The sequence below is a fragment of the Electrona antarctica genome (assembly GCF_951216825.1).
Source record: "Electrona antarctica genome assembly, chromosome: 3".
Lineage (NCBI taxonomy): Eukaryota > Metazoa > Chordata > Actinopteri > Myctophiformes > Myctophidae > Electrona > Electrona antarctica.
The window spans coordinates 26,415,573-26,559,751 of record NC_136808.1 but is presented as its reverse complement, the minus strand read 5'-3'; the positions used below and the strand labels follow the sequence as shown (position 1 = coordinate 26,559,751).

The 144,179-nt window shown below is 42.9% G+C and overlaps 5 protein-coding genes and 1 long non-coding RNA gene across 10 annotated transcripts in view; 1 reads left to right on the top strand and 5 right to left on the bottom strand.

Annotated features, from left to right (window-relative positions):
* The window catches only part of adamtsl3 (ADAMTS-like 3), a 207,147-nt gene extending 193,384 nt beyond the window's left edge, over window positions 1-13,763 (bottom strand). Inside the window, exons 1-2 of the mRNA XM_079496541.1 lie at window positions 13,661-13,763; window positions 12,982-13,092 (exon numbers count right to left, since the gene is read on the bottom strand). Coding sequence (XP_079352667.1) covers window positions 12,982-13,053 — 72 coding nt within the window. The 5' untranslated portion in view covers window positions 13,054-13,092; window positions 13,661-13,763. The remainder of the gene's footprint in view (window positions 1-12,981; window positions 13,093-13,660) is intronic.
* A 17,189-nt stretch (window positions 13,764-30,952) lies between these two features.
* Window positions 30,953-54,997, top strand: LOC306920814 (globoside alpha-1,3-N-acetylgalactosaminyltransferase 1-like). The gene is made up of 12 exons (XM_079497727.1): window positions 30,953-31,022; window positions 32,446-32,553; window positions 32,956-33,003; window positions 33,199-33,348; window positions 33,466-33,498; window positions 37,307-37,441; window positions 39,304-39,412; window positions 39,754-39,867; window positions 40,931-41,047; window positions 41,566-41,699; window positions 51,905-51,982; window positions 53,614-54,997. The coding sequence occupies exons 2-12, from the start codon at window positions 32,483-32,485 to the stop codon at window positions 53,753-53,755; spliced, it is 1,131 nt and encodes a 376-aa protein (XP_079353853.1). The 5' UTR covers window positions 30,953-31,022; window positions 32,446-32,482; the 3' UTR covers window positions 53,756-54,997.
* LOC306920818 lies at window positions 48,957-50,224 on the bottom strand. The gene is made up of 5 exons (XR_013789685.1): window positions 50,143-50,224; window positions 49,973-50,048; window positions 49,781-49,876; window positions 49,639-49,693; window positions 48,957-49,471 (listed from the first exon to the last, which is right to left on the bottom strand). It is a non-coding gene; the product is annotated as an uncharacterized lncRNA (long non-coding RNA).
* Window positions 54,998-63,835: 8,838 nt separating the features above from the next.
* Window positions 63,836-68,800, bottom strand: LOC306919720 (tripartite motif-containing protein 16-like; the record flags this gene model as incomplete). The annotated part of the gene is made up of 2 exons (XM_079496274.1): window positions 63,836-64,816; window positions 68,794-68,800. The coding sequence occupies 2 exons, from the start codon at window positions 68,798-68,800 to the stop codon at window positions 63,975-63,977; spliced, it is 849 nt and encodes a 282-aa protein (XP_079352400.1). The 3' UTR covers window positions 63,836-63,974.
* A 3,574-nt stretch (window positions 68,801-72,374) lies between these two features.
* On the bottom strand, window positions 72,375-96,071 carry sptlc1 (serine palmitoyltransferase, long chain base subunit 1). 5 transcript variants are annotated; one of them, XM_079497180.1, is made up of 15 exons: window positions 95,985-96,071; window positions 93,076-93,183; window positions 87,057-87,151; window positions 83,652-83,745; window positions 82,185-82,257; window positions 81,599-81,731; window positions 80,743-80,872; window positions 79,714-79,803; window positions 78,570-78,677; window positions 77,990-78,085; window positions 77,369-77,465; window positions 75,904-75,958; window positions 73,907-74,024; window positions 73,712-73,785; window positions 72,375-72,602 (listed from the first exon to the last, which is right to left on the bottom strand). In XM_079497180.1, the coding sequence occupies exons 1-15, from the start codon at window positions 96,036-96,038 to the stop codon at window positions 72,476-72,478; spliced, it is 1,452 nt and encodes a 483-aa protein (XP_079353306.1). In that variant the 5' UTR covers window positions 96,039-96,071; the 3' UTR covers window positions 72,375-72,475. The 5 variants fall into 5 exon arrangements, 3 of the variants coding, with proteins under 3 accessions (XP_079353306.1, XP_079353307.1, XP_079353308.1); XM_079497181.1 differs by lacking the exons at window positions 82,185-82,257; window positions 83,652-83,745 and having other exon boundaries at window positions 80,743-80,844; XM_079497182.1 differs by lacking the exons at window positions 87,057-87,151; window positions 93,076-93,183; window positions 95,985-96,071 and adding an exon at window positions 85,277-85,306 and having other exon boundaries at window positions 83,652-83,746.
* A 14,047-nt stretch (window positions 96,072-110,118) lies between these two features.
* On the bottom strand, window positions 110,119-119,718 carry LOC306920258 (globoside alpha-1,3-N-acetylgalactosaminyltransferase 1-like). The gene is made up of 7 exons (XM_079496957.1): window positions 119,643-119,718; window positions 116,324-116,432; window positions 115,867-115,980; window positions 113,842-113,958; window positions 113,349-113,482; window positions 111,371-111,448; window positions 110,119-110,451 (listed from the first exon to the last, which is right to left on the bottom strand). The coding sequence occupies exons 1-7, from the start codon at window positions 119,681-119,683 to the stop codon at window positions 110,310-110,312; spliced, it is 735 nt and encodes a 244-aa protein (XP_079353083.1). The 5' UTR covers window positions 119,684-119,718; the 3' UTR covers window positions 110,119-110,309.
* Window positions 119,719-144,179: the final 24,461 nt, after the last annotated feature.

Here is a 144,179-nt window from a genome sequence, read left to right as displayed (position 1 = left end):
GTTTTATTTCATATTTCTGTAATGTCGACAAATTGTCAAAATATATTTCTATATCGACAAGATTGTCGAAATGGGGGAATGTTGTGGGAAATATGAACTCAAATCTATATAGTATATTGTTCCATGCTAGTCTGTCTGGTCGTGTCTGTGAGCAACACCTTGGCCTGAAAGCCTGTCTTAATCCAATCAACCCTTTGATCAAGCTGTATGTAAAAGACCATGTCACACCTCCTGTCTCAGGAGGGGGGCGACAGCCAAGACAGTCAGGGCGTCTGTATTGTACCTTTGTGAAGGTGTGGACCTGCTTCTGGGGTATAAGAGAGGACCTACGGAGAAGCTGGGGAGGCTAGTGGGATGGAGACGACGAGAGAGAGATGTACTGAGAGAGAAAGTTGGAGTGATGCAGGCTAAGCCTGCTAGACTAGTAGATGTTGTTTGCTTGTTGCTGTTCTTCTGAATAAACTTCTAAGATATACATTCACCCGGATGGACATATATTATTTCCATAACAGCGTCGTCACACATTGTGAGCTTGTAGATTAAAACAAAATAAGCCTCTCAAGCCATTATAAAATACACGGTATAGGCTGGGACCTCACGTGGCTCATTGCTTTTCTAAAACGGTTACAACGTAGGAGAAAGAAGGGACACCCGCACACCGCCACTTGCTAGGTTCAAAAGCATATATGTTTTAAGAGAGCGACCTTCCTCAGGTTACAAACATTTAGCAATATTAACCTAAAATGTCTTCCTTGTTTTCACTCGGCCAGTCTCTGTGACGGGGGAATAGGAGGCGCTTGATGTCTTTACGAGGCCGCCCGGAGCCACATATTCACGGTCATATGAGCGCGGGAGGTGCTTAGACGCCCGCACGGCAATGGTGTGTAAGGCAATCAAGTGCTCCCCTTCCCCAGTTCAGCTACAGAGCTGCGGCCTGGATCAGCTGGGAATGATATAAAGTGATTGAAGGTGTGGATTATCGTGAGATTTACAACAAACTGCTATTTTCAAATGGCGGGTACAGGCTTTAGTTTAGACATACTATTGGTCCGACTGTCATTAGAATGACAACCTACCTCAAACCCTGACCTAACAGAGAGTACACAGTGCATGTACTGAGGCAGAGAGATGTTAGCGGAGGAGAGCCACAGACAGATCCCAGCGAGCTGATTGGCTGAGCTCCAGAGCCACAGACAGATTCCAGCCAGCTGATTGGCTGAGCTCCAGAGCCACAGACAGATTCCAGACAGCTGATTGGCTGAGCTACAGAGCAACAGACAGATTCCAGCCAGCTGATTGGCTGAGCTCCAGAGCCACAGACAGATTCCAGCCAGCTGATTGGCTGAGCTCCAGAGCCACAGACAGATTCCAGCCAGCTGATTGGCTGAGCTCCAGAGAGAGACAGGAACAGAGTGAATGGACACACTGTCCATGTGTATGAAAGAGCTTTTCACACGCACGCACACACACACGCACTCTGCCACTCGCGCACATCCATCCACATATGAACATGAACGTGCGTACAGTGTGTGTGTGTGTGTGTGTGGATATGAAGTGATCTTTTCACTTCTCACCTTTGGCTGAAATAACAGGACTTACACTGAACCTGAACTGAGTGTGTGTGTGTGTGTGTGTGTGTGTGTGTGTGTGTGTGTGTGTGTGTGTGTGTGTGTGTGTGTGTGTGTGTGTGTGTGTGTGTGTGTGTGTGTGTGTGTGTGTGTGTGTGTGTTTTGGGGCACCATGCAGGTATCATGAGTAATAATAATAATAATAATAATAGGCAGAGGGCGGTATTGCAGTCGCAGCACCTCACTGTTGTCACGGAAAGAGAGCTGAGCCAGAAGGCAAAGCTCTTCGTCTACCGAGCAACCTTCGTTCATGACCACAACAATAATGTCACGGATACAAGAGACCGAAATGAGGTTTCTCAGACGGGTGGCTGACATCTCCCTTAGAGATAGGGTGAGAAGTTCAGTCATACGAGAGAGACTCGGAGCCAGCTTAGGTGGTTCGGGCATCTGGTTAGGATGCCTCCCGAGGAGTCTCCGTAGGGGAGGTCCTCATTGCACGTCCCACTGAAAGGGAGAGGGAAGTCTGGAGCTCTCTGGTGGAGCCGTTTCCCCTGCGACCCGACTACGGATAAGCGGTTGAAGATGGATGGAGGGAAGATGCGTACTTTGTCAGTGACAAAAGGTAGTCGATGAACATTTTTGTGTCAGTTTTAATCGACGAAAATTAACAACTGGGAAGGAGAGAAGGAGCGAGGTAGAGAGAGAGAGAGAGAGAGAGAGAGAGAGAGAGAGAGAGAGAGAGAGAGAGGGGGAGAGAGGGGAACGCCACTGAATAATGAAAAATAAACCCTGCAAACCGCTGCCCAGCGGTCCAGCGGAACGCCGTGAAGAGATAACCGCATTCCAGACGTAATGAATCCACTACTGAATAATAAACACTGGGCGGGGACTGTGAATAAATAATGAGCAGGCTGAGAACATGCTCAGGCCAGACAGTCACATGGTCAACATTACATTAATTACTCCAGATGGATATCTCCATCGGTCCTGGGCTGGCCCGACCGGGTTTGGGTTTCCTTTGAACGGAGCACGGGGGGGGGGAGTGGCCGAGTGACTGACGCAGAGAGAGTTAGAGAGAGAGAGAGAGAGAGAGAGAGAGAGAGAGAGAGGGGAAAAAAGAGAAAAGAATCAACTCTCATCTCTTGGCACAGGTGCCACTTCAGTGGCGGGCAGTTTATTTTTGGGAAAACAAATGGTCCATAACAACAACAACAACAACGACGGCAACAACAATAGAAGTAACAAAGCTTGCAGAGCGACAAGGTCCCTTCCAAGTCCAGTTCCACCAGGCGACCCGCATTACCACATGCATGTTACGCCTGGGCCCGGAGCTGTGCTATAGAGCATCACAGTCCCGTCCCCTACCAGGGCCCAGGAAATTATTCCCCGTTTATTTTCCTCATAGACTTTTCAAGAAGTATTTAGGGGGCAGGACTGCGACGCTCTATAGCTGCTACACTGCTAAATACACATAGCCCTGGTTGCCGGCCGCGTCGGCTGTTTTTTTCCTCAAGCGTGTGGTTTGTCCTCTCACCACTAGCCTCCACTACGCTAGCGTGGCGCAACGAGGCGCCATTATGCTGCTTCCTCCTGTGTGGTCGTCACCTACCACCTGGACGACAACCGACGCAGCATCTCCGGGGAGGGATGCCCCTGCGGCCTGCTCAGCAGTGTGGTTTTTGGCAGCAAATTTAGATTTTAGTTGGCCAACCTACTGGTTGTGCGCCGTTATCTGTACCTCGCAAAGAACTGGACCCATTTCCACAGCATCACCACCTTCTTCCTACCCGTGTCTGCGACACCTGAGGCTATTTGCACCAACTCTTGCAGCATGATTCTCAGACTGGGATAATAATACACAGTGCATGGCCAAACATGTCATTCATTTTCAATGACACACATACGGGAGCTACACAGAAAAAAATCCGGGGCCCAATTTTCGTACATGCCTTACCCCGTATCCCTAAACGTCTTTGCCTTTTTGGCCAGGTGAAGCCTGGCCTATTTTCTCTCGGGTTGGCTTTGAGGACCTATAGTCATGATTGGCTGCCCCGAGTCTGAACCCATACTCTGAAATACGGCCAAAGAGAATGGGAGTGCCTCCTAAGCCCTGAAAGGCCGCAACGCGGAAGTGTTAACCCAGACTCTGCAACGCCGCAGTATAACTCTACAGCGGCTAATGTTATGAGCTAACTGGAGTGACACAACAACACACAGTGAATGAACCAACAAAAGCATGTCGAACGCACACAACGGCCGCGAGGTTGTCACAGAGAAACATACACGTAAAAAAACTAAACGGGGGGACAGATGCACAACAGGGAGCGATTGTTTCACCTGGCAGTTAATGATATACGTGTCATTCTTGTTTTGTTCACAGCGACATCCAATCTGAGCCCAACTGTTGCAAAGTAAGGAAACGTTGCCTTTTTATCGTGTTGAGATTTCCCATTACATTTCACAATAGCAAAGTCCATTTTACATCAATTAATCAGATTTAACTCAAACTGTGCCACCCAACCGAGAAAATTGCTTTTTTTCCCCCAATATAATGTCTCTCCCTCTCTCTCTCCCTCCTTCTCCCTCTCTCTCTCTCCCTCCTTCTCCCTCTCCCTCCCTCCCCCCTCCCTCCCTCTCCCCAGCAGAGCGTGGCTGCCCTTCCATTCTCAGCTCCATGGTCTTATAAGTACACAATGGGCTGATGTGTGACTGCATTCCTCCTGGGAGAGGGAGAGAGAGGCCATAGCTCATAGCCACTGTGTGGCATTACAGAGGAGGCTGAAAGGGAAAAGCTGAAATGACTTCTTCCGCCCGTTGTTTGTGTTCAGGCCAGGGGACACACAGAGAGAGAGAGAGAGAGAGAGAGAGAGAGAGAGAGAGAGAGAGAGAGAGAGAGAGAGAGAGAGAGAGAGTGGAAGGGCAGGGTGCTGGTCTGTTTTGGGTGCTGGGTGGGTGGGGGTTAAGTGGGTGAGATGGCGATAAAGAGGAGATTCAGGGACTGTGTTTGAACAGCTGTCAGGCTGAAGGGCCAGGCTGAAGGATGACAGGAAGTAGGCTGGCACCAGCCAGGCCCCGCGGGCTTTATGTGCTGCTAACAGGAAGTCACAGAGGTATAGATGAGTGCAACTCTCACTTTCTCCGTTTCTATAACTAGTTCATACCCGTTCGGGGATATGACATATACCAAAGTATGTTCAGGAGTCTCTCTCTCTCTCTCTCTCTCTCTCTCTCTCTCTCTCTCTCTCTCTCTCTCTCTCTCATGATTTCGGCTGTTCAAGCTCACAACGTGTCGCACTGCGACGCGTTAGCTTGTAGATCTGCTATTTTCAGCACGCAACCAAGTGCAAAATCTGCCATTACGCCACCAAGGCACCGCCAACTTACATTTCAGCCGACCGACATCTTATGGTATTAAGTCCACTAAACTAACAAGTAGAGTCACTGCTACTTCGCCTGGAAAGGAGTCAGCTTAGGTGGTTCGTGCATCTGGTTAGGATGCCTCTCGAGCGTCTCCTATAGTGTTCTGCGTGACACAAGGCTGCTGGGTTTTTCTTTTCAGCCAATACTTTCACTGTTGCTGCATTGAACTGTAAGTCTGTGTTCTCCTATTTTGGTACCTCAATAATAATCACTCGTCCATTGAAACTGAACAGATTGCATGAACAACGTTCCACTGGGAGGAGACCCCCGGGGCAGACCAAGGATAAGCGGTTGTAGATGGATGATGGGTGGACTAAAAGATGATGGGTGGACTAAAACAAAAATTTGCTGTCGAAATCAACACTGCTATGCACCCACCCACCCACACACACACACACACACACACACACACACACACACACACACACACACACACACACACACACACACACACACACACACACACACACACACACACACACACACACACACACACACACACACAGGCATCTGCGCACACACACAGGCATGTGCGCGCGCGCGCGCACACGCACGCAAACACACACACACACACACACACACGATGCCCCCTCACTTCTGCTTCGGGAGATAAAGCTAGTAAACAAACTCACCCTCTTTGCACTATTAGTATTATGCAAGAATCCAATTTAAATTATTATGGGAAAGAGTTTCAGCAAGAAAGTTGAAAGTCTTCGGAAACCTTTGGCTCCAGAAATAAAAACGACCCTTATTATAATTCAATGCAGGGTGCATTTCTCTTAAACTCTTTTAAAGTGTGGAGGCCGTGTGAGGACAACTTTGGAGATGTTTGTGAAACTTGTTCGCTGCTCTACCAAAAAGGCCAAAAGGAAACGACATATCGGCCTGGGCTGTGGCTCAGCGGTCCAGGCACCTTGGCCGGTAGTCCGAGTCTGGCAGTGTGCCGCGGGCTCGACTCCCGATCCCGACGGCCTTTACTGCATGTCACTCCCCCATCTCTCTCCCCTATTTCCTGTCAGCCTACTGTCTGTCCCTCTATAAAAAATATAAAATAAAGGCGAAAGCCACAAAAAAAAAAAAAAGGAAGAGACATCTTTACTACAGAGAAATACCAAATAGTGAAGTGAACAGAGACAATGAAAGAGACAATAAAAAGAAAAAAGGTGAGCTTCAAGTCTTGCAGCATACCTTTTGAACAGAAAACGGCAATCAAGCGTATATATTTTGATCCCAGGTCTGCTTGTCATAATCCACACTAACTGCCAGCCAAATTACAACCTGTTCCCCCCAAAATAAATCCCATCTACCTTGAACCCCTTCTGTCTGGAGGCCATCGATATTGTCCTTTTCTTTTTGCTGAGGTTTGCGTGATCTGTGCAAAAGGACAGTTAACCCATTTTGGGCGGGAACCCCTTTTGGTGTTTTAAACATTGTTATAATTTAGCTATTGAAAAATAGCAGATCTACAAGCTCATAGCGCGCCACCGAGTGGCACGCTATGAGCTTGTAATCGTGAAAATATTTATTTCAGAAAACTGGAGGATTTAGAAGGATTTTTTTAAATTTTGAGGTCAGGCCTAAATGGGTCAAATGATAAGGGACAATATCGGTGGCACCCAACTGTATACAGACAGACTGCACCCAGAGTCTTTGAACCTGTCCATTCAGTTGACCTCATTGAAGTCAGCATGCTGTAATGCAGGGGTAGGCAACATTGGCACAAAGGAGGGTGATCACTGGCACACTGGCAAGTGTGTGAGAGAGTATTTTTGGTTTTAAATAAACTATTTAAAAGAAATGCAGTCAAATAAATGAAGTCCCTCACATTTGTGTGTAAATTACATCCTGCATTTTACATTCATTAAAACTGAACTCTGTTATTGCTCTGAGTCTATAATGATCATCATAACAACGTGAAAGAAAATATTTAAAAAGCTTTATATTTGTGGACAATCAAAATATGTCATTAAAATTAATTCATGTTGATATGGCACACTGACGATCTAGAAAATAAAAACCTTTTATCATCATTTAAAAAAGGTTGCAGACCCCTGCTGTAATGCATACAGATGTGCCGTTTGAGAACTTCACATGTCCTGCCATTGGCAATTCAATAAATTGTCACATTTTCAGTGAGAAAGGGGGGCATTTGTTGACAGTTTTCTGAAAACCTCATGTTTCTATGTCAGTGGTTCTCAAACATTTTCATGTCAAGGTTCCCCAAGATTATATGTAATTGGCTGCCAACCCCCATCTGAAATATGTTGTCCCAGAAACAAAGATTTGAGTTAAAAACTTTGGCTCTTTGAGTTAAAAAGATTTGTGCCACATTTTCACGATTTTTCAAAAATAGCAGACCTACAAGCTTGCTACGAGCTTGTAGATCTGCTATTTTTCAATAGCTTAAGTATAACATAATGCTTAAAACATCAAAAGGGGTTCCCGCCCCAAAATGGGTTAAAGTGGATTTTCATGACAAGCAACTTAGCGGTCGGTGCACTGGCTGTCCAAAGGTAACTTTAAATCTAACGAGTCTAAGGAATACACACCGGAGCAGCAAACTCACAAAGGATGAGTGACTTTGACTTACACACTCAGCAAACTTTACAAATTCATTTCAACGTGACTTCTGCTGATGCATTCATAATTAATCAGGCAATATTGTTTCTCTCTCTCTCTCTCTCTCTCTCTCTCTCTCTCACTCTCTCTCCATATGGCTCACTGCCCATATCTATGAAAGATCCTCTCAGAAAGAACCAAGATCTCTCTCTCACTCCCTCTCTTTCACATGCACACATGAACGTTACATGCGTAAACTGCGTATGCACACACGCATGCACACATACACATAATTATGAATTATATAATACAGATATAATATAGCAGAGGGGGACTGATCCACAGGTGTGAGTTTGATAACCATGGCAGTGGACTGGGGCGTGCGTGCGTGCGTGCGTGCGTGCGTGCGTGCGTGCGTGTGGCAGGTTGGATTTCAGAAAGAGGCTAGCTAATTGGACGTGCAGATGAGTGAAAGGGGAGGAAGGGGCTTACTAAAACACCTGTCTATCTCTCCTTCATTGTTCTTCTTGATTGATTCAAATCAAGATACAGGTTTGGAGGATTTAGCAGGTGTTGGGAATCAGGCCTAGGCTGGGGTTGCTATGGTGATCAATTGGCTCAACACTGGTCCAGGGACCACCAGTGGTCCTTGAGGGGGTTCCAGTTGGTCCTCATCCAAAAGATGGAGTTAGTAACCAAATGGACCCTTATTAACTCTCAAGAGTTAAAATTATTGTTAATCATCTACATCAGGGGTTCCCAAACTTTTTTGGCTTAGGTACCCCTTGGGGGGAAGATTTTTTTATTTGTAGGTTTCATTAAATCCTCATAACTCAATTTTTTAGGTTTTTGATTTTATTCCATAAATCAGTGCTATTGAACACCCTTTGTGTCTGTGTGTTGTTTCAAAAATATTGAACCAATGGAAAGTAGTAAAAAACTAATTGGACAAAACCTCTTAACTCCATTGGACCCTCAAACTGTCACAACACCAACTTTGATGAGGAAGTATTGCATCGTTTAAAAAAATATAAGGTTTTAACAGATAGCCTTTCGTGCACATCCAAGTGGGGGGAGGCAAGGTATGAAATGCAGACCAAAGAAAACTTCCCTCAGAAGAGGAAGGGACCGCACGCTCCAGAGACGCTCGGACAAGATTAGATTTTCTTCATTGCTGTTTTATTGCACGACGCGTTTCAACCGGCTTTGGGGGAGAGAAGCGGGAAGTGTTGGGCGGGAGGAGTAGGACGAAGGCTCTACGAGTCTACATCCTCCCGGTGGGGGCTCCTCACAGCCAAATGACGGAGAGTTCGTAAACCAAATGGACCCGTATAGATCTTCAACTCTTGAGAGGGTCAAGTTACCATATATGATTTCATTTTATACACTCTCAAAGAGTTACATTTTGCATTACTTAATTTACAAGAAGCCTACACAATTGTAGAATGTAGAAAGAATTGTTATTTTGATCGACGTTTGCCTGTTATATCTCCTAATGGTATACCCAACATCAATACAGCATGGAATGGTTGGACAAAATCTTATCAAACGTCAACAAAATATTCTACGAGAGGCTAAAATGTCATCACAATGGTGATCCGTGGCTCAAATGCCAAAGAAATACTGGAGCTTGATGTGAAAAGGGTTGAAAACCACTGGTGTATGTCTATCAACAACAGGGCCTGCATGGTCAAAGCACTAAAGGTCACTTCACTCAGCTGGTTTCAGCAGCGCTAGCACCTGGCCGTGGCAGCCAATTGTCAGGGATTAATACACCGTGTCCTTTCTCTGCCAGTTCCTCCATTAAAAGCCTCTCTCTCTATATTTATCACCCGCCTGGCTTCACACAATGCTTCATAGAAGGAAGTTACAGTTACATTCAGTTCAGCTCACATACAGTACAGTACACAGGCACAACAACAATAATCTGGCAACCTTTTTTTTCCCCCAGCACTGACAACAACAACAACAGCTATTCTGAGCTCTGCAAATCTGCAATAATTCACCACCACGTACGCTTCAGATCAGATTAGCCATTATGACTGACAGAAGTAGTAAGTATGCACTAAGTAAGTACTTAAAGTATTAATAGTACTCACATTACAGAATGTCCCATTTCGAAAGTTCAAAATGTGTATTGCATTGTGAGCTTGTAGATCTGCTATTTTCAAATGGACGAAATGTACTGTATATAGGGTTGAAGTGGTTAAATAGTCAAAATTGAAATCTCTAAAGTAACTAAACTAAAGTTTTCAAATAATTGTAAAAGTTGGAGTAAAAGTACAAATGTTGGCTCTGAGATGTAGTGGAGTAGAAGTAAAAGTATTGGAAATTGGAAATACTCAAGTAAAGTACAATTACCTCAACATTGTACTTAAGTACAGTACTTGAGTAAATTAGTTACTTTACACCACTGCCCAAATGCACCCTCCATTTGGCTAATACTTACAAATACCAGGCCAGTCGCCCCTTTTACCAACTCGCCCCTGGTGTACATCCGGTGGAACTGCTCGGCCTGGTATTCCTAAAGTAACCCAAGTAAATGATGCTTAAACGGTCAAACCTAACCTTATTCCTAAACTTTAACCTCAGTAAAATTATGCCTAAACCTAACTTAACCCCAGTAAAACTATGCCTAACCCTTAACTTATTTCTAACCTTATTCTCAGTAAAGCAAAATAAAGAATACAAGAACCGCGACACCGAGCGGTCGGCGTGAGGTCGGTGGGAAAAAAAGGGGGCGAGATGGTTTAGGGGCGACCGTACCTGTTACCATTATACTGTTATCATAGGACTGATTATTGTACTGCTCAACGGCTGTGCATATATCACTAATGCAGGCTGTCTGAATAATAACGGAGCTGGTGGTCGTTCAACGTTAATACAGTTAGGATTAAAGAATAACATAATATCTGCAATGACAAGCCTACAGTAGCCAGCTATGTCAAAAAGAGTCCAATCGAAAATAAACACAAATACATAGCCATACATATTAGCTCAGGGGTTTTCAACTGATTATGAACAAGGGACCACCACCCTGACTTAGAATCAACCTGGGGACCAATGTTGTGTTGGGTGAGGATATCGGCTAAGATTAGTGCTTTTGTAACACTTACTACGCATCCCATGTGTATACATCCCAGCTGTTTCTTAACCCATTTAGACCTGAGGACGATTCTACAAATGTCTTCTGAATCCAGACCCCCAGGGACGCGCCCAGGGGGCCGGGCCGGTTCCGGCGTGCCGCCCCGTGTCCGAAACGGTTCAGAAATGACAGAGTTACCGTGTGCCGGTCCCTCTACTGTACCCTCTACTGTACTGTACTGTACTGTCACTGTACTGTACTGGCACACTCAAAATCATCATATATACAGTTAATATGTGCGTGTGTGTTTGTGTGTGTATTAGGTTGCGCACAGGTGGTGAAAAACAACCATGCTGTTTTCGTGCTCATACCCAGCCAGCCAGCCAGGCAGGCACCCACCCAGCCACCCACACACATAACTCCGTAAGGGAGTGGTTGCACCAAAACTCAAAAAAATAGCAGACCTACAAGTTCGTAGCGCGGCACTCGGTGCCGTGCTATGAGCTTGTAGATCTGCTATTTGTCAATAGCTTAAGTATAACATAATGGTTAAAACACCAAAAAGGGTTCCCGCCCAAAATGGGTTTGTCCATTAACTACTGTACTAAGAATTATTTTATTTTCCTAAATAATGACTCAACCAGACAATCCGGTGCACTAACTTCCCCCTCTTGAGATTCTAACTACCTTTTTCCCGTTTCTCAACTAGTGGAAAGATTTTTTTGTTTTAGAAATCAACAAATCCTACATTACTAAATTAATTATACTATACTATACGCAATATACTTCCACGGACCACCTGTTGAAAAACCCTGTATTGGCTCATTGAAAGTGAAACCTTTGCCTCTATGTGTGCATCGCATCCACGACCACTAGCTCTCCTGTTCATCATCATGATCATGATCATCATCATCATCATCATCATCATCATCATCATCATCATCATCATCATCATCATCATCATCATCATCATGGAACGAGACATACAGCCTACATCAAAACACACAAGCTGAGCAATAATCAGAGGCCAACATGTGGCAGTTTAAATCAGTGGTTCTCAAAGTGAGGTCCGGGGACCCCCAGGGGTAATTGAGGGAGTTCCAGGGGGTCCCCAGCTAAATGATAGATTACATTTATAGTGTACATGTGTACACAGAGTTACATTCAATTTGATTTTACAATATAAATTGGGGTCCCACAGATAGAAATGCCATTAAATGGGGGTCCGACTCCTAATGTATGTCAATCTGGTGGTCCTTGAAATTAAAATGGGAATCCCTGGCATATATCTATAAATGAACCATGTAATGTCTCTGTACGTGTATGTACTGTATGTGTGTACGGCTGTAATCCACGTAACTCGAGAACCGTTCGCTCCACCGACTCGCGTTCCACACCCCCACAGGGAGTGCAGTGCAGTGAGTCGGTCGGACCCACGGTTGTCCAGAACCGCCACAAAAGGCCTCTGCCCGGGCTCTGGACAGGGCCCCGGCACCTGGACAGGGCCCCGGACCCTGCCCGGGCTCTGGACAGGGCCCCGGATCCTGTACAGGGCCCCGGGCTCTGGACAGGGCCCCGGACCCTGTACAGGGCCCCGGGCTCTGGACAGGGCCCCGGGCCCTGTCCGGGCTCTGGACAGGGCCCCGGATCCTGTACAGGGCCCCGGCCCCTGGACAGGGCCCCGGACCCTGCCCGGGCTCTGGACAGGGCCCCGGGCTCTGGACAGGGCCCCGGATCCTGTACAGGGCCCCGGGCTCTGGACAGGGCCCCGGATCCTGTACAGGGCCCCGGGCTCTGGACAGGGCCCCGGATCCTGTACAGGGCCCCGGGCTCTGGACAGGGCCCCGGGCCCTGGACAGGGCCCCGGACCCTGCCCGGGCTCTGGACAGGGCCCCGGACCCTGCCCGGGCTCTGGACAGGGCCCCGGACCCTGCCCGGGCTCTGGACAGGGCCCCGGATCCTGGACAGGGCCCCGGCCCCTGGACAGGGCCCCGGACCCTGCCCTCCATAAAATGGAGCTGGCCTGTTTGTCACAAATCTGTTCTGACATCTGCATAGATCCATATTTGGCCATGCCTAACAAAGAACTCCATATATGGGCATACATACATACACAATAACTGGGTGGGGCATGCATTTCCAACTTGCATCGTTCCAAGTAGGGCAGTGCCACAGCGGGCACCGCTCTATAGTCTTTTCAAATGGGGGGTCTGCAGGCTAATTAATTACGTGACAATCTGGGGGTCCTTGACGTGGAAAAAGTTTGAGAACCACACGGTTTTAAATGATCCATTCATTAATTCATTAATTAATTAATTAATTCATTAATTAATTCATTCTCCATACCTGGACAGTGGACATCATCAGGCAGATCAGGGCTGCTAGGACATGGAGAACTGAAGGGATTAACAGCCTCATGGTTCCAACCCTTTTCTCACCGATCGGGTTCCTTCCAACCTGTGGATGTGGAATTAAAACAAGTCTTGGGGTTCAACACATAGATTAGATAGGCTGTAATCACGCTAATGGACAACTCTCCTGGTGTACGTGTTGCCTTCCATGATCCATGTTGGTTGTGTGCAAAGGGAGAGGGAGAGGGGAAATCGCGAAAATTCACCTGCATCAAATCCACACACAACAGTGACTGACTGGCTGAATGAGGCTGTCAGGATGGAATGGAATGCTGACATTTAAAGGTTATTTGTCTGCCTTAAGTTTCAACGTTACGCTAACAGACCTTATTAAAAAAAACTCTCTCTCTCTCTCAGACGATCTATTTCTGCACTCTGATAACATTTTGCACAGACATCACCATCCATCACCACCGCCAGACCTGATACAGACAGACACGTGAATAAACCGATCGTGTGATTAAAATATTCTTATCCAGGTTACACTGTCTGTCGACAATATAAATACAGCACACAACAACAACAAAACCCCATCGCCCAGTCAACGTTATGTTAACAAACATGTGAATTAGGCTACATGACGGAGATGGTTGAGGTGAAGAATCAACACCTACCTTCTCGGGGATCCGTTATGCGCTCATGTGGGAGAATGAGATCCACATAGAAAGTGATATTTCTCCAATAAAGCCCCCGGTTTGGTTTGGGTTCAGGTTTGCCAGTATCCTATGCACCGCCAGCCACACCACAACTAATCCCCGATATTCCAGACCATCATGCAGCCGAAATATATAATGCTGTCAAAATGGTCAATCAATCAACCAGTTCGATCTACTGTACAGATCAGATGCGGCTTTTATCAGCCGTTATAGTTTAATCGCGGTGCATACTGTATGTCTGTCTGTCTGTGAGCTCCGATAAAAGTGTGTGTGTGTGTGTGTGTGTGTGTGTGTGTGTGTGTGTGTGTGTGTCTCTCTCTCTCTCTCTCTCTCTCTCTCTCTCGCACATGCAGAGACCAGTAGGATAGCGGTTTGTTTGAGGCGACACAAGTTGGGCGCAGAAGACCCCCCCCCCCCCCCCTCCCCATTCGGAAAAACCCGAATAGGATCAAATCAACATTCATTTGAGTTATTGATTATTATGTTGAAGATATTATGCGCTTTATAGCCTATTGTGCACATCAAATTGATTGTGATCAATCAATGACAAATTAATGCACAATATGTTCATCATTTTGACAACCAAAAGCAATTTTTGATGAATTGAACAAGGTAGTGTAATGCTTAATTGGGTCGTCCACTCACAGTTAACAGTCTTTGCTTAAGTTTGTGCTTGAAATGTACTGTAATTCTGCAAACTGTTAATACATATTTCAATCAATCAATCAATCAATGAATAGGCTAATAAACAGCTAGGGCTTAAAAAAAAGAATAATCTGCAAACAGTATGAAGAATTAAGAATATATTATAAGATCATTAAACATATTGATGTTAGGCTTAGCCCAAAATGTAGTTTCTCTATAGGCCTACACTGCCGTGTGTGTGTGTGTGTGTGTGTGTGTGTGTGTGTGTGTGTGTGTGTGTGTGTGTGCGTGCGTGCGTGTGTGTGTGTGTGCGTGTGCGTGCGTGTGTGTGCACGCGCGTGTGCGTGCGTGTGTGAAACACTGAATTCATTTCATTATTAGGTTTGCCTTTCATTCTATCGTGCAGTTTTGTCTCCCCCCTGTGGCGAAAAGCCGATAACGACAGTCAGTCGAACTTGCCTTAAGGCCCAGCCGAGCACTATAACAGAGCTAAAAGACCATAGAGTCAAACTCAAGCGTTATACTTATATGATGCTATTGTATGAATGAGGAGGCCCCATTTAGATACATCGGAGTGTGTAATATAATAACATTACCACAATTTATCTAAATGGATCCCCTCATCCTACTATAAATGCACCACATCTCTGTATGTGTGTACATACGTACGTACATATGTCTGTAATCCACATAACTCGAGAACCGTTTTCCCCACGACTACAAATTTGACACGCGCGTTCCACGCCACCACAGGGAGTGCAGTGCCCAGCCTTGAGTTGGTGGGATACACTGTTGTCCATGAAAGTGTACTCTGATACGGATCGCTGCAATGTGAAAGCATTGAATACAGTTGAATGAAGTGTACTCGGATACGGATCGCTACAATGTGAAAGCATTGAATACAGTTGAATTAAGTGTACTCTGATACGGATCGCTGCAATGTGAAAGCATTGAATACAGTTGAATGAAGTGTACTCGGATACGGATCGCTACAATGTGAAAGCATTGAATACAGTTGAATTAAGTGTACTCTGATACGGATCGCTGCAATGTGAAAGCATTGAATACAGTTGAATGAAGTGTACTCGGATACGGATCGCTGCAATTTGAAAGCACTAAAAACAGTTGGATGAAGTGTACTCGGATACGGATCACTACAATGTGAAAGCATTGAATACAGTTGAATGAAGTGAACTCGGATACGGGTCGCTAAAATGTGAAAGCATTGAATACAGTTGAATGAAGTGTACTCGGATACGGATCGCTGCAATGTGAAAGCACTAAAAACAGTTGGATGAAGTGTACTCGGGTGAAAAAGAATCAAGGCCAATGTGAATCATGGCCAGCGGAGACCATTCAATCGTATTCGGGAACAGTTTGAATCAAACGGACTCAGTGTGAATCTGCCCTAAGTCCCCTCACCTGCTACAATTCCCAGCCTCTGCCTCAGCCAATTGATTGCCATGGAAACCCCACACCTGCCATTTGACCAGTGGACCAGTCAGTCCACATGGAGTTTGCACTCTTCAGACACAGACACAGAGATCTCCATTATATGGGCACAAAAGGGACACAGACAGACGGTTGAAACGGGTACGATTGCAACGGGTATTGCATGCTATAGGTTCCCAACTTGCATCGTTCCCAAGTAACCTACTTGGGAACGGTGGCCAACGGGCACATATCTACTAAATTAAAAATACTTAACGGCAACGCCGATTAGCGCCGATTCACACATATTTCCGCAGTAGCCTACTGCACCTTGTTTGCATATTTGAAACATCTCAAGCGATGTTATGTTTGTCCGCGTGAACAGACAGTGGTAACAGTCCCATGGAGAGTGGATTGGCATTCAAGGGACCCTAGGGTACTGCCGTCAAAAATACAGAAAAGTTAACAAGGGTTCCGAAAGGTAACCAAACCGCAGACCGAAAATAAAATAACTGTTGCTTTTGAAGTTAATTTGCAATATTTGTATTGGGTTGGCCACAGGGACTGTAGAAGGTTGCCAGCTAGGTGCAGCAAACCAGCGCTGACCACACCCCAGCGACTGCCGCGCCCAGGGCACCCCCCCGCGGACCCGGCCACTGTCCTTTCTCTCCTGCCAGAACTAACAGGAAGCTCTCGCTGCCTTGTGTGTTCTTGGGGGATAGCAGGCCCTGAGAGGTCTCTAGGCCTATATGGTTTGCCTCCTGCCTAGTGTCCTCCTACGTCTCACCAGACTGTTCGTCTGTGCGGTGTGCATGTGTCCGTCCTTGTCCACACTTGGCCTTACTCTGGTGTATTTGAGACAGTCAAGGAAGCCATCTCTGCATCTGTGTCACTGTCGTTGAATCTGTCCTATCGAGTCTCTCTTCCTCCCCTCCTCTCTGGAGACTCTGGGCCTGGGGTATGTGTACGTTATGTTAGCTTGCGACACACACACACACACACACACACACACACACACACACACACACACACACACACACACACACACACACACACACACACACACACACACACACACACACACACACACACACGTACTGTACACACGCACACACGTACATGCACATGCACACACGCACGCACGCACACACATTGTTAATATTTACACACTGATACGAAGATTAGTTCAGCTAAAAACTGACATCAACTTTTCTACTGCTGCTCTTGAGTGCGTGCGTGCGTGCGTGCGTGCGTGTGTCACTGAGTGAGTCAATCATTGACCTGCAGATGGTTTGACTTAAATAGCAGATCTACAAGCTTGCATGGTGTTGTGACATGACACGCGTTGAACTAATAGATCTGCTATTCTTGCAGAATGTTCTCTCCAAACTAGTGAAGCTAGGGTTCAAATAGTTAAAAGCCACCTCCCTCCTTTTCTGTATTTTATGAATACATCTTTGATCAGGATTGACTCTACATTTCCATTGATCACATAAATATAATAATTAGCTAAAACAATAAAACATCATCATATAAGTGACATTACACTAATTGTATAATCTGTTCTTGAGGTAATTCCCCCAAATCACGAGTCTAACTTAACCTTTTGGATGAACAGATAAGTCAGTGTGTCCAAAAACAAAGTTAGTGCACTTTGGCTGCAGGTCTGGAATGTCATCCTTTTAATTAGAGACAAGGACAACAAGATCATTATAGTTTTGAGTGACGTCTTGACATATTTAAGTTAATAATATGTAATGTATTTGTATTCAACTATAATACGCCTGAAGGTCACTTGGCAATCATTGTTAATTTTTGAGGCACAAAGGTCACATAGCAGCACTCCTCATTTTATCCTTACGCTGTCCGGTGTAAACCACAAGTGTTACTTACAAAAAATATAGCTGATCTTTACATCAAAATGATTTTGCAGGCAGGCAGGCAGGCAGGCATGCAGGCAGGCAGGCAGGCAGGCAGGCAGGCAGGCAGGCAGGCAGGCAGGCAGGCAGGCAGGCAGGCAAACAAAAAATCTGATGGAAAAAAACTGCAAAAAACGAATCAACTAATTTTTAAGAGCAAATAAATGCTGCACAAGCAGTGAAGCACACACACAGTAGACATCAGCAGAAATCATTTATACAGTTTATACTACATCTCTATTTCCAAAATCAGTCTATTTTAAAGTCATCATTTGAATAAATCTAAATGTACTTTAAAGTCATTTGTATTTGTATTTTTAAAGTCATCATTTGCTTCATGTGAATGTCTCAGTGCACACTCTTAACATCAGTGTAACCTCACATGACAGCAGAAAAATAAGGCCATGATGTTTATTGCAATAACAGCATGTTGATTACATGGAATATCTTCATAGCCGCTCTCTTTGCAGACCCAGAACATACAGTACTGTACAGCCATGCTCTTATCGTAGACCACATGTTGGAGTTCTCAGGTTTCCCATTGATTGTATTTAGGCCAGGGTTCAGCCTATAGATTCACTTTCCACTGGGTACCTTCAGGTATGGTATGGAAAGGAGGGGCATGTGCATTTCTCTAATATAGTAAATGCTGTATTCGTGGTCTGGAGAGGGCAGTTGTTTTACAGACGGGTAAAAGGGCAGGGGCCGAAGCCCCCCTTTGATGTCTATGTGTGCAGGTCCCTGGCTGGTCCATGAGGAGGGAGAGTATAAAAGACGCGCTGGACCGTCACCGTACGCTATCTTCAGTCACTCTGTTCCAGAATGGAGACTGCAGCTGGGGCATTGCTTGTTCTACTGCTGTGCCTCTGTGGGCCTGGAGCTCAGGGGGAGAGAGGAGCGCTCAACCAGAGAGATGACCTCTGGGACGAAGTCGACCGTCTGACAGACATGGTGTACAACCTGAGAAGCACGGTGGTAGTGCAGGGAGCGAAGCTGGGCATGGTGGAGGAAGACGCCAAGGAGCAGAGAGACGTGGTGGCAGTACAGGGAAACACTGTGACAGCACAGGGTCACATGCTGAAGAGCATGGAGGCCAAGCTGACAGCCAGCGAAGGACAAGTCCAGCATCTGAGCGGCACCATGGCAGAACTGCAACAGCTGCTTCTGCTTCTTCGGTTGGAGTTGACCACCACCAAATATGAGATGGAAGGTAATATGGCAAAAGAACATGCCGGTTAGAATGATCAAGAGGCAACATGCTTGCTGTGCCAAAAATGAAGCTTGACGAATTGTGTAAAGGTACAGGCCGAACATGTGTTTAGAATCTGTCTCTGTGATATTTTTCCCAGAAATGGCTGCCGAATTGACTGCCAGCCAGACGCAGGTTGGACTCCTCCAGAGCAGACTCAGTACCAGTGAAGGCCAGATCCAGACTGTCCAGACCAGACTCGGTACCAGTGAAGGTCAAGTGGAGAACTTGAAGACAGAAAGTGGAGGTACAGTAACCCATTTTGGGCGGGAACCCTTTTTGGTGTTTCAAGCAGTACTTTAGCTATTGAAAAATAGCAGATCTACAAGCTCGGTGCCGCGCTACATGAGCTTGTAGGTCTGCTATTTTTGAAAAATCGTGAAAATGCGGCACAAATCTTTGAATATATTCTTTCAGAGCGAATGTTTTTAACTCAAATCTTTGCTTCCGGGGGGTGCTACCTATAACTATACTCCTACACAATCTTCACTTAGAAACTTTGACATGTTCATCTTACTGTGTGCGGATGTACATGAATATTTGAAATGTTTTGTTGTTTTTTTAGATATTTAACTTTTAAAACTTAAGTGATGAAACTTTGGATGCTACCCATTCCGGGAGGCATGCACACTTATTATTATTGAAATAATTTGTTTTCTAAATATATAACTTCAAGCACCCAATGCATTGTCAATGGCCATGGCCATTTAAAGGGCAGCAACAGCAAAGAACTAGGGATGTCCCGATACAACTTTTTTCGTTTCCGATCCGATCCCGATACCGAATACCGATAACAGAGAATAATATTTATAATAAAAAAAAAAGAAAATGACTTATTTTATCTCATGTTGTTAATAGCAGACTCCTCACTCAAATGTGCACTTGCAGTTTGGGCAACTCGAAAGCAAACTCCACATTCCCCAACACTTTATTTACCTGCCAAAGTGTCGGATCGGGACCTTATCGGGACATCTCTACAAAGAACACAAGTCTATATCTTTTACAATGCTCTTGTAAACCAGATTGGGCAGCCCAGGGAGCCAGATTGCTCATAATGCTGAGTTGCTTATGCCAGGACTTGATCCCACAACCTTGTGGTTCAGAGACAATTAAGTGCTTTTCCTATTGAGCTATATCCAGACACAAGAAACACTGTAAATTAACATTACATGAACGTGCATTTCTTTACACTACAGATATATATTTACATCATATATATACATCACCAAGTACGCACGGGTCTGCTCTCCGATTTAATCCAAAGATCTAAGATGTACGTGTGATTTTGAGTTAAGACCATTAATATCAACCCATGTCCCTGCACTGTAGCAAGTATAGTACAGCTGGTGATACATAGCCTGTCAATCAATGCATAGTAACTAAGTACATTTACTCAAGTACTATACAAGTGCTTACAATGTACAGTTGTGAGCTTGTAGATCTGCTATTTTGGAAAAAGCTTGATAATCTTTGGAAAATGTGAGTAGCCTACTTTTACTTAGGTACTTAAAGTATATTAACTATTAATCCATTGAGACCTGGAACGCATCCATGTCACGTTAGCGTTTAACCACATTAACCATTAACCCATTTTGGGGCGGGAACCCGTTTTGGTGTTTTAAACATTATGTTATAATTTAGCTATTGAAAAATAGCAGATCTACAAGCTCATAGCGCGCCACCGAGTGGCGCGCTATGAACTTGTAGGTCTGCTATTTTTGAAAAATCGTTAAAATGTGCCTCAAATCTTTCCGAAAATTGTCATGATTTAGGAAAAAAAAAATAATAATTTCGACGTCAGGCCTGAATGGGTTAACACACACACACGCACACGAACACACACACACACACACGCACACGAACACACACACACATAGTCACATACAACAGTCAGAGATATCTACAAAGTCTAAGAATGCACTGCTGGGACCTTCGCTGCAGTTGTAGTATTGATTTAATAATCATGTTGTAATGATTTCATATCCATGTTGTATTGGTTTAATAATCATGTTGTATTGATTTCATATCCATGTTGTATTGGTTTAATACTCGTGTATTTCAGCTCATGATGCTCAGCTGTCTGCTGTAGAAACGAGGCTGACCGTCAGTGAGGGCAAAGTGCAGGAACTGTCCAGTAAGTGTGTTTATCAAATATAAAAGTTGTAAATGTATGTCCAGTAAGTGTGTTTATCAAATATAAAAGTTGTAAATGTATGTCCAGTAAGTGTGTTTATCAAATATAAAAGTTGTAAATGTAGGCTATAATGTCCCACCTGGTTGTACCTGTCTGTTAGTCTTTGCCCATTGTATGCCCATGTATGGAGATCCTTGATGTCATGATATTGGTCGGATTGGTGGCTCTGCATGGACAACCGGTTCTTCATAATATGCCTATGAATTAATAAATTAATCAATCAATCAAACAAACAATTAATCAATTAATCAATCGATTAATTAATTAATTGATTAATTAATGTTTATGTCAAACTAAAAGTATTAACAAAAACAACAACAAAAGTCCACAAACAACAGTGGACCTACAGTACGGTATATATACTATGGGTCTTTAATATAACCACTTTTGTCCATTTAATGCAGGGGTTTTCAACAGGTGGTCCGTGGACCACTGGTGGTCCGTGGAGGTATTGCATGTGGTCCCTGACCATGCATTTAGCAATGTAGCAAAGTGAAGATTTTGTATTTTATTTTGTATAGTCTGTGCACTGTTCCGTGGAAGTGCGTCAATGATATCAGAATTACTGGGAAGTCTGAGGTTAATAAATTCCACAGAAAAGGCAGTTAGAGAATTGTACCAGCTTGCCTGATTGAGTCATCATTATTAGGAAATGTGCCCATATAATCATGTGCTATATCTTGCACGTATTTGCCATTTTTACTATATATATATATTACTATTATTACTATTATTAAAATAGTTCAAATAGCCGATAATATCCATAATGTATGGATGTTGATCTGCTAGTTGAACTATTTTAAAATATTTTTCAAGATAGTAAAATATGGAAAAAAAAGTTTAGGGATAAAGTTTAAGGCACGCCCAAGATATAGGGCCACATGTGTCAGTACATCAGTTAAGTCCGTGGACCATCATTTGAGAATCAGTATAAATGGTAAATGGTGCATTTATATAACGCCTTTATCCAAGGCGCTTTACATAGATTGTGCATTACATTCACCCATTCATACACCGATTGCGGCGGAAGCCATGCAAGGTACCAAACTACCAACCAGCACATTGGGAGCAATTTGGGGTTCAGTGTCTTGCCCAAGGACGCTTCAACATGTAGACAGGAAGAGCCGGGATCATTGGACGACCTGCTCTACCTCCTGAGCCACAGTCGTATAGACATGGGATGCATTCCATAGCAAGTGTTACGAAAGTCCCTGTGGCAACCAATACAAATATATTCGCAAGTGTTACGAAAGCACTAATCATATCCCATTGCAACACAACAGTGGTCCCCAGGTTGATTCTTAGTCAAGGTGGTGGTCCCTGGTTCACAATCAGTTTAATGCATGGGCCTTTCAACAATAGAAGATCTACAAGCTTGCGGTGCTTCACTTTGTGCCACGCTGCAAGCTTTTACATCTGCTATTTTTGAACATCTTTTAAAAATGATGTTTGTAACATAAATCTTCTCTTCTCGGGGTCCAGTGCTATATCTGGCCATATGACTGTCCATATGGACCGTTATAGCATTTATATATATATCGTTGCTGTCAGATGGAAACCTTGCTTGTATGTCCAAAACCATTCCTTTTTTGAGGTGTGCTATGCCCAGCTTTACGGGTTTGTGTAAACACAAACATTGGCTTGTGATTGGCTGATCACCCCGTATAGCGATGATTTGATTGGCTGAGCAAAGTACATACTGAAGATAAAAGTAAGGGCAGAAAAGTGAAGACGGAAAAGTGAGTACGCAAATTGTGATTGGCCAGAATGAGATGATGTATGTTGCGGTAATGATAAGCGCCCCTCACTTTACATGGGTGTGATTTATTTATTATTTAAAAAACGTAATAGGGAAAATAGCAGACAAAGAGCTTGTAGATCTGCTATTGTCACTATTGTTGTGCGACACTTTCATGATGAAGATATTAATTTACAAAATACAAGAAAAAGTCTAAATATGGAGAAGTGAGGTTTCTGCTCGACAACAATGATAGATAGATAGATACCATTCCTTTATGATAAACATTCTAAAATATTGAAAATAGCACAAGCTCACAACGCTTCGCAATGTGACACGCTGTGACCTTGTAGATCTGCTATTTTCACTAACAAGTTGAAATATGGGGATATGAGTTTCTGCCCGTCAACAACTTCATAATCATATAAATAATATAATGAGTAATCTAACCAGTAAGACGCCCTGAGGGCGAGAAGCGTAAAGGGCGAGGTCGTGTGGACGCCTCCGCCTGGGTGACGGCAGACTGCTGGGCGAGCGTTAGGCATGGGGTGGTCAGATCAACATATGGAACTAGAAAAAGTGCCCTTCTGGGCACAGGTCTCCACCAGGAGGATAGGACTGTGTGTGATTTTTGGCAAAATGTTTAGGATTAATATAAACATGTTTTTGAGGCATTTTGTTCCAAAAATGTGTTTTGCAAAAATCAACCTGTTGGTGGCGCTATAACAGGCCAATGTGAAAAGGGTGGGATATATTCCTCAGCCTAGTAAGAAAATGTGTGAAAGATTTCACGTAAATTGCATGCTGCGTTCATGATTTGAGGCTTTTGTTCAAAACGGGGCAATCGTGCAAACTGTGAAAGCCAATTATAGCCAATTAGGATGGAATATGAAATATCGGACAGATCCGACTTGAGCACATGACCATAGAGATACTGTGTAACGATTTGTGAGATTTTTGGACAGAATCTGGAGGAGTAATATCCAAAAATGTGTTTTACAAAAGTCGGCCTCCTGGTGGCGCTATAAAAGGCAGATGCGGAAAATGCAGGTCAAAGGTTTGTCCTTGGCCTCTAGGGAGTGTGCATGCAACGTATCACGCAGATCGGTGCAGTTTTAGGTAAACAATGTGAAAAGCTGCCTCATGGTGGCGCTATAACAGGCCGTTCTGGAAAATGTGGGGCAGAGGTTCATCGTTCCAGGCATCCAGGGAGTGTGTGTGCAAAGTTTGGCATTCGGCCTGGTGGAGACAATTAATTATGTACTGGCCATATATATGGAGCGTGTCTTCAGTGTACAGGGTTTGATGAGGTCAGATCAACATAATAGGCCTATCTCACAGCCCCCTTTCCACACCCCCTTCCGGAGTTAGTGGTGTCATTTAACCATTAGCATTTACACTTTTTTTCTCTGGAGAATCTAAGTACATTTCCTAATGTTAAAATGTCAAAGACCGATAATAATATGAAGAAAACACAATGATATAACAACTCAAATAAGTAGAATAAACCTTACCTTTACAAAACAGTAGTTTGTGGCTTGTGAAATACCTCTTTTAACATGGAAGCCTATGGAACGCAGAAAAAATAACACCATTAGCTCCAAAAGGGCGTGGAAAGGGCCTGTTGGAATGTCAGAACAGGACGGGTGGGGGGGATCAACATATGAAATGTCAGAACAGGTCAGCTCCATATATGGAGATCTAAGGGTTTGAGGTCAGATGTAGAGTTGCTGTCCGGCTCCATGCAGATCGGCTCCATGCAGATCTAGGTGATGATCCAGGTCAGTGTCGTGATCTTGGATCCTGTATATGGAGATGGCCATATACGGTGGCGTGACGTGTCACGATTCACGAGGCGTGACCATATATGGTAACCTGACTCCGCCAGATGGGGCAGCAGAGAGTACACTGGGTTCCCCCCTCCTGCTCCCATCTGGGAACTCTCAGGCAGACTTGATGCCCGGCCACAAAACGGCCTGGCCAATCAGCAGCAGCTAGAAGCTAGAAGCTGCTTAGAAGCTGCTAGAAGCTGCTGCTTCGAGGCGTGCATGTGACCATACTGTAGGCCTATATGGAGACGTGATGTCACGAGGCGTGACCACTGACCGTATATGGAGACATGATGTCATGAGGCGTGACCATATATGGCGTGGGTGACTAACGATAACGATAGATGCATAACAATATAAATACTATTAATAAATTATGTAATAAATGCTTTTATATCAATATAAATGTGATAATGCTCTTGTGTTGACAGACCAACCAAAGGTAGCCTTCTCTGCTGGGTTGGGTGGTAGTGGACATTTTGGACCATTTAGTTCCTGGACCACTGTGCTTTATGGGAAGGTTCACACTAACATCGGCAACGCCTACAATCCATCTACAGGTAGGTGGATGGATGGATGGATGGATGGATGGATGGGTGGATGGATGGATGGATGGGTGGATGGATGGATGGATGGATGGATGGATGGATGGATGGATGGATGGATGGATGGATGGATGGATGGATGGATGGATGGGTGGATGGATGGGTGGGTGAGAGGATGGGTGGATGGGAGGATGGATGGGTGGGTGGGTGGATGGAAGGATGGATGGATGGGTGACTTGACTTACTTGACCTGTGAGTTGTAGTCCAGGGCCTGTTTCCTCTTCCCCTGTGAGTTGTAGTCCAGGGCCTGTTTCCTCTTCCCCTGTGGGTTGTAGTCCAGGGCCTGTTTCCTCTTCCCCTGTGGGTTGTAGTCCAGGGCCTGTTTCCTCTTCCCCTGTGGGTTGTAGTCCAGGGCCTGTTTCCTCTTCCCCTGTGGGTTGTAGTCCATGGCCTGTTTCCTCTTCCCCTGTGGGTTGTAGTCCAGGGCCTGTTTCCTCTTCCCCTGTGAGTTGTAGTCCAGGGCCCGTTCCCTCTTCCCCTGTGAGTTGTAGTCCAGGGCCTGTTTCCTCTTCCCCTGTGGGTTGTAGTCCAGGGCCTGTTTCCTCTTCCCCTGTGAGTTGTAGTCCAGGGCCTGTTTCCTCTTCCCCTGTGAGTTGTAGTCCAGGGCCTGTTTCCTCTTCTCTGTGGGTTGTAGTCCAGGGCCTGTTTCCTCTTCCCCTGTGAGTTGTACTCCAGGGCCTGTTTCCACTTCCCCTGTGGGTTGTAGTCCAGGGCCTGTTTCCTCTTACAATTTACAATTTAGGCATTTAGCAGACGCTCTTAATCCAGAGCGATTTACATTAGGCAAGAACAAAAGTATGGGAATACATCACATATATAAAATGCATTTATCAAGAAACATGCGTAAGCCTGTGGGTTGTAGTCCAGGGCCTGTTTCCTGTTCCCCTGTGGGTTAGTCCAGGGCCTGTTTCCTCTTCCCCTGTGAGTTAGTCCAGGGCCTGTCTTGTGGTGTTATCTGTGTCCTTTCTAAGGGTGTGGCCTATCCAGTTCCACTTTCTCTTTTTGATGGTACTAGCTATACTCTTGTTTTGTGATCCTCCACAACTCCTCATATATGGATGGATGGGTGGGTGGGTGGATGGATGGTAAGGATGGATGGATGGTAATGATGGATGGATGGATGGTAATGATGGATGGGTGGGTGGATGGATGCGACAGGCCAACAGCACACACACCAAGGCCCGCCCCTGCTTGATCATGATTGGCAGAAGACCCCTCTCTATCCTGATTGGATGAAGGCTGGGCCACCTAGCCAAAAACGAAACCCAAGGTTTTTTGACCCCCAGGGGTTAACTGGGGACAGGGAGGAACTCCTTATATGGTCAGCACACTCTATTGTAGGGAGGATTATCACAACAAAATAAAAAAATAAGTGATATTTGAATTAAGTGAACTCACTGAATATACCTTTAAGTGATTATGTTAATGAGTTTTACATTAAATTATTTAGTTAATTATGATAATGAGCTTTACAGTATCGGCTTTTTTCCTTGAAATAATAGAGCTTAACAGTGTTTATAAGTGTCAACGTGACTGACCCTTGTGTGTGTCTGTGTGTCCGTGTTTTTGATTGATTGATTGAAATATTTATTAACAGTTTGCAGAATTACAGTACATTTCAAACTCAATACAAAGGCTGTTAACTGTGAGTGGACGACCCAATTAAGCATTACACTTGTTTACAATAGGGTCCACCATGTTCAATTCATCAAAAACGTGTGTGTGTGTGTGTGTGTGTGTGTGTGTGTGTGTGTGTGTGTGTGTGTGTGTGTGTGTGTGTGTGTGTGTGTGTGTGTGTGTGTGTGTGCGCGTGCGTGCGTATGTCTGTGCGTGTGTCCGTACATGTGTCCGTGTGTACATACGTTGTCTATAGGTATTTTCCACGCGCCTGTGAGAGGTGTTTATTCCTTCAGATTCACTGCATCTAACCGGGGAACATCAGAGTACGTGTGGATCTACATGTATAAAAACAACCAGCGACTCATGTACGAACGTGGATACATCAACCATGCATGGTACGAGTACGTCTCTAACGGAATGCTGGTAGAGATGGAGCAGGGAGACACCGTAGACATGAGGATACCTGGCGCTGGCGTCGGTCCCGCCAGGCTCTATGATGACGGCAACAATCACAACACATTCAGTGGTTTTCTGCTCTATTCTATGTAACTACTGTCTGCTACTGATGGAAACTCAGTACATTTAAATGTCAGTGGTGGAAAAAGTACTCAATTGTTTTACTTAAGTAAAAGTACCAATACTGCAATTTAGAACTACTTCGTTACAAGTAAAAGTACGGAATTGGAAATGTACTTGAGTAAAAGTACAAAAGTATCGGCATCAAAATGTACTTAAAGGTGTAGTGAAATGAAAAATACGTTTTTCACACTTTTAGACCATATCCGTGGTCATCATATGGGCATACCTAACAATAGATGCCAAAAAAACGGGAAAATTCTCATTTTTGTGTGTTTTTATATCAAACGTCCATAAAAATATATTTTGTATTACTTCCTGAAAACAAAAACGTGCTGCGTGATGACGTGTCGAGGCCAACATCGATAAAAGCCAATAAAAATGAAGCTCACCCGTTTAATTCCCCATATCTCCGCATCCGTCCAGCACAGGCTGCACAGCTGCTACTGATTACAGACATCTTCCGTTTTTATTCCCATTCAAGATAACATCCAGGGAGTGTATTACTCGGTTTCAACTTAATCATCACGCTAAAAAATGTATCTAAAAACATTATAGGGTAGAAATAAGACACATACGAGTAAACTGGTAAAGCTGGACGACTATCTGATTTGTAAACAAACATCCACACGCTGTCCTGCGTAGCATAGCTCATGCATAGCTACGGCCCCTAGCTACCGTCCCATCCCCTGAAGGGATGCGACGCTCTGATTGGTTCAGAAACTTCATAGCGGTGTTTCAACTTGAAACTTCACAATAAATGTCCACCATTTCCGTTTCACTACACCTTTAAAGTACTAAAAGTAAAAGTACTCATTGTGCAGAATGTGCCATTTCACAAGTTCAAAATGTGTACAAAATCTATTGAAAATAGCAGATCTACTTCTTCCTCCACTAGTCCTGGTAGCAGCTGCATTACATTAAAGAGCTTCCATAATGCTCATATCCATGTTGTCAATAAAGACACATTCGGAAGCACTGTTGTTGTGTCAATTGTATGTTTTAATGATCATTAAATGAGTGTACGATTGTATGATAGTTATACGATGTATGAGCTATATAACGATAAGTCTAATATCTAAACACTATGTACATAATTTTATCCATGTTTACTTTTATATGATTTTACACTAATATCTGGTATAGTGCTCAACGATCATATACTAGATGAGGAGATGCTGCCATCTGGTGGCTTTTTGGATGAACCACTGCTCAACAGCCTCAATAGGAGTGGATGAGATCAATAAAGCATGGAATGGGAAAAGTTAACATTATTATATATGGTTCATATTTAGATTATTAGACTATTGTCAAATGGCCAAAATATATAGGGCTGAAGAAATTCCTTAAAGGGATAGTTCAGAATTTTTTTAACTTAAGCTGTATGAAATACTTGCCATAAATATAGTGGTTGCAACTGTATTAATTGATTGCCCGAGTCCCGTGGTGGGAGTTCTGCTCTGGTTTTGGCATCTGTCATTTTAGCATTTTGTTTTTGAATCTGTCATTGTAGCTTTTTTTTATACCGCTAATCAACTTACAAATTACATATATACATAGAGGCATTTCCTTTAATCCACCCGACACTGAAACAAATCCTTATTACGTCACCATTGAGAGCCAGTTATAACAGTTACACCATGGCATTGGTACATATCTTCATCACGTCATATGCTGCTACGGGACATACGCATCAAACGACCCAAGTAACCACAGTATACCGCTAATCTGTATTACGTCACCATTGGGAGCCAGTTATACCAGTTATACCCTGGTACAGCGTATAATTATACCCAAGATTATACCCAAGATTGTTGACCTTAAGAATGGAAATTACCGCTGTGAGAAATGTAGAAGAGAATTTCCTGAGTTCGAATATAGACTCAATAGGCCTATAGACGACTTTCGTGGCGAGAAATTGGTGTCATGCTCCCAGTAAATAGTTGAAGTTCGGAGGACCACTGGATACTATTGAAATACTATTGTTTTACCTCAAAAACTAGGTACGTAGCACATAGCTAAACCTAATAATTAAATATTGAAACCGTTACTTCAGAGAGGCTGAGATTTTAAAGTTTGTAACGGTCGACAGTACTTGCGCGCTCTGCTTGTGCACTAGTAGGCCATTTATGGCCTACTTGTGTGTGAAACACGCACGTAGGCACTCGACAGAGTGCAGTTCTAGTTATTATTATTATTATTACCAAATGTGTTCCCAGAGTGGGAGAGGTGGTCAGTAAATCGTTATTACACAGTACATGGAATCTGATTAGATAGATAGATAGATAGATAGATAGATAGATAGATAGATAGATAGATAGATAGATAGATAGATAGATAGATAGATAGATAGATAGATAGATAGATAGATAGATAGATAGATAGATAGATAGATCGACATGACTGTACAAACAAAACAACCATGAAACAAATAACAAATAATCCTTATATATTATACGTAAGGCTGGTAGCTATACACATAGGACAAGAGGTACCCTAAGAGAAGAGTTCAGAGCATGGGAGATGGGCTATCGGAAGCTAACTATGACCATTTAGTGTGCAGATGGAGCATGATTTAAGGTCTTTCCTAAATCTTGCAAGATAATTTAATGATTTCAGGGCTGGAGGGAGTGCATTCCACAGAGTAGTGGCTGCGTAGAAAAAAGCATTTTTTTCCCTTGAGTGTCCTGAAACTGGGGAAACTAGATCATAAAACTTCCTCTGGTTGAGTACCTATTATTTATACCTACTATTCTACGGTCTGCGGACCAGCTGCTGCTGGTCGAGCCTACGACCAGCAAGAGAAGCACCACCGATGCTGAGTGCCAAGCAGGGAGGCATTGTGTCCCATTTTTACAGTCTTTGGTCTGACCTGGCTGGGGATCGAACCCCGACCTCCCAGTTTCAGGGTGGACACTCTTAGCCTGGCTAATAAGCCAGACTAATATCACACTGTTGTGGCCATCAGGCAATTTATTTTGCCAACGGCTGATTTGCGCCTGGCTTTTTAGCCAGGCTAGAACACTCTAACCATGCACAAGGCCTCAATTAACACAGGCAGCAGCAGATGGCAAGTGTTCACAACCTAGGCTGGACCTGACTGTGTGTCGCGGGTTCGAGTCTCGATCCCGATGACCTTTGCTGTATATGTCGCGGACTAGGTCAGTCCCTAGGCTATATGGGAAGTACTGTAATAATATAATCATTTTTTCATTATTTGAATGGAGCTCTAGTACAGGTAGGCCTACCTCTGGTCCATAGCTCTAATGTGTTGCATTTAGAGCTATGTTACCGATGACTTCCGGGGCTCGCATAAATGCAGACCAGCCTCTTGTCTTTAGCGTCTTTTACTCATACAAAGGCGGGTTGTGTCATTAGAAAGCCTACTTTCCTTAGTCGAAGCACTCTGAGCCCCCCAAAAAATGAGGAGAAACTGTTACTTTCAATACACAGTGAGAAGTCTGCAGGCCTGGATAACCTTGATGGCAAGTTAATGAAGCTCGCTGTACACCTGGTAACTAATCCAATTACTCACATTTTTAACCAAAGCCTGATGTGGGGGGTGCGTCCATAAATATGGAAGGAAGCTAAAGTTATTCCAATACCAAAAAGTTCTAAAACAAACATCACAGGGGTTAACAGCCACCCTATTAGCATTCTGCCAGTTCTTGCTAAACTAATGGAAAAATATGTCTTTAACCAAATTCAATCATATTTCTCTGAAAATGTATTGAATACTGACTTTCAACACGCCTATAGAGATGGGCTTTCAACATGTACAGCACTGACACAGTTAATAGATGACTGTCTAATGAATGTGGATTCTAAGAGACTAGTGGGTCTGTATTGTTAGATGTTAGTGTCGCGTTCGACATTATTGATCACAATCTTCTGCTTGACAAACTTTCATGTTATGGTTTTACCTTATCTGCACTAAGGTGGATACAAAGCTATTTATCCAGCAGATCACAGAGAGTATACTATAATGGAATCTCAGACACTAAACATATTCACTGTGGAATTCCACAAGGAAGTTGCTTAGGTCCTTTGTTGTTCACTATATTTACAAATGACATGCCACTGGTCTTAGACAGGGCCAATATAGCCATGTATTTTGACGACACTACTTTGTATAATATACAGATCTTCCACGTTAGTGGCAGACATATTATGTCTGCCACTAACGTGGAAGATCTGTCTGTAGCTCCCAACAAGGAACTACAATACATTAGTGAGTGGTGGTGAACAATAGGATGGTCCTGAACATCTCAAAGACTAAATCCATTGTATTTGGATCACAGCATATGTTCAAGTCAAAACCCAAACTGAATTTGAATCTGAGCGATTTACCAATTGAGCAGGTAGATGAAACAAAACTACTTGGGGTTCCATTAGACAGTCATCTAACATGGTCTACTCATATTGAAAACATAACTAAGAAAATGATGGAAATCCTATGAGAAACATTTTGATGAGATGAGACTCTGACATATTTGTAGTTGTCTGAGTAACACTCGGCACACTCGTGATTCTGCTGTGCGTGCTGTCTGAGGGCGATGATGTGCGCACTGCTGGAAGCTATACGGTGGGTCCCGGGGGTCCTGGCTCCTGAAGACCCCCCCCGGTGGTTCCAAATACAACCACTGGTGGGACCAGTTGAACCTGCTCCAACTGTAGTTTTACTAAAATAATATATAATGAGTATGTACGACCCACCCTCCTGTCTCTCTGTCCAGACATGCTTCTCGTTGCCTTCTGTAGACAGCTGCTGACTCTGTCTGTGTGAATCTCTTTATTCCAGATAGAAATCTGTTACTGCTGTTATCACAGAGCTCTTCAATGTAACAACAATTTAACATAGTTTAGATTTTTTGCAGTATTTATTTCAATTCTTTATACCTTTGTGACCTTGATTTGTCTCTTCTATAACCTCACAGCCGTATAAGCGGCTCTGATGTGCTGTGAAGTGACAACATGCTGTTGAAGGCTTGTAAGAGTACTGGGTACATCCTCATCGCCTTAGTTACTGCTGCGGTCTTGACGAGGTAAGAGTTTCTGTTTCATCTACTATTTCATGCAGTGAGGATTTCACCATAATGGCATTTCTTCTGATGTGAGAACCGATCAGCGTTCAATGCAAAGGCAATCTTAGTTATTGAGGGGTATAACCCACTTGCCATGCAGAGAATAAACATATGGCCAACGTTGTTGCAAACCACTGACATGTTGCATCTCAATGGTCCCAAGGCAGGCACCAAGCAATATCTACTTGAATTGATATGAATAAATGTTTAATCCTGTTCTCTGATATAGGCCAACAGTGCAAAAGGATATACAGTATATACTGTATATTTGGTATACATTTTGTATTCACTTATTTATTCTGTTAACTATGATGACACTCACTTGTCATACAGTGTGCGTAACAAAATGTTCTGTGTGTTTAGGTTCATCTATGTGTGGTCTACTGTTTATGGCCCCCAGGCCATAACAAGGTAAGATCTGGTTCCGTGTTTTTGTCTTAATTGCTTTGGACAGATATTTCAGTGTCGTCTGGGTCAAATTCACACAGGATATGAATAAAGAATAAATCATGTGAGCAACATATGCATGCCTTTTAAAAATGACCTTTTAAAGTCAAATCTTTGGCAGAAGATCTGTATGATTTATAACCTGTCTCCCCGCTCAAGCTTTTGCAAAGAAAACATCCTGACAGTAGAGAAAGTAACAAGCCAGCCCAAGGAACTCCCCAAGGAAACTCCCGAGACACCCCCCAAGGAAACCCCCAAGGAAACCCCCAAGGAACCATGGCATGTTGGTGACCTCCTGATGCCTGAGGGGTGAGACGCCATTCAACTCTCACCTTTGTTCCTAAATGCATTCTGTGTTGTCTGCACGTGCATGTCTGTAATGTATATGTATATAATAAGACTAATATGGTTCATATTTTCTTTCAGACTTAAATACCCACAGCCGAGAGCATTAATTGGGTAAGTAGAAGAACCAGCATGTTTCAACAATAGAGTGAAGACATTATTAACAACTTGAGCCCTATATTCAATAGATGTAGATTTGAAAATAATTTAACATTTCAGAACATTTAGCATTTCAGAAATTTTAAGTGTTGGAAATGTTCACATAATGGCTTGCCTAAAACAGGGACACCTAGGGTGAAAGTCATTAACTCTTCACTTTTCACCAACTCGAGTGAGCAGCACTGAGTTATGACTCTTTTTAAGTACTTGAAATTGTCCAGACAGACAAGGCAGACGCACAACTTAAATGTTATAGAATAGAAAATATATTATGCTCTCTCTCAGTCTCTCTCTCTCTCCCCCCCCCCCCTCCCCCCCGCTCTCTCTCTCTCTCTCTCTCTCTGTGGGTGTGGTAGTGTGATATTGTATTTACAGTACAGTATACAGTATAAAGGCCATGGGTGTCAGATATGACATAATTGGAGGATGTTCCTGTTGAAAACAAATATCCCTCTGGCTCTGGGACCAAAACGTGTAATCCAATCTGCTGATCAATCGTGCATGCCATGTTTAAAGGACAACTTTAGTTTTTTTCAACCAAGGTTCATGTTTTAGGTTGTTATTAGAGAAAGTAAAATATGAGTGTTATTTTACTTTCATTTGCTGCTTTCTTTCGTTTTAGCGATTTTAGCTACCGGTATTTTTTTTTAAAGATTTGTTTTTGACTTTTTGCCTTTATTGATAGTTATCAGTGAGACAGGAAAGTGGGAGAGAGAGAGAGAAGGGGAGAGACACGCAGCTAAAGGTCGTCATGATGGGACTCGAACATGCGACGCGTCAGGCCAGAGCCTATATGTGTGGCATGCGCCTGGACCGCTAGGCCAGTGGGTGCCCAATTTTAGCTATTTTTGACGGGCGGGGGGGGGGGGGGGGTGGGGGGGTAGTTTTTTATTTTATTTACTATAGTCCTACTAGAGCACAGGAAATTACATTTGGCCGCAAAAGATCACAGGATCTACTGAATGTGAAGGGTGAGGTGACAAACTGACATATTGAGCCTACAACACAGTATGATACCCCCCTTCACATTCAGTAGATCCTGTGATCTTTTGTGGCCAGATGTAATTTCCTGGCGTCTAGTAGGACTATAGTAAATAATAAAAAATAATAAATCGCTATTACATTTTGTAAAAAAAATACTTATTAAGCCCCATGTTCGAATGCCCCCGCCCCCTGTCAAAAATAGCTAAAATCGCTAAATCGAAAGAGAGCAGCAAATGAAAAAAGTAAAATAACACTCATCTTTTACTTTCTATATAACAACGTAAAACATGAACCTTGGTCCTTTTAAAGTACAGGAGGGCTATTTTAGGCATATGCCATGGTGATGGTGGTTAACTGAAGAGGGACATATTATATACGTGCACTCCCAGTCTCAGAAACAACACTGACGGTGGTCTCACTGGGTATAAGTATCACTGTGAGTGTGATGACTCTTAATGCATGTGAAAACACATACATGTGCATTCTTTGCACACCTTCCCCCTGGGTAATCAGAGGGGCCGGATCTAGCTTGCATGGGGCCCTAGGGCTATATAGGCGAACACCCCCCCCCCAACCGAGACAGAAAACAGGATATTGTCACCCTACTCACATAGCAAGCAACATACTGTACACTGAGCAATAGTCGGCTTTTAGACGGCTAAATTGCTGTCAAAGAAATTGGGTAAAAATAGTCTAAAAATGAAAGTTTTTTAGCAATCTGGGCTTAGATTATAGACGTTGAAACAACGTTGTCTATTTATAGACGGACTAAAAATAGACTGGCTAATCAAGATCTAAATATAGAGTCTATAAATAGATGTTGAAACGACGTTGGATCAACGTCTAATCTAAGCCTAGACTGCTAAAAAACGACGTCTGGGACGTCTAATACACTAAAAGAAGGCTGCATACCTTTATTTTTTTGCGCATTTCTCCTCTTTCCTCTATCCTCTTTCCTTTTACATAAACTGGGCACCCGGTGACCCGGTGTATAGAGGTTTGCCCCAAGGCCAGGAGGATCACCTGCCAGATCTCCTGCCAGTGCTGAGTCTAAACCTGGTCTAAACCCTGCAGTGTTGATTTTGGCAGCAAATTTAGATTTTTTGTTTAGTCATCTGTTTATGCATCAGTTATGTGGCGTATTTCTCCTTTGTGAATGAGGACCTATAAAAACGTATTTGAGTCATCTTTTAGCATTAGTCTAGTTTTAGTCAACTAAATATCATATGATTTTAGTCGTCTAGAATCCATAGTTGGTTTGTGTTGAAATAAATGCATTTTTGCGGGCCTTGATGGCGTTGTCATGGCAGATTTTACACTTTTACACAGAGTTTACACTAAAAATAGCAGATCTACAAGCACACAACACGTCGCAGCGCGACTCGTTGTCCTTTTATGCTATTTTCAGAATGCAACAGCCCGAGCGCAACCAGGCATAAAATGATGTCTTCTCCTTTAGTCCCTCCCTAACATTCATTTTAAGTTTTTTTTCTTCGTTTTCATGTAGTTTCCGTCATAGGTTTAGTTGACGAAATCAACACTGGTTTCACCAGTAAAGCACCAACCTCACTGAGAGACAGTGTATTCAGTGTAATGCACCAACCTCACTGAGAGACAGTGTATTCAGTGTAAAGCACCAACTTCATTGAGAGACAGTGTATTCAGTGTAAAGCACCAACCTCACTGAGAGACAGTGTATTCAGTGTAATGCACCAACCTCACTGAGAGACAGTGTATTCAGTGTAATGCACCAACCTCACTGAGAGACAGTGTATTCAGTGTAATGTACCAACCTCATTGAGAGACAGTGTATTCAGTGTAATGCACCAACCTCACTGAGAGACAGTGTATTCAGTGTAATGTACCAACCTCATTGAGAGACAGTGTATTCAGTGTAATGTACCAACCTCATTGAGAGACAGTGTATTCAGTGTAATGCACCAACCTCACTGAGAGACAGTGTATTCAGTGTAATGCACCAACCTCATTGAGAGACAGTGTATTCAGTGTAATGTACCAACCTCATTGAGAGACAGTGTAATGCACCAACCTCACTGAGAGACAGTGTATTCAGTGTAATGCACCAACCTCACTGAGAGACAGTGTATTCAGTGTAATGTACCAACCTCATTGAGAGACAGTGTATTCAGTGTAATGCACCAACCTCACTGAGAGACAGTGTATTCAGTGTAATGCACCAACCTCACTGAGAGACAGTGTATTCAGTGTAATGTACCAACCTCATTGAGAGACAGTGTATTCAGTGTAATGTACCAACCTCATTGAGAGACAGTGTATTCAGTGTAATGCACCAACCTCACTGAGAGACAGTGTATTCAGTGTAATGCACCAACCTCACTGAGAGACAGTGTATTCAGTGTAAAGCACCAACCTCATTGAGAGAGTGTATTCAGTGTAATGTACCAACCTCGCTGAGAGACAGTGTATTCAGTGTAAAGCACCAACCTCACTGAGAGACAGTGTATTCAGTGTAATGCACCAACCTCACTGAGAGACAGTGTATTCAGTGTAAAGCACCAACCTCATTGAGAGAGTGTATTCAGTGTAATGTACCAACCTCGCTGAGAGACAGTGTATTCAGTGTAAAGCACCAACCTCACTGAGAGACAGTGTATTCAGTGTAATGCACCAACCTCACTGAGAGACAGTGTATTCAGTGTAATGCACCAACCTCACTGAGAGACAGTGTATTCAGTGTAATGCACCAACCTCACTGAGAGACAGTGAGAGTCTTCAAACTAATTGTGATTGTGAACAGGAGAAGAGATGTGAGCGCAGTCACACCCTGGAATTCTCCTCTGGTTTGGGAAGGAACGTTTGATCCCCTGGTCATAGATGCTGTCTACAAGAAGATGGAGCCCAGAGTTGCAATTCTTGTGCTTGCAGTTGGCAAGTGGGTACGCACGCACGCACGCACGCACGCATGCACGCACGCACGCACGCACGCACACACACACACACACACACGACATGCAAGTCATGCAAATGCAGACGCTGATTTGTATGACACATACACACACCTCTCAGAGTCATCATATTGCGCACCTGCTCCATAAAAATACATATTAAACTGTTTTCTCTATCCTTCACATTCATTAATTTCTTTATCCTCATGTGACTTAACCGTCTTAACCCCTACAGCAGGGGTGCCCAAAAGGTAGATCGCAATCTACCAGCAGATCACTAAGGTTGTGCAGGTAGAACACATGACATGGCCTAAAAAATATGTAATTTACAGTAAGAACAAAACTATTGGCATCTGCCACTTGAAATAAGGTGACTTGATTGATTGACTTCAAAATGTCAAACCCACAATGTGCCTACTTTCTTTTCAAGAGAAGTATTGCAACCTTTGTATTATAGTTATTATTGAAAAGAGGAAAAAAACTACCAATTCCATTTTTCCCCCTCTATGTTTTCCCATTCCAAGTGTGTTTGTCTTATATATATATAACAGCCCCCACAGGTACATTTAATAATTTCCAGCAATTGTATAATATTTTTTTGGTCGGTAGATCTTGTTGAGCCGGTCATTTTGAAAGTAGCTCTCAAGTCAAAAAAGTGTGGGCACCCCTGCCCTACAGTATATACTGTTGTCTAGATTTGCTATTTCTGTCGCACATTTTGCCATTTGTGTAATGTAGACAAAAGTAGGGACTCGCAACTCACTTTGCATGCGCCAGACAATTTGCATTCACAAACACAGCAGGCAGGATAATTAGTGTCAATTTGGGGGTCCTTGACGTGAAAGAGTTTGGGAACCACTGTCTCTAAATGTTTTGATGAATTTAACATGGTGGACCCTCTTGTAATCAAGTGTAATGCTTTGGGTCATCAACTCACAGTTAACAGTTTTTGTATTGAGTTGTGCTTGAAATGTACAATCAATCAATCTGTTCATTACGTGTTACACTACATTGTGGCTTGATTCCCCCTTAACGGAACAATAATGCATTGTTTCCCCCAGGTCATTCAAGACAAAATTACATCAACATTTCATACAATTCATCCTTATTTGTGGACGGGAACCCCTTTTGGGGTTCTTATTGCTATATATGTACAGTATATAGCAGTGTTGTTTTTGGCAGTACATTTTTATTTTAGTTTTAGTCATGGTCTCTTGAATAGTTTTCATTTAATTCTAGTCACATTTTAGTCACCTGGAATGTCTTAGTGTTAGTCTAGATTTAGTCGACTAAAATGTATTTTGGCGGGCCTTGATGCCGTCGTAATGACTGTTTTACACTTGCTGAAAATAGCCGATCTACAAGCTCACAACGCATCGGCTATTTTCAGCATGCAGCCAAGTGTAAAATGACTTATACTGGATTTCTTGTCCACTAGTCCCTGTTTAACATTTTAGTCTAGTTTTAATTTGTTGACGAAATTGTCAGTATATTTAGTCTTAGTTAGTCATCATAGCTTAGTTTTCATTTCGTTTCCATTTAGTTTTCATCAGTGAAAAAAGGTAGTCGACGAACATTTTTCCTCATAGTTTTAGTTGACGAAAACAACACTGGTATAGCAACATATCGGCATCCGTCCTAAATGAGTTTACAGTTGCTAGCATGCTGTAGCAGAGATACAGGAAACGTGTTAACTTGTAGTTTATACATTCCATGAGAAATGTTGTACTAAAAAAATGAGCTAATCATATCCATGCTAATTATACTTTACAAATGTTAATCCTAGGGTCCTGGGTCTGATGGAGTTTAATGTATTTATTTACCGTATATATTTATTGCATCCTCAAAGGTACACCCGCTTCCTGAAGCGTTTCCTGGAGACAGCAGAGGAGTACTTCTTTGTTGGCTATCATGTGACCTACTATGTGTTAACAGACCATGAGGACGAGGTTCCAAAGGTAGGCATTTGATTATAATAATAAATAATTTAATAATGATATTTACTAACATGCTGCTCAAAGTAAGATGTAAGTTGAAATAAGTTATTTTGAAAAAAATAAATGAAATATCATACGTACTGTTGCAAGAGTAAAAATATAAATGTGAAGAAGAACTATAAAGGAGAAAAAAATCAATTGGAGGAAATGGCAAAATAAAATAAAAATGTGTAAAATAAAAAAAGGCCATCCGCATTGTGATAGATATTGCATTGATTGTTAGCTTCCAGGAAGGACGGCTTCCATTTTTCAGATTTCAATGCAGATCAGTTTATTATATTGAAATGTCCTCAACCTGTTAGATAAAGCTAGCAGCTCGCAGACAGATTACAACCATCAAGATTCCGGGAGCAAACCGCTGGCAGGAAGTGGTCCTGTCCAAAATGAAGTGGGCCACCGTCTACATTGATCAACAGGTACATGCGGGGCTTTGCGGAGGGATGGTGTGGAGCAGTGCATGGGGTCCGGGATCCCCCAGGGGTTCCAGGGGAGGGGAGGGGGTCCCCAGCTAAATGAGTTAAAATAGCATCACGATCAGTTAACCACTTTAGGCCTACAGTATGTATTTTCAGTCCACGGCCAAATACTGTAGATTAATTTGGGGCATGCGTTTTCAAACCTTTTCATTTCAAGGCTAATTATTTATTTGGCATTTGAGCCACGGACCACCATCTCATGAGATTTTTCCTCTCAGACCCAAAACTAAAGAATATTTTGTGGTCGTTAGATAAGATTTTGTCTACAATTCCATGCTATGTTGGTACATTCTCTAATTGTGTAGACTTCTTGTAAATGAAGTAATGCAGATGTTTAACAATAATGTAACTCTTGCGAGTGTAAAATGAAACCAAATGGACCCATACGGGTCTATTTCGTTTCATTTTACGCTCTCATTAGCTGAGGACCACCTGGAACCCCCTCAAGGAATACTGGTGGTCCCCGGACCACTGGTTGAAAACCACTGATTTGGGAGTTCGACAGCAATGTGGGAATGAGCAGAATGACATTGGTATCTTTCACAGCGCTCATAATCTTATACCTAATTTATGGTCCATGGATGCGATAGTGTCATGTACAGAAGATAGCAGATCTATAAGCTCACAATGAATCACAATTTTTGAATAGTTCAACTAGCCAATCTACATTGATACGTTGTGAGCTTGTAGAATGGCCATTTTAACTATTCAAAAATGTTTTGCAAAATATAGTAAAAAAAAAAAAGGCAAAGAAGTTTAGGGATAAGGGGTTTAGCGGTGACGAAAATGGAGCCCTAAATGTCATCAAACGGTGGTCCTTGGCTCAATTGCTGAATAAATAATGGGCCTTGATGTGAAAAGGGTTAAAACCACTGCTCTACAACATGGTCTGCATTTGATTCGATCATTCGTACATAGCCTATCATACGGAAATACATATACATATTTCCCCCCCTATAAGACCAGGCTGAATTTAAGCTCCAGTTATTTTCTCTCCTCTCAGATCCGCAACGAGACAGACTACCTGTTCATGATGGATGTGGACAGTGTGTTCTACGCTCGCTTCGGGGCAGAGTCTCTGAGCCGCCTGACAGCTACTCTCCACCGTGGCTACTACATGGTTTACTTTTTTTCACACCTATGTTTGATATGTTGATATGTTTGATACAGTCATAGGGCAAACTTTGTAACGTGAATCACTGACAAAACACTTATATATGTATGTATGTGTGTGTGTGTGTGTGTGTGTGTGTGTGTATGTATGTATGTATGTATGTGGTTAAAATGGGTAAGGTTTTAAAAAAGGCAAAAGCATGCTCTGTTGCACTGGCCTAAAGTGGGTCCTTTAAAACTGCTTCAACTTCTGAGAATGTGTGTTCGGTTCATTAGCCACCAGATGGCATACCTTATAAGTATGTATGTATGTATGTATGTAAAAGGGTGGCTTTTTTGTAAAATCCAAGCCTACAATACCTTCATATATTTAAAATCCAAAGTAAGGTTACCAGTGAAGGGCAACATGCCTATTCACTGGGGACTATGCAAGGCAGAGGCGTCCACCCCCCTGAGTCCAAGTTAGACTATGTATGTATGTATGTATGTATGCTTCATGTGTGATCATTTCTGTTCTATTATCAGAGCACAGATAGAGATGGTTTTCCATATGAACGTCGTAGAGCATCCCAGGCCTTCATCCCAGCTGGTGAAGGTGACTACTACTACACCGCTGCAGTCTGGGGAGGCTACATTGAAGACATGTACAAACTGGTCAGGTACAAATGGCTTTCACCATCATTCTACACTAGTCTCCTTCAGAATATAAATGTTTCCGTAGTACAGGTGTGGGTTCGAATCTACCGTGGTGCAACCGGCTTTGTCGGGCGTCTATGTGTGAACACAATGGTCCCGTGGAAGAAGCTGGGCGGGAAGGGTGATATTGCATGTAATATACGGGCTGGAGGCGGCACCTGTCAGCGGGGAGTGTTGGTCGGGAGGAGTAGGACAAAGGCTCTACGTCCTCCCGGTGGGGGCTCCTCACTGGCAGGTGAGCCAGTAGGACACAGCAGTACGTCCTCCTGGTGGGGGCTCCTCACTGGCAGGTGACGTGAGTCAGTGTGTGGGGAGCAGGGACGGCTCCAGGGGGGGCTTTAGCACCCCCTTGCTTTTCGTGGAGGGGTCAGAATGAAATTTGGACTTAGACTGTTTTGTCTGTGGTACTCAATTTACAATTTAGGCATTTAGCAGACGCTCTTAATCCAGAGCGACTTACATTAAGCAATAACAAAAAGCATGGCATACATCACATATATAAAAAGTAGTTATCATGGAACATGCGTAAGCTAAGAACGTAACAGTGGAGTATCTATGTAAACTATACATACTGTACTATATGTAACCACATGGAGTCACACAGTACTCCTAGTATCACAGTTACTACGCCACTCCCAATTACAGGGTGGGAGACCCGAAAAGTGTTCAGTTGAGTGAACAATGGTGAACAATGATGGTCGGTTGCTCATGTACATAGAACTTTATTTAGAAAAGTACACAGTATTGGCATTTAATCAAAACACATTTCCAAATGTCACCAATATAGATGGCAAAAGGCTTAATTAGTCAGATCATAACTTGGGTAAATAGCTGTACTGAGATGTCTTATTTGATTAGTTCCATACACACTGCAAATGAGCAAATCGAAGCCACTCAGAGCCAAAGGTAATAGGCATTAAACGCTTTAAACACAGCAAAGATCACTGCAAAATAATATCAAAAGGCTAAAAGCCATAAACACAGCAAAAGGGGGCAGTAATCAAGCGCCAGTCTGCAGCATAACCATTAACCAAGTATATGTCTGTCTTTGATGTTAGCCTATTAAAGCAAGTTAAGACGACAATTAAGGACTCGTTTAAAGCCACATGGGCTATTTCAGGTATAGTATAAAAGAATAAAAATGTAGCAGCATAGAATTTAAAACCAAAATAAAAGGTAAAAAGAACAGCGGTTCAACAGTACACGATCCTGTAATAGAGCTTTCTTCAAAGAAAACATTCACAGCGTTGGCATTCTGTCATGGTGGACGGTATTTGGTGACTGGTGAGAGTGGGCACATGCCATGTGTGGTGTGTGAAAGACAGACGGCAGATAGCAGAGGTCCAGTGTCATAAGTATGGAGTTTCCTGCGTGCGTTTCTCACATGATGACGCTTACATTGTCTCTGTGGGGTATCAGCATGACTCGACGGTGTCTGTGTGGGACTGGAGAAAGGGGACAATATCCGCATCAAACAAAGTCTGCAGCCGAGTTTTGTCCCTCTCGTTTTCTGAGGAGAACCAATACTTTGTTACCGCAGGCAATAGACACGTCAAGATCTGGTATCTCGATGTCTCCAAGAGAAGGGTCGGCAACAGCACTGTGCCTCTGATCGGCCGCTCGGCGAGCACAAGGCCAATGTGTTTTGTGGCGTGGTGTGTGGCCATGGCGCAACCAGAGACAGCATCTACTGCATCACCAGGACTGGCCTGCTGTGTCTGTTCAACAAACAGAGAAAGCTGACAAACTGGATAGACCTCAAGGTGACTTGGGCCAGCGCTGTGTGTGTGTGAGTGTCGGTCGTCTGTTCTGCGGCTGTTCTGACGGGACCATAAGGGTGTTTCAGCGCAGTTCATGTTTAGACAAGTGTGCAAAATGTTCATGAAAACAGCTTTCTGTAATAGTGGTAACCATGGAGCCAGTGTCCAACAGACAAGGAACCTCCACTCCGCCCATGGGCACCACCACTACCGAGCAAGGCCCAATTAACTTGCGGATTAACACTTGGTGTTCAATATGTGAGTCGGAAAACCCCCCTCCCAGCGTTTGACTCTGCACACTGGAAGGTTCTAGTTTCCCGCCGGTGTAATCTGTGCAGCAGTAGTGCTAGCCTGTGAGGGCGGGGTGTCTTGAGTACAATATAAACGAGCGATGTGGCCTGGCTGCGCACACTTAAGACATATGGGTCGGCCATCAGGGGCACGCTGGTATCTATTAACCCTGGAGAACGATATGTCTCTACCTGCACCCCTATTAGAATTTAGAGTCTGTGTGATCAAATCCAGTTGAGCTTGTTGCTTAACAAACATGTTTTTCAACTCTCATATTCCGATTTACCTACTCCAACTGCTTCACTAGTTGCAGTGGCCTGAGCTTCACACGTTTGTGGAATGGGGCGTACATACTTTTCTCTGGAAGGCTGACCCTCCTCGACCCATCGGACTCACCAACATTGCAGCTGTAGTCCAAGCTTGAATTATTCTCTTTCAATCTGCAAAGCTTGTTTTTCATAAAAATCCCCCGTAGACATGTTATGAGCTACTTTCTGTCAAGAAGAAGAAATGTTGGAGTTGGGAAGCGCTCGTTTTTATTAAGGGGTCGCGCTGCTGCCTCCTGCATTATGTGCAAATGCGAAACAGATGCATGCAGGGACGTTCAGTGACTTACGACGAGCGCTTCCAAACTCCAGCACTTAGAAAAAGAATCACTTGCACAGAATTTCTTGACAGAAAGTAGCTCATAACATGTCTATGGGGGATTTTTATGAAAAACAAGCTTTGCAGATTGAAAGAGAATAATTCAAGCTTGGACTACAGCTGCAATGTTGGTGAGTTTAACGTCGTTTAAGACAAGCAGATCGCAAACGCAAAATGATGAGTGGGGAGTCAATGGAGGGTATTGCAACTCTAGATTCATCCCATTATAAAAAATCTAGAGTTGCAAATTGCGGCTACCTTACCCCTTGATCTCTAAATTTAATTTCAGTACGAGCAGCACCTTCCAAATGGTCGTACACAAACAATGCTTTGTCATTGTGGACATGTGCCTTGCCCTCAAACAACCCTCCCCCTCCTCATCCACAGTTAAAGCCCCAGAAAGTGAAGACCGAGAATTTGGGGCATTGAATGAATGAATGAATGAATGAATGAATGAAAAACTTTATTCCGAACATTATAAAAAAATTGACAAAAGTCAAAGAATTAAAATAAGTTCAATATAGAACAAATAAAATATTCCAAAAAAAACAAAAAAAACCAAGCCTCACTGGCTGCATGTATAATTATTATTATTTTTTTTTTTACTTTTATATATGTTCGGAAAGGAGTAGGGAGAAGTTAGAAAACTTATAAAACCCTACCCCATGATAACTTCAATTCAGCGTCATTGACGTCATCACATAAATACCAACATGGTATAAACTAAATCAAATAGGTATTCAATTCTATATAACATTATCAATACAAAATATTCCATAAAATACATACATTCGGCACATCATATATATATTCTTATATATATATATACAAGTACAATTATCTAAATTATATCTATATATTATCTATATATTATAATTATGTGTCATTGTAACTCTTCATCTCTATACCTCATAATAATGCATTCTTTATATCTTTTTTTTAACTGGTTCACACTTGGGCATTGCTTGAGTTCCACATGCATACTGTTCCATAGTTTTACTCCACATATTGAAATACAAAATGATTTTAGTGTTGTCCGAGCCACTCTGGTTTTTAGATTTAGTTCCCCCCTTAAATTATAGCCCCCCTCTCTATCAGAGAACATCACCTGAATATTTCCAGGGAGTTGATTATTCCTTGCTTTGTACATTATAAGGGCAGTTTTATATTCTATTATATCCATGAATTTTAAAAGATATGAGTTTAAAAATAATATATTAGTGTGATCTCTATATCCAGCATTATGTATAATTCTTATAGCTCGTTTTTGAAGTATAGTTATTGCATTAAGTGAAGTTTTATAAGTATTCCCCCAAACCTCTGTACAGTAGTTTAGGTACGGCAAAACCAGGGAACAGTATAGCATACGTAGTGACTTATAGTTCAAAAGGTGCTTTGCTTTATTTAAAACTGAAAGACTTCTAGATAATTTATTATATATATATATTTAATATGAGACTTCCAGTTAATTCTATCATCAATTATTACACCAAGAAATTTGTTCTCAGAAACTCTCAATTTCAACACCATCTATCTGTATATTTACTTGATTATCTATTTTGTAATTACTGAATATCATTAGTTTTGTTTTAGCCAGATTTAGTGACAATTTATTCTTATCAAACCACCTTTTTAACTTGCATAATTCTGAAGTGACCAGGTCCAATAGCTCATGTAGATTTTTTCCGGAACAAAAAATGTTAGTGTCATCTGCGAAAACTACCATTTTCAATATATTAGACACATCACACATATCATTTATATACATAAACAGTTTAGGACCCAATACCGACCCCTGGGGGACTCCACAAGCAATGCCCAAGCATGAAGAGACAGACTCACCCAACTTCACAAATTGTTTCCTGTCACTTAAATAGCTTCGTACCCAATCCAATACTCCTCCTCTAATCCCATATCTTTCCAATTTATTAATTAATATGTCATGATTAATAGTATCAAATGCTTTTTTAAGATCTATAAATACTCCAGCTACATACTTATATTCATCTATGGAATTAGTGATCTCCTCAATCGAGTCCATCAATGCCATTGCTGTTGATCTGTTTGCTCTAAATCCGTATTGACTGTCACTGAGTAGACTGTGTTTTTCAATGAATGTATCTAATCTATTGTTGAACAGTTTTTCTAAAATTTTGGAGAACTGTGGAAGTAACGATACAGGTCTGTAATTTGTGAAGTTGTGTCTGTCTCCAGATTTAAACAGTGGTATGACTTTAGCTATTTTCATGCCGTTTGGAAATGTACCAGTTTGAAAAGATAAATTGCAGATGTATGTTAATGGTTTAGAAATCCCTCCAATTATCTTCTTTACTAGTTTCATATCTATATCATTACAGTCAGTGGACATTTTATTACTACAGTTATCAACAATGTCTATGATTTCTCTCTCCTCTATTGCTGTAAGAAACATTGAACAGGGATTCCTTTCTATGATATTATCAGTGTATTCCTCAGATGTCACAGGATCAGAAATATTTTCAGCCAATTTTGGTCCTACATTTACAAAGAAATTATTAAAACTATTTACTACCTCCTCCTTATTATAATTTGTAGTGCCCTTATCAGAAAAATATTGCGGATAATTTACATTCCCAGAGTAATTTCTAATAATACTATTTAGTATATTCCATATTCCTTTAATATTATTTTTATTGTTATCTAATAGTTTGCTATAATAATCTTTCCTGCATCTCCTTATAATATTTGTTAACTTATTTTTATATTTTTTATATTTATCTTCTGCCTCTTTTAGTTCTTCTTTTAATAAATTCTCTATACAAAGTGTTTTTCTTTTTGCATGCATTTTGTAGTCCTTTAGTAATCCATGGTTGGTCTATATAATTTTGTTTTCTGCTATACTGTGTAATAGAGCTTTCTTCAAAGAAAACATTCACAGCGTTGGCATTCTGTCATGGTGGACGGTATTTGGTGACTGGTGAGAGTGGGCACATGCCATGTGTGGTGTGTGAAAGACAGACGGCAGATAGCAGAGGTCCAGTGTCATAAGTATGGAGTTTCCTGCGTGCGTTTCTCACATGATGACGCTTACATTGTCTCTGTGGGGTATCAGCATGACTCGACGGTGTCTGTGTGGGACTGGAGAAAGGGGACAATATCCGCATCAAACAAAGTCTGCAGCCGAGTTTTGTCCCTCTCGTTTTCTGAGGAGAACCAATACTTTGTTACCGCAGGCAATAGACACGTCAAGATCTGGTATCTCGATGTCTCCAAGAGAAGGGTCGGCAACAGCACTGTGCCTCTGATCGGCCGCTCGGCGTTGCTAGGCGAGCACAAGGCCAATGTGTTTTGTGGCGTGGTGTGTGGCCATGGCGCAACCAGAGACAGCATCTACTGCATCACCAGGACTGGCCTGCTGTGTCTGTTCAACAAACAGAGAAAGCTGACAAACTGGATAGACCTCAAGGTGACTTGGGCCAGCGCTGTGTGTGTGAGTGTCGGTCGTCTGTTCTGCGGCTGTTCTGACGGGACCATAAGGGTGTTTCAGCGCAGTTCATGTTTAGACAAGTGTGCAAAATGTTCATGAAAACAGCTTTCTGTAATAGTGGTAACCATGGAGCCAGTGTCCAACAGACAAGGAACCTCCACTCCACATTAACGTAGTGGTCTGGTCACCCTGTGGTCGTTTCCTGGCTGCTGGCTGTGTCGGTGGTCTGTTGATGCTGTGGGACGTGGACAGCAAGCTGTGTGTGGAAAGGCAGAAGCATGAGAAGGGACACAGTGTCTGGTGTGGCCTGGCACCCCTCAGGCAGTCAGCTGGCATATACAGACAGTCAAGGATGTCTGGGGATGCTAGAAGGCTTCTCATCAGCAGCGAGCTCTAGCACAAAGACCACTAAGGTTCCAGCCAATAAAGAGGCGAAGGACTATGATGATCTGTTCGATTGTTCGACAATGCGATTGTTCGCATTGTATTTGACTGTCAAAGTGATTGAGGAAAATGGAAGAAATAAAGCCTTATTGAAGGTGCCCCTGGACTGGTCTCTACTCATTTATCGCCTTGGCCGCTCGGCACTCTTACAAGTGGCATTTGCGCTCCCTAGGGAGGTAAACGGTCTGTTCTCTTCTGTGGGGGTGTAGGTGCATTGTTGACAGTGTCAGATGGTTGGTCTGACAGAGAGTCTTTGATTTTCAGCTCGAAGCTGAGCCATCTCCTCCCGTAGTCTCTGGAGCTCCTCCATAGCGACTGCAGTCCCAGGGAGAGCCACCAGGGGATTACTTCACGTGGGCGCAGCCTCAACTGCCAACCGCTGTTCTTTAAAACTCCAAAAATAAAAACCCAACTATGCTGCTACTAAACCAATACCATGTACCATTCAACAACCGACCAACATTTAAAGGTCCTGCCGGCTACGCCAATTGTAACCACATGGAGTCACACAGTACTCCTAGTATCACAGTTACTACGCCACTCCCAATTACAGGGTGGGAGACCCGAAAAGTGTTCAGTTGAGTGAACAATGGTGAACAATGATGGTCGGTTGCTCATGTACATAGAACTTTATTTAGAAAAGTACACAGTATTGGCATTTAATCAAAACACATTTCCAAATGTCACCAATATAGATGGCAAAAGGCTTAATTAGTCAGATCATAACTTGGGTAAATAGCTGTACTGAGATGTCTTATTTGATTAGTTCCATACACACAAGTAACACTGCAAATGAGCAAATCGAAGCCACTCAGAGCCAAAGGTAATAGGCATTAAACGCTTTAAACACAGCAAAGATCACTGCAAAATAATATCAAAAGGCTAAAAGCCATAAACACAGCAAAAGGGGGCAGTAATCAAGCGCCAGTCTGCAGCATAACCATTAACCAAGTATATGTCTGTCTTTGATGTTAGCCTATTAAAGCAAGTTAAGACGACAATTAAGGACTCGTTTAAAGCCACATGGGCTATTTCAGGTATAGTATAAAAGAATAAAAATGTAGCAGCATAGAATTTAAATCCAAAATAAAAAAGGTAAAAAAGAACAGCGGTTCAACAGTACACGATCCTGTAATAGAGCAAACATTGAATTAGCCTCACAATTTATCCTGGGTCTAAAGTGCTTGCCATAGTCATAGTACTTAGAATACAATTTGGGCGTATCCCTCATTAGCATTACACTAGTACTATAAAGTGCATTCAAAGTATTGTTTTAGTATGCAGGTTAGCACATACCCTGTTAACAGGTGTCGGGGCATCCCAGGTTGTTTGAACAGTGTGTTTGCTCGTTCTGTGTAATATAAACGCATTATGAGAACTCACATTTTACACATTATAAAAATACGTAATGCTGGCGCAACACAGACGCTAAGCCTACCTCTAGACTCATGTCACACACACTAGCAGCCTCTCGTTCCAGCTCGTGTGTGTACCACGCACACACACACTCTAGCAGGGCTCTCGTTCACAGCATCTACCAACGAGATAAGCATTGACATAAATAACTGGGGCACCATTTCTTAGATTCAACGGGTTGTTTGTGCTATCGCCGTACGAGGCAAGCCTATACCTTTGTTTCTAGCAGCCTGTATACCAACATGCATACAATGACGGCTGTCCGCTCTAAGTCAGAGCTCCACCAACGTCTAACAAGAGAAGAGATAAACGTAAGTAAGAGGTTGTTTACATAAGTCAACCTAGAAACCAGACAGCACTATATTAATGAAAACCACGGCTTACCTCGACGCTGCGAGTGAGCACAAACATGAAGCGACGCCAGACAGTTTGAACTGACGCCGAAAGTGGGCAACCTGGGCAATACGCAGCTTCACCCTATGCCTGACTAGCTACGTAATATGCTGAGCTGAGGGGGTGGTGCTAACAAAACACAGGCAGTGTCAGTCACACTGATTACATATATTATATATTATACATGCGTACTATAAAGTGCTATGACTACATGAAATGCAATTCTAGTGCTGTCTACGTAACAAGCTATAAGTTTGTTTAAAAAACTATCTAAGTCTACAAAAAGTGCTATCTAAGGAGCTAGGCTAGGGCAAGTGCTACGGGCCATGGTGGAGTCTGAAGAGGTGGGTTTTCAGACTACGGCGGAAGATTGGGAGTGAGGCTGCAGTTCTGATTGTGATAAGAAGTGCATTCCATAGTTTTGGAGCCAGAAGGGAGAAGAGTTTGGGACGTGTGGAGCGCTGTCCCGGCGTTTTTAGTGAAGGTACTTCCAGCTTCCCTGCGTTGGCTGATCTGAGTGCGCGGGAGGGTTTGTAGGGTACGATCATACTTGTAAGATATGGGGGAGCCATGCCTTTGGTTGCTTTGAATGCCAGCATCAGAGTTTTGTATTCTGTGCGGGCAGCGACCGGGAGCCAATGGAGGGAGCGGAGAAGGGGATAGACGTGTGAGAATTTTGGCTGGTTGAAGACCAAGCGAGCTGCGGCATTTTGGATCAGTTGGAGGGGCTTAAGTGCACATGCCGGTAGTCCAGTAAGGAGGGAGTTACAATAGTCAAGTTTTGATAAGACTGTTGTCTGGATTAGGAGCTGGGCTGACTCCTGGGTGAGGAACGGTCTAATTTGTCGTATGTTATAGAGTGTAAACCTACAGGATCGAGTGACAGCTGTGATGTGTGTTTTGAACGAGAGCTGACTGTCCAGGACAACACCAAGGTCCCTGGCTGTCGGGACAGACTTTACCAGGGCGTTGTCTATGGAGATAGTTAGCTCCCGCGTAGGGCAGGACTTAGCCACACAAGGACAATCATAAGAGAAGATTTTTACGGCTCTAGCAGTGATTCCTAAACAGTTTAATTTCAAGGATCCCCAGTTTGACATGCATTAGTCTACGGAGCCCCATTTAATGGCAGTTCTATCTCTGAGACCCCCAATTTATAGTGTAAAATCAATGTTAATTTAACTCTGAGAGTACGAATGTTGTACACTCTGAGTTACAGACCCATAAGGGTCCATTTGGTTCCTAACTATCATTTAGCTGGGGACCCCTAGGGGTCCCTGAACCACTGTTCTACTTGATCATCATACAAGAGTGTCCCACAAAAGTAGTGCAGCAAGGGACGATTTATGTACACATGGGGGCCCAGGAACTAATTCCCCATGCATTTTTCCCATAGACATTTCAAAAGAGTATTTATTTAAAGATCTGTAAGCCTCGTCGAACAAAGCCAACTCGGATCATGACAAATCATGACAACATACACGATATTTTGGAGCCGAACAAATAATTACAAAGAATTATACCCTGCCCTTTTTTCTTCTTTCTAATTATTTGTTTGGCCCCCCAAAAATGTGCTTGTGGTCATGATTAGTCACGATCCGAGTTGGCTTTGTTCGAGGTTTAGGCCTACAGGTCTTTAAATAAATACTTTTTGAAACGTATGGGAAAAATGCATGGGGAATTATTTCCTGGGCCCGTCGTCATCATGAAAGCGCTGCGACGCTCTATAGTGACCCGTGTTTGGACCCCTCAGGTACTGCTTTGAAAAGTCCGAGATCGACACCAAGAACAACATCGAGGCTGCCTGGCAGGAAGAGAGCCATCTCAACAAGTAAAGCTGTCTGCACGCACGCACACGCGCAGTCGCGCACACACACACTCGCACGCACACACACACACACACACACGCACACGCACACGCACACACACACACATACACCAGAGCCAAATTAACCATTGGGCCGGTAGGGCTGTGGCCCTCAGGGATCGGACCGCGCTGGAACTGGGTTTGAGGCCCTGAAAAGAGCTCCTGGGACCCTTCATTGGCCATTGATTTTGTTAAATTTGTGCATGGGGGTTGCACACACACACACACATACACACACACACACACACACACACACATTACACTCTTGAGTGTAGCCTACTACAACAGTGATTCTCAGCCGTTGAGATTTCAAGGATGCCCAGTTTCAAATCGTTGCTGTCGGGCAGAAACCTACATATTTTGTGGTTTTAAATAAATGAACACCCTACTTGATACAGCGTCACAAAGAAACCCATCTACAAGCTTGGAATGTGGCACGAAGCCACACATTTTTTAGCTTGTAGATATTCTACTTTTGCTATATTTCTATTTGAAAAGTTTTGAAGTTTCTATACCGACATGGATTGTACCCCTGACAGAGACAATATGCATTTAGCCACAAACCCCCATTTGGCGAATTCATTTAAATTGCTACGACACACCAATCTAAACTCTGAGTTTTAACAGCGGGCGAGCATCGGCCGACACATCGCCCAATTGCCCGTTATAGATGAATTATTTTGTATCTTTTCGGGCGATGTTCCTCCGCCCACTTTGACCATCGCCTGTTCGCCTGCTTCTGGAAAATTTGTGTGGCTGTCGCCCGCTGTTAAAACGTACTGTGACAGTACGTTTTAACAGCGGGCGACAGCCAGACGAATTCTCCGGAAGTGCATTATTTGTCTATGGGACCCGACGACTACCGATAGATAGATACCTTTATTATCCCACGGGGGAAAATCAGTCTCCCAGAGGCGGCAGTTAAGGTTACAACATACAAGTAAGGATAAGACGGATAAACAGGCGAACAGCGGCGATAGCAGGTTGAACAGGCGATAGTCGGAAAGTGAGCGGAGGAACCTCGCCCCAAAATATGAAAATAATTAATCTTTTGTGCGACATCGTCCGGTCCGGCGATAGTGGGCGATAGTGGACGATTAGGCGATAGCCAAAGAAAATCATGTGTTGCTCTCCCGCTGTTAAAACGCACTGTGAGTGTACAAATGGATCCAAATGGTCCCAGAGTTACCACCAATAATAAGGATCCATTTAGAACCCCTGGCACTTTATTTTAAAACAACCTCACATATCCAAAAACTGACTTTTCAGGATTCAAATAAAAAAAATGGCAAAAGTAGCAGATCTACAAGCTCAGAACTCGTTGCTTCGTGCCGTGTCTTGAGCTTGCCGATCTGCTACTTTCCGTCGATGCATTTGTGTGACGCTGTAGCATGATCAATTAAGCCGTTGATTTAGGGGGGGGGGGGGGGGGGGGGGGCACAATAAGCAAATAAGAGGTTTCTACCCGACAGCAATGATATTTTATTAAAATTATAAGGAACATATGGAATAAGGAACCATAAAACAAGTTTGACGTATGAACTGTCTTGTCTGTCTGTCTGTCTGTCTGTCTGTCGGTCTGTCCATTCATTCAGGTACTTCTTGTACAACAAGCCCACCAAGGTTCTGTCTCCAGAGTACCTGTGGTCAGACTATGACCAGGTACCAGATAACATCAAGGTGGTTCGTATTTCCCAGGTGGTGAAGAACTATGCTGAGGTGCGACCCAATGTATAGTTTCTGTCATTTTATTGATGCTGTGAATGAATGCCATCTTCACTATCAGTCATTTCCTTTGGCAAATGCTTTTATTTTGTCTCTGTATCTTTATTTTTTGTCTTTTTGAATGGTTGTCATCTGCCAATGAAAATGTCCTATTATTATGCTATAGGCCCAGGGACGTGCACACATAGACATCAAAGGGGGGCTTCAGCCCCTGCCCTTTTACCCGTCCGTAAAACAACTGCCCTCTCCAGACCACGAATGCAGCACTTACTATGGTGAAAGAAATGCAAATGCCACTCCTTTCTATGCCATACCGGAAGGCAGCATTCAGGAGAATAGCTTTTTTCCCCCGAAAGTCTCCTGAACTTTAAAGCAGCATTTTGCGTTTAACTAATTTGTTTAGAAATCCAATGTCGTTGCACCGCATCTCCACTAGATGAAGAGTGCTGGGTTGCGGAGCGCAAATAGCTGATCTACAAAGCTATTTTTGCAATTTTTTGCTCCAAAAGGGCCCTCTTACGGGATTTCAGCCCCTGCCTCTCTAACACGTCCCTGTATAGGCCTATACTGTATGTATTAAAATGTAACTAATGGGACTAATGACATAAATGTATGCCACAATGAGAAGGGTAATCATCATCATCATCATCATCATCATCATCATAACCTTTATTTCAATTCGGAGTACAATTGAGGGGCAGGCCCTCATTTTCAATGTAGCCGAATACAGAACACAAATCAACAATATACAAGTCAGCAATTTACAACAGAAATCTTAAATATACGAATCAGAAAACATATGATACCAAAACTAAAGAACTATAAGATATAACAGATAATTAATGAATCAAAAAAGTATACTGTAAAATGCGTTGGTCAATGTTTCAGTAATTGCCATAAAAATGATTTTACAGTGTCGTTAAGTCACAAACAATGCTGTGACAACCTCCGAGTGGCTCTGCATAGTAAGATCACTCTTTATTTATATTTATATATTTATTTTGTTAACTTTTATTGTATTGATTTAATAATGCTCACATGGCTATAATGCTAAAGTGAAGAAGAGTCTCCAGCCCATTTCTATCTTTTTGCCATCTGGCCTTTTTGCAAGATCAGAAAACATTTGTTATCGAAATGCTTAATGGACACAGTGTGTGTCTGTGACAGTGTGACACCTTTTTGTCTTTGTGTTGTAAAATTGTACTCATATGGCACATGCCACCTCACCAAAATTAAAACCCTTATTTTCTCTGATTCATTTCCCAGATTTCTTTTTATAACTAAGCGTTGCTGCCTCGATGTTACAATATTACAGTTTTGGGTGATTACAAAATAAAATAAAATAATATTAATAAAAAGATCGAGGCTAAAATGAGCTGGATCTCTTGTCCACTAGTCCCTTCCTAACATTTCAGTCTAGTTTTTATTTGTTGACGAAATTGTCAGTATATTTAGTCTTAGTTTTAGTCGTCATAGCTTAGTTTTTATTTAGTTTCCATTTAGTTTGTCAGTGAAAAAAGGCAGTTTAGTTTAGTTTATTTGATCATCTTCACAGTAACAACACAACATATTCGTCAACACACGGTTACAATAACAAACAGGAACTGGAGGTGATCTAAAGGAATAGGCTGAAGCTGAAAGCTTATAAATGCCTATCCTACGAACATCAAAATAAAAAATCCCTCATGTAGTTACAGCAATTGAAGAAATTACAATAAACAATCCAAACAATTTAATACCACCCAAGAGCATTCACAACCAATTGACGAGAACCAACACCATACCCCACCACCAGGTGTCACCATAGAGATCCAACATCATACCCCACCACCAGGTGTCACCAAAGAGATTCAACACCATACCCCACCACCAGGTGTCACCATAGAGAACCAACACCATACCCCATCTAGTCCGGGAGCCGACTGCTGATTTTTGGCTGAACGTGGTTTCGTTAGATAAAGTTTTTTTCTCAACTGATTCTTGTAGCTTGGGGTCCCCTCTTAATAATTCAAGAGGGTGCCCAGTGATATCCCTTGGGCATTTTTTGTTATTAACCCCTTAATGCCCGAAACAGTAAAAATCAACCCAAAATAGAGTTTTATGGTATGTCATGCAAAATGCTTGATCTAAATGTATCAACAGTCTTTCTACAGTGTTTATACATGACAGTGGATGTGTACAGTGCATCAGATTTAATATTGATGTATTTTTAGATATTAACCCCTTCATATCCAAAACACCAAAATCCCATAAAATTTGATTTAGGGCATTTTTTTGCTCAGCAATGAAATCAAATCAGATCTGCTTCCTTCAAAGTATATGAGTGAAACTGGTCATGTACTAAATGTTTCCTTTCAGATTAATGCATATTAACCCTTTATTAAGCATTTCATCTTGAGCATCCTGCATGGAAACATCAAAACCATCCAATTTACTTTTTCAAATGTGTATTGATACATGACAAAATACAAATATTGCACGAGATGAATAAACAGTCGGATTACAAAAATAATATATTTTTTTAATAGTATCAATTCATAACTGTAACATACATAATAGAAACACAATTCGTCCATGTTACCTTTCCCTGCTATTTCGACTGACAAGCTAGTAGGGAATCTCTGGGTTACTTTAGTAACCTCAGTTTATTAATCGAATGGAGCGATGAGGATCGCCGATGGGGAGCGCCATCTAGTGGCGTGAACACAGAAGTACATCCATAACCTCACGATCAAATTGATTTGATTTGTCGTGCCTTTTTTACGTGACATTGCGTGGTCTTTGATCCGCCCCCAGGTGATAAATATCACCTCCATGCTCTGTCACGTCATTCCTAGACAACCAGCTTCTCCTGCCTTTTGTTAAGCAAGAAGGGTAGTAAGGGCGATCCTCATCGCTCCATTCGATTAATAAACTGAGGTTACTAAAGTAACCCAGAGTTTATTTAATCTCATTCCGCTTAGAAGATCGCCGATGGGGAATCATACACCCCCAGTATGACTACCACTAGTTGCCAGGAAAAGCATGAGGGGGCCATCGGGCCCCCAGTATTTGTGTCACAGGTTTTCACCTGTGACGGCCAACCCAAACCACCCTTTACCTGGGAGTGACGTCCAAAACGGCATGAGCCATTTCAGACGGCACCACATCCAGGTTATAGTACGCGGGAAACGTCGATGGAGACGACCAACTTGCCGCCGTACAGACATCCTGAATAGGGACACCTTTTGCTAGCGCCCAGGATGCCGACATGCCCCTGGAGGAATGGGCCCTCAGGCCCTCCAGGGGCTCCATGTATAAGCCAGCTGTATAAACCAACCGTATGGCTTCCACAAGCCACTGTGAAAGCCTTACTTTGGTTATGGGTTTCCCCTTGGTCTGGGAATCCCACGCCACAAACAGCTGATCATTCTTCCTGAAGGGGGCAGTCCTGTCCACATAGAACTTCAAGGCCCTAACCGGGCACAGACAATTCAACCTCCTGTCCTCCACTGAAGAGAACGGAGGTGGGTGGAAAGCCGCCAGACCGGGGCCCCTCCGGAAGGGAAGGTTTTGGGCATGAAAGAGAGGTTTGGCCTGAGTGACAGCCTGGAACCATTGCCACTAAACCTCATGCAGCTCGGGTTCACTGAGAGGGCATGAATATCACTGGATCGTTTTGCCGTCGTCAAAGCGACCAGCAGAACGGTTTTCAAAGTGAGGACCTTCAAGCTCACCGTGTCCAGTGGTTCAAAAGGATCCCGAGATAGGGCGTCCAGTACCAGTGTCAGGTCCCAGGACGGAACCAGTGACCTGGTTATCGGTCTGGCACGTGCGACGCCCCTCATGAACTGACGGATCAGCAAGTGTTCACTCACTGGTCTGTTATTCATACCTACGTGGTAGGCCGAAATGGCCGCCAGGTTGACTTTAACCGAAGATTTTCCAAAATCCCTATCAAGAAATTCTTGTATAAAAGTCAAAATGTCCATCACTGACGCCTGAAAAGGGATAACCCTGACAGGTCTCGATGAACACCCACGTTCAAACACCTTCCAGGCTGTGTTGTAACGCTGTCTAGTCGAAAGAGCTCTAGCACCCAGGATAGTCGAAATGACCGCCGGTAAGCCTCCAGCTTCTAGGTTCGACCCTTCACCGGCCAGACCCACAGATCCAGGTCCTGTGGCCGGTGGTGGAATATTTCGTGCCCTGCCTGGGACAGCAGGTCCCTCCACAGAGGGAGCTGCCAAGGTTGGTCGTATAGGAGGGGGAATATCTCTTGGCTCCAAGACCCCCAGGCCGGTGCCACCAAGAGCACCTTCGAGCCCTGAGCTCTCACTCTGGCCAGAACGAGAGGAATCAGGTCTAAGGGAAGGAATGCATACAGTAGACCCCGGGGCCAGTGATGGGCCATCACGTCTATCCCCAGGGCCGACGAGCCCCTCAGTGAGAAGAAGAGCTGGCACTTCTTGTTCTCCTCTGAGGCGAACAGGTCCACCACCGGCGTCCAGAACTTCTCCCATATTTTTGCTGCCACGCCCTGGTGTAGGGACCAGTCGTGGTAGCGGAGAGGGCCCCTGGATAGCAGGTCCGCGCCTGTGTTCAGGAGCCCTGGGACATGACAAGCTGTAAGGGACAGAAAGCGTGTGTCGCACCAGATCAACAGTCTGTGTGCTAGCGTGTGTAGTCGCAGGGACCTCAGGACCTGTTGATATAGCACATCGTTGTGGTGTTGTCGGTACGAACCAGGACGTGATACCCCCGTATGAGCGGTTCGAACTGTCGCAGAGCCAGAAAAACCGCTAGGAGCTCCAGGTAGTTGATGTGGGCGGATCTCAAATATCCCTCCCACGCTCCTCTGGTCGTCCTGCCTTCGTGGGTGGCTCCCCAACCAGTCAGGCTGGCATCTGTGGTGACGACCTTCCTGACCACTGGTAGCCCCAAAGGGACATCCTCCGTCAGGACCTGTCTGTTTGACCACCACTTCAACGCAAGCGTGCAGGTCCCAGAGACCGTAACTCGTTGTGAGAGGGCCCTGGTGGGCACCTGCAGAGAGCCTATCCATCGCTGGAAAGGTCTCATATGCAGTCTGCCTAACCTGACTAGGGATATGGCCGACGCCATGAGTCCAGACATCCGTAGGCACGTTCTGAACGGGAGCTTGCAGCCCCGTTTGAACAGAGCTATACACTGTAGGAAAGCGTCGACCCTTGCCGGACTCAACCGAGCCGTGTAGGAGACCGAATCCAGTGCTATGCCTATGAACTCTATCGACGATGAGGGCACCATCACGCTTTTCTCGTGATTTATGGTGAAACCAAGGGAGGACATGTGGGACACGATCCATGTCGTGTTCCCTAGCGCCTCCTGGGCTGAGTCTGCGGACAAAAGCCAGTCGTCGATATAGCTCGCCACACGGAGACCGCGTTGGCGCAGGGGAGCGAGCGCCGTCTCGGTGCACTTCACGGACACCCTGGGACTCAGGGACATCCCGAAAGAGGGAACCGTATACTCGTACACCCTCCCCCTGAACCCGAACCTCAGGAACTTCCTGTGTGGCGGGTAGATCGGGATGTGGAAATAGGCGTCCTTTAAATCTATTGACGTGAACCAGTCGTTTCGGCATAGAGAACGCACCAGGGACTTGGCCGCGGCCATGGCAACACCTACCCCCACCACCCAGAACATTCTCGACACTCCTAAGCCCGACATCGATTCCCAGAAAAACTCCCTCACCTCTGTCCTGGGCTCATCGATAGACTTGCAGCACATTATATAACACCCACCTTTCCATGTACATACACACCACCCTAAGCTTCTTACACTATTACACAGGTATTACACTCACACATGTAGCATAGCACACACGCCATCCACACTTGCCAAGGCACCCATAGTCACCACACTAGTGATATTAGATAGGATTTACCTTTTTTAATACATTCCTGTAAACTTAGTTCTCGTCTCCGTCTCTGATTCTGGGGTCTCAGACAAATTTGGCTAGTTGGTATCATTGGACCATAACGGGATATGATGTGCATGACCACTTCCACATAAACATTAATGCAGACATTGTAGAAAGCTAATTTGAAGCATTTGAATGGATAATTCTGCATAAAACGTCATAAATCTAACTGTATGGTATATTGCTGTTTTGGGCATGAAGGGGTTAATATCTAAAAATGCAAAAATGTTAAATCGAATGCACTGTACACATCCACTTTCATGTATAAACACTGTAGAAAGCAAATTTGATGCATTTAGATCAAGCATTTTGCATGACATACCATACAACTCTATGTTGGGTTGATTTTTACTGTTTCGGGCATTAAGGGGTTAATAACAAAAAATGCCCAAGGGATATCACTGGGCACCCTCTTGAATTATTAAGAGGGGACCCCAAGCTACAAGAATCAGTTGAGAAAAAAACTTTATCTGACGAAACCACGTTCACCCCCACGGCTCCCGGACTAATCCACCCCGTCACCATAATAGAGATCCACCAGGATCTCTATAAATGAATGCATCATCATCCTCATATGTTAAATATGTTATATACAAATGATCTTATGATATACTGTATTTAGCCAAAATGATATGCTTGAACAGTATCTTGAATGGAGAGATGTCTGCTGTGTTTCACATCCTCGGTCAAGCCATTCCATATTTTCACCCGACAGAAACACACACGATGTGCATCTGACAGGTTTAGGAGGAGCTTCTGGAGTCACACAAGTATAGAAGTGTAATATTAATTAAGGGTCATTTTAATCATTTCATTTAAATCGTTTTATTGCTGGAATCTATTGACCTTTGACCTTCTTCAGGCAGAATCAAACGCAGGACAGGATATAATTATGTTCATCACTTGATTGAAGGAATGTCCACACCTGTGTCAAAACAGGTCATTGAGAATGCTAGCTCATGGGAGTTGTAGTCCTATCAGTGAACTACAAGTGTCCACTGAGACAGGAGAAAACATCAGGAAAACATGATTACATTTTATTTACAAACGGAGAAGAAAAAACAAAAAATAAACAAAAGACCAAATGCAATCTAATGCAAACATCAGGCACACAGCCATCATAAAGCACAGAACAGATAGAATATTTAGTCATTAGTTTTTTAATTCAACACTCATGTTAAAATCCTCATTAAGGCTTTCTAAGGCAGTGGTTCCCAAAGTGGGGTCCGGGGACCCCCAGGGGTCCTTGAGGGAGTTCCAGGGGGTCCCCAGCTAAATGATAGTAATTGGAACCAAATGGACCCTTATGGGTCTGTAACTCTGAGAGTGTACAAATGGAACCAAATGGACTCTTATGGGTCTGTAACTCTGAGTGTACAAATGGAACCAAGTGGACTCTTATGGGTCTGTAACTCTGAGAGTGTACAAATGGAACCAAATGGACTCTTATGGGTCTGTAACTCTGAGAGTGTACAAATGGAACCAAATGGACTCTTATGCGCCCGCTTCGAATGGGATCAGTGTATTGAAACGGGGAAAATCAGGTGCAATCAGGCCTTTCAATAGACTGAGTAGACGTCTACCCGTCTACTCAGGTGCTCAGTAGGTTGATTCCTTCCTATTGTGTAGGTTGATCTGTGCAGTTTAATGCATCGCATGCAGCTACTGGAGCTCAGTAGGTGATCATTCCTTTCAATGCAGCCGTGGTGTCTACCGCGTCGAACATCGAACATGCACTGCTCCCGTGCTTGCGGTTATGTTTAGGTTAGGATTAGAGATAGGGATAGTAATTTCGGAACAAGGAACCTTCTGACTAACGACACGGCACCGCTCCAGTAGCTGCATGCGATGCATTAAACTGCACAGATCAACCTACACAATAGGAAGGAATCAACCTACTGAGCACCTGAGTAGACGGGTAGACGTCTACTCAGTCTATTGAAAGGCCTGATTGCACCTGATTTTCCCCGTTTCAATACACTGATCCCATTCGAAGCGGGTGTCTTATGGGTCTGTAACTCTGAGAGTGTACAAATGGAACCAAGTGGACCCTCACGGGTCCATATGGTTCCATTTGTAAACTCTCAGGGTTAAATTAACATTGATTTTACAATATAAATTGGGGGTCCCAGAGATAGAATATAGCAGATCTAGAATAGAGAATATCTACAAGCTCACAATGTGTCGCATCGCGACACATTGTGAGCTTGTAGATCTGCTATTTTCAAATAGTCATAATGCATGTATAGGGCTGAAGTGGTTAATGTACGTTTTGTAATAATGATAAAGATGTAGAAAGTACAAATACCTTAAATGTTTACTTAAGTACATGCACTTAGTTACTTTCAGCATACAGTAGAAGTGTGTACAGAGTATCTGTACATTTATAAAAGTATACATTTAAGGACTTTTAATACCTTTTTAACCCATTAAGACCTGAGACCAGATTCTACAAATGTCTTCTAAATCATGACATTTTTCTGAAAAACCTCATGTTTCTATATCAGTGGTTCTCACAGGGTTAAAACCTCATGTTTCTATATCAGTGGTTCTCACAGGGTTAAAACCTCATCCTTCCCAGACAGTTACGACTGGCCAATCGCAAACCCTGAAGAGGCCTGCCAGTAGACTGGCTTTCCCAGGAGCCAAACAGAAGAAAATGGACTGTGCCAACTGTGCCGAGTTACAGAAACGACTGGAAGAGGCACTGCAGCAACTAGAAGAGGTTCAGCAAGAAAACAAGAGGCTTCAAGATTTGCTTCCCCCCAAATGAAGAATGAAGAAATTGTATACCTAATTTGTGTTCAGATTTTAATTTCTCTCGTATTTTAATAAAGGACTTTTACTTCATTTCATGTCAAGGACCCCAAAAGTTTTATGTAATTGGCGGCCGACCCCCCTCTGAAAATATGTTGTTCCAGGGACCCCCCCCAGAAGCAAAGATTTGAGTTAAAAACGTTCGCTCTGAAATAATATAAAGATTTGTGCCACATTGTCACGATTTTTTCAAAAATAGCAAATCTACAAGCCCGTAGCGTGGTCGGTGCCGCGCTATGAGCTTGTAGATCTGCTATTTTTCAACAGCTAAAGTATAACATAATGCTTAAAACACCAAAATGGGTTCCCGCCCAAGAAACAGGAGCAGATTGTGAAAATAGCAGATCTACAAGCACAACTCCTCGCGTTCTCCAGATCTAATATATACACACACTGTCTATTATACACAAGTGTTGATTTTGTCGACTAAAACTATGACGAAAAATGTTCGTCGACTTTTCACTGAGGAAAACTAGATAAAAACTAAGCAATAATGACTAAAACTCAACAGATAAAAACTAGACTAAAATGTTAGGGAGAGACTAGTGGAACTAAAAGATATAAGTTATGCTTGGTTGCATACTGAAAATAGCAGATCTACAAGCTCATATCGTGGCACTCGGTGCCACGCTATGGGCTTGTAGATCTGCTATTTTTTTATTAAATCATGAAAATGTGTCGCAAATCTTTGAATAATATTGTTTCTTTTTTTTATCAGAAAACTGTTTTTTTGTAGAATCTGGTCTCAGGTCTTAATGGGTTAAATTAGATTATTAACCCCTTCTAGCCCCTATATACTTCATCATACGACGCATAGGAAAAATAGCTGATCTACAAGCTCACAGAGCAGGCTGAGAAGAAAAACTATACAATAATGAGGAAACAATTCTGATCTGATGACACGAGAGACAAAACAACAGTGTGATCTAGTTGAGCTCACACAACTCAGCAGTGGATCCACGTGTAAAAAGCCCAAATCCTACATGGAGGTTGTGTGTGAACGTGGTGTGGACTGTGTGAAGGACACTCATGGTGTCGCCAGACACACCGTAGAAGGACAGAGTACCTGCACTGTGGTCCAGGTACACTCCTACTCTGGAGGACACACGAGTGTCGATGCGAGTCTCAATGCCTCTGTTGTGTATGAAAGTATAACCTTGTTTTCTACAGTCTAAAGACCATGATTTATCATTACATCCAAATGCACATTCAAGACCAGACCCTGTTCTGCTGATATCTTTATATGAGACTGCTATAGTACAGCCTCTACTCGTCTTTACCTCAGAGTACCAGCGTCCACTCAGAGCCTCTCTACTCAGAACCTGCAACCGTCCAGTGAATCTCTCTGGGTGATCAGGATGTGATTGATCTGTGTACATCCGTGTTACTTTTCTGTTCCCTTTAGACAGAGACAGGTTGTTACAAACTGTGTTTGGATCCAGTGTGATCGGACGTGAATACTGTAAGAACTCAGCTCTGGTCTTGGGTTCTGCTGGTGTTGACAGTGAAACCAGTGGCGGATTTACCAATCTGGGGGCTCCCAGCAAAGCTGAGGCGGGGGGGCGGAGGGTGGGCCACGGGCAGACGGCGGGGGCCCCCCGCCTCGGGGCTCTGCGCAACTGCGTGGTCTGCGTCGTGCAATAAACTGTCCCCGAGTGAAACATCCACTCTGTTCACTGTCTCTGAGACGTTTGTCCCTTCCTCTGTGAAAATGTCCTCCAGTCTGTCCCTCATCTTGGACACGGCCACAGTCACATCTTCAAAGTGTCTCAGAGGACGGACATGGCTGCTGACTGGGTGTGTAGATTCACTGGTGGTTGAGAGGGAGGAGGTAAATATGGCGTCACTGTCCTCCACTGCTCTGTCAGCACGGTGCTTGATGGACTCCACCTCCTGGTGAAGCCCCTTCACGTCTTTCTCTCTCTCCTGGATTCTCTGCTGGATATTCTGCTGACTCATATCGACCTCTTTCTGTCTCTCAGCCCGTTCTGCTGCGGCCGAGGTCGTATCGTGACCTTTGTGTTCATCCACGAAGCACAGATAACAGATACACTGCTGATCGGTGCGACAGAAAAGCTTCCTCACCTCGTTGTGACGAGAGCAGATGTTCTCCTGAAGTTCTCCGGAGGATTGGACCAGCTGGTGTCTCTTAAAGGCAAGAGACTGATAGTGAGGCTGGAGGTGAGTGTCACAGTAAGAGACCAGACACTGAAGGCAAGTCTTCACAGCTTTCAGTCTCCTCTCAGTGCAGAAATCACAGGCCACATCTCCAGGTCCAGCGTAGCAGTGATCAGGAGGAGCAGCTTGGAGTCCTGTTGATAGATTGATACAGCATTTATTTATCAATATGATAAGAATATATATATTTCATTTTTCTATGTACCCTCAAACCCTTACCTGTACCCTCAAATTAATACAAAAAAGTAAATTATTACTGTGTAGCCATCATAAAGCACAGAGCAACTGTGTCAAAAGTAATAAATACTATACTATAAAAAATGGTCAATCATTGACCAAATCCTCAGTGAGGATGCAGTGGAGAGACATTGGGCCTCATGCGCCAACCGTTCTTAACACAGCCGACGCGAATCGCGTATCAATACGTTATCAATTAATCAAACGTCGGGTGCGGATCACGTATCAATACGTTTCAATCACTTTTTTATAGCATACTTTCATTCATCTTTTTACCCACCCGGACAATGAAGAACCATCGCCCTATCATTGCTGCTTAGTCCAGCTCACGTGATCAGAAAAAAAAACAAAAAAAAAAAAAAAACCCTCCCCTCCTGAAAACAGGAGGGCGGGCCGCTTTACGTGTAGAAGCCAGTGTAATGGCTGCGCCCATGCCGATCTAGTCTGTTTGAAAAGAATCAAATTTCACCTAACCTCGCCTCACCAGGCTTTCCACCTCGGACATTTGATTCCCCCCTCCCCTCCTGTTTCTCCAGGAGGAGGATCTTGCGAGGGGGTACATGCTCTCCTCTGTCTCTCGGAAACATGACGAACGCTGAACGGAACGCTGCCTGAACACATATGCACCAGATCGGCATTGCAATGCAACGTCTGCAACACACATGGACAGATGCATGTTTCCTTCTTCATACTGTAGCGACCAAACGATCCCCGAGCCTACAATACTACGAACTAACCACAGTATCGAGGGGCCGCCACGACAAGACAGTGTTCCGTTGGTGGATCACGTATCGCCATGCAGAGCCGTCATAATCGGAGATCGCTCAGACGTGTGATTGTAACGCTTTTTTATTCATTATAATTGTAGTGATAAGACCGCAATGAACGCGTCGGGGACGTAATCGACCCGGGTGTAATGTATAACGAACTTTTCCGCGACCTAAACCGTGGTGTTGTCATCTGTGGAAGTCATTTTTTCCTTCTCGTCGACATCACAGCCGGGTGACGCTTTTTTTTCCCTCCATCGCCCCCAAGCTGCATGCCCATAGCCTGGCTTGGCCAGCCTCATAGCGGGGATTCACTGAAGATTCTTCCCCGGAGGAAACATCAGTGAACCCTCGCTATGAGTCTGGCCGTGCCAGGCTAGCATGCCCAGGCATGTTCCCCTACACTAGCTTGAAAAACAAAATCAGCTGATCACAACGCGTCTCACCGTTATACTATAGTTCTGAACCGAACGGTGGAATGGGACTTTTTATAGCCGTACGGATCAAGACTTTTGCTGCCCAATGTGCCCATGACCCCCCCCCCCCCCCAATGTTACTGCGATCAAAACAATGAAAGCAGTGAGATAGATTAGGCGAGGCGGCAATCATCATCATCATCAAAAAGAAAGCATAGTTATGAAGGTTTATAGTCAGACATTGACAGGCAGATATAACAATAAACACAATAAATATGCTATACATCCTATACATCGAATGAAAGCCCTGAATGTGTACTTTTACGAGGAAAAGAGTAAACATTGATCCCATGTACAGTTTGTCATAAATTGGATACTGGGTGGATGCACATTGCGCCCACCAGATATAACTGCAGAGAAGACATGGACCCGAACTCAATATTCACAAAATAAGGCCTATAGCGACATATAAATACTATATACCGTATGAAACAGAAGACTCTCTGCTTTCATAAGAAAAAAACTTCTACTGTAGTAATAATAAAAATCACACCCATGTGAAGTGAGTGGTGCAACTCTGTCCCATATTCTGTTCTCTGCTTATTCAATACAGCTCGTTATATACGGACTGAGGCAGAAAGTCATGTAAACCTTTTATTTACAGTTTGGTCTGTAAACTTCTACTGTAATAATAAAAATCACACCCCTGTGAAGTGAGCGTTGCAACTGTTCTGTACTTATTCACTACAGCTCGCTATATACGGACTGAGACAGAAAGTCATGTAAACCTTTTATTTACAGTTTGGTCTGTAAACTTCTACTGTAATAATAAAAATCACACCCCTGTGAAGTGAGCGGTGCAACTGTTCTCTACAGTTGCGCGGTGCAATGGTAGAGAACAGTTGCACCGCTCACTTCACAGGGGTGTGATTTTTATTATTACAGTAGAAGTTTACAGACCAAACTGTAAATAAAAGGTTTACATGACTTTCTGCCTCAGTCCGTATATAGCGAGCTGTAGAGAACAGAGTTTGACCGCTCACTTCACAGGGGTGTGATTTTTATTATTACAGTAGAAGTTTACAGACCAAACTGTAAATAAAAGCTTTACATGACTTTCTGTCTCAGTCCGTATATAGCGAGCTGTAGTGAATAAGTAGAGAAGTAGAGTTGCACTGCTCACTTCACAGGGGTGTGATTTTTTTATTATTACAGTACAATTTTTGAGTGGTGTAAACCACTCCTACAACTGGCTTTTGTGTGCATAAAAAAATGACCATGGTTGCTATGTTCAAAATAATTTCTGACGTAAAAATCACACCCGGGTGAACTGGATGACCGTAGCAACCGTGGTCATTTTCTCTGCACAAAAAAAGCCAGTTGTGAAATCACATCCAGGTGTGATTTCATTACGTCAGATCAGAGCTGATCAGGGTATATAATACCTTACACCACTCAGTTCACACGGGTGTGATTTTTTTCCTTATGAAAGCAGAGAGTCTTCTGTTTCATACGGTATATAGTATTTATATGTCGCTATAGGCCTTATTTTGTGAATATTGAGGAGTTCACGTCCATGTCTTCTCTGAAGTTATCTGGTGGGCACAAGCTGCATTCAATAACCAATTACTGTCTAACTGTAGATGGGATCAATGTTTACTGTTTTCCTCGTAAAAGTACACATTCAGGGCTTTCATTCGGTGTATAGGATGTATAGGATATTTATTGGGTTCAATTTTATATCTGCCTGTCAATGTCTCTGACTTTAAACCATCCATAACTCTGCTCGCTGTTCAAGATAACCACTTCCAGGCAAATGCAGGTGTTGCAAAAAGGTCAATATCTCCAGAATGGAACATGGTAAAATCAAAATGTATTTTTTTAATTGAAGTGGACAAGTTCAGCTTTCTTTTGATGTAGGCGTGTGATTCTCGCTATAAGAGAACATTTTACTGTGGGCCCCCGAACAAGGCCTTTGTGCAATGTTAAATGGCAGCAACATCCAAATAGGCCTGTTGAGATCTTCCAGCAATCAAAGTGTTAAGAAGTTCTTAAGAGGAAATTTGTTCTTAGACACACTTAGGAAGTTTTTAAGAAGGTTTTGGGATCCCTCAAAACCTCTTGAGCTTGTAGATTGGCTATTTTCGATTTATTTTTTAAATCTTCAAAACATTTCCCTAGCAGAAAATATTTTCATATGGGGGTCTGCAGAATGCATGTCAATTTGGGGGTCATTGACATGAAAATGTTTTAGAACCACTGGTTTAGAGTTCACAACCCAACCCAACATACCCACCACATAACCCCCAACCCATGCACCCACCATCACCCCCCCCCCCCCCCCCCCAAGTTGACTATTGTGAGATAAATAATGAAATACATTCATGATTATTGAAAATATTGAAATATTGAAATTTTCTGTTCACTTCAGTACCGCCACAGTATTATTGGAGTCTGGTGTTCCACCATATTTAGACTTTAGTTTAGGTATTCTTGACTTCACTCAACTTTATTTCTATGTGTGAGGTCCTGTGATTTCTGTGTGCTGCAATCACACACACAGCACTATATCACGAGCACTACTGTACTAATCATGTGACCTTTAACCCTGAATCATCACAAAAATGACAGTCTCAGTATATGCTCCCATGAATTCAAATACCATACTGTTGTCCTTTCTTCATGAATTACCCAACATCATGACTGTAGCATCAGTAAATGTTCAGATGAACCACTATACTGTAATCATACTTCACATGAATTACTCCAAATTACATTCTGTAATAATAAAGGCACCATACAGTATGCTTAAGCATAGAACCGTTACCACTCTAGTAGAAGTGCATCAGAGTGCTTAAATGCAATCATGACAAATGCAGTCTATAAACATACACATGAAATACACTGTTGTTCAGTTAACAAACTATATAAATGCATTCTCATTGTACTCTTTTATCCCTTTTTAACCATAAGTTATTATTTTTACTTTTCAAATGACTCTTTTACTCTTCCATGAACTTGTCCATATTCTTTTAGCTGTGACAAATTAAATTATTAATGCATCATGTTTTAAACATTCACCATTGTATTGCACTGTTCTATAAACTAAGTGGTTCAGAAATAAATGTAAACAACATTATACACGACGTGCATGCGACGCAAACCACAGTGTATAGCTACAGATTAGAAGATGGCGGAGCCTAGTGTACACCATGCTGCTCTGAAACCACAATAAACTTAATCAAGTATTTGATCTGTATTAAGCTCTTAAAGTGACTATAAACAAACGGAAATACAGTTCACAACGTCATACACAATTCTCAATACATTCGGTTCATACTTTGAGCCATCTGACGGCAGTTTTACCTGTAAAAGGAGCAATGTGTGAATCAAGAAATCACACAACACTGTATCTCTCTTCCAGACACAAACGGTACTACAGCCACTGAAGGCACTGTTTTTTTGGCAAATCTAAGCTAGCAAATATAAGACTTCCGGTGGACGATCTCTTAAAAATAAGAGAACCCTCTAGAGTATTGAAAAAAAGATTAATTTGCACATTAAAACTATAAATTAAGCATTTAAACGATGCTATAGCACACACATTATGTTTCTGTGTAAAAATAAGTAATAAGTAATGTGTCTGTGTAAAGATAAGTAATTAAAAAGTTATCTAAATGGATAAATGCTATTCACTGGAGTGCATGGACTTTATAAAGTGGACGCTGGACAAAAATCCCTGCTATGTATCGACTAGTGTGACATATGCACATGTCCGGGGAGACCTCCTCTACAACACCACACTGTCGGCTAAGCAGCAGAGGTGTAAAAATTAAATTGGCACACCATACAGCGAGGTGAAAGGTCAAAAACCATCCCATTTCCAGACTAAAGTGAACTAAAGTGGACACTGGACAAAAATCTCTGTCGCGTGTTACTGATCGTGGGGCGGTGAGCCGCAAGCATGTAGAACCATCTGGTGTAATCGAAATTCCTTTTTGTGACGGCACTAAAATTAAGTATAAGTTGGCCTCAATCATTTGTCATACAGGCGCTGTGGCCAAAACTGGACACTATTGGGCAAACTTGATTTATGATAATGTTGTAATTAAAGAAAATGACACAATGATACAAATCTTACCAGCAGCAAATGCTGTGCGAGAGTCAAAAGTAAATGGGTGCTTATATTTCTATGTGAAATGTAGTGATGCTGGCATCACAATAGACAAGGATAATAACAGAACAATAACAGAGGACAATTTGGAAGATGATGATGATGATGTGGTTTTATGCAATGAAAGTCTAAATCACAATATGTGTGAAGCCATACCATTACCAATTCTAACATTTCTACAACAGACATCTGCTTTCAAAAAATGTCACACACGGCTTGAAGAAGCAGCGGCGCAGGACTCACAATTTAGACAGGCACTTGAGAAATTCAATCTAGCCAACACATCAGTGTCATTAGTGTCACTGTGTTGTATCGAGTCCAGATGATTTGGGGTGCCATGTTTTCTGCTGGTGTTGGTCCACTGTGTTGTATCGAGTCCAGATGATTTGGGGTGCCATGTTTTTCTGCTGGTGTTGGTCCACTGTGTTGTATCGAGTCCAGATGATTTGGGGTGCCATGTCATCTGCTGGTGTTGGTCCACTGTGTTGTATCGAGTCCAGATGATTTGGGGTGCCATGTTTTCTGCTGGTGTTGGTCCACTGTGTTGTATCGAGTCCAGATGATTTGGGGTGCCATGTCATCTGCTGGTGTTGGTCCACTGTGTTGTATCGAGTCCAGATGATTTGGGGTGCCATGTTTTCTGCTGGTGTTGGTCCACTGTGTTGTATCGAGTCCAGATGATTTGGGGTGCCATGTTTTTCTGCTGGTGTTGGTCCACTGTGTTGTAACGAGTCCAGATGATTTGGGGTGCCATGTCATCTGCTGGTGTTGGTCCACTGTGTTGTATCGAGTCCAGATGATTTGGGGTGCCATGTTTTCTGCTGGTGTTGGTCCACTGTGTTGTATCGAGTCCAGACAGAGTCAACACAGCCATCAATCAGGATATTTTAGAGCACTTTGAAATCAGTGTTGTTTTTGGCAGCACATTTTGATTTTAGTTTTAGTTATAGTCTCTTGAATAGTTAGTTTTAGTCACATTTTAGTCACCTGGAATGTTTTAGTGTTAGTCTAGTTTTAGTCGACTAAAATGTATTTTGGTGGGCCTAAATGCCGTCGTAATGGCTGATTTCACACTTGCTGAAAATAGCCGATCTACAAGCTCACAACGCATCGCGCTGCGATGCGTTGTGAGCTTGTAGATCAGCTTTTTTCAGCATGCAACCAAGTGTAAAATGACTTATACTGGATCTCTTGTCCACTAGTCCCTTCCTAACATTTTAGTCTAGTTTCTATTTGTTGACGAAATTGTCAATACATTTAGTCTTAGTCATCATAGATTAGTTTTCATGTAGTTTCCATTTAGTTTTCCTCAGTGAAAAAAGGTAGTCGACGAACATTTTTCGTTTTAGTTTTAGTCGACGAAATCAACACTGATTGAAATGTAATACAGGTCATGATGATGGTGCATTTGAGAATTAAAACCCTGTAGAAACAGCAGATATGAAAACATCATACCCTCAAAATGGAAAACATCAAAGAGCACAAAATTACTGAACAAACACTTAGAAGAACCTTTAACAAGTTACTGTCAAATACAATATTTTATTTTATTAAATTCAATTAAGACTTCACACATTCAATGGAGGAGAAACAGTATTATAAAAAATCACACCCGTGTGAACTGAGTGGTGTAAGGTTTTATATAGCATGATCAGCTGTGGTCTGACGTAATGTCTGATGTGAGGTATTATATAAGGTAAGGTATTATATACCCTGATCAGCTCTGATCTGACGTAATGAAATCACACCTGGATGTGATTTCACAACTGGCTTTTTTTGCGCAGAGAAAATGACCACGGTTGCTACGGTCATCCAGTTCACCCGGGTGTGATTTAATTAAGTCAGGAATTATTTTGAACATAGCAACCATGGTCATTTTTTTATGCACACAAAAGCCAGTTGTAGGAGTGGTTTACACCACTCAAAAAACAGTATATATATATATATATATATATATATATATATATATATATATATGGGTCCATTTGGTTCCTAACTATCAATAATTTAGCTGGGTTTAACCCAAGGAACCCTGTCAAGGGCCCCACAAGATCCCTGGACCCCACTTTGAGCCCCAGTGCTGTACCCAGTATTGGTCTAGAGCAGTGGTCAGTATGGGTCCAGTGGTCAATATGGGTCCAGTGGTCAATATGGGTCCAGTGGTCAGTATGGGTCCAGTGGTCAGTATGGGTCCAGTGGTCAGTATGGGTCCAGAGCCGGCTCCGACCTTTGCCCTCTGAGCACGGACACAGCTGCTTCTCTGATGCAAGCCGCTGCCTGGTCTATTTCCTCCTCCGTCTGTTGGACGGTGACCACCACTCTGATGCTGTAGGGTACACATGATTAGACCATTATAATAACATGGCATTAATGACGATAAAGAACACCCTCAAGTGTAATATTGCAATTATACAACAGTTACCCTTACAACTAATATAATCGCTAAAATAAATCTAATTGTTTTAATGACAGATGTAGCCACTACGACCACAAATGTCCCAAGAAACTAGCTAGCCTAGCCACCGAGTCTGCTGCGCTCTGGGAGAACAGAGCGGCTTATTTACTAAATAAACGTGAAATATATAAGCACTTTAATTCAGAACTACTTGCCTTTTTGAGTGAATTTGTGTTTGTATATATATATATATATATATATATATATATATTCATGTATTTTTCTCTCATTGTCTGTATGTCATAAGAGCAGGACCTAGTGACTTTTGTCTCTTATTGTTGACTTTGTTGATTTCCTAATGTATGTTTACAACCAATTGTCTTTACATAATATTTTAGAATGTAACTGAAATGATGTAAATGATGGTGTTTTTGGGGGTCCTTGTGCCTTTAAATGATGTCAGGAAATTCATGATCATCACAAGCTGTACCTCTTTCTCTAATCAGACTCTGTCTATTGTGATTGGTTGATTATTTTTCAAATGTTAAGTAACTCTGTCAAAATGATGCGTTATGCCTGAAGAAGGTCCGGAGAGACCGAAACGTTGCATTATTAAAGAAAATACTCATGTACCGTGCACACACAGTGTGCAGGTGTATTCTATTCCTTCCATTGAAACTGGCATACGCACCTGTGCATAGGCCTGATTTCTAGGTGTGCGAAAGTTTTTTCCTACAGGCTAGATTTGAATTGAAATCCTGAATTATTACTTTTTGAAGTGGAATCCTGAAAAATAACCTTTTTATTTGCCTTTAGTTATAGTTATGTTAACTTTATGAGCTAAATACAAATACCAATTATAACATTAATATAACAATTATAACCACATTGATACTGTAGGGTACACAACCATTATAAAAACCACTCCGACATCTTCATTAATAAGTGATGTATTTAATTACCTCCGTGGAGGAAGGAATCTTAATGAATGAGTATTAATACTAAATACTAATTCATTAATAAGTGATGTATTTAATTACCTCGGTGGAGGAAGGAATCGTTCCTCCTTGTCGAGGTACCGAGCAACACAGAGCGCCACCTGTCTGTCCATGCACTGAAACACAGTTATAAAAAAAAAATAACTCAAAAATCATCATTACACCACTGATCATATGCAGGTGTTCATACATCAGGTGCAGGCGTGTACAGAACGTACAGGTGTGTACAGAACTTACATAAGTGACGATGCTACAGAGTATCTTCAGATCGGCGTCTCTAGAGCCAGAGGTTCTCTCTAGCTGGAGGTGAAGAGCTGGAGCGAACGCCACTCCTACAACCACCAACCCTGGAATACTGAAATAGAACCATATACAACCATGCATCAACCCTGGAATACTGAAATAGAACCACAACCATCAACCCATGAATACTGAAATAGAACCCTAGGCTACATTAACCCTGGAATACTGGAATATAACCATATTTTCAGAGTGCAACACCCGAGCACAATGAAACATGAAATGACTTCTTCTCCACTAGTACCTCCCTTACATTTAGTCTAGTTTGTATTTGGGTTTTTCCCCCGAAATTGTCAATCTATTTAGTCTCAGTTTTAGTCACCATAGCATAGTTTTTATTTAGTTTTTGTCAGTGAAAAAGTAGCCGACGGATATTTTTCACCATAATTTTAGTCGACAAAACCGACACTACAGAGCAGTGAGGTATAACAGTGTATAAGTGGGTAGGTGTGAGCTAGGCTAAACGGTAGGTCTGCTAAACGGTAGGTATGAGCTAGGCTAAATGGGGTCAAAGCAGTGAGATATTACATTATAACTGGGTAGGTATGAGCTAGGCTAAATGGGGTCAAAGCAGTGAGATATTACATTATAACTGGGTAGGTATGAGCTAGGCTAAACAGTAGGTCTAAGCTAGGCTAAACGGGGTCAAAGCAGTGACGCATGACACTGCTGCTACTGATCGGTCGTAGAATCTTAACAGCTGACAGCTGTCTCCTGTCTGTCTGCGTCTTGACAACAACTTGAGACAGATTTTAGTTTGCGAGTCGCGGCGGCTATCGATGCCCGTTTGTTTTTTTATTTGTATTTTTGTATCTGTGACTGAGATGTGTTTAGTAGAGATTACACCAACAACAACATCATAAAACCAACTAACACAAGCAGTGGACAAATCGATCGACGTGAGTCGCCATAAACTACGACACTAACCGCAGGCAAGCCCCCAGGTCATTGTGACATCACGTAACAGACCCCAAATATGGTGCCCAGGTCATTGCGAATTATTTGTACATATTGGTACACTATACACTCAATATACGCTCCATATATGTCCAGTGACCTCGAGGTCGCTTCTCGCCCTCAGGCGTCCTGGTGTAGTGTAGTGTAGTGTGGTGTGCAGGGCTGGACTGGCCACAGGACGTACTGGGCATATTCCCGGTGACAGGCAGGCAGGCCAATAGGCAGCAGGCCACCAGGAAAGGTCCAGGCGTGCTGCCATTCTGCCAGTGCCATCATGATAATTTCACTGTACCTGTATCAGTGAGTGACAAATAAACCCTCTACAAAAGGGTTGTGTAGTTGTCTGTTGGTTTGTATAATTTATGTTGTTCTGTAAAAGTGGTGGTATTAGTATAGGGCTTGTTTGTTTGTGTGTGCCTCGACGGAGTGGGCGGTAGAGTTTCTGCTATCTGCGCGCTGGTTGTGGTGGGCCGGTCTGGGCCAAATTCACGCGAAAATTACCGGGCCGAATTTTTGTCCCAGTCCAGCCCTGGTGGTGTGTGGTGTGGTGTGGTGTGGTGTGGTGTGGTGCGGTGTAGTGTGGTGTAGTGTAGTGTAGTGTAGTGTGGTGTGGTGGTGTGTGGTGTGGTGCGGTGTAGTGTGGTGTAGTGTAGTGTGGTGTGGTGGTGTGTGGTGTGGTGTGGTGCGGTGTAGTGCGGTGTAGTGTAGTGTGGTGTGGTGCGGTGTAGTGCGGTGTAGTGTAGTGTGGTGTGGTGTGGTGGTGTGTGGTGTGGTGTGGTGCGGTGTAGTGCGGTGTAGTGTAGTGTGGTGTGTGTGGTGTGGTGCGGTGTAGTGCGGTGTAGTGTAGTGTGGTGTGTGTGGTGTGGTGCGGTGTAGTGCGGTGTAGTGTAGTGTAGTGTGGTGTAGTGTAGTGTGGTGTGGTGTGGTGTGGTGTAGTGTAGTGTAGTGTGGTGTGGTGTTAGTGTGGTATAACTCACCCTTGTAATGCTTGGTGGACATGTTGACACTTTGTCCTCAAGACCGAAAAGATGTCTGAAAAACAAGACAAGTTGCATTATGGTCACTGTGATCAGAAAACCTTGATGTCCAGAAAATGAAATAAAAAATAAAACAATAGACTAGCATGATGGCAACTTGCATAGCAAGCAACTGGCAGACCGGAGGTCACATGCGGCCCCCACCTTCACTTAATCCGGCCCGCAGGTTAATATTAGAATATTGATATACAGTATTATTAATTTCTGCTGTTACAATTCCAAACATGACCCACTTGAATTACTTCTATATTAGTAGCTGAATGACTAGTACAATGTAATTGTCTTTTTTATGTCCAATGCAGTGTATTTGTATTTAGTTCATAAAGTTAACATAAGTATAACTAAATGCATTTGAAATTAAATAAAAACAATAAAAATAGCAAAAAAATATTCAGGATTTCAATTGAGCTTGCGTTTTGAGCTTGTAGATCTGCAATTTTGGCTACGACGGTAATATGCAATGTGGCCCTCTGGAGTGAGTGTGGTACTATAGTGGCCCTCTGGAGTGAGTGTGGTACTATAGTGGCCCTCTGGAGTGAGTGTGGAACTATAGTGGCCCTCTGGAGTGAGTGTGGAACTATAGTGGCCCTCTGGAGTGAGTGTGGAAATATAGTGGCCCTCTGGAGTGAGTGTGGAAATATAGTGGCCCTCTGGAGTGAGTGTGGAAATATAGTGGCCCTCTGGAGTGAGTGTGGAACTATAGTGGCCCTCTGGAGTGAGTGTGGAACTATAGTGGCCCTCTGGAGTGAGTGTGGAACTATAGTGGCCCTCTGGAGTGAGTGTGGATCTATAGTGGCCCTCTGGAGTGAGTGTGGAACTATAGTAGCCCTCTGGAGTGAGTGTGGAACTATAGTGGCCCTCTGGAGTGAGTGTGGAACTATAGTGGCCCTCTGGAGTGAGTGTGGAACTATAGTAGCCCTCTGGAGTGAGTGTGGAACTATACTATAGTGGCCCTCTGCAGTGAGTGTGGAAATATAGTAGCCCTCTGGAGTGAGTGTGGAACTATACTATAGTGGCCCTCTGCAGTGAGTGTGGAAATATAGTAGCCCTCTGGAGTGAGTGTGGAACTATACTATAGTGGCCCTCTGCAGTGAGTGTGGAAATATAGTAGCCCTCTGGAGTGAGTGTGGAAATATAGTAGCCCTCTGCAGTGAGTGTGGAAATATAGTAGCCCTCTCTATCGTCAAAGTTGCTCACCCCTGCTTTAGTGGTTATCACGGAAATGGATTTATCGCTGCTGTGTTTTGCAGCAGGCATTCAAACGGCAACAACTCGTGAACGCGAGCTTCAAATTGAATGAAGTTTCTTTCGCCGTGAACACAGACACTGAAAAAAGCCTGGCTAGTACTAGAGAACAGGGGGCGACATAAATCTGTCAGTGGATGAGTTAAGGGTCCAGGGTTACCTGGGTCCTCCTCCATGATGTTCAGAGCCTCAATAGCAGCAGCAGCCAACATGGGAGGCAGAGAGGCGGAGAAACAGTATCCCTGTCCTGATAACCTCTGAAACATACGGTATACAGATAATAAACATACAGTATACAGAATGATAAACATACACTATACAACATGAGGTAGAGAAACAGTATCCCTGTCCTGATAACCTCTGAAACATACAGAATACCTATACATTATAGTATATATTATAATCCCCATGGGGGTATTTTACATCGCCTCATATAAGAACTGTGTTTGAAAAATAAACATATCGTCGCGGCGGTTTTGCTCATATGGATATGAAGAATCAAGTGACTGAGAGAAAACGCTAATGTAACTGCTGCCGAATTAGTAAACTTTTCGCTAGAAACAGACTATCAAATATGAGTGACTGACTATCGTAAGCGATACAGAGACACCTCCCCCGACAATATCGCAGAGACAGTTTGTTCATTTTTGGACCACAGTTCTTATATGAGACAATTTTAAGATGACCCAATGTTGTTCTCCATAGAGAAAAACGTCCGCGAACCCCTTGGAACTAGGGGACGAGCGAGTGACGTCAGGACGCTCTATAATAGTAATAATACCTGGTGGTCGATAACAAATGATCGTCCGCAGCAGAAACCACCGATAGACGCCACAGCGTTCTCCATGTTGGCACTGATGAGGTCGATGTCGTCAATCTGTGATTAAATATGAACGATTAAAATATGAACTATCAACTGTGATAAAATATGAAACATCACATCGACTCTAAAGTGCTCGGTCACTGCTCTTCCATTCTATACGTGAGTAATAATAATCTAATAGATTACATCCAATCCAAAGTGCTCGGTCGCTCCTCTTCCATTCTATACGTGATTAATAACGTATTAATAATGTAATAATAATCTAATAGATTACATCCACTCCAAAGTGCTCGGTAGCTCCTCTTCCAGTCTATACGTGATTAATAATGTATGAATAATGTAATAATAATCTAATAGATTACATCCAATCCAAAGTGCTCGGTCGCTCCTCTTCCATTCTATACGTGATTAATAACGTATTAATAATGTAATAATAATCTAATAGATTACATCCACTCCAAAGTGCTCGGTAGCTCCTCTTCCAGTCTATACGTGATTAATAATGTATTAATAATGTAATAATAATCTAATAGATTACATCCACTCCAAAGTGCTCGGTCACTCCTCTTCCGTTCTCTCCCAGGACTCCAAAGGACATGCTCTCCTCCAGGAAGATACGTACTTTATACTGATACTTCAGTTTCACCTGAAAATATATAGGAAAAAAAAGGATATATATATATATATATATATATTACATACTGTAAATATATCTAATATGTATACTTTATACTGATACTTCAGTTTCACCTGAAAATCTATAGAAAAAGATCTATAGTGTAATACTGTAAACGTATCTAGTGAAGCCCGGGGCTCTCCTCTGGAGTCATGCCTGGAAGTTATGTTGCGTAATGCGTTCACACGGGAAGCCAGCGACATGACGATGCAAAGACGCAATGATGCATGTAGCTGCTCCAAATGATACCCCCATTCGTCTTTGTGTCTGCCCGTGTGTGAACGCACCATTAGGGCTCTACAGCGAGCGCCTGGTGGCCGGGCATAGCATAGCAATCTGGTTGCATAGCAACCAGATTAAAAGCTGCTACTGTATATACACAGAGTATACGTTGGGGTCCGTAATATATCAAGCCCCCAGTAAGGCTATCCAACGTTGAAGCTACTGGCGAAAAATGGAACTGCAGCACTTTCATGGAGGTGGACGGACGTTCATGACGTCATGTGCGTCAGGTCCGGGGCTAGGCTAGGCTAAACTTCCGCTCGCTCTAGCCATCGAGTTATAATTGCACTTCCGGCAGTCTACCGGGTGCTTCAAAACGACACTGAGCTACTTCTATTGAAATGATAACTACTTTTTCTGTATGTGATGTATTGCCATGCTTTGTTTGTGCTTATTGTAAGTAAGAGCGTCTGCTAAATGCCTAAATTGTAATACGCATTGTCCCGTCAAAATAGTAAAATAAAGTAAGTGCTGGTCATGATTGTACTGACCATAACAAACACCATGTTCAAGTTTGGTACCAGAGCACCCTAGGCCAAAGATCAATGATCCAATTTGTAATCGTATCAGCTGAACTGAGGCCGTACACTCGGGTGAAGAGAGGGGCTGAACTGTCAACTGATCAGATGGCGGGGGAAACCTGGCATACTCAAGCGTGTAGTATTTATTTAATATTCTTTAGCAGATGTGGCAGTGGACAGTGTTGTCTGTCTGTCATTCTTACCAGATGTGGTAGAGGACAAACATCTGCAGTGTTCACATACAATCCCTCCACCACAATGAACCTCCTGGTGACTCTGGCCTTACGAGGATTCTACAACACAAGGAATACAAAGTAAATACATACTGTATACTGATATCACACACACACACACACACACACACACACACACACACACACACACACACACACACACACACACACACACACACACACACACACACACACACACACACACACACACACACACACACACACACACACACACACACACACACACACACACACACACACACACACAATTATTATATTATATTTATATTGAACTCATTGCTGAATTCCCCCCTCCCTTCCCCCTCCCCACACTAACTTGGTTGCTAGGCGATCAAGTAAACAGGAAATGAACCGGAAATTTAAAAAAAAATCTGATTCTCCAGATTCCGTTTTTAAATCAGATTTGACAAAATGTATGTTTTGGGTGAATTAAAAATAAATAAAAATAAATAAAGCGGTAGATTTTACATCCGGTTCACGGCCTGTGAATTTTTCGCCTTCAAAACAAAAGCTTATAATGGAAAGATGGTGACAGCGGTGAAACAATCAATTAATTAATACCAAGCAGGAGTTGTGTTAAAGGTATATTCAGTGATTTCACTTAATTCAAATATCACTTATTTTTGTTTTGTTGCGATAGTCCTCCCTACTATAGAGTGTGCTGACCATATAAGGAGTTCCTCCCTGTCCCCAGTTAACCCCTGGGGGGGTCAAAAAACCTTAGGTTTCGTTTTTGGCTAGGTGGCCCAGCTTTCATCCAATCAGGATAGAGGGTGCCTTCCGCCAATCATGATCGAGCGAGGGAGGGCCTTGGTGTGTGTGCTGTTGGCCTGTTGCGTGTCTCCCCACTGCTGTGCGTGCATGTGCACATCTTGTTACCGCAGTGGACCGGGATTTTTTCCAAATCACCCAAATCACTGAATGCTCCTTTAATGGGGACTGGAATAGAAATAAATAAAGAACCAATCAAAAGCTCACCTTGTGATCTTCCACTTCCTGTTCCTTCAGCAGTCGCTCCAGGTCTTCCATGTCGTTGTGTTTGAAGTACTTGATGAAGCTGCGCGATGCTTGTAGTCCCTTCTGGATGGAGAAACACGCTGCTTCATCCCTAATATACATATAGATATATATACATTTATACATAGACGCTTGTAGTCCCTTCTGGATGGAGAAACACGCCGCTTCATCCCCATTATATACATGTGTATATATATATATGTGACTAAATTTGACTGAGGGACTGCCATTAGATTTTTTTGAATTTTCGTTTTCTCATGTCATATGAAAGCAGGGAATCATAGCTTCAAATTGACATATTGGTTGTTCAGTTTGACCCACCAGTTTTGGAGATATGGCTTATAGAGTAATGTCTTGCAGAAAACAGCGAGTTGAGAAAACAAGCTTGAAAGGTTCACTTCTGTATGTGAAGAGTCTGCCTGTGCTATTAACTCATTTAAAAGTCAAATCTGGTCACATATACTGTATAGAGCGTTGCAGTCCCGCCCCCGACGAGGGCCCAGGAAATAATTCCCCATTAATTTTCCTCATAGACTTTTCAAAAAGTATTTCTTTAAAGAAGTTTACGCCACAGACAAAACCAACTCTTGTTGTGACAATTTTTTTTGACAATTTTTTTTGGGCAGATCAAATAATTAGTAAGAAGAAGAACACTTTTTGTCTTACTAATTATTTGATCTGCCCAAAACATCGTCACAACAAGAGTTGGCTTGGAACGTCTATGGGGAAAATTAATGGGGAATTATTTCCTGGGCCAGCGACTGCGCCGCTCTATAGATATATAGAGAAACATGCTGCTTCATTCAACAGAACATACACAAAGATGATATCGCCCCTCTTGGAGTAAGCAGGTATTGCACTGGCGATGGTGGCAAAGCCGTAGGAGTAGATGATGGTCTCCTCTGCTCTCATGAACCTGGACAGCCTGCTCTCCAACTCCAAGTGGACGTCTGGACACAAAGACACAGACATAATGAATTGCATTTTTAGAGCGCTTTTCCAAGTGCTCAAAGCGCTTTATAATGGTTCATTCATTCACACATTGGGAGGTGAAGCGGCGAACAGTCAGCACCAGCGTCCTCACTTCACACATTCACACACCAATGATGGCAACCTCACACCGACCAACTCATTGGAGGCAATGTAGGGTTCAGTGTCTTGCCAAAGGACACTTCCACATGTGGACAGGAGGAGGAGCCGGGATTCGAACCGCCGACCCAGGGATCATTGGACGACCTGCTCTACCTCCTGAGCCACATACTGTTAAACCAGCAGTGCCAGAGATGAAGTGATCACGGACGGACGGATGGATGGACAGGATGCAAAACACTCTCTCTAACCCTACCCTTTGGCCTGGTGGAGACAACAACAACAACAACAATAATAATATTTTTTTCATTCACCAAACGTTCCGTAGAATCCTCTAGGACCACAGGTTCCTACTCCATACTTCTGGAGAGACGCCAAAGCCTTGTGCTGGAACAGATATGAAATATGAATCATTTAAATTATGTAAAACAATAATATGAATGTGCATGATGTGAAATATGAATAAATGTGCATCAGTGTTCCCCAACTGTTGGGTCCGTGCGTGCGGAATGGACTTCGCGTTTTAATAAATGGTCACGCCCCCCCCCCCCTCCTAAGTCTTAGACCGCAACGGAGGGGCACTGTCTCAAGCAGTGTTGTTTTTGGCAGCAGAATTTGATTTTAGTTTTAGTTATAGTCTCTTGAATAGTTCTCATTTAGTTGTAGTCACATTTTAGTCACCTGGAATGTTTTAGTGTTAGTCTAGTTTTAGTCTACAGTTGATTTAGTCGACTAAAATGCATTTTGGCGGGCCTTGATGCCGTCGCAATGACTTCGCTTGGCCGACTCAGGCCCTAAATCATGTTCTGGCGAGTAATGTTTGCCCCGACTGCCACTCAAAGTGGCTACTGGCCAATCACAACGCGTTCCTTATAGTAAGAGAAATCTATGAAAATCTGGGAACTAAATCGTTACCAAGAAATTTCTTCACCAATGTGTTTCTAAAGGTTACTAAAAGTTTGAAATTCAACTCCCGTGGGAAATTGAGTTATTAGCATAATATGTGACCATATACCCTTAACATCCTATATAATGCAAAAAAGTCAAAATTTCATCATTCTTTAAGTAGCATGTGACATATGAAACTATAGGGTTTTCATGATTCTGAATCCATTCCAAGCATTAGTTTTGCACAAAAAACACTCCCTGGGAGGAAAACGGCCTCACAAACGTGATGAGGTCAGCACATTTGGTCAAGTGGATATGGCCTAATTTAGCCCAAGGAGTGTTTTTTGTGCAAAACTAATGCTTGGAATGGATTCAGAATCATGAAAACCCCCTAGTTTCATATGTCACATGCTACTTAAAGAATGATGAAATTTGGACTGTTTTGCCTTATATAGGATGTTAAGGGTTATTATGCTAATAACTCAATTTCCCACGGGAGTTGAATTTCAAACTTTTAGTACATGTTATTAGACACCTTTAGAAACACATTGGTGAAGAAAATTCTTGGTAACGATTTAGTTCCCAGATTGGTCAAATACCTGATAAAATGCCCTTACTATTACTCAAATGCAAAGGCCATTCCGCATATATGATGTTAAGGGTATATGGTCACATATTATGCTAATAACTCAATTTCCCACGGGAGTTGAATTTCAAACTTTTAGTACATGTTATTAGACACCTTTAGAAACACATTGGTGAAAAAAATTCTTGGTAACGATTTAGTTCCCAGATTGGTCAAATACCTGATAAAATGCCCTTACTATTACTCAAATGCAAAGGCCATTCCGCACTCGCGTCCGGCCAGCCCGCACGCTTGGTACACTACCAACCTTCACTCGCTCGTTTTCCAGGAGACCCAGGAAGTTGAACGATGCAAAGTTAACGCACTCCTTCCCATTGATGACGATTCTGTGACTGGGTGGTCTGCAAGACATGAGTGCAATACCTGGGTGGTCTAACATAGAGAAGGCTAGATGGCTCAGCCACGCTCTGGCCAATGGAGAGCGACGTTGCTACGTGGTGGCCATCTTACCTCGGGGCAGCATAACATTGTGTCTATGGGGCATGTACTTTTTAAATAACCATAACTTTCAAACAGTTTAGTTCGTTATAAACGTCAGAGACGTCCGCATACTTATATGCTTTTATACAACGTTCATATAAAAAGCAAAATTAAGCAGATACGCGTCCTGAATCATAGCCACATTGACAATGTTTGTAATAAACCAACCCGTTTGTAAATCCGTCAAGATTTGAGCGAGTTATGACTATTTTTGTTTGAGCTGCCATAGAACATACTGTACTGTAGCCCTGAGGCAACATGGCCTCCGGGTGAACTACGTCAGATACTCCGCCTAGAGCCATCTAGCCTTTATATATGTCTATGGTCTGTAAGACATGAGTGCAATACCACCTTTTATTACACGGCTTGGTTGAATGCTTGATTCTGATTGGTCAATCACTGAATTCAGTGGTGTGTTATTTCTTGATAACAGACCGCTCCAGCTATAACAGACCAATACCTAATCAAACCATCGGAGCACCTGCTGTGCCCCGCTACATGACAGCCATGTAAACACACACAAAATGTCATTTACAGCTAAAAATTGCTCTCAAAAATGCTTTTGAAAACATGTGAGCGAGGAATAGACGATGCAGTACCCGAAAATGGATTCTATTTGATCAACTCACTTCCTTGTTTTCCGCTGGGCAGACGGCTGCCAGCGCGACACTTATGGAATACTTTCATTACCGTAAGTTAGGAAATACCTCGTTTTGTTGTGTTTTTGGTCAATTTATTAATTTGTGCATTAAGTAGCTGAGAGAGTTTCGCCATTGAGGGGTCAGAAAACAGCACTCGAGCGCTGTTCATGCAGCCCTGTTTCTGCTTGAGAGAGCTCAGATGCAGGCAGGAGGAGGGAATTTGTGAACTCAATACTGCCGCAATCTGGCGGAGTCAGGTTACCGCCACAGCTCAGTGGCCTTGTGGTTAGAGTGTCCGCCCTGAAACTGGGAGGTTGGGGTTCGATCCCCGGCCGGGTCATACCAAAGACGAGACCCAATGCATCCCTGCTTGACACTCAGCATCAAAGGGTTGGATTGGGGGGTCAAATCTACTAATCAAATGATTCCCGAGCGTGGCAGCTCACCGCTCCTTGGCTGCGGCTCACTGCTCCAAGAGATGGGTCAAATGCGGAGAACAAATTCACCGCAGTAACGTGTGACAAATTGTACGACTTTGACCATTGGACTGGCCCCATGAAGTGAACGGAGTTGTCGTAACTCTGTCGTATTTCAATGGCTCTGGTCCAACCCTGGTCTGGCAGAGGCGAGGGCTTACCAAAAGGCCTATTGAGGCTCAGATTGAGGTGGTGATTGAACAGGACGTCGATGTTCACAATATTAACGCTTCTGATGAAAGTCAAAGTAGATTAGTTATGGCCGACACGGCGACCAGTGATGATGTCATACTTCAGATGAGGCTGCTCTTATACCGAGTGGAATACTATGAGAGTGACGACACTAGCGTTGACTCCCAGGGACGTGCACACATAGACATCAAATGGGGCTTTAGCCCCTGCCCTTTTACCCGTCTGTAAATCAACTGCCCTCTCCAGACCACGAATGCAGCATTTACTATTACTATATACCATTTACTTTATGGTGAAAGAAATGCAAATGCCCTCCTCTCCTTTCCATGCCATGCCGGAAGGCAGCATTCAGGAGAATTGCTTTTTTCCCCCGAAGTCTCCTGAACACAGTATTTTGCGCTGAACAAATTTGTTTAGAAATTCATGTCATTACAACGCATCTCCACTAGCTAAAGAGTGATGGGTTGTGCCCCAAAAATAGCTGATCTACAAGCTCTCAACGCATCGCAGCGCAACGCGTTGTGAGCTTGTAGATCTGCTATTTTTGGGATTTCAGCCCCTGCCCCTCTAACACTCTCTGCACGTCCCTGTTGACTCCCATTGTAACAATGGGATGCGGAAGTGCTCATACTATCTCAATGGGATAGTTCCTCCCTCACAAAACATGCAGTAATCCTGGTCTCTAAACTACCTCCCCCTGGCCAGCCGGGGCGCCTGATAGAGGGGAAAAATGAACTGGTTGGAATAACGTGTTCCTTCCACGCGCTACGTCCGACCGGGGAAACTCTCCCCCGTCAGGTGAAAAGAAGCAGCTTGGGCTCCTCATGCATAGAAGGAAGCATGAGGTCAGTCCGCTGCTCCCCCAGGTTGGCAGAGGAAGTGTAGCGCCCAGGATTACATTAGATAATTGACACTGGGTGAAAAAATGGGTTACAAAATCATGGGATAAAAATTATACAAAAAATGGGATAGTTCCAATGTTTGGAACTATAGCCCATAGAGAACAGCGGATGAGCTTTTTTGTCACCCAAATCCGCATGTGCATAATTATAATCCGCCCGTTATCCGACCGCAATTTATTAATTAATCCAATTTATTAATCCGCACCACCCGCAATCCGCTGCGCAGGGAAGCGCCCAGCGTATACAGTATAGCCAATCTACAAGCTCACAACGCGACGCTGCGACGCGTTGCGAGCTTGTAGATCGGCTATTTATACTACTTGTACAAACAATGTCACTCACCACTCTCTCGACAGTTCACCAATGTTACGTAGTGGTTGTATATATCCATTTCCATGGTAACACGCCGTCCACGTTTTCGCGACGTATTTTCATACAGCATATCCAGCGGTCATCGGCGGCAGGGTAAAGAACTTAATCACTCCCAGTCCCACGCCGAACGTATATTCCTCCCTTCTGTTTTACTTAGTTTTAAGTTTCTCTCAGACTCACTAGCTGCCTGTTAGCAACTTTAGCGTAGCTGCCTGTAGGAGACCACTGTGTTGTTGTTGTTGTGCAACAGGACCCAACTTCATAGGCGGCTAATTTGTGCCAGATCATGGAAAATGATTAAATTAAAATACTACTACCAATGCACGCACGCCGAGATTGTGTGCGTTTTAAAAGCTATAATAAGCATATTTATATACTTTATTATGCCATTACTTATTTCACCCGCGGTTTATCCTATATTAATTTATAATAATATGAATTGACCCTAATCCACCCTAAACTGCGGTTCACCCGCGGCAACCGCGGCTAAATCCGCCACCCGCTGGTCTCTAAATTAGCCCATAGCACCCCACTTTGTGGCGAGATCAAAGCGTGTCGCCACACTCTTACTATTCCACTCGGCTCTTACCCAGTGATGATGTCATACTTCAAATGAGGCTGCTCTTTGGACACAGGAGGCACAAGAGGATCAGGTTGCCATTCTTCAATGAGGTCCTCCTTCTCCTAACACACACACACACACACACACACACACACGCACACACACACACACACACACACACACACACAAACAGAGAAAAGTAGCTTAATAGATTAAATTACGTTATTTTACGTTACCCGACAATTAAAACCCATTTTTTAATGCTTGCGCAAGTTGGTTACATTGTATTAGGCAGGCTACTGCCTACCGTCATTGCGCCGCATTATCACGACCCGGTTAAAAACGATAATGACACAGTACACACCATGAATTGACCAGACAGACAATATATCCCCTTTACAGCTCTCTCTTTATTAACAAATATAATTCGCCACAATCGCCAGCCTATACAGGTATAACTGGAGGGCGGCGGTGGCTCAGGGGTAGAGTGGCTGGATGGTAACCGTGAGGTTTCCAGTTCGAACCCGGGCTCCCCCAGAGTTACTGTCGAAGTGTCCTTGAGCAAGACACTGAACCCCAAATTGCTCCCGATGTGCTAGTTTGTGCCTTGCATGGTTTCCGCTGCCATCGGTGTATGGAAGTGTGTGTGAATGGGTGAATGTAATGCACAATCTCTGTAAAGCGCCTTGGATAAAGGCGCTATATAAATGCACCATTTACCATTTACCACAGAGAACAGACAATATGCCATACTCATGAGGCTGTTGCGCTGCGCTCCAACCAGCCAGCAGCGTGCATGATGCCCTCTCCAGTCTCCACACCACCACCGTGGACCCACGACCCACGTATGAACTAGATTCACTAGAAAGTTTATAAGAAATGGCACGGCGGCCATCCTTGCAGGCAGTGACAGTAACAGAATGAGAATCCTGTAACCTGTTCATTTTCGGGGGCATCATGTATGATACTATGAAACATAAACAATTCATTAACTAGTACTCACCTAATGACGCGGCCATGGAGGATCTAGCATGTTTAACGTCATTTCAAAGTGTTTAGCCTACATTGTTTAAGTCAAAGACGCATGCGTTTATGAACTTTGGCTAAAAGCATGTTATTATTATTATTCCACCCCCACCGGCACTGTCATGGCAGCTGGCTACAACCGAAACAACTTTCTCTTCAAAATAAAAGCTACTCGTAACAATACTTTTATTTCTTAAGTGAACTTACAGGATGTAGTAGACGCAGGATGTATAGTATACTATGTACGCTGCGCTTGGGGCTTATTGGGACGATAAACCACACAGAAGGCAGGAGAATAGACACCTTAACAGACGACGTCACACTGATAAGCAACAGCATGCGCGCGCATAACGGCAGCAGAAGAACACCACCTCTCATAAGATGCAATGGAAAAGTTCTAACTGCACTCACGTGTAAAAAATGCCCCATCAAACTTTCAGGTGCTGTTTTTATCCCAGTGTGGAGGAAGAATGATTAGGATTTTTATTGTGATCTCTCGCCCTTGAAATATATAATCCATTGGTTTCTGTTGTGTTTGAACAATAATAGCAATTCAAAACAGTTGTCCTCAAAACCACACCTCCAGTCACTGTTATAAGAACGGGAGGTGCGCTCATGATCACGGGAGCAGAGCCTGGTTGTCCAGTGGGTTGTCCATGGCTGCACGCGCACCTGCAGCCCATCAAGTATAATCTATGCTTCGTCCCGCGATGGTGTCGCACACGCAGACCTCTACGCTCACAACAGTCGCATCCGCGATGCGATGTGAGCTTGTAGATCAGCTGTTCTCTGTGCGCAATACTGTTGCGCTTTGAAGTATAAATGTCTCCTAGGGTGCATCTCACTTGCCAACACACAAGAGAGATTGAATGGACTGAAACCAGCGCTCTCAAAACAACAGGTTTGGAGATCTGTTGGGAATTGATTACATGAAACAGTCACCCGTGCGCCCAGTCCCAATGTTTGTAAACAAATAATTGGTCTATAGACTCCGCGGGCCGTCGGACACATTATAGTAACGGGATTACTTTTTTGGAAACGTAACTAAGTAACTAACTACTAAATTGAAAAACGAACTAGTTTGAGGAGGTCAGATCAACATATGGAATGTCAGAACGGGTCAGCTCCAAATATGGAGATCTAAGGGTGGCAGCAGGGACAGTGTCTTAAGTGTACAGGCCCGGCCCAGGTAGGGCCGGGCCTTAATTTTCGGGCCTGTTGAGAACTCTAGTTCTCGCCGACAGTCGGGCGTGGCTGCACTAATAACTTGTGAGAGTTTGAATGGACAGGTATCAGTCAAAAGTGAACTTTTCAAGAAATCTCTAAGAAGAGAATACCTGCAGCACTCACAGCAGTGGCGGCTTCAGACACATTTTACTGAGGGTGCTGGATGGGAGCTTGATTATTAATGGAGGTGCTAGTTTCCGTGCACACGCACGTGTCACGCACACGCTTTTTTTGTGGTTTTATCCCTTAGAAACACGTCATTGCATGGGTGGCTTTTCTTTACAGTTTTCACACCAGCAAACCAGCAACAATGCACAGTTAAGGAGGATAGGACTGTGTGAGATGTTTAGGAGTAATATAAACATGTTTGCCTTTGATGGCAATTGGATGATTTGAGGCATTTTGTTCCAAAAATGTGTTTTGCAAAAATCAACCTGTTGGTGGCGCTATAACAGGCCAATGTGAAAAGGGTGGGATATATTTCTCAGCCCAGTAAGAAAATGTGTGAAAGATTTCACGTAAATTGCATGCTGCGTTCATGATTTGAGGCTTTTGTTCAAAACGGGGCAATCTTGCAAACTGTGAAAGCCAATTATAGCCAATTATGATGGAATATGAAATATCGGACAGATCCGACTTGAGCACATGACCATAGAGATACTGTGTAACGATTTGTGAGATGTTTGGACAGACTCTGGAGGAGTAATATCAAAAAATGTTTTACAAAAGTCGGCCTCCTGGTGGCGCTATAAAAGGCAGATGCGGAAAATGCAGGTCAAAGGTTTGTCCTTGGCCTCTAGGGAGTGTGCATGCAACGTTTCACGCAGATCGGTGCAGTTTTAGGTAAAACATGTGAAAAGCTGCCTCATGGTGGCGCTATAACAGGCCGTTCTGGAAAATGCGGGGCAGAGGTTCATCGTTGGCATCCAGGGAGTGTGTGTGCAAAGTTTGGCATCGACCGGGTTAACGGTGCCGGAGATTAGCTGTACACAGACGGACGGAAGGAAGGACGGACGGACGGACACACACACACACACGGACGGAGTGCAAAACATACTCTCTCCCCATGCCTTCGGCCTGGTGGAGACAATGCAACAGGATGAAATGAGAGTTAACTTAATGAAATAATTAATAGAAAGACTTCACGCCAGGTCCATTCATACTCCGTATTGCCTGCCTCTATAGCAGCACTTGGCCCTGGGCATTAGTTTGTCCCCCCAGGATTCCGCAGAGAATAAGTCTCGATTCCGCAGAGAAGAATCCTGGCCAGTTATCAAAAAGTTAGCAAAAATAGATTTTGATGTAATAATCAAGTCTCATCAAGGTAATAGCTCGCACGACTCCAGTTGCTTTTAAACACTCGGGTGTGCGGTCGGTTAAGTAACTTTACAGGAACATCTCCAGCAATTTAAAGTGCCTTAAAACGAGAGTTCCGGAAGTGCTGGTTTTCCCTTTGAGAGATGTTATTCTAATAATCAAGTAAAATCCTTTATGAAGTAGATACAATTAATTGTAATTAGGGATAGGTCATAGTAATCAAAGAATTGGTTTGTTTCTGTGTTGCAAAGGTTATTGTCATTATTCAAACTCTGCCCACATTAACTACATTTTAGGATTTTTAGCATAGCTAATATGGGTGTATTGGTGAAATATGTATCGTCTTCTGAAGTTCTGCATTGTCATTGGCCTGGTTTCCCAAAGGACACATGGTGTAAGAGGTATGGTGTAGCACATGCTCAGATTCCCTCTAGGCCGCACACAGAAACCTGTGAACATAGACATTCCGTGCATTGATGTGCCACGCAATGGTATGGTGGCCTGAGGCCTACCATTCTGAAATTGAATTTAATAATATTTGGACTGCTGGACAGCTGACAGTAGGCTCTCTTTAAATTAGGGCCGGGACTTTAACGCGTTAATTGAGATTAATTAACTACAGAAAAATTAACGCGTTAAAAAAATTAACACATTTAATCGCACCTTTTTTTTCCACTGCGGAACGTTTCTCACTGTGTTTCTAGTAGTACTGAATTGGCTGCGGCACGCAAGCAGCAGCAGCAGCAGCAGCAGCTGTTGTTCACTCTACACTACAGGCTACAGCTCCGTCAGAAAGCCCAAAGTCCAAACCCAAATGAATCGAATGAAGAAGCCGCTTATATCGCTTTTGCTCCATGGATGGGACATTTAGATGTAAAAGCTATCGGATGGACGCGTGGATAACGGCATGGCTGTGTGCAATGTCAGAGGGAAAGGATCCATTTATGACCAACGTTAGCTTATATGCTAGGCTTGCTAGCTGCTTCAGTTTAACATGTCTCACAGACCACCGGAGACGCGCAGTGATTTCACCACAGCACGAAGCTGTCAGGCTGTCCTCGATGCGAAACATACTGAAGTAGCAAGCGACAAGCGTGGGTCAGCCCCAACCTCATGTGAAATGTTTCCCCAATAATAAAGTTGTTTTTATTTGTTCTCATGCCCCGCCATGTAAAGCACATTTGAGTATTCATATACACACTGAAGACACTATATAGGCACTTGCTGCTCTTGTTTATCTGTTGGGATAAAAAAAGTTGTATTGCTTAAAGGGGAATACCACTCATTTTCAAAAAAAATCTATGGAGTTGTGTGCACTGGAAATAATAAAGTCCCCCCATTATGTGTTGCCTATAGAACTGGAGGTCTGAAAAAAACAGTAACATTATGAAGTACATTTTTGTGATGTCACTGAGATGTACTTCATAATGTTACTGATTTTTTTCAGATCTCCAGTTCTAGGTAACACAGAATGGGGGGGACTTTCTTATTATATCCACACAACAACTCTAAGGTATATTAATGACAGTAAAATGTTGAAAATGAGTGGAATCCCGTAGTCACTATTCACTGGGATACCAAAAAACATTTGAAAGAAAAGGTTTCTCACTGTTCTTGGGTTGAATATTGATAAGCGATTAAAATGCGATTAATCGAGATTAATTAACTACAAAGCCTCTGATTAATTAGATTAATTTTTTTAATCGAGTCCCAGCTCTACTTTAAATATTAACATACAATAACAGAATGGTAGACCTGAGGCCTACCATACAAGGCCTGAGGCCTACCATTGTGTGGCACATCTATGCACGGAATGTCTATGTTCACAGGCTTCTGTGTGCGGCCTAGAGGGCATCTGAGCATGTGCTACACCATACCTCTTACACTTTTCCTTTGGGAAACCGGGCCAATATTGTCAGGACAGTCAGACGCACGCAGGTGTTTTCATCCCTCAACGCCAGAAATACTGGGGGTTGGGCCATGCATCCAGCAAGCCCAACCCAGTATAGTCACTTTGAGTGGCACCACACAAAGCCACGGGTGAACATGTACTGTATGTCGGACTCGGACATAACCCTACCCCAAGCACGACGCAACGCATGTCACACCAAAGCAAACTTTACTTTATCACAAAAATAATAATACTGATAACACAAAAATAACCCAGGAGGTACAGATTGAAAGTCTATTTTGCCTAACGAGCGATGCTACGAGCTGGCTGCTGGAATGCTTTTCCAGAGTCTACTACATTATAACAACGCCCAGGAAAAACCCCTCCCATATTTCTCAGAGATATAGCTCAGGGGTGATTTCACCCAACACCCAGTCAGACACAGATTCAGTTTCAGTAGTCAAATATTAAGGACCGGTCCGACAGTCAAGTAGTCCCCCCCAGGGCCCTGTGAAGAAAAAGTCCTGGTGAAGTGTCCTCAGACACTCATTACTAGGCCTATAGTATAATAGTGTATAATAGTACCTTGTCAGTCAGCTTGTAGGTCTCCTGCAGTTTGTAGGTCTTGGAGAACAGGAGTCTGATGATCCATAAGATGAGAAACCCTTCCAGGATCAGATGATAGGCTGGAGCCTGCATGGGGAGGGGTGTGTGTGTGTGGGGGGGGGGGGGGGGCAGGCAGACAGACAGACAGACATTCATGACTGATTATCGTATTCGTATATGACAGGGGTTCTCAACATGGGGGTCACGACGCCCGGGGGGTCCCGAAATTATCCATCGGTGGTCCCGAAAGAAAAAAAAAGTTTGTTTTTTTGCAACTGAATGGCTGGAGTTTCAGTATTTATTTATGATTTATTTTCTCTATTATGGTTATTGTAGCAGTCAATTTGTATTGGGGGTGGGGAGGGGGGCGGGGGTCGCGAGACATGGCCAAAGCATTTCCGGGGGTCCCCAGACAAAAATATTGAGAATCCCTGGTATATGTTAGGCCTCACTCACACGTAAGACACACACAAGACACTTGTGTCCTGTGTCTTCTGTGTGTTATGGCCGCCTCAATGCATTTCCAATGGGAGTCACATGGTTTCATGACACAACATTGTTGCATGGCTGTTGCATGGCTGTCTTCTGCCCTCCCCCCCTGTCCCTGACAATATAGCACCGGGCCAGTTTGTTTTTGGACCACAAACAACAACAACAATAATAATGCCACTCCAGAAAGTTGACACAACAATAAATAAACAATAAACACAACACAACAATAAACTATAATGTTGCTTTTAATTCATTAAGTTTGCAACAATAAAATACATCTAAGACGTCAAATTATTCAGACGCAAGACTAGCAGTGACATGGTTGTTTTGTTTAGTAAAATGTGCTGAAACTGCTCCGCTTATGTTTATCTAGCCCTAGAATGTCTCTGTACATTTCATACATTTGCAAGCATTCCACAGACATACCAGAGCCATATAACAGCCTTGCGGTTGCAGCGGCAGAACGGCGGCATGTGATAAATGTTTGTACTCACCAATTAAATAATTCCAAAGATGTGGAGTGAGATATTGTCCTCTAGTTTCAGGTGAAAGTTCTGGCACAAAACGTGTATTTAGTCAATTATCTCCACTTTTTCACGAGCTGCACCCGGATGGCATTCTCTCCGGGCGAGGGGCCCGGAATGACAGCTGGACTGAATGAATCAAAACTTCCTCTGATCATCACAAACGTCATCACCAATTGACCAGGGAAGGGTGCCTTGCGATAGGTGCTGGGTAATTAATCACACCACCTGCCAATTGTGCGCCCCAAACATTTGTGCTTCCCTGGTGAATTTGTGATGACGTTTGTGGTAATCAACAGGAATTGTTGGTAAATTCAGTCCATCGATCATTCCGGGCCCCTCACCCGGAGAGAAAGTCGTCTGTGTGTAGCACGTGAAAAAGTGAAGATAATTGACTAAATACACGTTTTGTGCCAGAACTTTCACATGGATGTCTTCCCAAAACAAACTGGTCAGGCTCCTACTTGGCCTCACCCCCCGAACCCACCTCACTCCTGCCCACTTTGACAGGCTGGAATGGCTTAGGGTCGACGACAGAGTACAGGATCTTGCAATGGGTCTGGTCCACAAGATTCGATACACCACCAAGATACAGATGTACCTGTCTAGATACTTCCTTAATGTTAACGAAGTCCACACCCACAACACCAGAGGGAGTGCAACGAACCATGTACAACCCAGATTCGGCACAAACAAGGGACTAAATTATTTTCGCTCCTATGCCACCAAAATGTGGAACGCCCTACCAACAGTCATTAAGACATGTGAATCCCTTGACTCCTTCAAAACCGCTCTCAAAGGGCACCTACAGACGGCTGCAATTCGAAACTGCCCCCCGTAAAATCTGAATCCCCCCTTTTTCCCCTCACTGTATATGTTTCTTTTCCCTTTTTACCTCCTTTATGATGAATTCCTGTTCTGTTCTTTGACTATATAGAAGTGTCTATTTGTACGTCTCTAAATGTTTTGATGAATTGAACATGGTGGACCCTCTTGTAAACAAGTGTAATGCTTAATTGGGTCGTCCACTCACAGTTAACAGTCTTTGTATTGAGTTTGTGCTTGAAATGTAATGTAATTCTGCACTGTACTGTTAATAAATATTTCAATCAATCAATGTGAAACTAGGACAATATTTCACTCCACGTCTTTGGAATGATTTAATGGGTGAGTACAAACGAAGCATTTATCACATTTATGCTGTGCATGTTTCATTGCAACCAATCTATGAATTTACGAAGTATATGAATGATCACAGATATTCTAGGACTCTAACACAACAATAAATTAACACAACTATAATGTTGCTTTTAATTCATTAAGTTGAACTTACACTAATTAATTATGAATAAAATACATCTAAATTGCTAAGACATAAAATTAATCCAAGACGCAAGACTACTACTACTGTGACATGGTTGTTTTGTTCAGTAAAATGTGCTGAAACGGCTCCGTTTGTTTATCACAATAAAACGAATACACAACGAGATTAAATCCTAAGAGTTTCCAAACAGGGGGGCAGCCACATAACATTACAATATTGTAGCTGCAATGTTACAAACACAACACATTCAATTACATGGTTACAACATTGTTTCCAAACATTACAACAACGCCCAGAAAGCGCACCCAAAAGAAAGCGCAGATCTACAAGCTATCAAAGCGTCGCATCGTGACGCGTTGATAGCTTGTAGATCCGCGCTTTTTTTGACAGGTACGGAAGCTGCGACGCTTCCGTACGCTTCCGCTTGTTAACAAACAAACAAACAAACATGGCGGAGTGTCTCTGAAGTGAAGGTTAACATTTAACCGGGTAGGATCTTATTTTATAGCGTCATAAGATTATACATACTACATTATATTGTTGTTTACCTCATAGAAAGCCTGGACCATCTCCACAAGCACCCACTGCTGTCCAGACGCCATCTTTGTTTGGTTAACTTTGGTGCTCTGGGCTCGCCGTACTAAGCCACGCCCCCCGTCACTTGTTCTTCTTCTTCTTCTTTTTGATTTCCGGCGGTGTGGACGCCGCGAGGCGTATTACTGCCCCCCCCTGATTACTGCCCTCCACTGAGGCTCCACATGGTCTGGACTGGAGTTTGATTGATTGATTGATTGATTGAAATATTTATTTAACAGTTTGCAGAATTACAGTACATTTCAAGCACAAACTCAATACAAAGGCTGTTAACTGTGAGTGGACGACCCAATTAAGCATTACACTTGTTTACAAGAGGGTCCACCATGTTCAATTCATCAAAACATTTAGAGACGTACAAATAGACACTTCTATATAGACAAAACAGAACAGGAATTCATCATAATGGAGGTAAAAAGGGAAAGGAAACATATACAGCGAGGGAAAAAGGGGAGGGGGCGGTGGGGGGGATCAGATTTTACGGGGGCCAGTTTCGAATTGCAGCCATCCGTAGGTGCCCTTTGAGAGCGGTTTTGAAGGAGTCAAGGGATTTGCATGTCTTAATGACTGTTGGTAGGGCGTTCCACATTTTGGTGGTGGCATAGGAGCGAAAATAATTTAGACCCTTGTTTGTGCCGAATCTGGGTTGTACATGGTTCGTTGCACTCCCTCTGGTGTTGTGGGTGTGGACTTCGTTAACATTAAGGAAGTATCTAGACAGGTACATGGGTATCTTGGTGGTGTATCGAATCTTGTGGACCAGACCCATTGCAAGATGCTGTACTCTGTCGTCGACCCTAAGCCATTCCAGCCTGTCAAAGTGGGCAGGGGTTCGGGGGGTGAGGCCAAGTAGGAGCCTGACCAGTTTGTTTTGGGAAGTCTGGAGCCTAGTTTTAAGGGCCTTTGAGGTGCTGTGGTACCAGGAGGTGCATGCATAGTCAAAGAAACCTGCACAGTACTGCCTTGATTGATTGATTGATTGATTGATTGATTGATTGATTGATTGATTGACAGTTTGCAGAATTACAGTACATTTCAAGTACAACTCAATACAACAACTGTTAACTGTGAGTGGACGACACCATAAAGCATTACACTTGTTTACAATAGGGCCCACCATTTTCAATTAATCAAAACAATTAGAGACGTTACGAATATACACAACTATATAGTCAAAACAGGAAATCATCAGCTTGACATCAATATTGATGTTTCTCACTATGTGGCCAAACAAAGACAAAACAGAAAAAGCCTCCACTCCTAACTCTGTCCTCCTTACAAAGAGCGACTGCCTTTCTGTGTTGTATAATAATATATACTACACTCTAGTCTAGGAATACATGTTTCACCGTTAATGGCTGCCCACACTGGGTCATGCTTCCCTAATAGCAACACGTTTTTATTTAAGCCACAATTGCCCAGCCTCAATCTGCATCTCTGGCTGCGTGATTCTATTCACTTTTGGTAGCACCTATAATAATGCCTCCGCTTTGCCTCCTTCTCCCATGCATCCTGCTTGCCACTCCTTTACCAGACCTTCTTTGCTTAATCCCCTAAATTCCACCCTCTCCAGGGGCAGTTGAACATCTATTTTCCTACCTATAACCTTCCGCCCCCGTTACGGTTTCTTTCTTTTTGTGACATACTCAACCTTTTAGCAAACACTGAATTATGTATAGGCCTTTATAGATGTAACGTTGTTTACAATATTAAGCATTAATAAGCAATAAGCAATATTAAGCATTACATATTAATGTTTAGCTAAAGCTATAGTATTTACGCATTCAGATTTTATTTTCATTTGTTGGAGAATATTTCTAGGGTTGGGGTTATTTAGGGTTTGGGTATTGCATGGTAATATTAATACATTGTGTAGCAAAGTTGCATAATTATGATGAATTGAATCCAACTATAGGACCACAATGGAAACAAGCCACATATGGGGCTCATTTGTTATCCTTGTAATAACATCAAATATCTGATTGATTGATTGAAGTATTTTATTAACAGTTTGCAGAATGGGTATACATTAACATTTCACATGAAAGCACAACTCAGTACAATGACTGTTACTGTGGACGACACACTGATAGAGCATTACACTTGTTTACAACAGGGTCCACCATGTTCAATTCATCAGAACATTTAGAGACGTACAAATATACTTGATTTGATTTTGATTTATTTAGAAAAGCAATCATAATACAACACTAGAAAAGGATCGCTGCAAGCAGCGATAAGGCCGGACAAAGCAGGAAGGCAATAAGAATAATATGCACAAGAAACATGGAAGACTAAACTTGAGAAAAAGACCATGGAATTGTGACATTGGTCGTTTTTTTATAGTGGGAGGCAGGTAAGGGTTCTTGAAGACTCATACACAGAGTTGGCGGTGCCCAGATTTGAACCCATGACCTTGTGTTGCAAAGGCAAGAGCTCTACCTACTGCGCTAACAAGCAAAATCATTCAGTGTTTTTGTAGCAAGTTGCACAAGGATAACTAATGATAAAGGTGGGTAAAGATAAATTAATTGACTGCATATAAACCAGAAAATGTACCAGATTCAGACGAGGAGCTCAATGAGTGAGTGAAAACCAATTAAATGAGTCGGAAACAGGGATTAAAGGTTAACTGAAAAATTATTATTAAACTTCACAGAAAACAAACAGCTTTGAACATTCATGAAAAACAAACAAATGGGGCCCACTTTAAGTTGTTGAATTGAAAAGTCCTAGTTCAGTTCCTATTCAATTCAGGGAAAGCAGTCTCTTTCTCCAATTTGGAGAACCAGATTACCACATTTGTGGGTGAAGGGGGGGGGGGGGGGGGGGGTTCAGAGTTCCGGGTCGGCTCGCCAGGACCATCCATGCAAGGGAATCCTTTCAGGACACAAAAAACCTGAACTGAAAGGCCAGGTGTCCAAATCAGTCTTTGTTTCAAAATCACTGTTGTACAACATCAAATAATCTATCAATTCAGGAGTAAAGAACCTGATTTGATCAGGATCAAGTTCTTTATACATGTTTCTCACTAAACAAATCAGTTTCTAGCATTGTTACGGCCCTTTAAACTTGGCTCAACCAAGGGCTAACATAAAAGGACACAAAGTCAGATCAAAAGTTTACAAAGACATTACACATTTATTTAAAATCCTGCATTGCAAAACAGGGACTGATGTACAAGAATACTTACGACCAGCCCATCTGAAACTTAACTAATAACAGCAACAAAAAGGGAACACAACTGTTCAGTTCCTCTACTGGGAGCCAGTTCAGCTCTCTGAACTGGTTCCTTCCTATATGGGTTATTTGAGCTTAAAATACTTAATCAAGCCCTCGAACCACGATGTACATGTGAAATCTAAGTGGCACAGGATAAGGGAGTTGGCCACCACTAATTTTGTCTCCCTAATCCCTATCCATGTATCTTGCTGCTCGAGCTAGAAACTTAGTCAGTCCGGAGACCTTGTTTAACACCTTTCTGGCCATACTTTGGCCGTCTAAGTTACCCTCCAAAATACAACCCAGGTATTTCACTGATGATTTTGCTGCTATGTATTCCGAATTTATTTTGATCTTGAAGTCTGTGCTTCTTCCTAATTTGAGGGGACCATTTACATGTTGCCCTGTCTGCCCCCAGGGCCTCAAGCTTGCTCAGTAACCTACAGTGGTTCACTGTGTCGAACGCTCACCGTAAGTCCAGCAGCACCATTCCACAAAGTTTTCCATTGTCAACTTCTTTCCTAATTTGTTCTGTTAAATATAATAAACATGTGTCGGTTCAGTACGACTTTCTAAAGCCAGATTGGAGTTTATACATTAGGTTATTCCTATTTAGGTATTCATTTAGTTGTTCGTTAATTATCTTCTCGGAGATTTTTGATACAGAGCTCAAAATTGACACCGGTCGGTAGTTACCTGGGTCATTTGTGGCTCCTTTTTTTATACAGGGGGAGTATTTTAGCCTTGTTTAGGTCTTGTGGGAAGACACCCTGCGTTCAATTGATAGGTTGAAGATGTGAGTGATATAAGGAGCTATCTGTGCTGCTGCATGCCTTAAAAAGAGAGGAGATATACCCTCCAGACCTGTGGCTTTTGCACAATTTATCTCAGAAAGCATCCCTGAGACCTCTTCTATATAAAAAACAGGAAATCATTTAATGAGGTAAAAAGGGAAAAGAAACATACAGTAAGGATTCAGATTTTTGGGGGGGAAGTTTCGAATTGCAGGTTTTGAAGGAGTCAAGGGATTCTTAATGGCTGTTGGTGGGCGTTCCACATTTTGGTGGCATAGGAGCGAAAATAATTTAGTCCTTTGTTTGTGCCGAATCTGGGTTGCACATGGTTTGTTGAACTCCCTCTGGTGTTGTGGGTGTGGACTTCGTTGACATTAAGGAAGTATCTAGACAGGTACATGGGTATCTTGGTGGTGTATCGAATCTTGTGGACCAGACCCATTGCAAGATGCTGTACTCTGTCGTCGACCCTAAGCCATTCCAGCCTGTCAAAGTGGGCAGGGGTTCGGGGGGTTCGGGGGGTGAGGCCAAGTAGGAGCCTGACCAGTTTGTTTTGGGAAGTCTGGAGCCTAGTTTTAAGGGCCTTTGAGGTGCTGTGGTACCAGGAGGTGCATGCATAGTCAAAGAAACCTGCACAGTACTGCCTTGATTGATTGATTGATTGATTGATTGATTGATTGATTGACAGTTTGCAGAATTACAGTACATTTCAAGTACAACTCAATACAACAACTGTTAACTGTGAGTGGACGACACCATAAAGCATTACACTTGTTTACAATAGGGCCCACCATTTTCAATTAATCAAAACAATTAGAGACGTTACGAATATACACAACTATATAGTCAAAACAGGAAATCATCAGCTTGACATCAATATTGATGTTTCTCACTATGTGGCCAAACAAAGACAAAACAGAAAAAGCCTCCACTCCTAACTCTGTCCTCCTTACAAAGAGCGACTGCCTTTCTGTGTTGTATAATAATATATACTACACTCTAGTCTAGGAATACATGTTTCACCGTTAATGGCTGCCCACACTGGGTCATGCTTCCCTAATAGCAACACGTTTTTATTTAAGCCACAATTGCCCAGCCTCAATCTGCATCTCTGGCTGCGTGATTCTATTCACTTTTGGTAGCACCTATAATAATGCCTCCGCTTTGCCTCCTTCTCCCATGCATCCTGCTTGCCACTCCTTTACCAGACCTTCTTTGCTTAATCCCCTAAATTCCACCCTCTCCAGGGGCAGTTGAACATCTATTTTCCTACCTATAACCTTCCGCCCCCGTTACGGTTTCTTTCTTTTTGTGACATACTCAACCTTTTAGCAAACACTGAATTATGTATAGGCCTTTATAGATGTAACGTTGTTTACAATATTAAGCATTAATAAGCAATATTAAGCATTACATATTAATGTTTAGCTAAAGCTATAGTATTTACGCATTCAGATTTTATTTTCATTTGTTGGAGAATATTTCTAGGGTTGGGGTTATTTAGGGTTTGGGTATTGCATGGTAATATTAATACATTGTGTAGCAAAGTTGCATAATTATGATGAATTGAATCCAACTATAGGACCACAATGGAAACAAGCCACATATGGGGCTCATTTGTTATCCTTGTAATAACATCAAATATCTGATTGATTGATTGAAGTATTTTATTAACAGTTTGCAGAATGGGTATACATTAACATTTCACATGAAAGCACAACTCAGTACAATGACTGTTACTGTGGACGACACACTGATAGAGCATTACACTTGTTTACAACAGGGTCCACCATGTTCAATTCATCAGAACATTTAGAGACGTACAAATATACTTGATTTGATTTTGATTTATTTAGAAAAGCAATCATAATACAACACTAGAAAAGGATCGCTGCAAGCAGCGATAAGGCCGGACAAAGCAGGAAGGCAATAAGAATAATATGCACAAGAAACATGGAAGACTAAACTTGAGAAAAAGACCATGGAATTGTGACATTGGTCGTTTTTTTATAGTGGGAGGCAGGTAAGGGTTCTTGAAGACTCATACACAGAGTTGGCGGTGCCCAGATTTGAACCCATGACCTTGTGTTGCAAAGGCAAGAGCTCTACCTACTGCGCTAACAAGCAAAATCATTCAGTGTTTTTGTAGCAAGTTGCACAAGGATAACTAATGATAAAGGTGGGTAAAGATAAATTAATTGACTGCATATAAACCAGAAAATGTACCAGATTCAGACGAGGAGCTCAATGAGTGAGTGAAAACCAATTAAATGAGTCGGAAACAGGGATTAAAGGTTAACTGAAAAATTATTATTAAACTTCACAGAAAACAAACAGCTTTGAACATTCATGAAAAACAAACAAATGGGGCCCACTTTAAGTTGTTGAATTGAAAAGTCCTAGTTCAGTTCCTATTCAATTCAGGGAAAGCAGTCTCTTTCTCCAATTTGGAGAACCAGATTACCACATTTGTGGGTGAAGGGGGGGGGGGGGGGGGGGGGTTCAGAGTTCCGGGTCGGCTCGCCAGGACCATCCATGCAAGGGAATCCTTTCAGGACACAAAAAACCTGAACTGAAAGGCCAGGTGTCCAAATCAGTCTTTGTTTCAAAATCACTGTTGTACAACATCAAATAATCTATCAATTCAGGAGTAAAGAACCTGATTTGATCAGGATCAAGTTCTTTATACATGTTTCTCACTAAACAAATCAGTTTCTAGCATTGTTACGGCCCTTTAAACTTGGCTCAACCAAGGGCTAACATAAAAGGACACAAAGTCAGATCAAAAGTTTACAAAGACATTACACATTTATTTAAAATCCTGCATTGCAAAACAGGGACTGATGTACAAGAATACTTACGACCAGCCCATCTGAAACTTAACTAATAACAGCAACAAAAAGGGAACACAACTGTTCAGTTCCTCTACTGGGAGCCAGTTCAGCTCTCTGAACTGGTTCCTTCCTATATGGGTTATTTGAGCTTAAAATACTTAATCAAGCCCTCGAACCACGATGTACATGTGAAATCTAAGTGGCACAGGATAAGGGAGTTGGCCACCACTAATTTTGTCTCCCTAATCCCTATCCATGTATCTTGCTGCTCGAGCTAGAAACTTAGTCAGTCCGGAGACCTTGTTTAACACCTTTCTGGCCATACTTTGGCCGTCTAAGTTACCCTCCAAAATACAACCCAGGTATTTCACTGATGATTTTGCTGCTATGTATTCCGAATTTATTTTGATCTTGAAGTCTGTGCTTCTTCCTAATTTGAGGGGACCATTTACATGTTGCCCTGTCTGCCCCCAGGGCCTCAAGCTTGCTCAGTAACCTACAGTGGTTCACTGTGTCGAACGCTCACCGTAAGTCCAGCAGCACCATTCCACAAAGTTTTCCATTGTCAACTTCTTTCCTAATTTGTTCTGTTAAATATAATAAACATGTGTCGGTTCAGTACGACTTTCTAAAGCCAGATTGGAGTTTATACATTAGGTTATTCCTATTTAGGTATTCATTTAGTTGTTCGTTAATTATCTTCTCGGAGATTTTTGATACAGAGCTCAAAATTGACACCGGTCGGTAGTTACCTGGGTCATTTGTGGCTCCTTTTTTTATACAGGGGGAGTATTTTAGCCTTGTTTAGGTCTTGTGGGAAGACACCCTGCGTTCAATTGATAGGTTGAAGATGTGAGTGATATAAGGAGCTATCTGTGCTGCTGCATGCCTTAAAAAGAGAGGAGATATACCCTCCAGACCTGTGGCTTTTGCACAATTTATCTCAGAAAGCATCCCTGAGACCTCTTCTATATAAAAAACAGGAAATCATTTAATGAGGTAAAAAGGGAAAAGAAACATACAGTAAGGATTCAGATTTTTGGGGGGGAAGTTTCGAATTGCAGGTTTTGAAGGAGTCAAGGGATTCTTAATGGCTGTTGGTGGGCGTTCCACATTTTGGTGGCATAGGAGCGAAAATAATTTAGTCCTTTGTTTGTGCCGAATCTGGGTTGCACATGGTTTGTTGAACTCCCTCTGGTGTTGTGGGTGTGGACTTCGTTGACATTAAGGAAGTATCTAGACAGGTACATGGGTATCTTGGTGGTGTATCGAATCTTGTGGACCAGACCCATTGCAAGATGCTGTACTCTGTCGTCGACCCTAAGCCATTCCAGCCTGTCAAAGTGGGCAGGGGTTCGGGGGGTTCGGGGGGTGAGGCCAAGTAGGAGCCTGACCAGTTTGTTTTGGGAAGTCTGGAGCCTAGTTTTAAGGGCCTTTGAGGTGCTGTGGTACCAGGAGGTGCATGCATAGTCAAAGAAACCTGCACAGTACTGCCTTGATTGATTGATTGATTGATTGATTGATTGATTGATTGATTGACAGTTTGCAGAATTACAGTACATTTCAAGTACAACTCAATACAACAACTGTTAACTGTGAGTGGACGACACCATAAAGCATTACACTTGTTTACAATAGGGCCCACCATTTTCAATTAATCAAAACAATTAGAGACGTTACGAATATACACAACTATATAGTCAAAACAGGAAATCATCAGCTTGACATCAATATTGATGTTTCTCACTATGTGGCCAAACAAAGACAAAACAGAAAAAGCCTCCACTCCTAACTCTGTCCTCCTTACAAAGAGCGACTGCCTTTCTGTGTTGTATAATAATATATACTACACTCTAGTCTAGGAATACATGTTTCACCGTTAATGGCTGCCCACACTGGGTCATGCTTCCCTAATAGCAACACGTTTTTATTTAAGCCACAATTGCCCAGCCTCAATCTGCATCTCTGGCTGCGTGATTCTATTCACTTTTGGTAGCACCTATAATAATGCCTCCGCTTTGCCTCCTTCTCCCATGCATCCTGCTTGCCACTCCTTTACCAGACCTTCTTTGCTTAATCCCCTAAATTCCACCCTCTCCAGGGGCAGTTGAACATCTATTTTCCTACCTATAACCTTCCGCCCCCGTTACGGTTTCTTTCTTTTTGTGACATACTCAACCTTTTAGCAAACACTGAATTATGTATAGGCCTTTATAGATGTAACGTTGTTTACAATATTAAGCATTAATAAGCAATATTAAGCATTACATATTAATGTTTAGCTAAAGCTATAGTATTTACGCATTCAGATTTTATTTTCATTTGTTGGAGAATATTTCTAGGGTTGGGGTTATTTAGGGTTTGGGTATTGCATGGTAATATTAATACATTGTGTAGCAAAGTTGCATAATTATGATGAATTGAATCCAACTATAGGACCACAATGGAAACAAGCCACATATGGGGCTCATTTGTTATCCTTGTAATAACATCAAATATCTGATTGATTGATTGAAGTATTTTATTAACAGTTTGCAGAATGGGTATACATTAACATTTCACATGAAAGCACAACTCAGTACAATGACTGTTACTGTGGACGACACACTGATAGAGCATTACACTTGTTTACAACAGGGTCCACCATGTTCAATTCATCAGAACATTTAGAGACGTACAAATATACTTGATTTGATTTTGATTTATTTAGAAAAGCAATCATAATACAACACTAGAAAAGGATCGCTGCAAGCAGCGATAAGGCCGGACAAAGCAGGAAGGCAATAAGAATAATATGCACAAGAAACATGGAAGACTAAACTTGAGAAAAAGACCATGGAATTGTGACATTGGTCGTTTTTTTATAGTGGGAGGCAGGTAAGGGTTCTTGAAGACTCATACACAGAGTTGGCGGTGCCCAGATTTGAACCCATGACCTTGTGTTGCAAAGGCAAGAGCTCTACCTACTGCGCTAACAAGCAAAATCATTCAGTGTTTTTGTAGCAAGTTGCACAAGGATAACTAATGATAAAGGTGGGTAAAGATAAATTAATTGACTGCATATAAACCAGAAAATGTACCAGATTCAGACGAGGAGCTCAATGAGTGAGTGAAAACCAATTAAATGAGTCGGAAACAGGGATTAAAGGTTAACTGAAAAATTATTATTAAACTTCACAGAAAACAAACAGCTTTGAACATTCATGAAAAACAAACAAATGGGGCCCACTTTAAGTTGTTGAATTGAAAAGTCCTAGTTCAGTTCCTATTCAATTCAGGGAAAGCAGTCTCTTTCTCCAATTTGGAGAACCAGATTACCACATTTGTGGGTGAAGGGGGGGGGGGGGGGGGGTTCAGAGTTCCGGGTCGGCTCGCCAGGACCATCCATGCAAGGGAATCCTTTCAGGACACAAAAAACCTGAACTGAAAGGCCAGGTGTCCAAATCAGTCTTTGTTTCAAAATCACTGTTGTACAACATCAAATAATCTATCAATTCAGGAGTAAAGAACCTGATTTGATCAGGATCAAGTTCTTTATACATGTTTCTCACTAAACAAATCAGTTTCTAGCATTGTTACGGCCCTTTAAACTTGGCTCAACCAAGGGCTAACATAAAAGGACACAAAGTCAGATCAAAAGTTTACAAAGACATTACACATTTATTTAAAATCCTGCATTGCAAAACAGGGACTGATGTACAAGAATACTTACGACCAGCCCATCTGAAACTTAACTAATAACAGCAACAAAAAGGGAACACAACTGTTCAGTTCCTCTACTGGGAGCCAGTTCAGCTCTCTGAACTGGTTCCTTCCTATATGGGTTATTTGAGCTTAAAATACTTAATCAAGCCCTCGAACCACGATGTACATGTGAAATCTAAGTGGCACAGGATAAGGGAGTTGGCCACCACTAATTTTGTCTCCCTAATCCCTATCCATGTATCTTGCTGCTCGAGCTAGAAACTTAGTCAGTCCGGAGACCTTGTTTAACACCTTTCTGGCCATACTTTGGCCGTCTAAGTTACCCTCCAAAATACAACCCAGGTATTTCACTGATGATTTTGCTGCTATGTATTCCGAATTTATTTTGATCTTGAAGTCTGTGCTTCTTCCTAATTTGAGGGGACCATTTACATGTTGCCCTGTCTGCCCCCAGGGCCTCAAGCTTGCTCAGTAACCTACAGTGGTTCACTGTGTCGAACGCTCACCGTAAGTTCAGCAGCACCATTCCACAAAGTTTTCCATTGTCAACTTCTTTCCTAATTTGTTCTGTTAAATATAATAAACATGTGTCGGTTCAGTACGACTTTCTAAAGCCAGATTGGAGTTTATACATTAGGTTATTCCTATTTAGGTATTCATTTAGTTGTTCGTTAATTATCTTCTCGGAGATTTTTGATACAGAGCTCAAAATTGACACCGGTCGGTAGTTACCTGGGTCATTTGTGGCTCCTTTTTTTATACAGGGGGAGTATTTTAGCCTTGTTTAGGTCTTGTGGGAAGACACCCTGCGTTCAATTGATAGGTTGAAGATGTGAGTGATATAAGGAGCTATCTGTGCTGCTGCATGCCTTAAAAAGAGAGGAGATATACCCTCCAGACCTGTGGCTTTTGCACAATTTATCTCAGAAAGCATCCCTGAGACCTCTTCTATATAAAAAACAGGAAATCATTTAATGAGGTAAAAAGGGAAAAGAAACATACAGTAAGGATTCAGATTTTTGGGGGGGAAGTTTCGAATTGCAGGTTTTGAAGGAGTCAAGGGATTCTTAATGGCTGTTGGTGGGCGTTCCACATTTTGGTGGCATAGGAGCGAAAATAATTTAGTCCTTTGTTTGTGCCGAATCTGGGTTGCACATGGTTTGTTGAACTCCCTCTGGTGTTGTGGGTGTGGACTTCGTTGACATTAAGGAAGTATCTAGACAGGTACATGGGTGTCTTGGTGGTGTAGCGAATCTTGTGGACCAGACCCATTGCAAGATGCTGTACTCTGTCGTCAACCCTAAGCCATTCCAGCTTGTCAAAGTGGGCAGGGGTGAGGTGGGTTCGGGGAGTGAGGCCAAGACATCTGGAGCCTTGTTTTAAGGGCCTTTGAGGTGCTGTACGTGGTACCAAAAGGTGCATGCATAGTGGAAGAAACCTTGTACGAGGGCTCCTGTTAGGGTCTTCAAGGTGTTTTGTCGACCAGTGAGGAGATCTTGACCCCCATCCATCCATCCATCTTCAACCGCTTATCCGTAGTCGGGTCGCGGGGGCAACAGCTCTACCAGAGTGCTCCAGACTTCCCTCTCCAGAGCAACATTAGTGACCTCCTCCTAGGGGATTTTGAGACGTTCCAAGGCCAGTGGCAGTGAGTCGATGTGTTTCCTCCAACTGCGCCTCGGTCTGCCCCGGGGTCTCCTCCCAGTGGGACGTGCGTCGAGGACCTCCCTAGGGAGACGCCCGAGAGGCATCCTAACCAGATGTAGTATGGAGCCTAGGTATCTGTATTGTGTTTAACCTTTTAACAACCATATTGTAACATCAAACATCTGTATTGTGTTATCCTTTTAACAACCATTGTGACATCAAACATCTGTAATGTTGTGAGCTTGTAGATCGGCTATTTTCCAAGTTGTTTTATTATCATTTGATCCACTGATTATCTTTTGAGCATACCACTTACTGACGCCTTGTGGCCAAAGGTAATAATGTCATCATCTAATCGCCATTAAAAACAGGAACAGAAAATCAGCCTAGCGTTTTAAATAAATATTGAACGTTCGTTGATTCATTCATTCATTCAAAATAAATATAGAACAACCATTCATTCATTCCAGCATTATAAGTAAATATAGAATAATCATTCATTAATGTATTTATTCATTCTAGCATTAGTTTGATGTTGATGTTATGTTATCTATGCTGCTGCATTGTTTACGTTATGTCTGTATACAAGATGTAACAATAAAGCACAACCTTGAGTCAACCTTATTATATAGAACAATCACTCATTAATTAATTTATTCATTCATTCTAGGATTATAAATAAATGCAGTCCAGCATTTACGGGAGATATGGCACTTTAAAAAAAGATGGGGAGCCGTGTCTTCGGCACAAAATGAACATGAACTCAATGACTGCGGAATTAAAAACGTCTGGGCTCATTTTAGCCTCGATCTTTTTATTAATATTATTATTTTCTTTTTTTTGTAATCACCCAAAACTGTAATATTGTAACATCGAGTTATATATAAAAAATAATAATAATCTGAGAAATGAATCAGAGAAAAAAGGGTTTTAATTTTGGTGAGGTGGCATGTGCCATATGAGTACAATTTTACAACACAAAGACAAAGAGGTGTCACACTGTCACAGGCACACTCTGTGTCCATTAAGCATTTCAATAACGAATGTTTCCGTCTTGCAAAAAATGCCAGATGGCAAAAAGATAGAAATGGGCTGGAGACTCTTCTTCACTTTAGCATTATAGCCATGTGAGCATTATTAAATAAAATTAAAAAAGTTAACAAAATAAATATATAAATATAAATAAAGAGTGATTTTACTATGCAGAGCCACTCGGAGGTTGTCACAGCATTGTTTGTGACTTAACGACACTGTAAAATTTTTATGGCAATTACTGAAACATTGACCAACGCATTTTACAGTATACTTTTTTTGATTCATTCATTCATCTGTCTATCTCTTATAGTTATTTAGTTTTGGTATCATATGTTTTCTGATTCGTATATTTAAGATTTCTGTTGTAAATTGCTGACTTGTACAGTATATTGTTGATTTGTGTTCTGTATTCGGCTACATTGAAAATGAGGGCCTGCCCCTCAATTGTACTCCGAATTGAAATAAAGGTTATGATGATGATGATGATGATGATGATGATGATGATGATGATGATGATTACCGTTTTGGCATACATTTATGTCATTAGTCCCATTAGTTACATTTTAATACAGTATAGGCCTATACAGGGACGTGCAGAGTGTTAGAGAGGCAGGGGCTGAAATCCCGGAAGAGGGCACTTTTGAAGCAAAAATAACTGATCTACAAGCTCTGAACGCGTCACGCTGTGACGCGTTGAGAGCTTGTAGACCAGCTATTTGCGCGGCGCAACCCAGCACTGTTTAGCATGGAGATGCGGTGCAACGACATGGATTTCTAAACAAATTAGTTCAACGCAAAATGTTGCGTTAAAGTTCAGGAGACGGACGGGTAAAAGGGCAGGCCTGAAGCCCCCCTTTGATGTCTATGTGTGCACGTCCCTGGGCCTATATCATAATAATAGGACATTTTCATTGGCAGATGACAACCATTCAAAAAGACAAAAAATAAAGATACAGAGACAAAATAAAAGCATTTGCCAAAGGAAATGACTGATAGTGAAGATGGCATTCATTCACAACATACTGCATCAATAAAATGACAATTATACATTGGGTCGCACCTCAGCATAGTTCTTCACCAGTTGGGAAATACGAACCACCTTGATGTTATCTGGTACCTGGTCATAGTCTGCCCACAGGTACTCTGGAGACAGAACCTTGGTGGGCTTGTTGTACAAGAAGTACCTAAATGAATGGACGGACAGACAGACAGACAGACAGACAGACAGACAGACAGACAGACAGACAGACAGACAGACAGACAGACAGACAGACAGACAGACAGACAGACAGACAGACAGACAGACAGACAGACAGAGACAGTTCATGTTGAACTTGTTTTATGCTTCTTGTTTTTATGGTTCCTTATTCCATATGTTCCTTATAATTTTAATAAAATAGCATTGCTGTCGGGTAGAAACCTCTTATCTGCTTATTTACCTCTTATTTGCTTATTGTGGGTTTTTTTTCTTTTACGTAAATGAACGGCAACGCCTTAATTGATCATGCTATACAGCGTCAAACAAATGCATCGAAAAGTAGCAGATCCGCAAGCACAAGACACGGCGTGAAGCAACGAGTTCTGAGCTTGTAGATCTGCTACTTTTGCCATTTTAATTTGAATCCTGAAAAGTCACAGTTTTTGGACATACAGTATGAGGTTGTTTTAAAATAAATTATTATTGGTGGTAACTCTGGGCCCATTTGGATCCATTTCTCTCACAGTGTGTTTTAACAGCGGGAGAACAACGGAGTTATTTCATTGTATTTCATTGGCTATCGCCCAATCGCCCACTATCGCCGGACGATGTCGCCCAAAAGATGAATTATTTTCATATCTATCGGTAGTCGTCGGGTCCCATAGACAAATAATGCACTTCCGGAAAATTCGTCTGGCTGTCGCCCGCTGTTAAAACGCACTGTCACAGTACGTTTTAACAGCGGGCGACAGCCAGACGAATTTTCCAGAAGCAGGCGAACAGACGATGGTTAAAGTGGGTGGAGGAACATCACCCGAAAAGATACAAAAATAATTCAACTGGGCGATGTGTCGGCCGATGCTCGCCCGCTGTGCGTGTGTGTGTGTGCGTGCGTGCAGCTTTACTTGTTGAGATGGCTCTCTTCCTGCCAGGCAGCTTCGATGTAGTTCTTGGTGTCGATCTCGGACTTTTCAAAGCAGTACCTGAGGGGTCCAAACACGGGTCACTATAGAGCGTCGCAGCGCTTTCATGATGACGACGGGCCCAGGAATATTTCCCCATGCATTTTTCCCATTATTTGTTCGGCTCCCAAATATTGTGTATGTTGTCATGATTTGTCACGATCCGAGTTGGCTTTGTTCGACGAGGCTTACAGATCTAAATAAATACTATTTTGAAATGTCTATGGGAAAAATGCATGGGGAATTATTTCCTGGGCCCCCAGGTGTGCATAAATCGTCCCTTGCTGCACTACTTTTGTGGGACACTCTTGTATGATGATAAAGTAGAACAGTGGTTCCCAAAGTGGGGTCCGGGGACCCCTAGGGGTCCTTGAGGGAGTTACAGGGGGTCCCCAGCTAAATGATAGTTAGGAACCAAATGGACCCTTATGGGTCTGTAACTCTGGGTCTGAGTTAAATTAACATTGATTTTACACTATAAATTGGGGGTCTCAGAGATAGAACTGCCATTAAATGGGGCTCCGTAGACTAATGCATGTCAAACCTGGGGATCCTTGAAATTAAACTGTTTAAGAATCACTGCAAGAGCCGTAAAAATCTTCTCTTATGATTGTCCTTGGCATATCTTCTCAAACGGGGGTCCACGGGATAATTAGTGTCAATTTGGGGATCCTTGACATGAACAAGTTTGGGAACCTTAACATTAATCACGAAGAAAACGTAAAAAGTTGAAATATGGAGATAAAAAGTTTCTGACAACGATATCCATATCACAGCATCTGTAAACCTCTTATGCCTGAATTGTACTTAAATTGAATTAATTCATGGAGTTTATTTGGTTTTCTTATATATGAAATTATCTTGAAAGTGTTTGAAATGTCTTTTTAGTATCCGAATTTATTTATTTATTTAGAGTATAGCTTTTTCTGCCCAATTTAGTCGTTTTTGGTTTCCTCCCCACACACTGACTCACGTCACCTGCCAGTGAGGAGCCCCCACCGGGAGGACGTACTGTTGTATCCTACTGACTCACCTCCCAGTGAGGAGCCCCCACCGGGATGATGTACTGTTGTGTCCTACTGGCTCACCTGCCAGTGAGGAGCCCCCACCGGGAGGACGTACTGTTGTGTCCTACTGGCTCACCTGCCAGTGAGGAGCCCCCACCGGGAGGACGTAGAGCCTTCGTCCTACTCCTCCCGCCCAACACTCCCCACTGACAGGTGCCGCCTCCAGCCCGTATATTACATGCAATTACTAGGGATGCTCCGATCAGGTTTTTTGGGACGAATACCGATCGCCGATTGCTTTTCTCATGATTGGCCGATACCGATAGGTCCGATACCGTTAATGTTTAATATTTCCAAAATGATTATATGTCAAAATCAAAACCCATGTCAAAACTGTTCCTGTGTGTGGGGAGGAAGGGGAGAATGTTTAGGCCTGTCACAAAAATGCAAAATGATGTTATATGATCCGTTATCTGATTGACATTTATACCACTTAAATGGTGTAAAAGATCAGTTTCTCCAGAAACTAAATTGCTGATCACAAATGCAGATTAACGATCAGTGAATATTGGCCGATATGACCGATCATCGATCGCTGGATGATTATCTGAGCATCTCTAGCAATTACCAATATCACCCTTCCCGCCCAGCTTCTTCCACGGGACCATTGTGTTCACATATAGACGCCCGACAAAGCCGGTTGCACCACAATAGATTCGAACCCACACCTCTGTGTGTTTTTGATTTGATTGTAATTTTATTTGTTGTATTAATAGCCTATATTCACTCACAAACCGTAAAAAAAAAACATGGGGCGCCATGAAGCCCATGTGTTTTGGAAACCCTGTACTACGGAGTAAACATTTATATTATGAAGGAGACTAGTGTAGAATGATGATGAAAGCCATTTGTACCTGACCAGTTTGTACATGTCTTCAATGTAGCCTCCCCAGACTGCAGCGGTGTAGTAGTAGTCACCTTCACCAGCTGGGATGAAGGCCTGGGATGCTCTACGACGTTCATATGGAAAACCATCTCTATCTGTGCTCTGATAATAGAACAGAAATGATCACACATGAAGAATGCACATACATACATACTGTACACGCACGCACACACGCACGCACGCACGCACACACGCACGCACGCACACACTCAATGGCATTTTAAATGAAGGAAGTAAGGAACTGCAAAGATGGAGTCTTCTCCTTTGTCTGCAACAAGGAGCAGGGAATGCACTGTATAGCTTTCAGGAGATGTGGTCAATAAAGCTGCATAAATCTCTCGATATACAGAGCATAAGTGTTTTGTCAGTTTTTCTACAATTCGATTCACGTTACAAAGTTTGCCCTATAACTGTAGAACAGCCTTATCAAACATAGGCGTGAATGTAAGATAGAAGTAAACCATGTAGTAGCCACGGTGGAGAGTAGCTGTCAGGCGGCTCAGAGACTCTGCCCCGAAGCGAGCGTAGAACACACTGTCCACATCCATCATGAACAGGTAGTCTGACTCGTTGCGGATCTAAGAGAAGAGAGAAAATAACTGGAGCTTAAATTCAGCCTGGTATTTCCGTATGATAGGCTATGTACGAATGATCGAATCAAATGCAGACCATGTTGTAGAGCAGTGGTTTTAACCCTTTTCACATTAAGGCCCATTATTTATTCAGCAATTGAGCCAAGGACCAATGTTTGATGACATTTAGGGCTCCATTTTCGTCACCGCTAAACCCCTTATCCCTAAACTTATTTTTTTACTATTTTGCAAAACATTTTTTAATAGTTAAAATGGCCAGTCTACAAGCTCACAACGTCAATGTAGATTGGCTAGCTGAACTATTCAAAAATGTTTTTGAAAATAGTAAAAATGTTGTTGTTTTTTGCGGCTTTCGCCTTTATTTTTTATTTTATTTTGTTATAGAGGGACAGACAGTAGGCTGACAGGAAATGGGGGAGAGAGATGGGGGAGTGACATGCAGTAAAGGCCGTCGGGATCGGGAGTCGAGCCCGCGGCACACTGCCAGGCTCGGGCTACCGGCCAAGGTGCCTGGACTGCTGAGCCACGGCCCAGGCCACCAGTCCAAACTCTAATCACAGCAACAAAACTAGTGTATTTTTTATTGTATTTTGAATTTTTGTATTTATTTATTCAGCACAGTATAAAAAAACAACAACACAGTGAACATATAAATATAAGAAGGGTAAAGTGCTAGGCTGAGGCAAAAAAGCCCAAGGGGCTTATACGAGGCCTCTACCTATGTAAATCACAATGAAACATTGTACAAGAGATATAGAATATCCAGAAAACATGATTGCAGTATATATACAACAAGAACAAAACAAAAAAAACAAGAACATGATTAGAATTCGTGGTTATCTACATGATTAGAGAAAAGAAGAGATGATACAAAGAAATATAATTAAGTGATCTGGTCAATTAAGTGGGTCCTAAACTTATGTTTGAAATGATTTAATGAAGTAGAATTTGATGAGATAGCGGTTGAGATTACATTGTCCACATTTGGATTAAGGAAGCTCCAGGAACACACCCAGGGTGCCGGCCCGACTCCAGCGAGCCGTCCCGCGTCCGAAATGGTTGAGAAATGACAGAGTTACTGTGTGGGGGTCCCTCTACTGTACCCTCTACTGTACTGTGCTGTACTGTCACTGTACTGTACTGGCACACCCGAAATCACCATATATACAGTTAATATGTGCATGTGTGTTTGTGTGTGTGTTATGTTGCGCACAGGTGGTGAAAAACAACCATGCTGTTTTCGTGCCCAGCCAGCCAGCCACCCAGCCACCCACCCACCCACCCAGCCACCCAGCCAGCCACCCACCCACACACATAGCTCCGCACCACTCAAAAATAAAAGAAAGCGTGACATGGTGTAAAACTCGTCAGGTGGAAATGGGCATGGCTTATTTGCGGTTGCATGCATAAGATTATGAGGGCGGTGAAAGATACCAACGTCATTCTGCTCATTCCCACATTGCTGTCAAACTCTCAAATCAGAGTTAAATTATTGTTAAACATCTGCATTACTTAATTTACAAGAAGTCTACACAATTAGAGAATGTACCAACATAGCATGGAATTGTAGACAAAATCTTATCTAACGACCACAAAATATTCTTTAGTTTTGGGTCTGAGAGGAAAAATCTCATGAAATGGTGGTCCGTGGCTCAAATGCCAAATAAATAATTAGCCTTGAAATGAAAAGGTTTGAAAACCCCTGCCCCAAATTAATCTACAGTATTTGGCCTTGGACTGAAAATACATACTGTAGGCCTAAAGTGGTTAACTGATCGTGATGCTATTTTAACTCATTTAGCTGGGGACCCCCTCCCCTCCCCTGGAACCCCTGGGGGATCCCGGACCCCATGCACTGCTCCACACCATCCCTCCGCAAAGCCCCACATGTACCTGTTGATCAATGTAGATGGTGGCCCACTTCATTTTGGACAGGACCACTTCCTGCCAGCGGTTTGCTCCCGGGATCTTGATGGTTGTAATCTTTCTGCGAGCTGCTAGCTTTATCTAACAGGTTGAGGACATTTCAATATAATAATCAACTGATCTGCATTGAAATCTGAAAAATGGAAGCCGTCCTTCCTGGAAGCTAACAATCAATGCAATATCTGAACATCACAATGCGGATGGCCTTTTTTATTTTACACATTTTTATTTTATTTTGCTATTTTCTCCAATTGATTTTCTCCTTTATCGTTCTCCACATTTCAATTTTTACTCTTGCAAAAGTACGTATGATATTTAATTATTTTTTTTCTAAATAACTATTATTTCAACTTACATCTTACTTTGAGCAGCATGTTAGTTAATATCATTATTATATTATTTATTATTATAATCAAATGCCTACCTTTGGAACCTCGTCCTCATGGTCTGTTAACACATAGTAGGTCACATGATAGCCAACAAAGAAGTACTCCTCTGCTGTCTCCAGGAAACGATTCAGGAAGCGGGTGTACCTTTGAGGATGCAATAAATATATACGGTAAATAAATACATTAAACTCCATCAGACCCAGGACCCTTGGATTAAAATTGACCACATTGGTACCCTTGCATCGTTTTAAAACCTTGGTGAGCATACAGACCCCCACAATATGTTTTTAGATCATTTTGAAATTTGTTTTAGCTTGTTTCAGTTTTAGTTTTTTATTTGTAAACATATGTAATTCACATATATACCTTTTGTTTTTCTTTTCCTGATCTTCTGATGTATTGTGATGTTTTTTTCTATGTGATTGTATTACTCGACGACACTGAAAATGAGTTTGATTACTCAGTTTAATTTCGAGAATAAATAAAACTTAAACGAATGGACTAACATTTGTAAAGTAATTAGCATGGATATATTAGCTCATTTTTTTAGTACAACATTTCTCATGGAATGTATAAACTACAAGTTAACACGTTTCCTGTATCTCTGCTACAGCATGCTAGCAACTGTAAACTCAGCAGAAACTGCTTAACCCATTTTGGACGGATGCCGATATGTTGCTATATACTGTATGTAGCCAGGCAGAGTTGAGCCTCATGGGCCACCGTAGGCTGGCTGCACTGTCACTTCCTGGCCAATCAGTGGGAGTATATAAAGGCCCTGCAGACTAGCAAACATAGGTTTCGACAAAGAAGAATTAACCCCGGAAGGGAGTAGCGGTGCGAGGTGCGAAAAACTTTTCGGGGATGGCTGGCCGCCGAGAGAAAGCCAAGCCGAAGCCTAGTAAGAAGCAATGGGAGATCGAAGCCGATGAGCAGGGAAGGAGGTTGACTGAGAAATGGAAGAAGGAAGAAAAGAGTCGTGTACGGGAGGCGTGGGTGATTGAGGTCGACGAACAGGGCCGAAGGAGGAAGGAGGAAGAGCTGAGACAGGAGGCTGACAAGGCAGATAAAACGGGAAAGAGGAGTGGGAACGCAGACGGCGGACTGCTTGAAATGGAGTCCGAGGAAGAGTCGGACAGTGAGAGAAAGGGTGTGGAGGAGTGGAAAGTGCATGGAAACGGAAAGAAGCGAAAGAAAGGAGGAGGGGATGTGTCAGGATCAGAAAGTGATGAAGGAAGTGAGAGTTTTGTGGTTGGGATGACAGCGGCGAGTAGAGTCGATGGGCTGTTTAAGAACCCCCAAGAGGTAGGAAAGGCCATAGAGGCAAGTCTGGGTATGGTAAAATCTGTGCGAGTTACCAGGAGTGGAATGGTGGTTATAGAGTGTTTGAACAGAGTCCAGGCGGAGAAAGCCTTGAAAGTGGAATGGAAGGGGCCAGTGAGGGTCTTTCTCCTAGGAGGGAAGCAGAGGGCGAGGGGAGTGATTGCTGGCGTGCCCCTGTCAATGAGTCTGGAGTCATTTTCGGAAGCTGAAGGAGTTTGTGGAGTAAGGAGGCTGACACGATTTAAGGAAGGGGAACGGGAGGACAGCACGTCAGTGTGCCTGACATTTGAAGGGGAAATCCCAGAACGGCTATATGTTGAACATATGAGCTATAGAGTCAGGCCTTATGTGAGAGCCCCGTTGAGATGCTTTCGCTGTCAACAGTACGGGCACGTAGCGGCTGTTTGCAGAGGTGATAAAGTGTGTGGGAGGTGTGGGAAAGACGAGTGCCAAGAAGACTGCAAGGAAGTGGAACACGCTAAGTGCATACACTGTGGAGGAGAACACCATGCAGGCTCAGCTCAGTGCCCCAGGACAACCAAGGAGGTGAAAGTACACAGGGTGAGAGCAGAGAGGGGAATGCGCCTGTCATATGCAGAGGCTGTAAGGAAAGTGGATGAGGAGGTGCACAGTCAGTGTGGGGCTGAACGGAGTGAACAGGAGGAAAAGCGGAACGGGCATAAAAATGAGCTACACATGGACAAGACAAGATTCCTAGCTTTTATAGCTATGGTGATCAATTGCGCGGTGGAATTAAAAAGGAAGTCGGAGAGAATCAAAATGGTGCAAAAAGATTCTTAAATATAGAGGACGTCACGGGGGAAGAGCTGGACAGTGCGCTGAGGGAGGAATTCTCGGCAACTCAGGCCCAAAGCCTGAGTGTCTGAAACGCTGAACGGTCTTAATGGTCAAGAGGGGATGGGATCACTGGGTGGAACTTTTTTACTTTTAGTTTTCGTTAAGATAAACGAGTATATTCCCGAACTGTGGAGGGCAGCATTGCACTAGTTTGCAAGCCTGCCGGAAATCAAAAGAAGAAGAAGAAACATAGGTTTCTTGGTCTTGACTGTCTGTGAACTGGGTCTCATTCTTTGTGTTTTTCCATTCCCATGCTTGGGTGAGTAACAACAGCTCATTGATGTTTTGATTGTTATCCTGACAATACTAAATTAGGATTTTATTAACCATTGTTTGTTACTCCCAGGTTGACTGTTGAGGCACTGTATATGTCCAAGTCATGTACCGAGAGGGAGATGGTGTGAGAGAACACAACCACTCCAAGGTATAAATCTATTTATTGTCAATTGTTCATTTTTGTATGTGTAATGTGACTAAATGTTGTTGTTCTCCCTCCCTTATAGTTATTTCACCACTGCTGTTTTGTTTAGCTTAAGTTTTATAATTTGCTTTTATTTATTGAGCTATTTCTTTTGAATTGGCTTTTATACTTTTTAAGGAATATAATAAACATTGTAAAGTTGTTTATATAATATTTAATAAAATGCCTCGTGTTTGGGGGAACTTGTCTGAAGCCCTTCTTTCGAACTTGTTATGTGGGGAACCCAATTTACAATTACTGGTATTCATTCATGTCCTTGAATGGCGTAGTCTTGCTATAAAATTAAGAGTAAAGCCCCTACTTTTGTCTACATTACACAAATGGCAAAATGTGTGACAGAAATAGCAAATCTAGACAACAGTGTGTGTGTGTGTGTGTGTGTGTGTGTGTGTGTGTGTGTGTGTGTGTGTGTGTGTGTGTGTGTGTGTGTGTGTGTGTGTGTGTGTGTGTGTGTGTGTGTGTGTATATATATATATATATACATAGAGAGAGAGAGAGATATATACACTGTAGGGGTTAAGTCACGTGAGGATGAATGTATGTGAAGGATAGAGAAAACAGTTTAATATGTATTTTTATGGATGGTGTGTGTCATATCATACAGCAGGTGCGCAATATGATGACTGAGAGGTGTGTGTGTCGTGCAAATCGGCGTCTATGCATTTGCATGGTGCGTGTGTGTGTGTACCCACTTGCCAACTGCAAGCACAAGAATTGCAACTCTGGGGTCCATCTTCTTGTAGACAGCATCTATGACCAGGGGATCAAACGTTCCTTCCCAAACCAGAGGAGAATTCCAAGGTGTGACTGCGCTCACATCTCTTCTCCTGTTCACAATCACAATTAGTTTGAAGACTGTCTCTCAGTGAGGTTGGTGCATTACACTGAATACACTGTCTCTCAGTGAGGTTGGTGCTTTACACTGAATACACTGTCTCTCAGTGAGGTTGGTGCTTTACACTGAATACACTGTCTCTCAGTGAGGTTGGTGCTTTACACTGAATACACTGTCTCTCAGTGAGGTTGGTGCTTTACACTGAATACACTGTCTCTCAGTGAGGTTGGTGCTTTACACTGAATACACTGTCTCTCAGTGAGGTTGGTGCTTTACACTGAATACACTGTCTCTCAGTGAGGTTGGTGCTTTACACTGAATACACTGTCTCTCAGTGAGGTTGGTGCTTTACACTGAATACACTGTCTCTCAGCGAGGTTGGTGCTTTACACTGAATACACTGTTTCTCAGTGAGGTTGGTGCTTTACACTGAATACACTGTCTCTCAATGAGGTTGGTGCATTACACTGAATACACTGTCTCTCAGTGAGGTTGGTCCATTACACTGAATACACTGTCTCTCAGTGAGGTTGGTGCATTACACTGAATACACTGTCTCTCAGTGAGGTTGGTGCATTACACTGAATACACTGTCTCTCAATGAGGTTGGTGCATTACACACTGTCTCTCAGCGAGGTTGGTGCTTTACACTGAATACACTGTCTCTCAGCGAGGTTGGTGCTTTACACTGAATACACTGTCTCTCAGCGAGGTTGGTGCTTTACACTGAATACACTGTCTCTCAGCGAGGTTGGTGCTTTACACTGAATACACTGTCTCTCAGCGAGGTTGGTGCTTTACACTGAATACACTGTCTCTCAGCGAGGTTGGTGCATTACACTGAATACACTGTCTCTCAGCGAGGTTGGTGCTTTACACTGAATACACTGTCTCTCAGTGAGGTTGGTGCTTTACACTGAATACACTGTCTCTCAGTGAGGTTGGTGCATTACACTGAATACACTGTCTCTCAGTGAGGTTGGTGCTTTACACTGAATACACTGTCTCTCAGCGAGGTTGGTGCATTACACTGAATACACTGTCTCTCAGTGAGGTTACAATTACAATTTACAATTTAGGCATTTAGCAGACGCTCTTAATCCAGAGCGACTTACATTAAGCAATAACAAAAGCATGGCATACATCACATATATAAAAATCACACCCGTGTGAACTGAGTGGTGTAAGGTTTTATATAGCATGATCAGCTGTGGTCTGACGTAATGTGAGGTATTATATAAGGTAAGGTATTATATAGCCTGATCAGCTCTGATCTGACGTAATGAAATCACACCCGGATGTGATTTCACAACTGGCTGTTTTTGTGCAGAGAAAATGACCACGGTTGCTACGGTCATCCAGTTCACCCGGGTGTGATTTAATTACGTCAGAAATTATTTTGAACATAGCAACCATGGTCATTTTTTTATGCACACAAAAGCCAGTTGTAGGAGTGGTTTACACCACTCAAAAAGTAGTTATCATGAATCATGCGTAGACTAAGAACGTAACAGTGGAGTATCTATGTAAACTATACATACTATACTATATAATATATTATACATGTGTACTATAAAGTGCTATGACTACATAAAGTGCAATTCTAGAGCTGTCTACGTAACAAGCTATAAGTCTGTTTAAAATACTATCTAAGTCTACATAATGTGCTACATAATGCTACATAATGTGCTATAATGTGCTAATGTGCTATCTCTCAGCGAGGTTGGAATACACTGTCTCTCAATGAGGTTGGTGCATTACACTGAATACACTGTCTCTCAGCGAGGTTGGTGCATTACACTGAATACACTGTCTCTCAGCGAGGTTGGTGCATTTCACTGAATACACTGTCTCTCAGCGAGGTTGGTGCATTACACTGAATACACTGTCTCTCAGTGAGGTTGGTGCTTTACACTGAATACACTGTCTCTCAGTGAGGTTGGTGCATTACACTGAATACACTGTCTCTCAGTGAGGTTGGTGCTTTACACTGAATACACTGTCTCTCAGCGAGGTTGGTGCATTACACTGAATACACTGTCTCTCAGTGAGGTTACAATTACAATTTACAATTTAGGCATTTAGCAGACGCTCTTAATCCAGAGCGACTTACATTAAGCAATAACAAAAGCATGGCATACATCACATATATAAAAAGTAGTTATCATGAATCATGCGTAGACTAAGAACGTAACAGTGGAGTATCTATGTAAACTATACATACTATACTATATAATATATTATACATGTGTACTATAAAGTGCTATGACTACATAAAGTGCAATTCTAGAGCTGTCTACGTAACAAGCTATAAGTCTGTTTAAAATACTATCTAAGTCTACATAATGTGCTACATAATGCTACATAATGTGCTATAATGTGCTAATGTGCTATCTCTCAGCGAGGTTGGAATACACTGTCTCTCAATGAGGTTGGTGCATTACACTGAATACACTGTCTCTCAGCGAGGTTGGTGCATTACACTGAATACACTGTCTCTCAGCGAGGTTGGTGCATTTCACTGAATACACTGTCTCTCAGCGAGGTTGGTGCATTACACTGAATACACTGTCTCTCAGCGAGGTTGGTGCTTTACACTGAATACACTGTCTCTCAGCGAGGTTGGTGCATTTCACTGAATACACTGTCTCTCAATGAGGTTGGTGCATTACACTGAATACACTGTCTCTCAGCGAGGTTGGTGCTTTACACTGAATACACTGTCTCTCAGCGAGGTTGGTGCATTTCACTGAATACACTGTCTCTCAGCGAGGTTGGTGCATTACACTGAATACACTGTCTCTCAGCGAGGTTGGTGCATTTCACTGAATACACTGTCTCTCAGCGAGGTTGGTGCATTACAGTCTCTCAGCGAGGTTGGTGCATTACACTGAATACATACTGTATTTACAACTATGTCACTGCTCCCTCCCCTCTAGTCCTGTGGAGGGTGGTGAAACCAGTTTATTTCGTCAACTAAAACTACAACGAAAGATGTTAGGGAGGGACTAAAGGAGAAGACATAATTTTTTGCTTGGTTGCGCTTGGGCTGTTGCTGTCGACCCGTTGTGCGCTTGTAGATCTGCTATTTTTAGTATGCAACCAAGTGTAAAATCTGCCATGACAAGAGCATCAAAGCCCGCAAAAATGAATTTCTTTCGACTAAAATCATATGATATTTAGTTGACTAAAACTAGACTAACGCTAAAAACATTTCAGATGACTAAAATACGTTTTTATTCCAAAGACTATAATGAGTCTGATTAAACTCATTGGCAGCAAAAAAAATGCTGCCAAAATCAACACTGCAGGGTGAAACTCATCACTGGGGTTTAGACCAGGTTTAGACTCAGCACTGGCAGGAGATCCACCTGGCCTTGGGGCAAACCTCTATAGTAGAGGCATGGTCTATAGTGTTGTTTTCGTCGACTAAAACTAAGACGAAAAATCTTCGTCGACTACCTTTTTCCACTGACGGAAACTAAATGGAAACTAAATGAAAACTAACCTATGATGACTAAAACTATGACTAAATATACTGACAATTTCGTCAACAAATAAAAACTAGACTAAAATGTTAGGAAGGGACTAGTGGACAAGAGATCCAGTATAAGTCCTTTTACATGCTGAAAATAGCCGATCTACAAGCTCACAACGTGTCGCAGCGTTGTGTACTTTTTTGTTGTACTCTGATTACTTTTAGAAGTATTTTTACATTCAAGGTTTTGCTCAGCTATCGAAGTTAATATACAGTCCTTTCTAATTAGCATTAATTAGGTTAATTATAAATATAGCCATCAAAGGCAAAAAGCCAAAAACAAATCTTTAAAAAAAATACCGGTATCTAAAATCGCTAAAACGAAAGAAAGCGGCAAACGAAAATAAAATAACACTCATCTTTTACTTTCTCTAATAACCTAAAACATGAACCGTGGTTGAAAAACACTAAAGTTGTAGGCTACTTTAAACATGGCATTCACGATTGATCAGCAGATTGGATTACACGTTTTGGTCCCAGGGATATTTGTTTTCAACAGGAACATCCTCTAATTATGGCCTTTATATACTGTACTATGAATACAATATCACACTACCACACCCACAGAGAGAGAGAGAGAGAGAGAGAGAGGGGTGGGGGGGGGGGGGGGGGGAGAGAGAGAGAGAGAGAGAGAGAGAGAGAGAGAGAGAGAGAGGGGGGGGAGAGAGAGAGCATAATATATTTTCTATTCTATAACATTTAAGTTGTGCATCTGCCCTGTCTGTCTGGACAATTTCAATTACTTAAAAAGAGTCATAACTCAGTACTGCTCACTCGAGTTGGTGAAAAGTGAAGAGTTAATGACTTTCACCCTAGGTGTCCCTATTTTAGGCAAGCCAATATGTGAACATTTCCAACACTTAAAGTTTCTGAAACTCTAAATGTTCTGAAATGTTAAATTATTTTCTAATCTACATCTATTGAATATATAGGGCTCAAGTTGTTAATAATGTCTTCACTCTATTGTTGAAACATTCCGGTTCTTCTACTTACCCAATTAATGCTCTCGGCTGTGGGTATTTAAGTCTGAAAGAAAATATGAACCATATTAGTCTTATTATATACATATACATTACAGACATGCACGTGCAGACAACACAGAATGCATTTAGGAACAAAGGTGAGAGTTGAATGGCGTCTCACCCCTCAGGCATCAGGAGGTCACCCACAGGCCATGGTTCCTTGGGGGTTTCCTTGGGGAGTTCCTTGGGCTGGCGTGTTACTTTCTCTACTGTCAGGATGTTTTCTTTGCAAACGCTTGAGCGGGGAGACAGGTTATAAATCATACAAATCTTCTGCCAAAGATTTGATCATTTTTAAAAGGCATGCATATGTTGCTCACATGATTTATTCTTTATTGATATCCTGTGTGAATTTTACCCAGACGAAATATCTGAAATATCTGCAAAAAGCAATTAAGACAAAAACACGAAACCAGATCTCACCTTGTTATGGCCTGGGGGCCATAAACAGTAGACCACACATAGATGAACCTAAACACACAGAACATTTTGTTACGCACACTGTATGACAAGTGAGTGTCATCATAGTTAACAGAATAAATAAGTGAATACAAACTGTATACCAAATATACAGTATATACTGTATATCTTTTTGCACTGTTGGCCTATATCAGAGAACTGCAGGATTAAAACGTTTATTCATATCAATTCAAGTAGATATTGCTTGGTGCCTGCCTTGGGACCATCGAGATGCAACTTGTCAGTGGTTTGCAAAAACGTTGGCCATATTTTTATTCTCTGGCAATTGGGTTATATGCCTACCCCTCAATATTGCCTTTGCATTGAACGCTGATCGGTTCTCACATCAGAAAAATCACACCCATGTGAAGTGAGTGGTGCAACTCTGTGTGCTCTTTCTGCATGAAATAGTAGATGAAACAGAAACTCTTACCTCGTCAAGACCGTAGCAGTAACTAAGGCGATGAGGATGTACCCAGTACTCTTACAAGCCTTCAACAGCATGTTGTCACTTCACAGCACATCAGAGCCGCTTAAACGGCTGTGAGGTTAGAAGAGACAAATCGAGGTCACAAAGGTATAAAGAATTGAAATAAATACTGCAAAATTCAAAACTATGTTAAATTGTTGTTACATTGAAGAACTCTGTGATAACAGCAGTAACAGATTTCTATCTGAAATAAACAGATTCACACAGACAGAGTCAGCAGCTGTCTACAGAAGGCAACGAGAAGCATGTCTGGACAGAGAGACAGGAGGGGGGTGGGTCGTACATATATTATTTCAGTAAAACTACACTTGGAGCAGGTTCAACTGGTCCCACCAGTGGTTGTATTTGGAACCACTGGGAGGTTCTTTAGGATCCATGACCCCCGGCCGGGACCCATCTTATAGCTTCCAGCAGTGCCCTCAGACAGCATGCACAGCAGAATCATGAGTGTGCCGAGTGTTACTCAGACACCTACAAATGACCAGATTTGACTGAGAGCCTGCCATCGCGCAAACTCAGCTTTTCACCAGGAGGAAAAACTTTTTTTTTCTCCCCAAAATGAGTTAATAGCACAGGCAGACTCTTCACATACTAGAGCATGTCTGAAATAAGCGTCAGAGCTGAAATCGAAATGTAAATATGAAATAAATGCTTAAACATGTAGCTATTGTAATGTTAGAGACCACAGAAGTGAACCTTTCAAGCCTGTTTTCTCAACTTGCTGTTTTCTGCAAGACATTACTCTATAAGCCATATCTCCAAAACTGGTGGGTCAAACTGATTAACCAATATATGAATTTGAAGCTATGATTCCCAAAAATCCAATGGCAGCCCCTCAGTCAAAATTAGTCACATATGTCAGTGTCTCATCTCATCAAAATGTTTCTTATAGGATTTCCAATCTCAAATTGTATCTTATCTCTTATCATTGCTCAAACACATGACGTAAATTCTCCATGCATTGTCAATGGGAATTAAATCGTTGTGTATAGGACACAAATCACACCTGTGTGAAGTGAGGGGCGCTCTTATCATCTTACAACATCGAGGAGGGTATTAGGTGATGTAATGATGATGTAAAACAAACGGTGTCAAAATAAACATTACATTCTCTTTATTGTTAATGGCATTTAACATGTTTGTGTTAGGGACAAGATGACGTACATTTTCCCTTCATTGTCAATGGCGTTTTTAAAACAAACATTGAACTAAAAACAAACATTAAACCTGCTCATCCATGTGGTCTCGTAAAATATAGTCCATAGCCATATTTGCAATATTCTGTCAATAACTAGACTACACTTTGGTCTCTGTGCTAAATTGAGATGCAGGTTAAGTGGGGACTGCTAGTCTGGAGTCTGGGAGCAAACACCTTTAGGAGTTCCCAGGGAAGTACCTGTGGGCAGGCTTTGTTCTATACTGTTTGAAGTTCGTTCTTAGGTGTGAATCAAAGCACACAGTGAGACGGCCATCTGCTAATTTGAGCCATTCGTTGAGATGTATGTAAATCTTAGCTCCACCCTTCCTGTATTCAACTCAGTATGAAAAAGTATATCATGTCAATTGTCAATGTAAAACTCATCAGTGTTAGTTGGCTGGCCACCACGGTCAGTCTGCTGTGCTCCCGTGGGCCGACCAAGGCCTACGGGGAAGCTAATCTATGCTATTTTTGTCATTCTGGACTCTGTCTTTGATTGAAATAAATGGTACATCACACTCCGAGGAAATCTCTCTCTGCCTGCGTTTCTCCGATCCGATCTGATGCTTTGACGAGGTTTTTCATCTGATCTGACTACTACAGTTTGCTTTAGTCTAGAGTGTTCATTTATCTCTCTACTTTACTGAGTTTAGGGTTAATTGGGTGTGAAAATACACCACATAGATGTTGACCGAAACCCGGTGTCTTTGGTGCGGCAGCGCCAGGCAGAAGAGGGCCAGCGGGGCCTTTTGGATACTTCAGTCTAATTTTGGCGGTTGGTGGTTTGTTTGGTTTTTCGGCGAGACGGCGTTCGTCTACAGCGGGAGGACGTGGTCTTCTCTTCGGCGGAGAATGGGGGACGACGGCGCAAGCGGTGCGCTCCGGATCTCCAACGGACGGCGGGGTGCAGACCTGGACTCGGCGACGGACGCGTCGACGGGAAACGTGCTTCTCTTCACGTCTCGGCGGGGAGCAGCGAGTCTCCAACCCGAGGGAGGCGTCTCTTCACGGCCTTCACCAAGCAGCGGACCGAGGGGGTTCATCACGGCGTGCACCGGGAGAAGGGAGCGCGATCAGCGCATGGTTCATTTCATCATCAGCGGAGGTGGTCACGGACGAACGGCGACCGCGTTCATTTCATTCTTCAGAAACAGCGGATCTGCAAGCTCGTTTTGCGGCGTATCTTTGTTTCGATGAGGCCTGTAGCTACACGTGCGTTCATGTTTTTCTTTCCAGTCATTTATGTGATATTTCATATTCATATAATGTCTGGAGGGGGGAGTATGGTGCTGTGTTGGATAGGACAATGGAAGCAGAGCGACGTGTGGTGCGCGAGTTCAACAGCAACTTTCATGCAGCTTCTGTTTGACTGGCACGTAGCATTTGATTAGTTGATTTGACCCCCCAATCCAATTCCATTGATGCTGAGAGCCAAGCAGGGAGGCATTGGGTCCCATTTTTACAGTCTTTGGTATGACCCGGTCGGGGATCGAACCCCCGACCTCCCTGCATTCCCAGGGTAGACACTCTAACCACAAGAAGGCCACTGTCTGGTTACCAACAGCAGCCTTCCCAGCAGAGCTACAACTGTAGCCATATCAGGCCCGGTGCCACGGGGCTGCCAGAGGGCGCCTGGCACCCTCAGTTGCAAAGTCTGCCCCCTCAGTTTAAGTTCTACGTACATATTGTTTTACTATCTAAAAATTAGATGTGCCCCCTCGCCATTTTCAACTTCCCCCTCAGTCATTTCATCCTGGAGCCGAGCCTGAGCCATATACTGTAAGCGAAACACCAATACTGTACATACTGTACACACATGATTAACATTAATTTGCTTGAACATGTTTGATCATATTCTGTTATCTGTTTTTCCACTGATTACTGTGCCGAGTCATATATAGTTCAGTGGTGATCATTTAGAGAGGCCGGTCCAAAACAGCCCATAAACATGAGTTATCATTTTACAACACTTTTATGGACAGTCAGAGCTGGACACTCAGCACGTGTTTTTGTACAGAGGCTATGCGCGTGACATCATCATCATACCCGGACATTATGCGGGAACGCCTACTGACTGCTTTCTGGCCTTGACAGCCCATACATACAACAGAAAAGTCTGATTGCATCAAACAGCATTAAACTCAATTTGCCACTCGATTTTCCACTGACTTAATGCATGTGCATAGTGCATACCCTCTATGTAACTCCTGACCTATATATAGGTCACATATGTTTCTGTATAGCTGCTGACCAGTGGTGGAAAGTAACTACAGTATTATGTACTCAACTGTACTTAAGTACAATTTTGAGGTACTATTACTTGAAGCGAACATCTGTGTTGACAGAAATCACAGCTCCTTCCTCTTTCCAAGAGAAAGAGGAAGAGTGCAGGAAGAAGGTTCACTAAAAGAAACCCACACATATTATCGCATAGCACAGTATTTTATTAAAAGCTGCACATCCTCTTATTTTTCTGTTTTATCTTGACCGACCGACCATATACATGCGGGACTTGTATACAATAACTCTATCTTCAGAATACCTGTGGTCAGACTATGACCAGGTTGGACCAGCCGTACTGTATTTCCAGCTGGTGAAGAACTTGTCATGGTCTGTCGCCCTACAGACCATGGTCCTCATTCACAACGGTGTTTACGCTCATAACGTTACGTAACGTGAGCGGAGCGTGAGCGGACTGGCATTTACGTGGATTCCCACATTACGTGGGAATTCATGAACTTGAACGTGAACTTTACGGTGACGTTGTTTGGTCGGAAACTCCGCTATAAGCTGCGCCAGCTCAGAGGGTCGTGTACTGCTTGCGTAGATTTATTCAGAAGGCTTTAGTCTTCATTCTGAATCAATTAAAAGTCCCCAAATGTCAGATAAAATATGTAGGCATGTGTCAAACATTGGTCAGCACATACAAAAATGATAGCTTATATAAAAGCCAAGTATCACTTGGATGCCTAAATGCATGCATTCTAGAGGCAGGTTAGCCTAGAGTCCCATACAGAAACTGCCCCTGCAAACCCGACACCTTTTTATTTATTTATTAGGATATTTCTAGCATGCGCGATTGCGCTGCACTTGACAGCTTTCTACTCGCAGTGCAACGCGTTGTGAGCTTGTAGATCGGCTCTCGCGGACTCGCGCTGCATGTTAAAAAACAAACTCACAATTATAATAAGAACATACACTTATCTGCATTCTGCACTGTACGAATTCATATGAATATAACGGTGCGGTGAGCCCGGCCCGGACACAACAGATTATTTCTATGGTTCACAGACATGCCGGTCTGACAGACAGACAGCAGTCACGAGGGCTAATTAGCCCTATAAAAAAATAGAAGTCCACATTATTGCATCAGCGCGTGCAATTCGGCCAGTCATAGTTTTAAGCCAGTGCACCTTAATTAATTATAATATGGGGAACTTATAGCTAGGCTGTAGGCTACTACATTGATGAGATCAATCAAGTTTGGTGCCAAATGTCCCGAGAAATTCGCGAATCATTTTAATATGACGACATCATCATAAATGAACCTGCACTTAGATCTGACAAAGAGGAGGCTACCCGCCGTATATGGTTGAAATTTTAAATAGCTATAGGCCTATATGCCTACGTGTCCATGATCAGAACAAATCCATTCTCCAGGCATTCAGACAGATGACAGTGAGATGATATTTATCTATTCCCCGCATGAATCAATGCAGCTCTGATAAAAATATCGGATATATGTTTTACCTCTGCAAAGGTGTGAGTGAGCAATTGTTCAATAGAAAAGAAAAGGCTTTATAATATAATTGCCAAGTATACGCTAGCTTGCTGCCTTGGTCCCGAACTTAAATAAATAAATGGCCAAGCTGCATTTTATGCCGTAAGTCAGCTTGACATTGCTGCAGCGGTGCGGAGCAGCGTTCACCGTTTTGTAAGCTTGGGAAAATGATTTATATAGTTTAATGGTAGGCTATAGACAATATAAAGAATCACGCACAAATGTAATGGTATATGGATGTAAAAAAAAAAAAGAGACTGCAGGTGGTGGTCGTCGCTCCGGCGCTTGACATGGTCAGATCATTTTCTTTTAATTTCCTAATATGGCCTAATTTCTTTCCAGCAATCATTTTAATTTTAATTTGTGAAGCCACTATACTGGAAAATATCATTATTTTGTTGCATTCCGTCAGGAGGACCTCTATTTCGTTTGAGCTGTAAGGCCTATAGTTCTTTTTTGTTTTTTTTTACTGCTGTCTGCTGAGTCATGCTTGACGCCTTTTATGGTGTGAAATGGGGCGTGGATCAATGCAAATGAAGTTATCCGGTGATTTTCCGATCATTTGGCACCCGCTCGCATTCACCTGCGTACCTCACAACATACACCTGCGTACCTGTGGTACACACCGCTCTTTGAATTGCACGGCAAAACAACGTTGCGTGATCGGACGGAATTTCCCGCATCTGTTTACGCTTCCGTTAAGCTTCCGTTACACTCTGGCGTATTTCTCCTTTGTGAATGAGGACCATAGAGTATATATATAATAGAGACTGAACTAGCGCGAAGCTCCGCCCCCCCAGCTATTCATGTCAGTGGAAGTTGCTCAGTGGCGTTTTGAAGCACCCGGAAGACTGCCGGAAGTCCCTCCCAGGACCTCAACTTTGAGGTCCTGAGTGACGTAGGGCAACCGAGCGCTCAACGTTAAAGCCCAGCTGCACGGGGTTTCCCGGTCATGAATCCACGGGTCCGCCTGTAGTCCCTCCTCCTACCACTAGGACCCAGAGCTTCAACGTTGGAAAGTCTGCCTGCCCCCTTGATGAGGACCCATGTCTCCATGTCAACCACTCCCACATTACATTCCAGCTCTCAGTCCTTGCCACACACCTGCTCACACTCCCTCATTAGCCCAACAGTGCCATGCCCCTTTCACACCTGAGGACACTTCTCCAATCACCCTGCTCCCTATAAGACTGGACTCATTCCACACACACACACACACTGCCAGTACATACTATCTGTTCCTGAGATCATGTTTCCTTGCAGTTCTGTCTTTGTCGTGTGCCTCTGTGAGATTTTGGTATTTTGGACATTATGCTTCGTGTAAGGTTGGCTTTTTGGACTTTCGAACTGTTTTGCATCCCTGCTTTGTGTTTGAACAGTTTATCTTTTGTTTACCTGAGTTTCTGCTTGCACCCTTTGTAATTTTTGTGTAAGCTTTACCTTTGTTGGAATTAATAAATAAGTTACTTTGAACTTTCTCTGCTTGTGGCTCTGCGCTTGGGTTCCATCTTCTGCAAACCGTGACAGATCTATGCTGAGAATGAGATACAACCCAACTGGTGACAGATTTTATTCTGTAGTGACCTGATGCTGCCTAACATGTAGTCTCAGTGGCGTGCACAGACATTTGGAGGGGCAGGTGCTCAAGTGAAAAAAGGGCACCTTGTGCGGCATGTGGAACCACCGGCTGCCTTAGTCAGTACTGTGTGAGATTTATAGATTTTGGGGCATAAATAATATATTGGAAGCTTTTAATCCAGAATTGATCAATGTCACCATGGGCCACATATGCTGACTGTATACACTGTACAATATAAAAATTAAATGAACAAACTGTACAAAGGGCAAAAGAGCAGGTGCTCGAGCACCACTAAGTGTCTGTGCACGCCCCTGTGTTGTCTATGGATCTACTGCCTGAATGCACGTTGCACTTTAATGTCATATACTTGTGTCACGCCCCTGCCTTGGGTGAGGGTACTATAGAGCGCCGCAGTCCCGCCCCCTACGAGGGCCCAGGAAATAATTCCCCATTAATTTTCTCCATAGACTTTTCAAAAAGTATTTATTTAAAGACGTTTACGCCGCGGACAAAGCCAATTCGGATCGTGACAAATCATGACAACAAACAAAAAATGTTGGGCCGCACAAATAATTAAAAAGAAGAAAAAAGGGCAGGTTACAACACTTTTTGTTGTTGTTTTTCTTCTTTGTAATTTGTAAAGTTGACGATTTGATACACTGACCATATTGGTTCATTATGGCGATACGATACGATACGATTCAATGATTTGAATCGATACAGTAACTATTTAGCAAATACAATAAATGTGTGAAACTTAATTGTGAATAGTGCAGGTTTTTTAAAGGAATGATTCATTATTATGAATATAAATAAGTAAACACAGTGATTCTCTGGCAAATAGATGGACATTTGATAGACCAAGTGTAGCGATATGCAATGGAAAAGTAATTAAACCCATCCTTTTCTTTTTTCTTCTTAAAATTGCTAAATACAATGCACAAATACTTAGTATTGATACAATTGTATAATTTACATTCGATACGATACAAAGTCAAACGATACGATACGATATTTGCTGTTTTCATTTCGATATACTTATATTTCAAGATAGTTGCTATATCGTTACATCCCTGCTCTCTACCATCTGTAGGACAAATCACTGTATTATAAATGGGGCCTTGACTGCTTGTCTTGGGTCGGACATGTGGAATATTTGATCAGCTTTTCTGACTAGACCAGTTTTTATAGTGCATCATGCAACAGCAAATTCCCATTGTGTCTGCACAAATAGATGTCATGATGATGTATGAGGATAAGAGCGCCCCTCACTTCACACGGGTGTGATTTTTATTTTATGTCAATTACATTACATAATATTTTAATGGTTATTCAGAAAGTTGTACTGTATTTTCCATTAGATTTCATAATTTCATAAAAGATAAACATTATAATATTACAACCTATATTAAAGGTGTACTTTTTGTCTCCACCAGGCCGAAGGCATGGGGAGAGAGAGAGTATGTTTTGCACTCCGTCCGTGTGTGTGTGTGTGTGTGTGTGTCCGTCCGTCCTACCGTCCGTCTGTTACCAGCTAATCTCCGGCACCGTTAACCTGGTCAATGCCAAACTTTGCACACACACTCCCTGGATGCCAACGATGAACCTCTGCCCCACATTTTCCAGAACGGCCTGTTATAGCGCCACCATGAGGCAGCTTTTCACATTTTTTACCTAAAACTGCACCGATCTGCGTGAAACGTTGCATGCACACTCCCTAGAGGCCAAGGACAAACCGTTGACCTGCATTTTCCGCATCTGCCTTTTATAGCGCCACCAGGAGGCCGACTTTTGTAAAACACATTTTTTGATATTACTCCTCCAGATTCTGTCCAAAAATCTCACAAATCGTTACACACTATCTCTATGGTCATGTGCTCAAGTCGGATCTGTCCGATATTTCATATTCCATCCTAATTGGCTATAATTAGCTTTCACAGTTTGCAAGATTGCCCCGTTTTGAACAAAAGCCTCAAATCATGAACGCAGCATGCAATTTACGTGAAATCTTTCACACATTTTCTTACTAGGCTGAGGAATATATCCCACCCTTTTCACATTGGCCTGTTATAGCGCCACCAACAGGTTGATTTTTGCAAAACACATTTTTGGAACAAAATGCCTCAAAAACATGTTTATATTAATCCTAAACATTTTGCCAAACATCTCACACAGTCCTATCCTCCTGGTGGAGACCTGTGCCCAGAAGGGCACTTTTTCTAGTTTCCCCTTTTTTTGAGGGGCGCTAGCCCCTCTATTCAACTATTAGTGTAGACTTTCGTCTTACACAAATTCCCATTGACAATGAATGGAGAATTTACGTCATATGTGGATGTGGTGTATTTTCACACCCAATTAACCCTAAACTCAGTAAAGTAGAGAGATAAATGAACACTCTAGACTAAAGCAAACTGTAGTAGTCAGATCAGATGAAAAACCTCGTCAAAGCATCAGATCGGATCGGAGAAACGCAGGCAGAGAGAGATTTCCTCGGAGTGTGATGTACCATTTATTTCAATCAAAGACAGAGTCCAGAATGACAAAAATAGCATAGCTTCCCCGTAGGCCTTGGTCGGCCCACGGGAGCACAGCAGACTGACCGTGGTGGCCAGCCAACTAACACTGATGAGTTTTACATTGACAATTGACATGATATACTTTTTCATACTGAGTTGAATACAGGAAGGGTGGAGCTAAGATTTACATACATCTCAACGAATGGCTCAAATTAGCAGATGGCCGTCTCACTGTGTGCTTTGATTCACACCTAAGAACGAACTTCAAACAGTATAGAACAAAGCCTGCCCACAGGTACTTCCCTGGGAACTCCTAAAGGTGTTTGCTCCCAGACTCCAGACTAGCAGTCCCCACTTAACCTGCATCTCAATTTAGCACAGAGACCAAAGTGTAGTCTAGTTATTGACAGAATATTGCAAATATGGCTATGGACTATATTTTACGAGACCACACTCCCCCCTTATGACAATCACAAGATTGGCATACAGAAAAATACATATAGTCCATATTCAACTGTAGTACACCCCCCTTTGACACCATCACAGCCTACCGAACATCAGGAAAATCAACAACAAATGACAACATTACTAGCCTCGGTCCCAGGCTCACTTAACTGCGAAAAAGAAGAGCCTGGTCACAACCTAGGACAAATAAGCTATCTAAGGCAGGACTTCCGCCGTGTAACCCCCCCCCCGGAAGTTAACGTTGTTTGACCAATCGCAGCGTTGTGTTCCCGAAAATGTATTCCCGCTGAAATGATCATTGGGTGGGGACTAGTAAACACAGCAGCACCGCGTGACGTAGTTATCTTACACGCAACACTTCCGCCACTTCCGCTGATAGTCTTTTCAGCGTAGGTCTTGGCCAGGGTGCAACATTACACAAAGTTCCCAAAATGATTACAACTGGTTCAAATTACATGTTTACGTTCTTCTAAATGATTCTTCTTCTACATCCTTACAATTTCATCAATGTACACCTAGCATCACTTTTCGACACATTAAAACACTCACAATACCGCTGTCTGTAACTTCAAATCACTTTTTTAAACGAATTTCACATAACCTTATCGATCAATGATAGAAATGAAACTTTAAACATATACTGACATTAAAATCACAACACTTTCGTCTTAACCCCTTTGTTTCACTTTGAAACTCCCACTTTGTTGGAATAATTATTGACCTTCAATCTTAATAACTAAACACCCAGTTTAATATGATATTAAGAGTAAAACATAATAGCCATAACATTCATTTTCAAATAAGTTTTTCCGGACATGTTTGATAAATTCATTTATATTTTGAAACTACTCTCCTTCAAAGGCTTGGTAAGCGCGATGCGGGGAAGGGAGGGAACAGACAGTTGTCTCGGTAAGCAATTCCGATCCCAGCCAGAGGCCACCTCCTGCTTCAAGTCCCTGACTTACCTCACAGTTCAACTTAACCAGGGTACGAGTTACTCCCTTAACTTAACTGCAGTTCCCCAACCAGCCAGGGGGCTGAGAACGCTAACTCCCTCACGTTTAAAGGCCAAAGTTTTCTCAATAATAACAAAAGAATCTTTGCACGTCGTGGCACCTAACTGCCTTTAGTTGACTATAATCAAACTAAATTTCACACGAGAAAAGAATAATCAGCTCTACTAATTCTAAAACGATTTTATACTGAAGCGTATGAGAGTGGCACCGGGATCTCGGCCGTCTGACACAGAGCATCAATTAATCTCAATAAAGCTAAAATGATTTAAACATTCTCCAAATTACCCCATAGACTCTATTTCTTGAATCAACTTCTTAACTAATTTAAATTCGACAAAACACACAAACATCAGCATATGCCTACATATACGCTGAATAGACTCACATTTAGACACACTTTTTGAATACAGATAAAGACTGTTGAATCTCTCCATCCGTTATTAATAAACTTCTTATAATGTCGCATTTCTCATTGTTCTCACCTCATGTCCGTTCCAGCCGCATGTGTGTCAAGTACGTGGGTCCTTTATATGTAGAGAGAACTGTAGACAGGTGCTCTTTGGAGAGGGTTTCATATAGCAAAGCACAAGAGTTCTTAAAAAGTTCTATACCTTGAGTCAATGTCACTGTGGAAGGAGATAGAAGGTGGCGAACTTAAAAGAGGGTCCAAGGCAGCTCTGTCCAGTAGAAGTAGAAAAATCCTTTATTTCATTAATTAATTAAATATTAAAAACAAGGGTTAAAAACACATGGGCCTTCATCAGGGTCAACTAATCAAATGATTCCTGAGCGCGGCACAGCTGTGGCTCACCGCTCCAAGAGATGGGTCAAATGCAGAGAACAATTTTTACTGCGGTAACGTGTGACAAATACGACTTTTACGACTTTGGTTTGAGCCAGAGTCAGAGTCATCTAGTAAGAGAGTGGTGACACGCTTTGATCTCGCCGCAAAGCGGGTGCCTATGCACTTCGCATTCCATTGTTACAATGAGAGTCAACGGGAGTGTCATTACTCTCTTACTAGATTACTCTGGTTTGAGCCAGAGAGTGAATCAATAATTTTCACTTCACAAGAAAATAAAGAAAAATACAAGCTCTGAAACAAGCTTGTAGATTGGCTAATTTTGTGTGTGTCACTATATGATGAAGTAGGGTATTAAAGGTCTATTCACTAGGCCTGTCAGTCGATTAAAATATTTAATCGCGATTAATCGCATGATTGCCCATAGTTAATCGCCGATTAATCGCAAATTAATCGCATATTTTGTATCCATTCTAAATATACCTTAAATCAGTGGTTTTCAAGATTTTTCATATCAAGGTCCATTATGTATTCTGCATTTGAGCCACAGACCACCATTTGATGACATTTAGCCTTCCATTTGGTTACCAACTCTCCATCATTTAGCTGGGGACCACCTGGAACCCCCTCAGGGACCACTGGTTCAATCAGAACCACTGCTTTTCAAGTTTTAAATACTCTTATCAACATGGGAGAATGCTTGCTTTATTGCAAATGCCATGGAAGAGGGAAACAAAATCATAAACTCGACGTTTACATCACTTTACGGCAAGCAACAAGCAAGGATTGACGTGAGACGGTGGAGGGAGGAGACCTGGAGGATTCGGGTGCTTCCGTCAGCGTGGCGTTTGGTTACCACAGCAACAGGGAACCGCGGTTTGAACATTGTTTGATTTCATCACTGACCGGCTTTAGCGACTAAAGACTTTGGGACTTGGGTGTGGGAGGAAGGTGGAGGAATACCGACCGACGGCCTGTATAGGTCCGGTGGTATTCCGAAACAGTTCCGAACAGACCCAGCAGCTAGGGTAGTAGCAGGATAAAGCCATTATGGCTGGAAACGGGAGGAAAGGAGGGGATAAGAGCAAAACTAAAAGTGCGAGCCAAGAGAAAAGGGTACGGTCAGACAATGAGAGTGGAGGTGAGAGTGGCCAAGATCAAAGCGACGCTAGGAAAAAATCAAAGGTTTCGGATGTAGCTGAAATTAAGTTTGTGGTGAAATTTAAGGATAGGAGTGATAAAGGGCTAAATCCACTTAAATTGTCGGCGGACATTAAAGATAAGCTGGGAGATGTGTTGAACGTGAAGGTGATGATGAACGGGAATGTGCTTATCTTCTGCAGAAATGAAGGCCAGAGACGAAAGGCAATGCAGGTTAAACAGTTGCTCGGCAGACCAATTGAATGCTTTATTCCCAGCGGCGGTATGAAAAATACCAAGGGAGTGATATATGTGAGCCAAGATATAACAGACAAAGCAATTGTGGAAAAGACAATTGGGGAAGGTGACAGTGAAACAGTGGTTGAGGAAGCGAGGAGGTTTAAAAATGGGGGCACGGCGGTGCTGCTAACCTTTAAAAAAGAAGTGACCATAATGCCAACGAGAGTATATCTTGGATATATGAGTTTCCGAGTGAAGGAATATATCCGGCCCCCAATGCGCTGCTACAAATGCCAGCGTTTTGGGCATGCAGCCGCGGCATGTAGAGGGAACAGGAGGTGTGGAAAGTGTGGAGGGAGCCATGAGTTTGCAGAGTGTCAGGCAACGGAGGCTAAATGCTGCAATTGTGGGGGTAACCATATTACTTCATATAGGGGATGTGAACACCATGTAAACGCCACGGAGGTTGAGAGAGTCAGAGCGGGAGGAGAAATGTCCTACGCGGAGGCAGTAAGGAAAGTGAGGGGAACAGTGGAAGCAGCCGAAACAGTGAGGGCAGGGGCGCCCCCTGCCGGGCCAGTGGGGATGGAGCGGGGTGTGCAGGGAGTCGAGAAACGTGTAGTCATGGCGGTTCTGGCAGAAGTCCTGTGTGCACTCACCGCCAGGAAATCACAGGAACCATTAACGCGGGCAAATGCAATCAAAATGGTGGTAGATGCAGCAGAAAAGGTTGTTGGAGAGGCACTGCAGGTAGACCCAGAGCAGCTATTCTCCTTCATGGGGCAGAAAGAAATGGAATGGGCAGCAGCAACAAAAGAAAGGAGGGGTGCTGACAGGAGTAAGCGGATAGAAGAGGGAACTGAAGACCACAATGAGGATGATGATCGTTAGGTTGATGGTGTTTTACATATTACAATGGAATGCAAGAAGCTTGATAGCAAATGGGCAGGAACTTAAAAGGGTGATAAAAGAGCACCCGAACAAACCAGAAATAATTTGTGTACAGGAGACCTGGCTCAGACCATGTCTAGATTTTGTGATCCCTGGGTATGAGAGCATAAGGCTGGATAGGAAAGAACAAACGGGAGGGGGGTGTGCAACATTCGTAAGGGAAAATATACAGTACAAAAGGGTGGAAATCAAGACTGCTCTAGAGTGTGTGGCGGTGAGGGTATGGGAAAAGGATAAGTGGATAAATATTGTGAACTTGTATAACCCTTGCTGTACACTGATCCTAAGTGAACTTGAGGAGGTTATGGAGCAGATAGGGGTACCGGTGATCTGGGTGGGGGACTTTAACTCACACAACCCCCTCTGGGGCAGTAGGATGAAAGACAGCAATGGGAGCACAGTGGAGGAGGTTATGGACAGATACGGATTGGTGTGTGCAAATGATGGAAGGCCAACTAGGTTTGATGTAAGAACAGGGGCCGAGTCCTGTATAGATCTAACGATAGTATCCAGTGAGTTGGCAAGGGTGGGGGAGTGGGGCTTCCTGGACACAGGACAGCATGACACAATAGGCAGTGACCACTACCCAATACTGGTGAGGTTTGGGAAAACACTGGTAGCTGAAGAACGAGCAAGACCGGGGTTCTTTGACTACAGCAAGGCAGAGTGGGAGGAATTTGCAGAAAAGTGTGACAATGATTTAGACAGTGTGAATGGGGAGGGAACCATAGATGAGTGGAATGATAGCCTGTGCGCAATGCTACTGCACAAGGCGCGGGAGTGCATACCAGTCAAGAGAAACCCTAAAGAAAGAGTAAGTGTCCCATGGTGGAACAAGGCATGCACAGCAGCAATTCGAGAAAGGAACTCAGCGTATAGAGAACTGAGAAGGAGCCCGACAGAGAACAATGCAATAGAGTACAAAAAGTTCAGAGCTAGAGCTAGAAGAGTGATTAAGACGGCAAAAAAGGAGTGTTGGAGGAATTACTGCAAAGGCCTAGGAGTCGAGACCTCAGTAGGGGAAATCTGGGCAGCGGTTCACCGAATGTCAGGGGTGAAAAAGAGAAGGAGGATGCCAGTGTTAGAAAAAGAGGGGGCGGTGGCTAAAAGCGATGTAGAAAAAGCAAGAATGTGTGAAAGTACGTTTAAGGCTGTGCACAGTGGGACGAATATTGGAGAGGAAGGTATAAGAAAAAGGAATGAAACTTTAAGCCAACATAAAGCTAAACTCCAAGTGAACAGTGACAACACTGATGTGGTCAATTTGCACTTCTCTATATCAGAACTGCGGAGAGCAATAAAGAACGGGGGGAAAACCGCACCAGGAAAAGACGGTCTAAGCTACGAGATTTTTAAGAGAGTAGGGGAGCTAGTGTTGGAAGAGATTCTGGCCCTAATAAATACGGTATGGGAAGAGGGAACCCTGCCTTCAGCCTGGAAGCAAGCAGTGGTAGTTCCAATTGTAAAGCCAGGGAAGGATGCTGCAAAGCCAGGATCATACAGGCCTATAGCACTGACAGCAGTACTGTGCAAAATAATGGAAAGAATGGTGACGGACAGGCTAGTATATAAACTAGAGAAGCAGGGGTGGTTTAGCCCAGTACAGAGTGGGTTCCGTAGAGGTAGGGGCACCATGGACTCTGTGATATCCCTGGAGTCGGATATAAAGAAGGCCATGATTAACAAGGAGGGACTGGTAGCAATGTTTTTGGACATTGAAAAAGCCTATGACATGTTGTGGAAAGAGGGACTAGCCATAAAACTCTATGATGCAGGAATTCGAGGGCGCCTACTAAATTGGATTCAGGACTTCCTAAAGAACAGGGTAATACAGGTCAGAGTGGGTGAGGCCCTATCAGATGGGACCAGCATTGACAATGGAACACCGCAGGGGAGTGTAATCAGTCCAGTGCTATTCGATATAATGATCAATGACATATTTCAGGACATAGGGCCAGGATTTGGTCTGTCCCTGTTCGCAGATGATGGAGCTGTCTGGAAAAAAGGCAGAGATATTAATTTTATAACAAAGAGTATTCAGGGAGCTATAAACAAAATAACGGACTGGGGAAATAGGTGGGGGTTTAAGATATCAGTGGAAAAAACAAAGTATGTTGTCTTCGGGAACAAGAGAAACAAGGGAGGTGGCCTGTGTATGTATGGGCAGGAAATAGAGAGGGTCAAGGATTTCAAACTGCTAGGAGTTCACTTTGATGAAAGGCTAACTTGGAAAAAGCACATAGACAGCATTGTATGCAAATGTGAAAAGGTGATAAATGTGATGAGGTGTATCTCGGGAAGCTCGTGGGGAGCAGACCAACTAACACAAATAATGATTTATAGAGCAATGGTCAGGTCAAAGATAGACTATGGATGTCTGTGCTACGGAACAGCAGCCAAGAGTCACCTGAAGAAGTTAGATGTAGTACAGGCAAAGGCCTTGAGAGTGTGTTGTGGAGCCCGCCGCACAACCCCAATACCAGCTTTACAAATTGAGATGGGAGAGACTCCACTAGAAATGCGGAGGACAAAGCTGGCTATGCAGTACATCAGTAAACTCAGGGGACACCTAGGGGAGAACCCAGCTAAAGTAGTGCTGCAAGACGCATGGGAGTGGGGAGGGGCTAAAGGCAAGCAAGAGTGTTTCATCTTCAAAATGAATAAGGAGATGGAGAAGCTGGAGTTGGGAGCGGTGGGGTTGGCCCCTATAGTGCACTGGCCAGTGGTACCGACGTGGTTATTACCGACGCCAGTAATAGACCTAAGCCTACTCGAGGCAGTAAAAGAACAGGGCAGCACGTACTACAGTGACATGGTAGCAGAAAGGCTGGAAAGCACATGGGAACATCACCTTCAAATTTACACAGATGGGGCCAAAGATCCTAAGTCAGGGAAGGCAGGTTTTGCATATACAATCCCTAAGATGGAGGTGACTGTAAATAGGAGGCTGTCTGAGGGGATGTCAGTATTCACAACAGAGCTGATGGCAATAATCTGGGCATTGAAGTGGGTGGAGGAGGTGAAGCCTAGACAGGTGGTCATATGCTCGGACTCTGCCTCTGTTCTTATGAACATGGGGGAAGGAAAGCTGGGAGCTCGGTCAGACCTGATGGTGGAGCTGCTGGTCCTCCTCTACAAAATCGAGAAAGTAGGAGGGGAAGTAGGTTTCCTCTGGGTACCAGCCCATGTGGGGGTGGAAGGGAATGAAATGGCAGATAGGGCAGCAAAAAAGTCGCTAGGTAGGGAAATAGACATCATGGTAGCAATAGGAGCATACGAGTGCAGATCGATCATTAAAAGGGAAATAACAGCAGGCTGGCAGGAACAGTGGGAAAGGGGAAAGAAAGGAAGACATTACTTCAAGATCCAGAACAGTGTAAAAAAAGGGGCGTGCTACCTTGGGGCAGAGAGAAGGCAGACCGTGACAATGACAAGACTCAGGTTGGGACACTGTGGACTGGCATGGGACCTGTCAAAAATGGGGAAGCACCCAGATGGACTGTGCAGCACATGCAAAAGAGACCAAACAGTGGAACACGTGCTTATGGAGTGCACCCGGTACTCTGAAGAAAGAGAGCTGCTGTATGCATCAGTGGCAAGTGACCACACAAACAGTGTGACGCTCAAGAGTCTCCTCAACCCAACAGAAAACCAGGCAAGGACTGTAAAAGCAGTGCTTAATTTCATGGCAGCAACACGCCTGCTTCCATAGAGCAAATGAATTAATAACAAGCCCAACGAACGCGACGACTCGAGTGCTCACAGCTCAACTGCCCAGCCCACACTGGTAGGCTACACTCGATCTGCGCACCGGTCCTGCACAGGCTGACGGACGAGTCACTGGGAGAGAGAGTGGGGAGAGAGGCGGGGCTCACTGACTGCCTGCATTCACATGAATGCGTCTCTCAACTATTCTGTCAAACTTCACCGTGCGTTAATCGCGCGTTAATTAAATTAACGCCGTTAAAATGACTTTGAGTTAACGCACGATTAACGCGTTAACTTTGACAGCCTTTGATTTCATATCACTTCTTTTTTTGTTTTGTTGTGATAATCCTCCCTACTATAGAGTGTGCTGACCATATAAGGAGTTCCTCCCTGTCCCTTGTTTTTGGCTAGGTGGCCCAGCCTTCATCCAATCAGGATAGAGAGGGGCCGTCCGCCAATCATGATCGAGTGGGGCGGGCCTTGGTGCGCAAGCTGTTGGCCTGTTGCGTGTCCTCCCCACTGTAGGGCGTGCATGTGCCGGGGCGGACCGGGGGGGTTTTCCAAATCACCCAAATCACTGAATGGTCCTTTAATTAAAAAAAAGGAAAGCATGTAGCGTGTGGAAGGAACACGTTATTCCGACCAGTTTCTTTCCCCTCCATCAGGCGCCCCAGCTGGCCAGGGGGAGGCAGTTTAGAGACCAGGATTACTACATGTTTTTGCGAGGGTACCTACCCTAGGGGACACAGGGAGAACATGTGAGGGTACCTACCCTAGTGGACACGGGGAGAACATGCAAACTCCACACAGAAAGGCCCTTTCGCCAACCCCGCCTCTGGTATGGGCACTGATGACACGGAGGAGGGAACACGCCCCCAGCGCCTACAGCGTCCCCAGCGGGAATTGAACCCAGGACCTTCTAGCTGTGAGGCGACAGCACTACCGACTGTGCCACCGTGACCCCAGAAAGAAAAAACTTTTGTGTCATGTTTACCCAACAGTAGGATCATTCATTATTTATAGACATTCATTGATATTATTCACTGCTGAATAATATCTGCTGAATATTATAGATATTATTATTATTTATATTTGTATTATTCTTGTTTAGAAAAAAAAAGTCGGCATATGCTATTTTATCATGAACAGTGAGGACTATGAATATATATTTAAGTGTAATTTAAACCACTTTAGAATTGTGCCAAATATATATAAAGAAAGGGGATGTTTGATATAGACTTATAAATGCCAATTAGTGATGTGTGATCAGATTAAATAGTATAATTTGCTCTGTTGAGGAACCTGACCTACAAATTCATGTGCAGACTCCTGACATGGCTCCCGGTCGCTGCCCGCACAGAATACAAAACTCTGATGCTGGCATTCAAAGCAACCAAAGGTATGGCTCCCCCATATCTTGCAAGTATGATTGAACCCTATACAAACCCTCCCGCGCACTCAGATCAGCCAACGCAGAGAAGCTGGAAGT

Coding starts and splice junctions, on each gene's coding strand:
- LOC306920814 (XM_079497727.1), top strand. CDS start 32,483: ATGCTGTTGAAGGCTTGTAAGAGTACTGGGTACATCCTCATCGCCTTA. Junction 32,554..32,955: donor ACTGCTGCGGTCTTGACGAG/GTAAGAGTTTCT, acceptor CTGTGTGTTTAG/GTTCATCTATGTGTGGTCTA. Junction 41,048..41,565: donor TCCACCGTGGCTACTACATG/GTTTACTTTTTT, acceptor TTCTATTATCAG/AGCACAGATAGAGATGGTTT.
- sptlc1 (XM_079497180.1), bottom strand. CDS start 96,038: ATGGCGTCTGGACAGCAGTGGGTGCTTGTGGAGATGGTCCAGGCTTTC. Junction 75,959..77,368: donor CATCATGGAGGAGGACCCAG/GTAACCCTGGAC, acceptor CTTGTTTTTCAG/ACATCTTTTCGGTCTTGAGG. Junction 74,025..75,903: donor GTCCACCAAGCATTACAAGG/GTGAGTTATACC, acceptor GTTCTATTTCAG/TATTCCAGGGTTGGTGGTTG.
- LOC306920258 (XM_079496957.1), bottom strand. CDS start 119,683: ATGGACCCCAGAGTTGCAATTCTTGTGCTTGCAGTTGGCAA. Junction 113,483..113,841: donor TCCACCGTGGCTACTACATG/GTTTACTTCTAT, acceptor TTCTATTATCAG/AGCACAGATAGAGATGGTTT. Junction 111,449..113,348: donor GACATGTACAAACTGGTCAG/GTACAAATGGCT, acceptor TGGACCCCTCAG/GTACTGCTTTGAAAAGTCCG.